The sequence below is a fragment of the Thunnus maccoyii genome, chromosome 11 (genome assembly GCF_910596095.1).
Source record: "Thunnus maccoyii chromosome 11, fThuMac1.1, whole genome shotgun sequence".
NCBI classification, from domain to species: domain Eukaryota; kingdom Metazoa; phylum Chordata; class Actinopteri; order Scombriformes; family Scombridae; genus Thunnus; species Thunnus maccoyii.
In genome coordinates this window covers 31,208,205-31,314,573 of record NC_056543.1, presented here as the reverse complement: position 1 = coordinate 31,314,573, position 106,369 = coordinate 31,208,205, and the positions used below count along the sequence as shown (strand labels likewise).

Genomic DNA, 106,369 nt, shown 5'->3' with positions numbered 1-106,369 from the left:
CATCGTGTGCATAGTTTTTTGCACATTTCACCAAAGTTCAACCTAATATATTTGTTATCTTTGGAAACTTGGATGGAAGATAAAGTCACCGATGTGTCTGGCAGAGAATAAGAGGTTAATTAATCCCAGCTAAATGAGGCGTTAACATGATTTTATGAGTGGTAATAAAACTGTAAAATACGCTTTACCTTTCCACCTTGTCAAATTCCTCTTAACCGGCATCCACAGTCTCTCCAGTTGTGCACCTCCTGGCACAGACTTCTGAATTTATTTTATACTATAATGGGAGTTTTCATTACCTATGATTCATTGGTGGCTGTGGTGAAACTGTGGCGTTGCGCCACCTGTCCCCTCACCTCTCCACTCAGTTCGCCTCACCTCCATTCGACCCTGGGACCCGAGCCGACAGAGCAGCAGTGTCCTACAGAGATGCAGAAGACAGAGACGGAGAGACAGAGACTGAGACAGAGGGGAGATAAACAAAGAAAGTGTGTAATCTATCTGCAGCTGCTCGGATGTTGGACAGGATGCTGCTGCTGTAACATCCCTAATCTGACTGGCATGGCCTGATGCTGATCTGACAGCTCCTGCTGATCTACTGTGGAGAGAAGAGATAGGAGCTGCACACACACGCACATGCACACACACACACACACACACACACACACACACACACACACACACACACACACACAGTGTTGCAGTGCCCCAAAATCCCAAAGACATTTCAGGATTTTGGGACGTTATACTAAAATCATTAGTGTCATTAATATGTAGTTAATTGTCGCTGTACTGTGCTGGAAGAAGCGTTTAAATCATCCACTTAAAGGGGTGTTCCCCCAATTTTACACATGAATATTAGTTTAATAATTGTATAATGTCTTCTGTGGCTATGGGGGGCTTTGTCAAGTCTGAGAAAATAACTCATGATCAATCAATGATGTTATTGACATTATATCAGTCTGGTTCAGAGACTACAAATTTGTAACTCCAAGTCTGCATACCAAGCTGGGGTTGTGGAGTTTGGAAGATGTGGGCATTTAGAAGATCTAATGAAAGATGAGAGAAAGAAGAGATTTAAAAAAAAAAAAAAAAAAAAAAATTCTGCCTCTTGTGTAACCTCCAACTTTATTGAAACTGCATACTAAATTATTGGAGTACACCTTAAAGTAAAAACAGCACAATGTAAAAGTACTCCACTATAGATCTTGCATTCAAATAATTCAAATACATATGAATATATATATGAGGTTATTGGATTATGATGTTACAGAATCTGGTCAAGGTGAAGCTAATTTATGTTACTTTTTGTTGGGTAGCCCACTCTGTAACAAGGATGTTTTAGCTGATCATATATTTGTATATAAAATCTTAGAGTAATATGTCACATTGCTGTTCAGCAATAGCTTTCAGATATAGTAAAAATACAACATCCACCTGTTTTTATACTGGAGTTGAAGTATTAAGTGTCAGAAATACTTAATAAAGTACCAATAATGAACATGAACTGAGGGTAACAGCTCATCTCAGTAGCTTTTCACCACAGTTGCTGAACACATTGTATAGTTGAGATGATAAGATGATTATCTTTGCATCAAAAATTTAAAACGCAAAAATTTAATAAACTCCATTTCACCAATATCGACAGTTACACTGAATTATTTCATGTGAGCAAAAATAATTTCATTGCTGTGACAGTGATTTTTATCTGTACATCATTCACCAACATCAGCCACTAATTAAACAGTGATGATACTACCAGAAAAATAAAACTAACATTCTGTTTAATGATATGAGAACAGACTCCATTGTTGCGGCACTCCCAGTTGATCACACACACACAGACACACACAGACACACACACACACTTTCTCAATTATAATAAAAAAAAAAACACCATGAAGCTTGCTATGCAGTAGGAGTCTGGCAGTTAAGTACATTACTAAAAGGCACTTCTTTCACCTCTCCAAAGTCTGCTGCCCTTTACTTCAGGAGAAACGTGTTGTCTGGTATGTCAACAGATTTGACATCAAGGTGACACATGTCATCAAGTGTTGTGCACCTGCTCACTGATGAGCGTGTCATGGTTACCGATGCTTGGAAAAATGCGATGGAGCACATCATCAAAACGGAGAGCAGACAGGTAGAGAAACTTCTTCATCAGTCTCCCTCATCTTCCTGTCAGGCCAGTTTTCTCTTGTATGTGCTTTGTTGCATGAAGGTTACAAACTAATGACCTCCTCCTTCTTATCTCAAATGAGTCAAATTACAATTCATTCTTAACCTTAAACCCAATATCAGTATTGGATCTCACCAATGCTCTAGTGGCTGAATGGGGAGCCAGGTTCCAACATCTGTTAGAAAGCCTGAAACCAGAAGAGTGAAGGCTGTTACAGCAACAGATTAACGGTTTCTGAATGTTCAACTATCACATATGAGTATAATGTTCGGGTGTCAACAAATTTTTGGCCTGTGGAATCTGGACAAAAATGGTAAAATAAATATTATTTTTTCTTTTTTCTCCCAAGACAAATGTCCACCATAACCACTTTGTTTTTAGATCCTATAACTCCACCATTCACATAAGATTTTTTGAATTTCCCTTCAGGGATCAATAAAGTAATATCTATCTATCTATTATCTGTCGGATAGGACCCCGTCAACATCCATGCTTTCAGTCCATGAAACTGTGTTCAGTTGTAATATGCCACCATAAGAATGGCAGCTTCACTAAAAACATAAGATGGCTAATTAGTCTGTATATTATATTACATTCAGTCTTTACAATTTTCCGATGGTTTTCTTTGGGTCACATGTAAGAAAATATCACAGATGTGTCATAGATGTTTGTAACATGATGGACTTCAAATACTGAGTTGTAATGGTTTACTGATACTGTTACATAAAGCAGAGACACACAAAACAAAATGATGCATAATCAGTACTGACAGTCCCACAGCCCTCTGATCCTTACTTTGTACTGTGTGTGTGTGAGTGTGTGTGTGTGTGTGTGACTGGAATAGCAGGTGACTTGTTTTGGTGCTGAGCCCCATATGTGCTATGTAGAGGGGAATACGTGTGTGTGTGTGTGTGTGTTTGTCTAGCTAATCATGTGTGGCTGAGTGCACTCAACAACAACAACACCCCATCACCAGACAGACAGGCTGGCCGGCAGGGACCCCTGTCCACCATCTGTGTGTGTGTAAATGACACAGACACACACACAAATTCGCAGACTGGTGGTAGCGATGGTCTGGTCTCCACCTGTCCCCCCTGTCATTACCCGGGAGGTGATGGAGGGGAACAGAAAGAGAGATGAGGGAGGAGGAGGAGGAGGAAGAGGGGGGAGAGGTGGACGAGAGAAAAGGAGAGAGTAAAGGTGGAGAAAACACAAGAGATAAACAGAAGAAGAAAAAAAAAAGACAGAAGGAGTGGGGAAGTCAGTGTGACAGAGTCTCAGGAGAAGAAACCAGAGAGAGACACTGAGAGACTGCAGAAGATACCTGATGTGACAGAGACAAGGAGACAGGATGAGGATGGACAGACTGAGATAAAGAAGTGGATGGGGAAGAAAAATGCCGATAAAAAAAAAAGATGGAGATGAAGGAAGGTGAAAGTAGAGAAGAGAAAAAAAACAGTGAGCATTTCTTAGACAGATGACGAGGCTTCAAGGTCTGTTAAAGAGAAAAATAAAAATCAGAAAAACAGAGCATGTCTGGTTGTACAGACTGAAGACAGAAAGCTGTGAAACGTGAAAGATGAAAATGAAAATATAAAAAATAAAATACAAGAAATTTAACCTTTTATTTTATAGTAAACCTCATAAAAACTGTATACCAAAGAAAATGGTAACAATAAATGTTAAATGGCCAAAAAACTGCACATTTCAAAATAATTATATCTGTAGGCAACTCACAGCTCTAGTAACAACACTTTTTTTAAGATTTTTTTTTTTTTTTTGGCATTTTTGCCTTTATTGAACAGTGGGGAGTGAAGAGATAGACAGGAAACAAGAGGAGAGGGAGATGGGTATGACATGCAACCAGGGTCTCTGGCTGGAATCAAACCAGGGATGTTGCAGTTTTGTTGCATGCACAGTAACCATTCAGCTATCAGGGCTCTGTAATGACAGTTTCATATTACATTATGTGTGTATTTATTTATTTATTTTTTACTGTTTTAGGATGCTAACAGCAAAGTTTAGTAACACAATTCCTGGAGACATGAATGACATTTATCTATTATGCATTTCAGTTCTTCAAATACTGCCATTGATACAATCAATAAAGCGGTCAATCAAACTTTTGTATTTTTGTGTAGCTATAAATTTGTATAGAACCTTTTATGGAGGTTAGTGTGGCTCAAAGTGTTTGGTTTTTACAGTTACTGTTTTCTACAGCTGACAAACTAGAAAGACATCAGATACTTTACAAGATAATTGAACTTTTTGGGGGGATCGCTGTGGTTGGTTTGTGGTTTGAGTACTTTATATACATCTTAAAACATATCTTTAGAGGATCTTTAAGTAAAACAATGGAAGATTAAAAGTGAAATTAAATTGAAACAATAAAATAAATATTTAGATACATGGATGATATTTTAGTAGCTCTTCTGAGCAATTGAGCTGGGAAATCTAGTGTGGCACTGAAAGAATTGCAAGTTTTTGCTTACTTATGCTCCTCTGACCTGCAGAGTTCCTCAAGGCTCAATTCTGGAATCTGTTCATTTTCCCTCCATGCTTCTTTTAAGTCACATTATCTGTCACTTTGACTGTGTGTCATGATATGCTTAATGTATTTGTGAAACCTGATGAAACTTCAAATCTGGTTACTTGATGAAATTGCTTATGAAAACAATACCTGTAATCATCTCTACTAAAGGAAGGAATCTCTCTGTCTGTCTGTATGTATGTACTTCACATATCTCGAGAACTGTTCATCCAGTCGACTCCATACTTGGCGAGTGTATGGCTGGGTACCCAAGGGAGTGCAGTGTCGGATTTGGTGCAATTAAGACATGCGATACATTTAATATTTATAAACTTTGAATAAACCAGCAATAGCAAGCCAGTCTGCTCTGTGCAGGGGTGGGGCGGAGCTTCAAGGCTCTGCCGACTGACTCCAGCAGGGAGAGACCAGAGATGAGGCGTGACACTAGTCACAGAAAAGTGGTCTAAAAGAGAAAAGTAGACGGTGAAAACAGAGCTTTTAATCAAGAATGGACACTCATACCTCATGTCTAGACAGAAAGCGTAGCGTTAGCAGCACATTAAGCAGATCAGCAACAGTAGCAAGTGACTACACAGGAGGCGTTCAGGTATATGGTTGACTGTGGGTCACTTGTGTTTTGGAAGTGCTCAGAGTCCAATACACAATGACTGTAGTAATGCACGTAAAAAGTAGCAAATACTTCCACAGGCAGTTCAAAACCAGTTTGTCTCATATGTTCTGAGACCTTGGCGAGTGTGAAGTGCCACTACAGACAAAGCACAAATCTTTGGAGCAAACATACTCAATCAAATCTGAACTGAAGGCACAGAAAACAGAAATGATCGCAATATAATCGATCCACTTTATTTTAGGATGCACTTTTTTTTTTTTTCATTTTGTACCCTGGAAAACATAATATGTTTTCTATGATAATAATACAGTATTTTAAAAAAGAACATTGCTATTTTATCACCTACCATATGTCAATACATCACACAGCAGTTGAATAAAGATAAATTGTTAGCATGGCTTGTTAGTATGATTTTTGCAAGTATGTGAACCAAATTTGATGTTTGTACACAAGTAAGTGAGAGAGTGGTTTTCCTTTCTCTGCTCTGTTTTGCTTAACCTCTAAGTTTACATGACAACTTGTAAGAAGTGAGAATTAACCTTAAACCCTCGTGCAGCATAAAACCAGCCAGTGTTGCTGTTCTTTTCTACGTTTTGCAGCCTGAGAATCACATAGGGTTAAATCACAGCTGCGGCAACCTTGGAAACACACACACACACACACACATGCACACACACCCACACACACACACACACACAGACTTACAAATTTCCAGGAACCCTCCCATCCCTACGGCTCACCCCAATTCAGATGTCATATGTGTATTCTCCCTGGATCAAAGGGAGGTCACGTTAATTAGCCAATTTCACACTCCTCTGCCAGCGTACACACAACACACACACACACACACACACACACACAGACATGCACACATACACGCGCACACGCTCCACTGTCACACAGACATGTTAATTAAGGACTCAAGACCAGAACAGTGAGAGCCAATCAGTGCTCACCGTTGAGGATTTACAGGCCTGTTTATGATGAACTGTTGATCAGTGCTGAAGTCAGGTCAGACTGTTGATCTGCTGTGACTGACATTCACAGCAAATAGAATTATTCATTACATATGCACTGTGATGAATTACACATGTATATGTGTAAGCCATAATGTATGAAACGGTGTCCACCTATAAGACAATAATGATGAAGTGGAGGGCAAAGAACATGAGGCAAAGTGACATTTCCTCCATGCAGTAAAAATGTCAATTTTATTCTTTGGCACAAAGTAAGTTGTTAGTAAGTTGACAGAAGTAAAAATTCAAAGGTGGACAAACTGAAAGGAAGCTAAAATGTCCATTTTTTCTAATTTTATCAAAGTTTGTTGCCTTGAAAGTTTGAGTCTTCTACAAATTTAAAGTTTTACAGTGCACTGAGTCTTATTATTATCTTCAATATCAGGTACCATCAAAGTGCATTATCACAATTATATCACTGCCATTTAACCGCTGTCAACAAGACAAGCTGTGTTCAAATCTTACAGGTTTGCATTTTTTTTCTGTGGTCAGTTTAAACTATGATTAGGTTAGTTTCACCAGTTTGGGTTAACTACTAAGCATCACTATTGTTGCTTTGCTTACCTTCAGTTTTAATCATTGTCACAGGGTTGAGATGATTTCATGTCCAACTCTAGAAAGTGGCCTTCCATAAGGAGAAAATCCACTCCAGCAAATGTGGTTATGACAAATAATACACTGCATGGTGGAAAACAACCCCTCTGCTGTGCATGATGAACCATGTTGTGAATTATATGCAAAGCTCATCAATAATTTAAAAAAACATATATCTATAGGCTATACTGTGCTGTCTCTAAAATGTCGCCTTTTCCAGGAGAGAGTTCATCATATCTAATCCTATACATAAAATCACCATAAAAAAGGACACATTTTTCACTTCATGACAAAATATTCCATATTTTTCAGATGGTAAACACTCCTGCTGCATGGTGTCTGTTTACACATGTGCATATGAGAGACTCTGGAGATTTTGGCCATCTGTGCGTGTTTGTGCATTTCTTGTGTCTCTGCGTGATCCACACCTGGTAACCACCCACTCACATCAGTACACACACACACACACACACACAGACGCACAATCACATCAAATGTGAGTTAATGCACCTGCATGAACACACACACATACAGTACAGGAGACAAAAATGTGCTTAACATGCAGTCTATCTTAATATTATTATAATCTTAATATTACTAATACTAATAGATACTAATACTAAAATGTTTAGATATAAGCTGATATTTTGTGCATGTGCTCAAAATATTTCACCATTTTCACTGCCCAAAATGGCAACTAATCTGAAGTGAGTTCATCTGCACCAACCGATATTTATTGCCCCCCCCCAACTCTGCTCCCATTTCAGCACCGGCAAGTTGACAGAAAAATCCCCAAATACCAAAAACCTATGTGGGCTTGACAAAAACATCATTATAACCTTTCACCATTTCCAACATCCTGCCCCATTTATATATTGAACTTGGCAGATATGATTTTTATCTCTCTAGATTTGGTGAAACGCTTAAGAGGTCCTTGATTCTACTTTGAATACATTTCTCAAGCAGCTGCCTTAATATTGACACCTCAAGGCAATGCAGAGAGATTTATTTTGAAATAAATCAATATGTGATGGAAGTCTGGGACGTGATAAGGTGTGTAATGTAGCCAAATATAAACGACAGCCCAAGGCAAATATACTTAAAGCAGTGGTTCCCAATGTGGGGGTCAGGACCCCCTGAGGGCTTGCAAGATAAATCTGAGGGGTTGTGCATGATTAATAAAGTAGGAGAGAAGAAGAAAAAAACTGTTCTGCTTCACAAAGCTCTGTTCTTAACACTTTTCATAAAGTGTTGCTTTTTTTTAACGTCTTCTGGACTCTAAAAAAGAATAAATGAAACAATCTGAGAAGGGAACAATAATCTGTGGTTGAAATGCTCACAGCTCTCATACATAACCTGCAATGGGGGTTGTGAGTAGGCGTTGCTTGGCTACGAAGGGTTGCAAGCCAAAAAGGTTAGAAATCTAAGCTAAGGTCAGGATTCGGGTCATACTCATACATAGACCTGATATCTGTCTGCTATCAGGGATGGAACCTGACACTGTGCCATCCACTTTCATATGACTTCATATGAAGTGAGAATCCATACTACTTCTGTAGGGCTGCATTGAATCATTACTTACCATGTGTGGCTCCATGGATGACAGTGTAGGTTGGTCAGTTGGTCCACCACTTTGGTCCAGACTGAAATATCTCAGTAATCATGGTGCAAAACTAAATACCTGCAAAATGAATGAAATTCCAAACAGTCTCATCTGTACTTTGTGTTTAGTGCTAATTAGCAAATGTTAGCATGCACTAGCATGGCGGTAGACTGTTGAAAACGCTGTAGTAAATACAGGAGAACAACACTGTGGCATTAGTTATTTTGTCCACAACCATCAAAGCCCAAAGATGTTTAATTTACAGTGGTATAAAACATATCTTTATATTTGGGAAACTGGAAGCAAACAATGATTCATATTTTTGCTTGATAAATGAGTCATCAAAATTCACCTAATTTCCTGCAAATCAAGTAATCCATTAATGGACAACTTGTTTCTAGACACGACACTGCTCGACTATGTTGAGTTTTATTAGATTATAGTCAATTTAAAAGTAGTTCTACACAACTTCCCATGAAAATGAACATGTTTTTCAGTTTAAGTGTCTAATGGTTTAATCCCTGACAATCTCTCACTGTGAGACTCATGACTTTATTAAAACACTGAATAAAACATTGAATAAAGTCTATTGATATTGAGAGCTTCAATCCTCAAACATTGAAATTGTTATGGGACTATAAAAGCCCACATGAGCCTATAACCTCCTCCTCCTTGTGCAAAGATGGAGCCGTGCTGCTGCATTCCAGGCATGCTCCCTCATTGATCCTGCTTTGCTCCGCTCTGTCTTCACTCATATTGCTGTGTTAAATTGAGTATAAATGGATGGCACGGTGCTGTAACATGAAGGTCAGAGGTCAAACCTCCAGGATCCTAAACAGCCTCAAGCAGCTGCTGCTCCCTTTGACCTGCAGACCTTGATGGAGGGAAAAGGAGAACAAAGAGAGGACAGGGAAGAGAGACTGTTAGACAAAAGATCAGTAATACACCAACAATACAGTACACATCTCTCGCCACGGGCACACATTATGAGCATGTAGATAATGAAGATACACTTTTAAAATGCTTCTTTTTCTTTGTGATTTGGCCTTCAATCCACACTCAGCCTGCAGATTCCACCCCCAAGCTTTTCAAAAGGGCTCTTTTGAGCCAACACAATGTAAATGCTGGCCTTGCTTTACAGTGTGGACAGACAACAGAGCCCTTTAAAAAACACTGCTGTGTGGCTGCGAACATTCAGATCAACCCACTCATGGCAAAAAAAGAGAAAAACCCTCAACGATGATTACCAGTATTAAATGAGACGTGAACAGGCAACATGCAAGCTGCAATTTACATCATGAGATCATTTCTTCATGCTCATTTTGACACATTTTACAAATCAAAACTAATAGCTGCAACCCACGCATGGGCATCCCACAGTCCTGTAGGTCTCTCAAATTGATCTGCAATTTGCAAGAAAGAATCATTTGTGAAACATGCTGCTGACATCATTTATGATCTGTGCTTACATAGACTAGCAAAATCACTTTTGTGTAATGGGCTCCTGGACCTCCACTCACATACTTTTTGTATTTTAGGATTACTTCAGCAACAGAGAGGCTTCAGCAGGTATACTCTGTCAGAACAGAAAAACAAGAATACAACAATATCATTCACCAAGATTCAGACTAAATTCAAAACTAAGCCTGTGATTAAAGCTTGCTCACTGTAGAGGAAATCAGAGTTTATTATAAAGGCAAAGGTTCTCTTCCACTAAAAGGGGTCACAAGATAAATCTGGAGGGTCAGAAAGAAAGAATCAATAACAAATATCTTATACACAAAATTATGTTTTCAGATGTCTCTAATATTATATTTATTTATTTTTTCTTGTGAAATCCTTTTACCTCTTCAGGCTCTAAAAATTGTTGAAACAACTGAAGGAGGGAAAATCACTTTGGTATAACTACTCACAACACAGCTCAGATTTCTTCTTCTGATGGCTGTTTTCTGTCTGAAATACAGACTTTGAGAGCTTTTATAGTTGGCCCCAGATGGGACTTTCTACAAGGACAGGTCAGGTAGTGTGCCACCTTTTTCTGCTTCGAGGAGATCGAACCGTTTTCATATTGTTTTGGAATTCCAGGTGGACAGTGAGCTTTTGGAAACATGTCTGGAAATACTAGACTACATGACCCCTGCTTCACATGTAAACTGTATTTTCAAATGTTTATGTTTATATGACTGTATGACTTTATTACGATTGTTCCACACTGGAACAAAGCCTCAGTTCATCCATGACTTCTACAGATTAAAGCTGTAGGACGGTTTCACAGCTCTATGTATCCATTAAACAACAGTACACAGCAGCATTGTGAGGCATGGAGTCAGAACTCAGAACAAGGTTACTGAGCTGCAGGAGCATTGGACTGGTAATTATTGAGGCAGTCACACACACACACACACACACACACACACACACACACACACACACACACACACACACACACACACACACACACACACACACAGGCATCTGACATCTGCAGGCAACGGTGCAGCGGCAGCTAGCAGCTAATTGGATCATTGTCTGGAAAGGAGAGGAGGAGCAAGGGATGAGGGAATTAAAAAAAAGAGGAAAGCAGGCAGGGGAGAGAAAACAAGAGATTAATGAGACCAACAGTTCTCAGAAGACTCCCAGGCAAGGTGAAACTCACCTGGGATAAGTGCTGTAGATTCATCTGTTTTCTGCCAGTTATGCAAAAACAGTTTATATATTATAATCATGTGCACCACCTGTTTCTTTATAGAATTCAGTTAATGGTTAGAATACGTATTCAGCACTTATATCGTGCTAAATATAATATGTAACCACTCATATTCAGCCTGGTTTGTTCTCAGGGCAGCTATAAAAGGAAATGCACTGACCTTTAGAGATGGCTGACTGGAATATTTGAATTTCATAAGAAAACATGTGACGAATGATTTCTTGAAAGAACTACCTTTGATTTTACTTTTTTTTTTTGATTTTACATTGATTTTTGACTTGACAAAGTTAAAGACTAGCTACTGAAGAATGTGGAGCATTTAGCAGATAAAGAGTCACATATTTCCTCATGAGTTGGTGGAGACCAAACCAGAGCTAAAAGGAGAGTGAATATTGTACTCCAAGAATGATAATGTTACCTCTTATCTGCATTATGTGTGTAATATGTTAGCCATACCAAATATATAAGGCATGTCTGAGGCATGTGTGTTGTGAAGTTATTCTTCCAAACATCAATGCTTACCGTAACCCAGTGACCAGAAACATGAGTTTAAATGAATGCTGTGTTTCTCTCTGTCTGTTGGATGTGTTAACAGGTAACTGTTGGCTGAGGCAAGCCGCACTGTACTGGTCTTGTTTGCTAGCAGGGCTGACAGGTCTATACAACAAAATATGGGCATACTATTTGGTCAGCGGAACAGTTTTAAATATTGCAGGAGGAATAGTACAAGCAGACACAGCCACAGTTAGATGAAGAACTACAGATGACTCAAGGTAAACAACTTCTTTCAACATCTTGCCGGTGGAAAAAAACATTCTAGGCTGGCAGTTTCCCCTGCTTCTAGACTTCAAGTGAATCTAGATAAACCTAATAATCAGACTGAATTGTCAATTTTGTTTTGTTTTGCTGTAACCAATCGGTAGCAAGTGATGAATCTGTCATTCTAAGTTGAAAGCATTTATTAGGAACAGTGCTTGTCATGTCACTAGAAAATATGTCAATTTAAGTTTTCCAATGGGGAATCAGCTGTAAAGACCTATTGAACCGCTATAAAAAGGAACGATTCAGAGACTAAAACATGTCCTGGACCAATCTTTGTACTAGATACTGGAGCAGAAAATGATATCGATCTTTTCATCTAACTCTGGATAAGACTGCAAACAAGGTTATTTACCAAAATATTGGACTTTCATTCTTCCTACAAATGCAGAGTCATTTAGTCTATAAAGGAAAAGAAGCACTTTTTCTGAATGGCTGACCTTTTTATTGTCCCAACAGGCCAAATGTGGTGATCTTCAATGTTGCTGAATAAAAAGGGACAAGTGGGTGTGTGTGTGTGTCAGTGTATTTTTATTGGGAGCTAGTCAGGGGAAGAATGACTCATATGGATAGTCTGGTGAGACAATGAGTGCTGCTGGAGGATATCACTCTGTGTGTGTGAGTGTGTGTGTGTGTGTGTTACGGTGCTGATTGAGGGAATGTCACAGAGCAATGAGAGGGAACCAGGCCAACTGCCACCAGAGTGCTGGCGGTCCAGTTGGACGGACTGTCACAGCAGCTCGCCTCACATCCACGTTGCCTCCTTCCCCCTGTTGCTCTCTAAGCACTAACAGCACGCTGTGTGGTTGATCAGTGTGTGTGCGTGTGTGTGTTCACTGGCCTATATTTGACATCAGTATAGCCTTATAGCCAGATGGTAATGATGCCCCACTGGCCTCCATGTGGAACAGAAACACTCACACGTTGTGAGCGCTGTGGATGTGAAGCAGCGATGAGCAGTGACAGGACCAAAGCTTCTGCTGTCACTGCTGGACACAGCAAGGACAGGCTGACAGCACACACACACATGTTCCAACATCACACATACTAACTGAAGAACTGATCTCTTGCTAGCAGAGCAAAATTTTGGGGGTGGGGTAGAGGGGGTTAAGTCCAAGTAAGTCTTAAAGGTTCTATAAGCAAATGGCAACTGAAGATACAAGGCTTTTTGAATCTTTGAATTCTGACCTTTAACATGACGCTGCATCTGAACATTTTCCTTTCAAAGTTGTGCTAATGTGTGGTTATCTGCAACCCACTAGGTTGCACTAGGTCATTTTACTAGATATTTGATATATTCAGTAGATATATCTTTTTACAGCTCTATTTACGACCCTACTTTGCAATCCGGAAGAATTATAACTGTGGTGCTGATTTGTATCAAGCTGCATGGTGTGGCTCTTGTTAAATGGATGAAAATTAATTTTAACCATATTTTACCCATATTTGACAGCGCCCCCAGTTGTTGACTATACTCATACGATAGCTGAGGTCAAGAGCTCTCTATAACAGTTGGTCCCATGTCTGCAGCCCCTTTTGTTGCTGAATTATAAGCCTTCAAAAATGCACCGAGGTCAAGGTTCAAAGGTCAGTATTTCAAAGCAGGAGCCATGTAGAATATTCATACTGACAAATGTTACTCTCCAGGTTGAGACCTTTCCAACAATGTATTTTGCTTAGCTCTATGACAAAGTTTTAATTTCATGGACACAAACATCCAAGGCCTTGTTTCAGAGAGCACTTTGAAGGCCCAATCTATAAAATGAAGCTCTTTGTTTGTTTTTCCTTTTTTTGTGGAAATAATGACCAAAATGAGGCTTGGAGGAAGGCCTGAAGTGCTTGGGTTAGGGTTAGGGTTAGGGTTAGGGCTGACCAACCGTTCTCATTCTTAGGTCATTAAATACCATTGCATGCATAAGCTACTAGTCACACAACCCTGGATATTTTTTTTGTATCTTTGTGATTCTTGGTTTTGGGATTTTATGTCAGCATGACATAGCCCATTCAATTCATTCAATTCAATTCAAGAATCTGTTTTATTAGCCAAAGCAAGCATACAAAGAATGTGTCTTGACTTTGCTCCCAAAAAACACAACACAGAAGTGTTTTGTTTTGTGTTGTGTAGCAGGATGCTATCAGGCTCAGTGTGACTGTCTGCTTTATGCAAGATTTGCTTTGCTTTATGGAAATATCCATCATGAAAAAAAAATATAAAATCTAAATTTCTACTTTTGGTTTCTGATTTTCTTTAAAAAGAAAACACAGGACAAATGATTTACAGAGCAGATATGTATGCTGTAGCAGACACTATTTAATTTCAGTTGGACTTTAAGTCTCACTTCATGTCTACAGCTTTGGTTGGTAGGACTGTCAATTCCACTGAAAATTGTTTATGTGAGTTAAGACTAAATGCAAAGTGATTTTTCTGCTGGCATTATTTGTACAGCTGTGTTTTTGCAGTCTTACAGTCTTGTATTTGGCAACATTTTTTGCTGAATTACAACAGTTTAAACTTGGATGGACACATCTTCGCCTCCATTTGTGCCACCTAGAGCAAATCCATGTCTGTTTGAGTCCATTTGCCATTGACATTGAGCTTCTGTCTGAACACACCATTAACTCTGTACGTTGAAGCCCCAGTAGCTCTCATCGACCCCCTTCCTCATCTAAAACTTTTTGATCTCTTCCTTTTTAAAGAGATTAAGAATATTACTGTAATAATATATTGAACTGTTGGCTATCACTTCTTGAGTTATCCCATGGCAATATTACAAAAAATATGTAATGAAGTGCTTAAATTGTCAAATTGAGTAAAAAAGAGCATCAGTTAAGGTTGACAGTCAATTTACCATTGCTATCTAGTAAGAGGGGTTTCTTTCCTTTTGTGCAAGGTTAACTAATGTGTCATTACTGTAAAACACCCATTGAATTTATTATAAGCCTATCTCCTATGTAACTTACCTTAATTCAATGGAAATTTTGCTAACACTGAAAGAGTAAAATAATATGTTTTGGTATGTAGTGCATACTGCAAGTGGGCCAATAGTAAATCAAAGCTGTGTGTCTTTTAGCTGTGTAGCTAACTTCTTTTTTTTTTTTACTGCACTTTATCCCTGTTCATGTTTGGATCCTGTGAGAAATGCAGTCATCTGACACACATGGTGCACGTAGCACAGCGTTGTGTTGGAGTGTCATCTGTTGTTGTTGTGCTCTTTGTTCCAGTTCTATCAGAGCAGATCCACATACAATGACCTAAGACCTTGACTCAGAGGAAACTGATTGTGTACCAGTGTGAGTGTGTGTGTGTGTGTGTGTGCGTGTGCGTGTTAGTTCAGCCTTCCTCTTCCTTTTCCTCTTCCATTATGGGCTGCTGCAGGATGTACCAGGTGCAGCAATCACACAAATGGACTCTGAACACACACACACACAGACTTGAAGGATACACACCGGGGTAGATTCTGAATGAATGACTGTTCACACCTTCAGTGTATAAAGACACATTAAACTGTCAGTGCTGTAGGAACTGTGGTGAAAGTAAAGCAAAAGATGTACACATTTTATTAGCATTTAAATACATTTTAGTTGGAGGTGTTTCAGTTCCTAGAACACATTTTCAACAGACCATTATATGTTTAAAAGCAGAGCACATAATGCTGTTCAAACATTATTGAGGATGATAAATATTTATTTGGAGTCTTCAGGATCACAGCACTGAAGCAAACTATAAAGTGAGCCTCTGTAAAGTCTATCTTTTTTATAAAAGATGGAAAAAGACCACACCCCTAGACTATTTGCCAAAACTGTTACAAATCACTATTAAAAGTAACAATGTTTTACGGTGTGACAACACTGTGGTCTGGTGGCACAAAAACCACTAGTGTTGGGGAAAGATCATGGTTTAGGATAAAATGATCACTTGAAACGTGGTTTACACTTCCTTAAAGTTACACAACCATTGTCGTCATGGCAACAGTAGGCACCACAACTTTAAAAAAACTCGCAGATGGAAGCATTACACTCGCAGTTGGAAACGGGAAGCAAACAGTGGTCTCCTGCAGCAAAGACCACATTTTGCCATCTAACTACCTCCTCCTAATGAGGCCAAATCATTTCATCAAGTTTCATCTAACCATCCCCTGGTCATAACAAGTAGGTCTGTGTGCAGAATTGCAGTATCTACATGACACACCCACTTGGTTAGGTTTAGGAATGAGCATTGAGATGTTAGGGTTAGGGGTCGGGGGGAAGTTGCGTAAGTCTGCAAGACTGCAGATAGACCCTTCTCGGTCATAATTACTACGGCTGTTGAATTTTAGACCTATACTGTCGTTTTCTTGTAAGGATGTGCTACTCTTTCAGTTCCATTTGCTTTTTTTTCAGGAATCTCTTAATATTATTTTTTTGTTTTCAAATGTTTTAACTTCATGTTTTTATTTAAAGCACATTGCGGCATATGACTATCTGAGGGACTGGACGAGGACAAAGTCTTATTGTTCTCCTCTCAACACTCACTCACTGCTTCTTTTCAGTCATCTTCCTATGAGGAGAAACCGGCTCCTTAGCAGCTCTGTGGTTTACTTCTTTTGTACTATTTTATGTTAAATGATTATAGACTGACAGAAGAAACACAAAGCACAAAGCTGCTCTACTCTGCCAGGCCTGGTTGTGTTTTCTACTCCTCTTTCAGCAGAGTGGAGGTCACCAGTGAGAGGAGGTTCACCTGGGCTGCAGGTCTGGAAATCCTTTAAAGCTAGCCAGCTTAGTCTGCTTCCCACTCTCTCAGCTCCAACATGGTCTCCTGCATAGGTTTCCTTTGATTTGTCTTGTTTTTCTTTCAACATCCAACATCGTCATGCACCCACATACATTACTGATTTTACTGATTTTTCACCACTTAGTTTAATTGGCCACATTGTGCATGGGAGACACTGAAGTGAGTGTGTATTTTTAACCTGCTGGTTGTACCGCTAACTTCACTGACAACTGTGAATGTACGGACACATCTTAAGTGGTAAATCACCAGACAGGTTTTATATCTCCTGTTAAGATCTGATTTAGGTATTTCATCATTCTCTGATTGCCAAATTGATTGACTGATGTTTCTCAATCTCAGTGTTTAAATGCTCAAAGTTGTGTACAACATGCCTGTTTATGCAGGATGTGGTCTTGACAGTGAGTCTGGAAGTTGACTGATCACATTTGTGAACTGAAATGTTACAGAACTCAAAGTAGCACATACAGCTATATCACAGTTGATGATGCTTTTTCCACTATAGAAAGTATTATAGGACATTATATAAAGCACTACAGAATTCTTTAGAGAATAAAATAATGTCACACTGTTTCCTCTTTTGTTCCCAGCAGACTCATAATTCATGCTGAAATTTGTGCTGAATTTACATGTAAAGGTAATGCTTTGTTTTTTCTAGAGAGGATAGTCTTGTTGGTTGAGTAGGACAGGGTGTTTAGTTCTCCACGCAGCAGTCGGTAGGACTCAGGCCAGCACAGTCTTTGGTTCTATCAGTGCCATAGCATCAAGATCATGAATGTTCCATCAAAGCATATGTGGATCAGCAAGTCTCTGCAGGAGTTGATAATCCATAGCTGCTGAGCAAACTTCTGTCCACTAATTTAACTGCAGAGAAAACCAGGGAACGAGAGACCTTCCACACAACGCTATCCACAAGAAAGCAGAGAGGAGGACAGAGGAGCGGTTTATTCTGGTAAACACTGTCTGAGATGATGTGCAGTGAGACAGAAGAGGAGAAAAATACAGGCTGCTGTCGAAGATAATGTCCTCCCCCCCTCCACCTTCCTCTCTCTCTCAATTTGTGCATGCACTGAATAATTTAAAGCTTTACAGTACAGCCGGTGATAAAGTCAAGCGAATGGCAGAAGCGCTGACGGAAACAGAGGGAGACAAAGGTGGAAACATCACGGCTGGATAGTTTGGATAGTTGACTCTCTGTGATAAGCAGAACATGCAGCGCTCATCGTTTGTAATGATTTCATAGATTACTGCTCCTGATAAAGCTGTAATGTTGCCTGATTGCATCTCAATTCTACATCGTCATCTGATGATCCTTTAGCTTATTTGATCCATATTGGCTGTGTGTGTGTGTGTGTGTTCCTCCTGTGAATATAAAAATGCAATACAAATGCGAACACAGACACCTTTACACGAGCGTGATGTAGTTTAATGACTTGAACAAACAGTTAATTCAGGCAGCAGCAGGTTGTAAAGAGTTGAAGATGAACATGGATTCTTTTTAAACAGCAAGGTCTGTATTTTAAACTAAAAAAAATGAAAGGAAAATATTCTTCAGGACCTAACGGCGGGAGAGCCTGGTGAAGACAAGACTGTGTAGTATGTGACTGTATGTTGACATTACAGCTGCAGACCCCTGCAGTGGAGGGATTTTTGGGAATGGGAGTAAGATTTATACATGAAACCAGCATTTACATGTAGCTGGTAAATACGATTTCTCCATCCCCTTTATATATATTTACAGTAAGTATTAAGCTCACTGTTGGGGAAACAAATCTCAGATTTTAAGGTCAAAGTTAAAATATTTTGAGAATATCTACAATTCCACAACTGAGTATTAGATTATTAAATATTTTAAGACCAGAGCCCACTGTTTGGGCTGTTTTTTTTTGTTTTTTTTTACTGTGAATGTGTCTGAATTTTACAAAGTAGTTCTGTATGTAGCTGTGGAAGCAGTACCCTTATCTTTAAACTTTTTATATCAGTTTCAGTTTAGTCAGTCTTTGTATTGAATTATTCCGGATATGAGAAATTATTTTCCAAACTGCCACCGCAGCGGTACTTTCCCTGCACTCTTTGTTGTGCACATATAAAAATCCCATTAAAAACCTGGTTAAGTGTCTAGAAATCAGCTTTCTCCCACAGAAATCTACCCAAGATAACGCAGCTTCTCTACTCCCTGAATACAAGTGAGGGAAACCAGATTTCTCATTTATGTGATATTTAAGGAATCATTTTACTGCAGAAAAACAACTGTAACCTGGTTATTTAAGTGAATACAAATGCTGTGTGTGTTTGTGTGTGTGTGTGTGTGTGTGTGTGTGTGTGTGTGTGTGTGTGTGTGAACAAAAGAGAGCTATTGAAGTGGAGTGAGGAAGAAGTGGAGATTGACAGGGAGACAGAGATTAGCGGTGATAGCGGGCTAATGTGTGTTTGACCTCCTGAGTGGCTGTAAGCAGCAGATAAGCTAAAGACTTGATTGTCTGCGGACCTCCGCTGACACTCACTGTAATTAGTTCATCTATCTGAACATGTTAAGACAGAATTTACACAGACCACTTCTCTCTGCTCCAGTGACCCCAGGGAGTCCAGACTCCTGACCTTTGACCTGTGCAGACTAAGCCTCTGGAGTCTCAGAGAAGCTACTGTATCTTGCCTTTTTTTTACACCTCAATTAACACCACAATTCATGCAAGCAGAAAAAAATCTAAAGAACTCTTTTTGTGTGAAACATGGAACAGTTTTAGCGAGACTGGAATAAAAGTTGGCTCAGGAGACAAGCCAGCAAACACTAGCATGAAATAAGTGTTTGAAGCTCAGGAAGACGGAGTCGCAACTAATCAGGGTTTCCACCTCCGGACGCTGGCAGGAGCTGGATTGAGTATGACAGCCTGAAACAACCTGAGAACATCAGGAAACTAAGAGGCACACACCTGTCCAAGAGCAACACAGAGGCTCATTCATTCATCACAAACACATCACAAATGGACCAAAACTAATTCAATCAGGAGAGAAAAGTGAATGAAGCAAAAAGAATTAATTATACAAATGATATTTGATGATTAAGTCTTGTCAAAAAGTCTTTGACTCTACAGGGAGATTTTGAATCAAGCAACATCAGTCTTGAGCAGCAGCAAAATATCCCCTCATGGAGTCCAGACACTGGTGGTGGTGGTGGTAGATATGACTTTTGCTGAGACTGATAAAGCTGATGAGGTTGATGCAGTGATGAATCTGTGGAGACTGGGCGGTGATGGGAAGGTGGTGGGGCGCACATAACGGCAGCATGAAAGCACTAAGGCAGAGAGGAAGAAAACATATTTAAAAAGACAGCTGCAAGATGATAGGCTGACGATGGAGGTGTGTCACCATGCTATTGGTGAGATGTGACCAGCTGATGTGAACAGCTGACTTCTCAACTGACAGCCAGGCCATGACAGCAAGGAAATTCTGAGTGAGCATGCATGAGGGAATGACAGATAGTCTTGCTGACTGAACTTTGGCTAAAGCTCCATTTCCTGGATGCTGCTTTACATAAAGGAATATTTATAAAGGATGAATAAATTGTAAGTAATGATTTATATTGCTTAATAGATGACTCAAATTTAAGTTATCATCATCTAGAGATCATGACTATCCACCTGGGCCAAAAGCCATTCAACAACAACTTTATAACTGTCTAAAACTGTAACTGTAGATGACATGATAAAACTGTAAAACAACACATTATTAATGACGTTTTTTCATTTATTAGTTTCATTTGACTACACATGGGCCCACATCTTGGAAATGAATGTGCCTATTGTTGATCCAAAAAGTGCTGATAAATCTATTTACTTAGTAAAGTCTTAGGAAAAACTTCTGGCTGATTTACTCTTACTGGCAAATAAATTAGATTTTATATGGATAGATGTTTATCCAGTCCGGATGGTGGAGTGTTTGCTAGATAATCTTCTGCAGAGGATCAATATTTAACATCCTACTGTTCCTCTGTGGAAGTCCGACCTCTGTGTCTGTGTGTATACAACCTTCCTCCTTTTGCACTCCTATAACACTGGAACTAAAGATGGACAGTTTAAAAAGAAAAATCTAAATTGATGCAGTATAACCAGAGATATCATCGTTTTTATTCTAAACATTCTTCTTCCTTTTCAAAATCTGGTGCCTACATTACCCACAATGCAACTCCTCAACCTCCTCAGCCTCAAGCAGACATGAGTAGTGGGCTACAGAGGTCTGGTAACCTCACTTTTTTGTAACCCCCAGATTTTTTTCTTTTCCAAACTTGTAGTCTTCAGCCCCAACTGACGCTGACTCAAGTGACATCATTTTAGGCAATCTGTCACATGACTCCCTCTGGAGACACATATGGCTTTATATAACTTTTCACATGTGCAGTAGTACTCTCCAACACCTGGAAAATTCTCCTTTAAAGGAATACTCTAACAAACATTCTTGGAAATCCTCATGTTAGAAATCTTCCCCAGAGTCAGATGAAAAGATGGATATCAGTTTCAACTCTGTGTGTCTAGTAAAGAGACAGGTCCAGGACCTGTTTAGCCTAGCTTAGCACAAAGACTGGAAACAGGGGGAAACTGCTAGCCTCCATCAAAAGTGAACAATACACCTTCAAGCAACTCCAGAGCTGTCTGATTTACATTCTGTATCTTGTGTTTTATTTGGGTAGAAGGAAAAGGAGATATTGTTTTTGGAACAGTTAGCTTGAACCTGAACCTGTGTTATTTGCTGACAACTAACCTCTGGTTGAAGTGACTTCTCAAAACTCCTGTACTCATAATGGGGCTGCCAGGTTTGAACCTCTTATAATTCTGTACAAAACTGTACAGGTGGTTTGCTTGCAACAGTATACAGATCGGTGACAAATTAAAGGAAAAACTGGTCCAGGTCTGAATGTTTGACCCCTACAGTGAGGGGATCTGGGGGCTCTGTTATGCTGTGGGGGGAATTTTGCTAGCATGGTTTGGGTCCACTTGTCCTCTTAGAGGGAAGAGTCACTGCAAATCAATACAAAGTTGTTGTGAGTGATCACCTTCATCCTATGATGAAACATTTCTATCCTGATGGGAGTGATCTCTTCCAGGATGACGATGCCTCAATTCACAGGACACGAGACACTTTATGGTGGTTTTTCCTCAAATTTTTCACTCATTTGTATATCAGAAAGCTTTGGCGTTGTTGGAAAGCATATATTTTCTCTTTTTATGGAACTTATCGCCTGGCTCTGGCTCAGATGGGAAAAAAGTTAATTTCCCCAAATTTCCTGTATGTTTCATATTAAAACTAAAACAATAAAAACCCACCCCTACCAGTTTCTGTGTCAACACAGCCGGTTTCTGTATAAACAGATAAAAACTGATGTCATGCTTCTTACCTCCCACAACAGCCACCCACGCACCCACCCTGGTAAATGTTACACCATGCTGATTCTCACTTATTGTGAGTTTAATTCTGAAACAAAGAAGCTGTAGAGCTTCACTGCAGAAATAATATTTAGGGAGACAAGCAGGTACGACTCCTGTCTCATGGGAGGTGCTCACTCCTAAAAGAAGATGAGAGAGTTTGGGTGTGTGTGTGTGTGTGTGTGTGAGAGAGAGAGAGAGAGAAAGAGAGAGAGAAATTGTTTGTGCATGTATTTTTAGATCAGTGTGTTTAAGACCGACTGCAGTGTGCTCACACAGCCCAGACTGAAGTCAGCTAAAGAAAAGCAAATCTGACTGAACATCTTCCACTGTTTATAATGAACCAAATTTGCAAGCAAAACTGTATGAAAATCCAAATAACACTTTTTAGAATTCCGTCTAGACTTCACTGTAAATGATACATGATTCTTACAGACAGGATGTCTTTTATCATTGGAGCAGATGGATTTCTACGTCTTTCATGGTTTCATGGTTAAGTCAACAAACAACCTCATGCCTTCATTTAATACAAAACACAGCCACTCGGCTTTAAACAAATTCAAAGAGACAAGATGATATCAGCTCGTATCTGGCCTCTCTTCATTGGTTAGCAGTCACCTTTAGGTTGATTTGTTTTAAGATTTTGCTGATTACATTTGAAACACTTCATTGCTGGCTCCGAGTTATATCACTGAATTGCTGTTACTCTATGAGCCAGAGCGCAGCCTCAGACCTTTAACCGGGGCCCTCTAGCTGTTCCTAAAACAGCCAGAAGGGCTAAAGGAGACAAGGCCCCTCAGCTCTGGAACTCCCTGCCTGAAGATCTGAATCTCTGTACTTTTATTTACTGTATTGTATTTAATCATGGTTCTGATTTGTTTTGGTTCTGTTTTTACTTTGTAAAATGTGTTTTGTGATTTTCTTTATTTATATACTGTTATGATGTCAAATATCTAAGTTAAATGTGTTCAAAGTTCCAAAACGTGAGGTTGACATATGTAAGAATACTGCCTGCAAGACAACAGCCAGGGCTTTAAGGTTGTAAGTAAGATTGTTGTTTAAAATAGAATAGAATAGAACTTTGATGTCCACCAAGGTGGAAAATTGTCTTTGCCTCACCAAACATAAGACACAACAACAGAAAGACAGACAAGCAGTTAGTAACACGTAAACCAGGTCACATTATACATTAAAAACACTTAATGTCAATGTCTGTGGCTTAAATCTTGTCAGTTCCTTTGTAGAGTTAATGTTCAAAAAGTTTCTTCTTAATGACCATTAAACAATAGAGACTGGAGCCGAAGTATCAAAATTTAACAGAATTTATTTTCTTGTACAAGAACACAATGTTCACAATGCAACACACAGGATGAGGTTACAAAGAAGAAGGCTCCCAGTAGAGCACCTACAACAGGGTTTTATACTCCTTAGGTGAGCGTTACAGTTCTTTTCTTAATCTATCAAAATACAGACTTATAGATAACATCATGTCTGTTTTCAGTTCTCCTTTACAGGAGCCATCTTGCCCAACTGACTCCCAGATGACATGTCTCACTCTTTTTCCAATTAATTTTAATTTCTACATCTTCCTCTTTACAAATATAAAACTGAACTTCCTTTAACCTCAGCTGAGTAAAGAATGAGAAAAAGTTAGTGAAATCCTGCTACTTAAGTTTGCTTCATAGTTTGTTGATGTAACCTCTCAAGCTGGCAGAAGTCTCCTGAGGAGCAGCTTCCAAGAACTGGCCAATCAGAACAGAGTGGGCTCATTGGGAGTGGGCGCCTTAACGAGACAGGAGCTAAAATGGCCTGTTTCAGACAGAGGCTGGATAAAGGGCTGTGTAAAGGGTCAGTATAGGATAAATAAGAAGTTTTTTGAACTGCAAATCATCCCAGATTAAAAATATGGACCTGGAATGTGCATAATAAGTTCCATTTAAAGCACTGTTTTAAAAAGTGTTATATCAATAAACTATTACTATTATTATCGCTATTATTATGAAACAGATCTATTTCTCAAAGTGGCCTTCCTGGATTGTATTTCATTATCTGTAAGTTATCTGAAGCAACATGCTCCCAACCAAGCATTATTTTACTGAACACCTGGTAAGCTTATAGCTAGGGGTGTGCCCGTATACAAATATGTTATTCTGCAAAGCACAAATAGTGGTTTTTTTTTTAACGAATATTTGTTTCATACAAATATTTTTCAAAATCATTTGTTTTTGGGAAGAAAAAAATAAAACATGTCAAATACCAGCGAGCAGGTCAGTTATAGTCGCTATCTCTCCTCTGCTCCACTGTTATGTCTATCAGCAGGTCTCAATGAGGGGAGTCACATCCACCTGCTACATGACGCATATTTCTTAATTTGGACATCACTTTAATTTTCATCTTTAATTTTCTAAAATTATAAGCGTAATACAAACAAAAACAGGATTTTTAAACCTCTTTCCACTTTTATTCGAATACAAATACAAATACAAATAATTTTGCTGCCTCAACAAATACAGATACAAATACAAATACTGGGCCATCTGCACATCCCTACTTATAGCACAACCAGTCTAGAATCCCTGGCAACTGTGTCCCCGTTGGATGATCATACACCTCAGGATTCACATCCAGTGTCAACATGCAGTGCCAAATATAGTTGAGCAGTGTAAATGTGGAATAAGCTTTTAACAAACACATGTAGCTTCTCAGGAATACTATAGATGAACGCTTTCCCACTAAGATCTCCATTGAATGAGCTGGATTCACAGTTCTGCAGCTATTCTTTTCAGTCAACATGAATAATTCTTGAGCTGCTGTTAGTCTGTGCACAGCTGTCATGGTATTTTTTCTCCTATATGACAAAGCAGCATTATACTGGGTAGGTGGTGGAGGACAGAGCGGTGTACAGTAGGAGTCACTCAAATGAGCTGACATGGTCATTCTGGGAGATAAGTGTAGAATACGCTACAGTGTGGGACAATTCACCACATTACTGTTTATTTCTGCTCTTAAAGAGAGCTGATGGTTGCTGTTTCTGTAAACACTTAGCAACACTACACAGACTAATGCTGCTGAATAAGATTATAAACAGCTCACTCTCCTTCCTTCTCCACCTCTAACAAGAACTGAATTAGCTTGCAAAACTTCAAAATACTCCAACTAATCAGCATTGTGAATTCCCATTTTCTAGCCAACACAGCCCACTGCTGGGAAATGATAATAATCCTCTTGAGTTGGCTTTGCTGAAATGTCTCTATCCAGCATCTTAAAGCTCTATAAGCAAAGGAAATAGAAGCATATGTGGAAACGCGAAGTCGGTATTTACAGAAAAGCCAAGTGACCATTTAAGATGATTTAAATCAAGGTTTATGAATATCACATCTGTCCATCCAGAGAAATACAATCACACTTTGGTCCCTTTTAATGAGTTAATTAACAATTTATATGTAAGAGGACAAATTTACAGAGCAGATATGCTACACATGAGCTCCCTTTCTGCTACTTAACTGATCCCCAATTAGCCATTAATTATTTGATTACCTCATTTAGTCTTCATGTCTCGGCTTGTATGTCAGCTCAGTCATTGACAAGTTAGCTCTAATTAAAGACCAGGACACTCAGCAGCCTTGGAGAAGCCATTTGCAGGCAAGGGAGGGCTATAGATATTCATGAGATTGTTTTAATTTGTAATAAAGACCTAAATTACCACCCATGTTGAGTATATGGGCCATTGTTGTATTGTGTGTATGTGCCCCTGCCAGTGGCTGGACAGGATTTGTCCATCTGCCTTAAATGGCCATTATGAAGGAATAATGTGTTACCATGTTACAGTTGCTATAATTAAAGTAATCTGAGTGTCTGTGTGAGGGTGATTCAAGACATTTTTAGAAGGTTATATTGTGCCTGTCTTGTCTAAAGTGAAAGGATGAAAACTCAAGTGAAGCCCTCTCAGTGGTCTGGGGGCATTTGCTCCTAGAAGACAGTTCTTACAGTTTTAACACGTAAATGACACATTCTGTAAATGAAGTCAAGGTGCAGGAGGTGGGATCTGGAGAGCAAATATGATAATATTGATGCCAATGTTGCTGGGAAATAGGATAGTGATGTCAATTTGTAATGACATATATCAGTACATTACTGATGTGTGGAATTTAATGTCCAACTGAATTCAATTAAAAATCAATTAATTTTTGACAAAAATCAGTTTATTACCAAATTACCAAAAGGAAGAAAGTTGTAGCCTAGGTTTTTACTTATTTTTCTGATAGCATCCCCTACATAAGTGCCGTCCAGGTGGTGTGAATTTCTGGTTTATGAATGATATCTGTGTGGGTGGGCACTAAAGATAGATGTAATATTAGATTCTTAAGGCCACACAAGACGTTAAGAAGTCAGGGGTACAAGTTCGTTCGCGTAGCTGTGGATGGGCCTGGGCCCACCCACTTGGCACCCAAGCTCACCCAATCAGAAGGCTTCCCTTTTTGCTGGATCATCCAGTTAATTGCACTGTTTCAATTATATGATGATGATGATAGGTCAGAGTTTTTTAGTGGCAGTGCATTTTGCAAATGCCACATTGTGAGCAGCCCCTCCTTCACTCAGTGTACAACCTGCACATTGCACAGAGGAACAGAAGCCTACTGTCTGCTAGTGAGGTTAAGATACAAACCATGGCGAAACAAATCAGTCACAAAAAGATGTCATGAGGAGCAGGAGGAAGAGAATTCAGCTCAAGTTCAGCCATCAGTCTGAACCTAGACACCTCCTGGCCAGCTTCTCCTCAACAAATGCCAAGTAGTAACGACACCTACATGACTAATTGAGCCCTTCCTCTGTCAGCAGCAGCAACAAGCTGTACTGTTGAAAAACTCTTTTCAACTGTCAGTTGGATAAAAACTGGCATCAGGGCATCAGTGATGACATACAGAGTGAACTATTTGAAAGAGAACTGACTGAAACATTGGACTACAATGAAATAATTTCAGTGTTTAGCACCAAGCCATGTCGTCTCCTGCTGTAATCATCAAAAGTAAGCTAATTTACAATTTCAGACTGTAGTAGCCTATTGCATATTTCAATATTATGCTGATATTGCTGCGTCTGACATCTTTGTGAGTGTTTGTATGTGCGTGCGCGTGCGTGCATGCATTGTGTGTGCATGTGTTTGGTTTATATGGCCGCTGTGCCAGGCTATGTTCAGGTGTCATTTTTAACATTACTGAGCATGTTGATGCTGGTGTACCTCTATCCATAAGCTGCGTTGTTGCGTCTGTCAGCTGTGTGTGTGTGTGAATATGTGGCCACCTGATTTTCTCTTTGCCCACCCACACTGTGATTTCTGCCTACGCTACTGAACTTAACAGCACAATGGATCCTCCCAAATGTTGAAATTGTAAAGGTACATAACCAAAGCAATGTGAGTGAAAAGGGGAAAAAGTCTTGTGTTGACATTTGATTTACATGATGCGCTCTAGTAAGTAGTGCACAATAGATAGTGCCAGTGTATCTCTTAGCAACACTGGCCCTTAGATGTCAGTAAACCACAGCTATGGGAAACAACCACACGGAATACAGTACCAGTCAAACGTTTGGACACACTTTCTCATTCAAGGGAATGGGAAGGTGTGTCCAAACTTTTGACTGGTACTTTAGGTATGTATGTACAGTATAGAAGCCAAAATTGGCTTCATACTCTTTTGAAAAAATTTAAAACATGCAAAATAGCTGCAGTATCATCATTTTCTTACACAAAAATTGAGGACAATTCAAATTTCAGTTTGACTAGTTCAGATTTTTTTGTATTTTTCTACAAAGGACCAGTGTGTAGGACTTATTGGCATCTAGTGGTGAGGTTGCATAATGCCACCAAATGAGTACCCCTCCCCCTCCCTTTACAAGAATGTAGGAGAACCAACAATGGCCATGAAACTCACAAAAACATGAAAGACCCTCTCTAGAGCCAGTGTTTGGTTTGTCCCTTCTGGGCTACTGTAGAAACATGGTGGTGCTCCATGGAAGAGGACCTTAAAACATATGAATATTATATTTCATTTCTGCCAAGTCCATTCTGCTAGCTGCCACTAAATTCTACACACTGCACCTTTAAAGATAGGACAAAATAAATTGTCCTCCTGTGGAAAAATACTTTCCAAAGTTTATGCTAATATGAGGCTTCAGCAGTCTCAGCTAGACAAGTCTAGTGGGTATCTTGCAACTGTGTTTTGTCCAGGCAACAAACCTACATATAACTAACTATAAATATAGGACGTATTCCTCTGCCATGGCTCAGCAGGGAACGAGGAACACAACACTGTCTGTGGAAACACAAAGAGGGAGCTCCATACTAAGACAATTATAACACTGAAAGATACCCACTTGATTTGACAACTGGAAAATTATTTTTACTCGGAATGATGACTGTGAATTTTGTCTCTGTCTCTTTACATAGGTATTACTTCACAGCTGGTTTGGAGAGGAGAAAGGATTTCAGTGACCCATAACTCTATCAATGTACATATGGCATCTAAGTGTGGTATCAAGATAAAAAAAATACAAACCTATTCTTTAACAGAAAAAAACAATAGACATGATCAGTTGAGCTGGATGAGGTAACATCATGTGTGGTTGAGCAGGATCCTGCAAGCACAGGTGTGTCTGTGATTTGCTGAGGTGGAACGCTTCAGGAGATGACCGGACATTTGCATAGACTACACAACTCACACAGGCGCCATATGTTTCATTCTTAAAGGTGAATTAAGGTCTAAATGAAGGTGTGTGAAGATTCTCCTTTGAATAACTTTTTGACAAAACAAAATACAAGAGAGCAATGACCAGATTCTACCATTTATTACACATATTACATTCTTAAATAAAAATGCTCCACTTAACAGTTCTTGCATAGATATCTTACAATACCAATTTAGAAAAGAATTATGAAACAGACCAGTAACAAAAATAAATTTTCTTCTTCCTTAATAAAGAACATTACCATACTAACATCATATAATACAAATAATATTTTAAACACTTTGTACAGCAAAAAATTGTAAGTAAAACAAGAAAACTCAAAATGAAAAAAACTCAACAGAGGTGACGGTGACAGAGGAGAGGAAGGCGGGTTTGGAGTGAAGGTTTATGGATCGAGGGGTTGATATGAAAGGTATCAGAGTTACAGAGCCTCTGCAGGACAGGTGAGAGGGATGTTGTGATGCTAAAAACGCATATCCTGTCTTCTTCTTCACTTTTCTACATGCCCATTCATCCCAGAAAACGTATTGTATTGTGTTCTTAACAGTTGTGGTTTGAGTTGACTGTGTGCACACACTAAACAAGATCAAGGTGCTAAAATACATCTTGACGACACTGGATCAATCACTTTACCCAAAATGTGACAAAAGGAGTGGCACCAAAATCATTTCCACCAGATGCTAATACATGAACTATAGTAAAGATAAATTTAATTTTTTCTTTCAATGTGGGTCTTATTTTGACCATCATATGATAATATGGATATGATAATATGTTACTCTCTGGATGGATTGCTGAGATTTTGGAGATGGGTCCAAATCTCAGAAAAGCAATTGCTTATACCAAAAGTACATCACAATCAAATGGCATAAGTGGCCATAAAATCATAGCTTTGAACAGATGGACTGTGAGTGTTGATTGTGTGAAGGAGTTTACTTTTTCTTGTTTCTTCCAGACTTGTTGAGGATCTTAAAATGTGACACAATATGTGACAAAAATAACACATTTTCTAAGGCAAAAGATCTCTGCTCCTGTGAGAGTAGCTTTAATTTTGTTTGTTCACCAGCTAAAAATGAATGCCAAATTCCATTACCAATAAGATTAACTTTAAATTCCCTAAGATACAAACTGTACTGTGCAGTATGACAGAGGTATATACCATCGACAAAGAAAGATTTTGGTACCAATCCTTTTTTCACATACAATCAGGTGGAACAACGGGTAAAAGTAGTTCTTAAACTCAAAGTACTTTAAAGGAATGCTGAGTCTAAGTGAGCAGATAAAGTGGTAGAGATGATAAAGCACCTGCAAGGATGGGTTGACTGAACTGAAACTAACTGTACCGATCAAAGACAACGTTATTGCAGTCTCACCAAAGAACTGCTTGGAACTCCCAATCTGCATAGCTCTTGAGAATACTTTCCAATACAGCTCAATATCTGAAGACTATGGAGCATGTTCAGCCCCAGAGGGCTCTGACGGGTGTGGTTTTGGTGAAGAGGGTTTGGTATGGGTGAGGTGAAACACACAGACACAATGGGAGGGGTAAAGATCTGTGAATCTCTTATATACTGACACAATTAGCATGGACAAACACAGTAGTTACAGACAGAGTCACTCCGGGATGCCACTAATACCAAGAAAGTTCAACCAAGTCACAGCATGACTGAATGTTTGTAAAGTACAACATATTCCTCTGAAATAATGGTGATGAAAAAGGCATTTCACTGGAGGTTTAAGTCGACATGTCAGTCGGATCTATCACTATTGGACCTGTAGTAAATGGTTCTTGGTAGCAAAGTGCATCCTGGACGTGTAACAAATGTTAAGTGGATATTTGACAGAGTGCTCCAACAGACTATGCTAGCAGTGCGCGCACATGGAGAGTGCAATAGCTAAGTATGATCATGTAGTGCAATGTATGCGAGAACTAAAGCAGATCTATAGAAATGCTGAAATGTCTGAGACGGTGCTGTCGCCACATACGGTTAATTTCACACAGAGCGGTCTGTGTGTAAGATCGATCTCACGCTATTTACAAAAGCTGCCAGAAGTGACAATCCTCCTTCAGGGTGATGTGGTGGAAAACTGTGGAAACCTAAGCTTGATCCTCCAAAGGACTATGTTGAAGCAACTACCATTGGTCAAACAGGATGTCTTGGAGCATTTTCACACTGGGTTAGTTATTTTGAGTCTGAACCTGAGTTCGATTGCAAAAAATATAGAACAATATACAGTCCAACAGAGCAACTTGGAGAAAGTGTGCTGTCGCTGCTTTAGTAAGTAACAAAAGAACAAACGGGACAAATAACCTCTTGTTATTCAACCTATGCGTTTTGGCAAAGGACTTTCAACAACTACTTACTAATTGAAGTGCAGCCATTCGTATGGGCCTTCCAGGCAGAAAGGAAAGCAAGGAAGCATTTTATTTCTCAGGTTTTCTTGCTAACAGTGCAAAAATGCCAGTATTTATGTTGTCATTACTTGCGCAAATTAACGTTTTCCTGCTGGAGCACAAACTGCTTTCTGACTGTACATGGACTGTACCAGAGTTCATCTGGAGCTGATTTCAGACCACCGATGAGACTTGGGTATATTTTTTTTTCTGCTGCTGGGTTTCTTAAGAGTGTTAGAGAACCATTCCCAGATTTGAAACAACCTGCCAATGTGAAAACACCTCAAGAACATCTCAAATGGCAGATGCTAAACTCTAAACATGTGATGTATGGGAATGTTAAACTTATTTGCAGTTAATGTCGTAACATTGTAAAAAGCTGGTTTTACACTGTTTTTGAGTCTCTACAGTCAACAGTTTAACATTTCCAAAGACTCCTGCCCATCTTTGACTTTGAAATATGAGACTTAGTGCTATTTGCAGTGTGCTAAGAAGCTAACTTAAACTAAAGCTACATCACTCCTGCTTAAGCTGCTAGCGCCACTATACTGCGCACCCTATAAGACCATGAGAACATTATTTTACATTGTGAACAATGAGTTCAGCTGACAGTAGACAAGAGACTGAGAACGTTATGAAGCATGGAGAGTCGATGATTTAATGGGACGATTGGTTAAAAAAAAATAAAATCCCACTGCTTCCACCTTCCATCCATCACTCCTTTTCTGCATCTTTACATCTACTACATTCACAGCAGGTAACTTGCAAATATGCAAATCTTTGGGCAAAATGTGTAAAGTGTGCATTCAGCATTCCTGCAGCTGATAGTGCATGGACAACTGCTGTGGACAGAGAGGGAGAGATGGGGTGAGGATGGAGGGATGGAGGGAAATAAGAATGGCACTTTAACTGGGGATGGGGGGCTTGGGGGCATTAAATATCTGTAGGGACTTTGCAGATAATTGGTCATTTATTTTATCTGTAATCCATGAGATAAAATGAAAGCGCTGATTTAATGATTGGGATATTCATGGGGGTAAGTGATTATTTTTTTTTCCTCTAGGTTTAGTCTCTTTCACTAATATCTCACTGTCTCCTGGCGTTTCTCCATGCTAACGGGATCTTTTGTTTGTTCTACATCACATCTGTCCACTGGGTACGGACCACTGGAATTGGTCCGGCTCAAGGTCCCTGTTGTTTTTTTTCTTCTCTCCAGACCACTCAGTTTCCCTGTGACCCAGAGCTATCTCATTAGCTGAACAGTAACTAGAGAAGAGGACCCGCAAGTGCTAATGCTAATCAGAGCTGTGGGATGGCAGCTAGCCGGCCTAGAGGAGCCTGAGAGAGACGACAGGAAACCCAGAGCAACACTGTGACAGAAAACCTGCTTCGCCAGGCTGAGAGACATGAAGGGAATGAAATGTGAAATTGGATTTGAAGTGACTTTGAGATCTGCCAGATGTCAAGAGGAATTTTAATTAAAGAGGAGCGAAACTATGAGTTGTATTTGTTGCATGTTGGCCACTGCTATCATTCAACAGCACGCTTTATCATGAAATCTTCAACAATTATTAATGTCTGTGTAGTTAGGGGCACAATTGTTCAACGTGTTGCCAACGAAAGCATGCTGAAAGTGACGCCTTTTTTAGAGTGTACGGTAGAGGCTCATCATTTATGTTATTTCTTGATTTTCACCAAAAAAACACAGTGATTTTTGAAAAGAAGATCAGTTTAATCCATTTTCCAATTTCAATTTAAGTCACCATGCGCACAAAGGTGGTTGTGTTTCCTGCTGCAAGATCAGACTGATCCCATCTCTAAATTAGGTTCTACTGTGGTATTAGCAGCTCAGAAAATAAAGTGAGGACAGGAGGTGAGTGAGGATTTAATGGTTTGTGCTGTGAATGGTGTTTTTAAAATATGATTTTTAACCATTTTTGGATAATAATTTTTTAAATCAAATTTTCACCTTTTTTTTTTTTTAAATAATCAGAAGAAACACTCCATAAATTTGGATTGAAAAAAAAAGACATAAATGATGAGCCTGAAGTGTCCACCAGTAAACGGAACATAAACCAGTCTAGCAGAGAGCTTTAATACACTCCAGCTGGAGACTTCGGTGTTCGAGTTTGCATCTCTTTAATTTGACTCAAGTCATCGAGCTCCTTGTATGAATGTATGAATGAATGAATCAAAGGTCTAAACAAAGCATATCAAACACATTGTCAGCCATTGCTTACATTAAAAACATTTCCCAACAGCAAATGTACCAACAAACTTTTCTTCTACATGGTTGCACAACTGTTCAGCAGTTAAAAATCAGTTATCACCACTTTTGCTGAATAACTGCTTCCCTCACAGTATGCTTAATGGACACACACACACACACACACACACACACACACACACACACACACACACACACACACACACACGCACGCACACACACCACACACACACACACACACACACACACACACACACACACATGCATGCCATCAAAAGCCTCACAAAAGTGCTACGATACCCATCCCTCTGTGATTGTACTTCCTGTATAGGAGGGCTCCTTCTACATCCCTTTGCATGTCTCAACATTTTGGCATGACTTTGCATCATCCAAGCTGATGAAAACAACCATCAATACAGCTTTTGTAACAGAAACTGATAACAATGAAATGAAATCAATATGAAACACTGGATTCATCTCAAACGTGGGTTGCTTTACGTCATATTTAGCAGAAAGAGAGAGTTAGTAGAGAAAGCTGCCGCTGGATACAGAGGCCTCATATGGAGGCGGTCTCCCGCCAATCTCTCCTGACCAGGGAGACTCTGCCCGTGGCTAAAGGGCAGTTCCATGCTGGAGGTTTTTGGTATCGATTGTTCGAAGCTGCACCATAAACCCCCCTGAAGGGGAATGTTTTCACTGTTTCACCTAATGGAGGCTGGCAAGGCCGACTGGCACGATGACTGGCCACGCTGGGATGTGAAATCCCCCGCCAGCTTCAGGAACCCTGCACCCTAACCCAGTCGCACCAGTCAGCAGCAGTGAATATTAGACTGCTTGCATGTGCTACAGGGCATACGGATGGTGGTGGGCGGATGGAGCAGCGGTGTTGATGTTGGTGGTATCAGTAGTGCCCTGATTGCAAGGCAAGTTTATTTTTCCTGCAACAATCCAGCAAAGCATATTCACCCGGATATGTGCTCGATCCACTTTGCACCTCTCATGTTTCCAAAGCATCATTTTTTACATTAGAGATTTTAGTGTTAATGATTGTATTTGGGTCAAAGATACAAGCCAGTGTTTTCATCAAACATAAAGTGTAACTTTGAATAGCTAGCAGATGATTTAACATGCTTGCTGTCTTTTGGAAGACATAATCCTCAACACAGGAAGTGGCAAAGCAAGATTCCTTAATGCTTTGTTGCAGTTATGACAACTGTTAGGGGGCGTTCAGACCGACATTAGCTCTGCATAAAAAATGTACACGCAGGCTCACATTCCTGGTGGATTACTTTCTAGTTCTTCACATTCGACTGTTTCTCTTATGTCTAAAGATAAAACTGTTGCCGCGGTGATAACTTTCCAGAGTTGTAAAATCTCGTCTGTGTGGTGTTTTGGCATCTGACAAACCTTTAAACACATTCATCTGTAGCTCCAACTCAGCTTCCTGGATTGTATTTCATTGTCTCAGCGGTACCTTAAACAACACCAATGCAGCCCCTTACTTTGTTTTCATGCAGGGATGTTTTCGGTCTGAACATTGACTTTTGGCAATGAGATTGATTGATTTATTTTGCAAATTTGCATGCCAAAGTTAAAATTGGCACAAAACCTCCACAGAGATTTACTTTGTGATGATTCAGATCAAATTATTGAATTATGTACAAAATAGCACTAAGATAAATTCTGGTGAAATAGGACAATAAGACAGTGTTCAGTGACTTCCAGTTGAACATTTAACAAGTGTTCTTAATCCTACTCATGGAAATCATTTTATCAACATAAAAATATTTCTAAATGGCTATGGGGACACCAAACAGATTGAGGAGCTTGTGATCCCAATGACAACCTGATTTCAAGCACAACTCACTGTCATTTTGTCATTTTTCAGAACTTTTCCATGTTTGGAAAGTTGATTTACCAGGTTTTTAAGGGAAATTAATATGATAATGATTCTGGTTGTTTGGGATTCAGCTTGAAAACATTCAAATTCATTGTACATGAGAGGCAGGGAAGCAGCGTCTTTGAGGATTATGTTTTTCTTAAAAGAGGTTCTGCAACTGTTTTATTTCTATTTATTTATGATGAAGACACTGGCTCATATGCTCAATTCAAACCAATAATGTAACAAGAAGTCTCAGAAGTAAAAAAAAAAAAATGCTGATTAAATGAGAGGCACAAACTGTAGCGAGGGATATGTGGGTGATTGTTGGAACTGAGAACAAGCTGATTTCTCACTTCAAAGGATTTGGAATCGTTTGTTACCTCCAGCCGAGAGCTAAGATACTCTTCTACTAAACAACAGTTGCTAAATTCCTACTGTGAAAAAAGATTTGGGAGCAGAACATGTAATTCCAGAAAGAGAGAGAGAGAGTGTGTTTGTGTGTGTGTGTGTGTGTGTTTGCAATAAAGCCTGCCATGCAGTGTTTTGTTTTCCAACTCTGTTCATTAGTTTAATAATTATTTTCCTAAATCTTATTAGTCTTATCTCAAGAGGAGCTGTCAGCAAAGAAACGGCAGTGTGTGTGTGTGTGTGTGTGTGTGTGTGTGTGTGTGTGTGTGTTAACAGAGTATGTGTGCTTGTTCTGTATGCAATGTGTAGAGCGAGACAGAATTGTTTTTGTGTCGTATTTTTTTCAAGTCTTTTTATGATTTTTTTTCTTTGTGTTCCTTTTTTCCATATTTTTTTTTTTGCTGTAGAAAAAAAAGCACAGATAACATTGAAAAAAAAAAGTCAGTGCAATCAATGGATGCAAAACAGGCAAATTTGACCAGGCTGACGTGACCGTGTCTGTTCGGCAACACCACGCCGAGGTCAGTTGGCCTCTTTAGTCCCATGTGAACAACCAAAAAACCTCAGCCTCCGTTCCCACCCTGCAGCGCTGCCAAGGAGATGAGATGTCTTGTCTGTGAAAGCGCTCCAGGATGACATTTGGAAAAAAAGAAAGAAAGAGGTTTCCAGTTTCTAGCGAGTCCTCCGCCTGGCTCTGGTAGAGTGCAAGACCAGGAAGGGTCATGCCAGGGTTACGTTTTTCAGCTGGAGTGAATCGCGGGGCAGAAAGAGCAGCATGAAAAACTGAAGACCTCTCCGCTCTCTGCTTTTATTTTTGTCCAAAAAAACAAAACAAAATCCCTTTTATGAGAGTTTTGTATGATTCAGTTTTTTTCATCCACTGGTTGCTTACAGACTGCAGAAGCAGAGTTGGAGCACATAGGGATTCAAAGACCAACAACGCTCTCCTTCTCAACCCACACATTCTGTTGAAGTCATCTGAGATTTTCAGTTTTTTTTTCCCCCCAAACACAATTCAGTGAGTTTTAAGACATTTTCTCCAAGAGAGAAAAGAACAAAGTGTCATTCTTTGTAATAACAACAATAAGAAGAATTATCGTCCTCTAAGTAGAAAAAAAGGGAAGAAAGTGTCGCTGCGCATTTCTGTCAGATGGCCTGCGGAGGCAGCAGGCGTCTCAGTGAAGTTGAGAGAAGCAAACACCCACTGGAGGAGAGCCTGAGAGCTGCAGCAGCACCCGCTGACCGAGGTCCCATGGGTGCACTGAAACACCCAGCACCCGAGCGCTGGGTTCGATTGTCAGCCATGCTAGAAGTCTCTCTCCTGCAGATTTGGCATTGTTGTTTTCTTCACATTGATTACTGAAGCTGACTGCAGCAGATGATGGTTTCTTATGTTCCGTGTATGAGAAACATCAAAAAAAGAAAAAAAGTTGAGTATTTGATTTCAAAAGCCGGTAAAGCACTAACAACTGACTATATGGATATTTAAAATTTCCCCACTGAACTATCTCCTCACCCAAAGTGACTTTTATGGTAAAAACACACTGAATACAGAGAAAGAAAAAAGGCAGCATAATGTTTCATCAAGCAAGTTAAGTATATTTTGGTTTGGCAGTGTCCAAGTCCCCAGAGCCGCATGAGAGCGGCCGGGGCTCACCAGGATGATGCATTCAAAGACGGGTGTGTGAAGTGTTCACTATTGCGAGTGTGTGAGTGTGTAATTTTAAAGAAAAACAACATTCTAGCTACTCCTCGTTTTCCTCCGATCCCCGTCTGATGGGTCCATCCTTGGATGGATGCGTTGGCCTGCAGGCGTCCGACTTGTGTATGGACGGGGTGAACGAGGCGGGCGGTTGGTAGCTCGACTGCCCATCCCTCTCTCCTCCTATCTCTTCTCCTATTCCTCTTCCTCCTCCTCTCTCTTCTTCTCCTCTCCTTTGCCTTTTCTTTTTGCCCTCAGATGTGCCTCTTCATGTGCAGGGCCAGGTGGTCCGACCGAGAGAAACACCTGCAGAAAGAGACGAAGAAACGATGTCAGAGCTGTTCATCTGACATCTGAAACTGGAATATACATGAAAAAATACAGATAGAATTTCATCAATGCTCGTGTGAAAACTGAGCAGGTGCAGCAGCAAATGGGACACAGGAGAGAAGAAAGGAAATTTAAAAATATTTTATGTACAAATAAAAATGAGAAAGCAGCTTAGACAAACATATGCAACTGATAATTTAATGACATGTTAAATTGCTGATCACTGCCACCGGCTCTGTGTATTTGCTGGGAATGGGCCACACTTCCAGCCCCCTGAAATACCCACTGGTTCAGTGTAATTCATGGGATCTCTCTATGCTCCCAGGTCCCTTGAAATTCCCACTGGCTGGCTATGTGTAGTTGCTGGGAATGCTTCACACATCCGGCACCAAATTTATTAGCTAACTAAGAAATGATTGTTGATAATGAAAAGTATCAGCTCACAGCGTCTCACAAAGACTAAACACTGATATTAGACGTGCTAACTTCAGCTTTTAATGCTAACTCAATCAATATGACTCCACCTCACCCGATTTAGTTTGTGCTGGCGGAGATGTAGATACTTAACTTCAAAATACTGATAAGCTCCACTAAGGTATCAGACAAATCCTAAAAAATACTTGCTCAGAAATTAGTTTCTACAGTCGTATTAAACTGAATGAGCACTAGTCTACAGGAAAAACTAAAGTTAGTGTTATTTCAACAAGTAGGACAGACAGACAGAGTGAGGCAGACAGAGCTTGTGGCTTAAACACACAAACTTAATGATGCAGAGAACTATAGAGATTTTTTACCACTTCATTTGTGAATTTCAGTCGTCTTACTTCATTATGTCACACCAGTGAAACCCAGACATAAAGACGAATACGGGCCAATTCAGGCTCAGTGATTTCCTAAATACAACTCAAACACCACCATAAATCACAGCCAGACCGCCACAGCTCTGCAGTCAGTCCTCAAGCTCGGAGTAAAATTCTATTGTAGAAACTAATTAGATATGCATCATGAACATGGACATTATTGCAGACAGGCTGGCAGTGCTTTCTGATGCCGGGCCATTTAACTCTGCAGCGACTGCACCTGGTGGGAGAGTAAGACATAAAACCAGCTGCTGGTGATGTATAATATAAGAATCGCAATATCACAAGTATTTTAATTGTATTACTCCATTGTGAGGACATTAGAGCTGAACATGCACAATAAAATTAATCACAAATGATATGAGTAAAGGAGAGGCAAAACAAAATGTTGGCAAGAATAAAATGAGAAATTAAAAATTCAATTTGCCAGAGGCTTTATTCATTATTAATTAGTCAAGGCTATTCTTTGTGTGTGTGTGTGTGTGTATGTGTGTGTGTGTTTATGGGGGCTGTTGTTCTATCCAGATGCTAGTTGACAGAGCTGAACACTCAAAGGTACAATATGAAGTTTGTCATGCTGCAGCAGAATCTGCTGTCTCTCAAGAGCAGATTCACATGTGATTCATTTTCCTCATTTCTATCCTCATATCCTGCAGAAAACAGAGGAAAAACGTTGGTGCAAGGAGGAAAAGCAACCTCACATCGAACCATACAAATTATGAATTTTAAGTTTAATCCTGTGTCCCTGTGTTAATTGTTCATTGATCCCTTGTTATATGCCAAATATATGTCAAAAAATCAGTATCAGAGTGTTTTTACATCAGAATCTCTTTCTTTTCTCTTTCTATAAAACAGTTTCAAATGTTTGATGATTCATCCTGCACTCAATCCCTGCACCCGAATACAAATACGTTATTCGGCAAAGCACAAATAGTGGGGTTTTTACGAATATTTGTTTCATAAAAATATTTTAAAAATGATTTGTTTTCGGAAAAAAAAACAAAAAAACAAGTCAAATACCAGCGTGCAGGTCGGTTACATGACTATCTCAGTCTCTGTCCCCTGCTCTGCTGGTACGTCTGTCAGCAGGCCTCAATGAGGGGAGTCACATCCACCTGCTACATGATGCACATTTCTTAATTTGGACATCACTCCCAGAGTTGGGGGTGTTCCCCAGAGATAAAGCTGAGCCTTCTGACACATGCTTCATGAACAAGCTTCATGAACACTTATCGTAACACTTTAAATTTCTAAAATTAAAAGCCTAATAAAAACAAAAATAGGATTTTTAAGCCTCTTTCCACCTTTATTTTAATACAAATACAAATACAAATAATTTTGCTGCCTCAACAAATACAGATACAAAAACAAATACCGGGCCCTCTGCACATCCCTAGTAGTAGTCACATCGGTCAAATAAAACCGCACTTAAACTCAAACTTAAACTCCAACTCAAACTCAAAGCCCTGCACACTTTTTAGAGGTCCAATCAAATGTGAGGGATTTGATTTAAATCCCTCTTGTAACTGTACACTGCTCAAACATTCACTGGGAAATACGTCACAGTACAGAAGCTAAAGACGTTCTAACTTCCGTTTCATGGGGCCTTTAAGTAGAATCCAGTCAGCTTCAAGCAGAACTCTGTCAAAGACACCTTCCAGATTACAAAATGTCAATTTAGCCTTATTGATGCTACTGAGCAGTTAGCTGATACAGCATGTACATATGAGCTGTTGTTTGTCTCCCCACCTCCATCTGCTGATGATTTTAAAATGAAACAGAAAGTATGTTACTATTTGGAGTTACTTTACACCTCATAAAATGTTCCCCCTCTCCTCTCCACAAAGGTAGGTTTTAAAAAATAGGCAATAAATGAAAAGCGCAAACAAAGAATCGCCTTTGAAGTTCTTCTCTATACGTTACACACTGTGCTGTTTCTGTGTTACGGGTGTATAAATAAGTAGAGGTCTGGCTGCACATTTGCAATGTGCTTGGTTTTAACTCAGTGTTCAGCACAGTCGTCTATGATCTGGGAGACTCAAGTTCAAGACCTGGTGTGGGGACCTCCTTTGTAAAATAGTTTATAAATAAACAGTTATTTTAACACTTTAATATCCTAAAATTAAAAGCGTAATAAAAACAAAAACTGGATTTTTACAAATTTCCTTAAAATTTTTTCGATTTATTCGAATACAAATACAAATATAAATAATTTTGCTGCCTCAACAAATATAGATACAAATACAAATACTGGGCTCTCTGCACATCCCTCGTGTAGAGTATATAAAGGATTTCACTTTGTGACATGCTGTATTTTGCACAGCTTTTGCCAAGAACATAGTCATTGAAATGCCTTTAAAACAAAAGTTATGTTGTTCAAGTCTTCCAAAAAAAAAAACTTTCAGTGTTTCTCAATCAGGTCAAGTCAGGGAAGAATAATAGATGAAACTGTTTTCATGTTGTTTAGTGTTTCAGTGTGGACAGTGAGATTTTAGAAAACTAGTCAAAAACTTAAAGCTGGACAGAACATCTTTGACTTATAAATTCACGCAAAATTTCAGATTCTTGAGCATTAGTGTGAACATGATGTGAGAGTAAAACTGAACTATTTGTATTTCCCCTCGGCCCTCAGCTGGTACCTACTGTACACCTTCACCTCATCTGTGTGTGTGTGTATGTGTGTGTGTGTGTGTGTGTGTGTCTGGCTGACTGGACAGATGGCCATGCCAGTTACTGTCACTGTTGGGGGGGCGGAGTAGCCAGACCAGCTGGTACCACCCCGATCCTCCTCCTTCCCATCCTCCTCTTCTCCTCCTCTAAACTCTCCCTTCTTCTCCTCTTCACTTCTTTTTTTGTCCTCCTCATCACTCTTCCTTCTTCCAGCTCCATGGAAACATCAGGGGGTCCCTGCTTGATTAGGCAGGATTAATGACAGACTGCCGTGTGTGTGTGTGTGTGTGTGTTTTTTGCTATTCTTATGGTAATATTTGGTGGGCTCCACCCACCACAGATGTGTGCGTGTACTACTGTAAAGATTTTTTAGCTTGTTTCCATCCACTTTGTAATTTTTATGTCAAAAAGCTTTAAGGAAAATAGCAGAAACGTGAAACAACATGATCTGATAAAGGCTGAAACAGATTTTTCAAATATCTTCCATCTTCTTCACGTTTGAATGAATTACAACTAATATATAATTCATTCTGATTAATTGTAACTCAGACCAGGCCTAATCTTAAACTATGTTGTAGATTGACATTGGTCAGTTAATAAATTTTGTCTCGACAAAATGCTCCATGGGAGTTGTAGTTTTCTTTTTTCCCTTAAGTTTTTATGTCAACAAGCTTGTACCCTCCACTGTTTCTTAACCAAAGAACCAGATATTTTCTACCACACTTAGTCTTTTGTACTGAGGATTATACAGTGGAGATTTTCATGTCCATCCAAGCCTTGAAGTGCTCCAACTGTCAGTCTCCAACATTGTCAATCCAGAAAACCAATGCAAGTTTCACCTCAGAATCCCTGGATGCCCAAAATAACTTCTCCCACTTTGATACTCTGTTCCCAAGTGTGTTGTTGTTACATCTGAACATTTTAATGTTTGTATGAGTCAATATGACTTTGCATCTCTACGTCTTTCTGTTCTGTATGCATGTGTGTGTTGTGTCTCTACATACTGTGTTTGTGTATGTGATCGTGTGTGCCAGAAAGGAGCTAATGCAGTCCCAGCTCTCAGCCAGGATTAGAAGCTTCCAGCAGGTTTCTGGAGGGTTTTATGTCTAAAACCCAAAGTAGAGGGAACCCACAACAGCCAATTACACTGTCTCTAGGGCAAAGAGTGTGTTTGTGTGTGGGTTGTTCATTGGGAAGGTAGTACAGGCACTCACACATACAGGGAGAGTGTATGTTAAAGTGGAGCTGGCATCTGGTGCCACTCAATTAGCTGTGACCAGTCTGCCAATAGCCAGAATCCATTTAACTGCCAGCGCAGGGCATGAGTAAGCACAGAACACACACACGCACACACTCTCTCTCTCTCTCTCTCTCTCTCTCTCGCTAACTTGGGGTCCAAACACCAAACAGAAACCATGTAGCACTCTACAGACTCACAAAGACTTCCCTGGCTTTTGTCCATGAAGACATTCAGTTTGGTTTTAGTTTGAGACACACACACGCACACACACACACCTTTTTCCCACTGAGGTCAACTTGCATCAGATGTGAGTCGATGAAAAAAATCAGATGCAGGATGAATGATTAAAATCTTAGATCTTAAAATCAGATTGCCTGACCTGAACACTGTTAATTTTCCAATCCAGTTCTGGATTGAAATGAAATAACAAATGCCTTGCATGCCCTGTCTGCCAAATATGAATCCATTAGGAACTAACTTAATTTAAGATAATAACATTCCTTATCAATAACTGACTCCACTATAAGCTACAGTCTTGAACCTTCACTATCCTGGCAGATGTGAACTCACCAGAGCTCTTTATGTACGCAGCTCAAGTGGCAACCTCTGGGGCTGAAAAATGAAGCCAACGCGAAAGTGCCAAAAACTGCAGTACCTCGAATGGTCACATGAGACTGGCTCCAAAAGCGAGTCAAGACCCCCATGTTAAAATGCCCAACTTTACAGCAGAAATAAACATGTTTACAGCCTGGTACACAAAACAGTTTTAGCTAATTTCCCCTTTCATGACAACTACATGGGGGGTGAATTTTTAAATAACTCACCTGTTTAAATTTTATTAAGGCTTAAAGTTATGCATAATTAAGGGTGTGGCTGCTTTGAGTGACAGGTGAGTGCCATCACAGGCAAGTTTCTACCATGGCAACAACGTTGGTTACGTAACGTAACCATGGATAATCCCAGATTCACAGAGTATAGGCGTAGCTGTTTCTATTTCAGTGTATTTCAGTTCATGAAACATGAACATGAAACATTTTGGTCACGTAAAAAAGTCTTGTTAAGTGTTTGGTTGTGCTAAAAGACCTTCTAAGGAGTCGGATCTTCAATTTTTCTGGTAAGTACATTTTGTTTGAATGGTTTTAAACCTGTTTTTTGCTCGTGAAAATCAGTATTAGCATTATCACAGTTAACCATAGACTGTAAATAAACTGTGCTAACCGAGCTAGCAGTTACCGTTAAGGTTAGCTCCACCCTCTCATCCAAATATGGTCACTTCTGGCTCCAAAAATCCAAGATGGTGACGGTCAAAATGCCAAACTCAGGGCTTCAAAATGGGAGTCCTTAAACCAATAGGTGACGTCATGGTGACCACATCCATTATTTTTACACTATACGCCCTAGACTTATTACTCTACTGCACACATCAAGATGAAACTACTTTCTATCTTCTTATTTATCTCCTGTTAGAATGTCTGAGCATTCCTATTTATACATCCAAACAGCTGTCAAACAGAGAAGACTTCTCACTGTCAATCAGTTATGGAGAAAGTTTCAAGACAGCTTATTATTAATGTTACCAAATTTGAAAGCAGAGTCGGAACAAAACTTGGACGTGATGGTGGCTAGCTTGCTTACTACCAAGACAAAACTTGTGAATAGGATAATTTTGAAGTCATTGGAAGGTGCATTTTTGTTTGTGTGTTTGTTTACTTTAGACTAGTTTCCACCTGCGTTTAGTCTTCCTAAGCTAGGCTAATTGCTGTTTGGACTCACAGAGATGAAACTGTGCATCCAATATAAAGATCTCTCACTAGACTCTGGGTAAGACACCAAATATGCAAATTTCATTCGTTCAGGTATTTATGTAATCGTTAAAACTGTCAGACTCTGATGAAATGTCGACTAGTGCTTAAACCATTAATCAATAATTGACTGTTTAAATAATTTATCAAGCAAAAATGTTTAAGTCTTTAGTCCCAGTTTCTCAAATGAGGATTTGCTGCTTTTCTCAGTTTAATACAATTGTAAACGGAATCTCTCTGAGTTTTGGACTCGGACAAAACAATAAAATTGAAAACATCACCTTGAGCTCTGGGAAATTGTGATGGCCATTGTTCACTTTTTCTAGCCTGTCTTTGTTGACGGGTCCAGTCTGAGTGACCAAGAATTAAGGTTCTCTGGGCTGCTTGGAGACACTTGTGTGGCTGATTTTATTTAATACTTTTATGCAGCCTGCTTACATCTCGACTGCTATTGAACCCAGTAATCATGCTTGCATAAGGATAATGATAAGACAGATGCAGCAGTCTCTCACAAAATGAGCTAATTAATCAATTTATGCCCAAATTTTTTCCCCCAAATTTATTGAATAAATATTCACACAATCAGCAAATTATTACACCTTAAAAAACAAACAAACAGTTTGTTGCAGCCCTATTGTAGACAACAACTGGCCATTTATTTGATGCACTGGCTGACCAAATCCCATTTCTGTGTGTTGTCTTTTTTTGTCATTGAATACACCGGATGTATGTGTGTGTGTGTTTACCTGTCGCAGTGGTTGCACTTGAATGGCTTTGCTCCGGTGTGTTTGCGGTAGTGCCGTGTCAACTCATCACTTCGGGCAAAACGCCATTCGCAGCCCTCCCATGAGCACTTATAGGGCTTCTCACCTGAGAGACAGAGAAAGAGAGAGAGGAGAAGGTGTCACATTTTATTATCGTGTCTACATCTAATTTCCCACGTCTAAGCTACAGCTGTTCACTAATATACAGGTTTACACCTTTGGCTTTTATAAATACATGCACACCCTCCTACTCACACACAGAGCCCAGGGGCCGGGCAGGCAGACCAGTTTTAACACAACAGCCATTTCAATGAGCCAATACACTCAATTAGCTGTAAATGAAGTCTTTCAGCACTGCGGCATGTTAATTCATAATCCCAAATTCACCCTGAAATGAGTCTCGTTTTGTTCCCTCTATCACCATCACCACCCCCTTGCCCACACACGCACATGCACGCACACACACACACACACACACACACACACACACACACACACACACACACACCCTGAGGTGGTGGGATCTGAAATGTAAATGAAGTTTCATCCCCCAGTTCACCAGATGGGAGAAGAGATGGTCTATTGTTCTCAGCCTGTAGTTATCTCTCCATGATAGAAAGCCTTCCAGCTGTGTGTGTGTGTGTGTGTGTGTGTGTGTGTGTGTGTATTCAGGACCGGAGAGTTTAGTTAGAGGTGTGTGTGTGTGTAGTGAGTAGGAGCAGACTGTCTTGTGTAAGTACCTGTATGTGCGTGTGTTTCTGTGTGTGAATATGCATTTTAGAGGTCAGCAGATTAAGCATCAAATCTGGCTTTCCACCAAAATCATACACCCCAATAAAGGCAATATTAGCACTAATAATAATGCAATTATGAATAAAAATAAGATAAAATCATTTTCTTTCATTGAGCTACTTCAAAACAGTTCAATAATTTTCCATACATCCACTGTAGGTATGAGACACCTTCAAATTTAGATGAAAATGTCCTTTAGTTATTATCTAATAGTTAATATCTTCATGTGGAGAGAGCCACAAACTGATACTACACTGCTCTTTAATATGTCATAGTATGGACACAGGCTGGTGCTAAAATTAAGTAATAAAACACACATAAAAGGGTTTGCTGGTGTGGGCATATTCCTACAGGTACCAGTGAGAAGATGAAAAATTATCCAGAAAGTCCAGTTTGATAGCTTATCACACATCAAAATGCAGCCCAGTGGATTATAATACTGTGGGAAGTTATATTTATATTTACTCATATCTTTTTTATGGGTCAGGTAAGCTATCAGGAATGTGTACTTGCACATATGTGATTGGCCGACACAGTGCGTTGCTGGATGATGTTGCATTGAGTTGAGCCAAGTTCTGCATTTTTGCTGACGACTGAGTGTTTTATTTTGCCTGTGTCTCATGCAGCATCAGGACCCCTTATTGAAATACGTGGAGCTGTATTTTTTGACATAGTGCTAATGACACTCTGAACTTATGCTCCAAAACAGACACGTGGTTAATATACACTGCATTGGTTGTTTATACATTTGTAGTGGCAGCTGTAATAAATGTTGGGCTGTATGCAGCTGTCACATGGCCAGATACAGAAATTTACATCACAAAAACCCCTTTGACAATGTGGTTGCAGAGACTTGACCTGCCCCACTATGAGAAGGACAATTAAAACATCAACTATACTTCTAAAAACTAAAATCTATTTGATTTCAAAATATCTTCAAAATATTCAAGCAGAGGAGTTTAAAAGAGTTTAAAACACAGATGAGTCTCCACTGAACCTATAAAACTGCACTGACCTCCTCTGAGCAGTGTTGAAAAAACTAGCCTAGCCTAGTGGTAGACCCCTGGTGTGTGTCTGTATGTGTGTGACTCTGTGCCGTGTGTGTGTGTGAACTGGAGGGTGGTGACTATAATTGGGGTCTTAATGACTCTTAATTGGGAGTAATACAGCAGCTTACAGTCAGTTAGCCAGATGTCCCAGCAGCCCCTCCACTCCCATCACAGCACACACCAATCTTCTTAAGGAGACAAACAAAAACACACACCAGTTCAGAGCAAAGTGGAACTAATGTGAAATCTGAAGCGTTTCACAATATGGTGAAAACACAATCGGATGTGGTAGAAAAGGATGCGGTTGCAAGTGCGCTAGGGCAAACAAAAGAATTGAATTTTTCTTTGTTTTGTTCTGTAATAATGTTATAAATTGAAGTGATGCAATAAAATATGTTACAAAAGTAGAAAGAATGGAAATAAAAATGGCAGCCAACAAACCATGACAATGTAGCCTGGTTCCAGACCTCTGACACACCACTAACATCTCATTTTCAGCAATTCCAATATGTTTGCTATTGTGCTCACTGAAAGCTGTTCACCTGTTTGGAGAAACAACCGAGCCAATCAGAGCATTGTAGGTGGGATTAAGAATGCTTGGATAAGACGGACACAGCTGTACAGATTGTTGAAAGGTGACCTACAGAAATAACCACTCTGAAATCAGCATATCTATTTGATATATGCTTTGACATGAAAACCATTAAGTTAAGTGCTCTTGATGAACACTATCACGGCTTCTGTGTCGACTACAAACAATGTCTCTGTCTACTGATTGGTATGAGCAGAACAGAAACCCCCCCCCAAACAGAAACTGCCTAACATGAACACAATATCAGACTGAATAATGATGTGAAATGAAACAGCAATTTAGTCATAAGTGCCACTTTAGGTGAAAAGCGATTAATGGAAATGATTAACCTGACAGACTGACAGAGGAGTTACTGGTGCTTTTCTCTGTGGATGACAACATCTGTCAGTCAACCCACCACTTTGGTCCAGACTGAGATGTCTACAGTATACAACCACTGGATGGATTGCCATGAAATTTTGTACATACATTCATGGTCCCCAGAGGACAAATCCTACTGATTTTGGTGATCCCCTGACTTTTCCTACTGTGCCGCAATGGGGTTGACATATCTGCATTTCAGCAACTACTGGTCATGAAAGTTGGTACAGACATTCAGGTTGCCATAGGCGCCTGAGCAATGGAGCAATGGAGCCAATGCATCCCCATTATTCAGTTAGGGGGAGCAAAGTGATGGTTTTGCTACCCCAATTTTTGTCTCTTTAAAAATAAACTTATCATCATACAGCCCCCCGCAATCAGGTGATTATATTTAAGCAGCCTATATCAATCATTTGATCATTTTACTATTTTCAGCAACTGACAAAAACGAGTAATTTAAAAATCACACATTTTTGGACCATCCTTTGAGTTGGTTCAGTCGAAGCCGTCGCTAATCGATCTGAGCAGACTGACAGAGAGTAGCTTTTCCTCACAGCATGAAAGTGTCTGAGTGAACAACAGTCAAATGCTCAGTGGTGGAAAGTGACTTATTTAGACTTTATTTTAGACTACTTTGCTTTAGTTTAAGTTTTAGTCAGACTTTGGATGGAATTATTTTTAAATACGAGGGCACATCACTCCATGTAATGATCTCTCCTTTCATCCAGCTGCTCTGCGCTGTGCTTCCATTATTATGATTATTCTCTCATTTTCTTATACAAGTTTACTCTAAGGGGTGGTTTACAGTAAGGTCTAGTGCTCGACTGAAATGGCCCTTTTTTGAGATAACCCTTGAGATGACCCTTGGTTTGAGATAATCTGCTTTTAAAATGACACATATCAATATCAAATGATCTGCTTTTGAAGTTATGATTATTCATTCCTGTATAACATTACAACTACATCAGCTAGTGGTCTATTGAGAATTGAGAATTGTTTGTCCTTGTTTGACCTTGAAGATGGCCTAGTAGCCTGTAACCTACTACCATTTTAGGCTACATAATGTTTTTATAAATACAATTTCAAATATGAAATAGCCATTCTTCTGAATCATTTCCTTTCCTGATCCACCCACTTATATACTCTTCTTGATGCATCCCTGGCTTTCATAGCACCCTGATTTTTCTTTTGCAGATTATTTTTAAGTTTATGCAAAGTTTGAACATCATTTCTATGGAGACATACAGTACCTACGGATGTCTCTTCCTACTTTTTCTCATTCTTCTACCTTTAAGTCTCCAACCATACTGCAGGGCATAATTTCTCAATCACAATCCAAGAAGATGAATACTTGTGAAGTTGCTTTTCTGCACTTTAGTTGTCTTAAATCACCTTCTTGAAACACCACACAAGAATAACTCAACCGGTAGAAAGTACACCTTCAGATGGACTAATATCTGAGAGTTGCAGAGCGGCACCGAGAGCAAGGTGATGCAACGACAAGTAAAAGATGATGTGCTACAGGAAGATCCAACTATGAATGATGCCCTCTTCCCCTTCATTTTCCCCCAGTTCCTGTCTCTCTTTGATGGGAGTCGTCTTTCATCCACAGACACAACGTGACTGCAGGGTGACGCAGTTGTTCTCGGACTAAATTAATTCCAGGTCACGAGCTGTGCTCCCCTGGATTTGCATATTCAAATTCTTCAGTCAAATCTCATGCAGTCAGTTGCTGATTTCCACAACAGAGATCTGGGTTTTGTTTTGCTCACCATTGTGCATTTCTGGTGATAGGCCTTCCTCTGCCAGCTCCTGCACAGTTGATCTGATTGTGGACAAGATCAGAGTTCAATTATCCTGAGCTCTAAGAGATCGCCTACTGTAGCTTCCCTTGCATGGTGTCTGTAATTCAGTGGGCTTTGTCACTGAGGGTTACTTTGATCAGTCTTTCTGAAAAGCTGATGTTCCTGTGGTTTTTCTGTCCATATACAAGCTAAATGAATATCCCTCTTCCGTAAGCAACTCATCATTTTAACAAAGATAAAACAACAATTCAACCATTCAAGAACAACACATCCAGAGAGTCTTAGACACTGGCATGATGTCAAGGTCTCATCCTAGACTGTGAAAGCCTGATGGGTTGGTAAAAAAAAAAAGTTTGTGACTGCCGTCAACTGTGGTAATGATGATGATGGAGGAAATCTTGACACCAACAAGACCGACAAAAATGCAAGTACAAGTGAGGTTTCTGTGCAAGTTGGCGAGAGACGCACTGGGTATTTGGAAGACCTTGTAATCAAGATGTCACTGCTTCACATCAAGAGGAACCAGTAGAGATGATTCAGACACTGACTTGGTGGAAAACCTGGATGAGACCCAGAGCAAGCTGGACTAGTACAAGAGGGACTACATCTCCCAGCATGTGTCAGGGATCCCTCAGGAGGGACTTTGGGAACTTGCTGGGGAAAGTATTTGGGCAGCCCTGCTCTGTGACCCTGATTAGAATAAGTGGCTTGAAAGTGAAAGTCTTCTATTTTATCCTTCTTTAAAAAAAAGAATGTGAACACATAGCAAACATTTTGTGATAAAGATATGTCTGAGTAAGGATACTTTACAATTACTGTTGAAGAAGACACTAACAGTAAACATAATTAATAATAATTTAAAAATCGTTAAAAAAACAAAAAAAGAGCCTCAGCAGCTCAACATAAATTGCGGCCAATAAAACATTTATAACTGTAGTTTATTGCTGCAAAGTTTTTTATTTTTTTTATTTTTGCATATCTGCACATATATCTGTACATGCCAATGCCATTTCCACTATGATCAGTCAGTCACTATGATCCCAGCTGCATTTCCTTTGCTCAAAGAGACAAGCTACACATATTAACTCTACTTTGAAGGTACAACAAGAAGTTCTCTATTTTTTATAAAGGCCCACAATCCTCTGGTACAGCTGTGAAGAATGATTCTACAAGAGATAACCTCTAGTTCAATAAAGAAACACGTATCATCCATGTTGAGTCTTCAGCAGTAGTATCTGTATGTGTGAATCCTCCTACTCACTCCACAGAGTCCTCCTCACTCAGGACCCAATAAAGTACCCATATTTTCAACATACAATAGCAAACCACTTGGCATCTTATCGTCTAGGCCTGTTGGAGAAACGTTAAACTCTCAACCTGCATGTGTGTGTGTGTGATATGGGGTATGAGTGGGAGCCGCAGGTGCCAGACAGGCGGCTGTTTCACACCCGTCTTCTGTAATTGGCCAGAGCACCCTATCTTCCTTCAATAGGACCCCCCTCAAACACACATACATGCTCAAACACACACATGCTCTCTCTCTCTCTCTCTCTCTCTCTCTCTCTCTCTCTCTCTCTCTCTCTCTCTCTCTCTCTCCCACACACACACACACACACACACTGTTAGTGGAATAAAGCAAGGCCAGTTCGGGCCTGACGCCACAGCAACCATGACGCCAGCCAATTATAGCGCGGCAAGGCAAGGATGCGTGATAAAGTCACCTAGCAACTGAGAGAAAGAGAGGAGGGGGGGATGGAGGGTGGGTGAGGGGTGGTGGGTGAGAGAGAGAGAGTGGGAGAGAGACATTAACAGGCATGGACAATCCACCAGCCACCAACCAATTATGGAAGAGTGTGATGCAGTTGCTTGGCAACCCAAACTGAATGAGCAAGTGGAAGACAGAGAGAGAGAGAGCAGGTTGGAGGTAGGATTGTGGGTGTAGAGGTATATAGTTATATGTGTGTGGAGGTCTGGGGTTACAGCAGGGTTTTTCCTGAATCCACATGAGGTACCACAGAGGGTGGGGCTGGGGTTGAGGTCTTGGAAAGTCAGACTCAAACTGCAGTAACCATGCCAGTGATTTTTCATGTTTTAGCCCATTAACCACATATCACATAATTACACTTTACATCACAGTTAACCATTTTGTAAATGTGTAAAATATTGTATATTTTGTCTCCAAAATCAATTAGCACATACTTGAAACTTGCTTCAGTTCCATGAACCATTACAGTTAACATCAAGTCTGTGTCAATTTTATGGTTGTGAGATAATCCAGCACAGCGCTCTACTTTACCATGCGATGATAATGTAACACTGACAGAACGTAAATTACACAACTCAAGCAAAACAGTTGTTTATTTACAGTCTGTCAGTAGATTTTCTCATATTGAAATGAATGGAAATCCCTGGCTGGATAAAGGAGGAAAAACATTTACTTTTTATTCTATTTAATGTTACTGTTTTTGACTATTTAGTAGGATGTAACAATATATAATTTTACATTTCCAATACAGAAGTGTGAAAGATGCACTGATGAGCAGAGAAATGAATTGCAAATAAATAAATCAGACTAGTTTTGACCCCCAAAAGATATTAATGTTTGTTTTCTGATATTAAATGTCATGCATTAAACATATGAACAGTCAAAGGTCTGAAATATTGCCTTAAAATATTGACAATATTGACATTGTAAATGAGGTGTTAGAGTGTTACTCTAACAAAGTTTAGACATTTGCTCTTAAGGGCATTTTCATCCAGATGTTTTATATTCTTCACTGTAGTTCTATGTAGATAACAATCTGCAAAAAACCCCATAAAAACCAAAACCTATAGGGAAAAAATTGTGTTTCGCCTTTTCTCTTTTTTTTTCCTGAACTGCATCTATGACTGCCGTTCACAGTTCATATATCACACATCATTAAATCACACTTTGGAGCTGTTGGACCGTCTACATTTTTTGTTACTTTTGATGACGCTAGGCCAACAATTTCCCTCAGCTTCCAGTCTGCGTGCTAATCTACAGTACGCTAAACTTGACTCTGTTTTATTTCTGTCCTAGAAGCACATCATCATCTGACAGCAGCTATGTGCATTTTCCAAAATGTTGGGAGTGTTCCTGTGTGCTGCAATGCAGCATATGCACATCCAAATATTGTATCAGGTACGTTGACAGTTGTAGAAAAAGGAGCGCACACAGATGATGTTACTCCCCCAAAATTTCATTAAGTGCAGTTAAGACTTTTGAAAGACAAACACTCCCTCCAAAACTGCTCATCTACTCTGCTATCACAGGTGCCGGGTGCCAAGGGGGGGGGGCTGCTGCTTGAATAACAACCAGGATACAAGTATTGGTAATTCCTACAGTTATTAGACATCCAAGAGAGAAAAACCCTGGCTCAGAGTCAGAACAGCTCTGCCTGAATTATTTGGAGATTTACTGAATTAATTTGTACATTTAATAATGTAACAACTCATTGCTAATTGAAGCAGTTCAGCAGTTCTGTAGTTCAGAGCAACTGTTTTGGATATGCATTTAGGAATACCATTACCAGCATTATGTGAAATTGCAGCACATGTACAGTATACTCCTGACAGACCTCCCTATAACGATGTTTCTAATGGCCTCTGGTGTGCACTATGTGACAGTAAGTGTACTGATGCTGTGCAGGCTTTCTGCAGCTGCTCCTCCCTGTAGTCTTTGCTATGTTAATCCCTCCCTACATGTATGTTCAATGATTTATGGTCATAATAACCCAAAAAGAGGATTAAGCTAATTAAACCACAGAGCTGTGCTTGTAATGAACACACTGGGAGGGAATACACCGCCCCCACATTTATACCACACATACACACACAGAGTGAAGAAGCTGCAGGGTGTCTTTCTTTTTTTTCAGTGAATGAATCTGCATTTAAAAACTCATTGTTGGTTGGCATGACTCGACCGTAGACTCATCAGAAGATTAAAGATACTGCAGTTAGCGGTCATGCTACCAGAACACTAGCTGCACCACCCTGGATTAGCTATAATAAAGTTACAGCTGCAGGTTCCCCTGCTTATGCTAGGTGCTGCCCTGGAATGTAATGCTATACTTAAAGCCATGTGATGGTCGCTGGGATCATATAAGCCTGTAACACGCTGGATTAATGATGCCAAGGTTGCTAGTATTAATACAGTGGAGGTCTGCAGGCTATGTATTGTAATCCTGGTGAATACCAAGGAAACTGCTATCACCACATGATGACAACTGGAGGCCATGAACCACTCCGTACTGTGAATGATGCTGTGGTACAAGCCAAAGTTGAATAATGCTACCTGGAGGTGGTACAAGCCTGCACACACCTCATACTGCAGATAAGTGACGTATTCAGCCTGAGTTTCCCAGGCTAAAATACATCCAATCCAGCAGGCATTTCCACTTAGAAACAGATGAATAGTTTCTAAGAATGTACAAAACTGTGACACACTAGTTCCTGTCACTTCAAAAATAGTATTGCAGCTCTAGATGACCAAAACACAACAAATGCTAAATGCATTTTCACACAGACAATTCATAAAGTCTGTACCATTGAATCAGGTCTTTGGTTACCACCTAAAAACACAAAATGACTCTTAAGGCACTTCATGAAAAAATACAGCCCCTTCATTCATTTCTGATTGACGCAGTGGGGGTGCTGATACAGCAGCACAAAAAATGCAGGGTCACCAAGCTGTGTTGGCCAATCAAATACATACCAACACATGCTTCTGGTAGATTACTTTGTAATGTGAACAGCGTATTTCTTTCTGATGCTAACCTGGTGGTCATACTGTAGCAACTACAGATATTTTATCTGTAGATTGTCTTTATGATAACTTTCCACAGTTGTAAAATCCTTCCTGATATTACTGGTGTGTGATGTTTTCACGCGTGATAAGCCTTCAATCACTTCAATTTCACTGCTCTGTATGCTGCTTTGGTTGGTTTACTGATGAAATCTGCTGAAAAGTTGAAGCACAACTTTTTCTTTGCCCCAATTCCTTATACTGCGTAAAACAGAAAAAATATGAATAGTTTTTTCATCAGTGCATGACCCAAGACTATACACAAAACAAAGATCTTCCTCTGTTTGGTCTACAGACTTAACAGTGGAATTGATTGAAATGTTTTGTTTCCATGTGTTACGAGCAATAACACATCCATAAAAATATAACAGGCTGGTCCATACTGACTAAACCTCTGACCATGACAGATATTAAGTTTCAGGCTGAGTTCAGGTTACTTTTGCTGTTTGAACTCAATTCATTATAATCTCAGCATCAGTCAAATCCATCCTTTCTTGTATGTCTGCTGCAACCCACATGCTAAGCTTGCAGCTCACAGCCCCTGGACACATAGCCTGGTGCGTGCTCTGTCTGAGGGTCACCGAGAAGGCAGCTGTAGTTAGTGGCTAAAGCTGCATGTCAGACCCAGTTGGACACGGCTGACTTTGTAAAGGCATTTACTACCAGTCTATCAATCAGCAGGCAATTACTGAGGCAGGGCCTTTTGGCACTGAGCTGGTATAAAGACTCACGAGGAAATTAATAAATCTGGAGGATAATCTGAGAGGAAAAAAGAAGAAGAAGAGAGGCCATAATCCTCTACTACTTCTGAAAATTACCAACATCAGATCTTTTCTTCTGCAACACCAAATCCTGAGCAAGTCCCAGGAAAAGTATCTTTTGGTTTATGTGCATCTAGTCTGGCCTTACTTATCAAAGCTCCAGGTTTTAAAAACAGCATTGTTGACTGCAAACAACGCAGTCAGAAAGTATTGTGAGGGTTAGACATATTTTGTTGAGTTGGCTCTGTCCCCCAGCACATTGGATTCAAAATTATATAATGCTGACGTCATTTGACGGTGTTTACATCTACATCAGGTGAACAGTGTAGGACTCCTAGCCCTTTTTATACATAGTCCATGAATTTTAGGGGACAGAAGTTAAATGATACAACCTTAAAATAAAGTCACCAGTATGCACTTCAACCTAAAGTACTTATGTTGAAGCTAAATGTAATGAAGGTAAATAAAGGTATGTGTTATCTTACCTGTGTGGGTCCTCTGATGTGCCTTCAGATGGGAGCTCTTGGTGTAAACCTTCCTGCAGCCGTTAAACTGGCATCGGTGGACTCTCTTCTTGTTCTCTGGTACGTCTCCTCCCAGACTTCCTCCTCCTCCCTGCTCGCTGTCACTGAGGGCTCCTCCTCGGCTCGGTGGGGACGGTAATGCTCGTGCTGCCACCAGTTTGGCCGCCCCTAACCCTACCTTCTTTGCCACCAGTTTGAGTGTTAGTGTGCCATCTGCCGTCGCAGTCAGCGTTTGTGTGGGTTTGATGAGGTGGCGGCCGAGCTCTGGTGATGATGGTGGTGTTAGGGATGTGACGGCAGCGCTAAGCTGTGCGGCGCTGACCCCTCCAAGGACTTGCTCCTTTGTTGTGAGGGTTTCAGTTCCTGCTTCTGCTTGGGTCTTGCTGTGGTTGGGCATCTGGAGGATTTTGGCCTGGACCTTGGGGAGAGTTACCAGTAGTGGAGGCGGGCTGGGCTGGTCGGGCAGGCTGGGGAGGAGGGGGTCCATCAGGTCCTCGTCACTGTCACCACCCTGCATGAAGGATGGCGTTAAGAGACAGTCCAGCTCCTCATCAAACAGCTCTGAGAGACGTTTGGGCTCCGTCTGTAGATACCGCTCCAACTCTAGACATGTCTGCAAGAAAAGGACACACATGGACCCAGAGTCAGAAAACAAATTTTATCTCCTGACAGGGACTTCGCTCTCTTTGGATGCTCAGAGGAGTCTATAACTCTCCTTTCACACATTCAAACAGCTGTGTTGATGGCCGTGGTATTAGCAAAAAAACTTATTCACAAAGACCGGAAGTCGCCAACTTGTTAAAATGAACTTATCTTAGTTATTTGTATCCCTCTCCCCTGGTATGTATGTGTGTGTGTGTGTGTGTGTGTGTGTGTGTGAGTGCATGTGTGTGTATGTTTAACATGGGTTTTGGGCATTGACTTTTGTGTGGTTTATATGTTGTTATGTATAATGGGCCACTAAAAATAATGTGTTGATGGCCGTGGTATTAGCAAAAAAACTTATTCACAAAGACTGGAAGTCGCCAACTTGTTAAAATGAACTTATCTTAGTTATTTGTATCCCTCTCCCCTGGTATGTATGTGTGTGTGTGTGTGTGTGTGTGTGTGTGTGAGTGCATGTGTGTGTATGTTTAACATGGGTTTTGGGCATTGACTTTTGTGTGGTTTATATGTTGTTATGTATAATGGGCCACTAAAAATAATGTGTTGATGGCCGTGGTATTAGCAAAAAAACTTATTCACAAAGACTGGAAGTCGCCAACTTGTTAAAATGAACTTATCTTAGTTATTTGTATCCCTCTCCCCTGGTATGTATGTGTGTGTGTGTGTGTGTGTGTGTGTGTGTGTGTGTGTGTGAGTGCATGTGTGTGTATGTTTAACATGGGTTTTGGGCATTGACTTTTGTGTGGTTTATATGTTGTTATGAATAATGGGCCACTAAAAATAATACTCAAAAAAAAAAGAAAAATCATATACTTTACACCTGTTAGATCACTTTTTGTGTTAACTGGCCTTATCACAGCATATAGACAATCACTGAAGAACATCACTGTTTCAGTCATGGTTAAACAAACATGGCGTCTTTGAGAACTCCCTCAAAGACCAGAACCCTTCCTGCCAAATCTAATTGAACAACCATTTGCAATAAATGATAACTTTGTAACATGTCTCTGACTGAAACAGTAAGCAGTGGAATCATACAAAACATAAGATGCCAACTTCTCTGCTCGCCAAATGAACGTATCAGTGTTAATCTTGCCTCTCAAACAAGTACTCATACAGGACAAAATACACTGACACATCTGTCTGTACCTTCCAAAATCACCTATATGACCATTCCAGCATTTTCTGAACTGCCACGTCTATGGTTAATGCATGGTTAAGTTTTGGCAAATAAAACTACTTGATGAAGGTTAGGAAGAAAACTTTTACCACAACCATCCACCCTGATGTCTAACAACATAACAATGTCCCAATCCTTCTGCCTTTGCTCCTGAAAGAGGAGTCACTATTCGTAACGCGCAAGAGGTTGTTAATAAAACATAAACAGGGGTCAGTTTAAGTGTCTGAACAAATAGCAATGGTGTAGTTTTTCTTGTTAGGAGTCTTGTCTTTGACTCAGGTATATTTGGTAGTTTTCTTCAAACTGTAGACCTTTCAGAGGCTGTGTTTACTAGTCTATTTGAATACAAATACCCACTGTAGGCTTTATGCAGTATTTCTCTACAGCTGTTGACCATGTCACCTGGCACACGGCAGTCCTGAGAGAGGAGGGATTTAGTCTGTGATTGATTGCTGCTGCCTGGCTGAGCTCTCTGGAGCCCTGAACTGTGGAAGCCTTGCCTGTTTCCCTCTGCTCACCCAAACCAACCAGCCATGGAAGTTTTATTGCGAGATACAGGAAGGAAGGAGAGCAAGATGATGGAGGGAAAGTCAAATAAAGAAACAAAGGGAGATGAAAGAAGGAAGAAAAAGAGAGAGAAACAAGGAAAAAAGAAGCCAGTATTTCTATGCATGTTTATCCAACCTGTTCTAGAGATAACAGAGACATCTGTGCATTTTTTCAAGAGTTTGGCATCAGAGCAGCATCACCACAGTTGTTGGTCTCCTGGCTTTCTGTGCTTTGGTCAAGGGCACCTGTCACATCACCTCAAAGGACTTGAGCCAAAAACTTGTAGCTTGCTAACCTACTTTTTCTAACCCCAAGGCTACACCTCTCCTCTCCAAACTTATTTCCTCAAATAAAAGATGGTAGTCAATTAAAAGCCGTGTCTCTGATAATGACCGGGGGTGTGGTCAACACAAACAAGGGTGGATAAACTCCTGGTGCCTGTTATATAATGTTCATGCCAGTTAAACACAAATAGTAGTCACAGAGAAGGGAGGAGGACGGAGGAGATGTGATATCGTTTAAATATGGGGATAACGGTGCATATTTTAATAATAATGTTGACAGTGACACTACATCAGCATGGGTAACCAGGGTAACCAGGGTAACTTGGCTAAGCTGGCGAGCATACCACCATGAGCATGATACCTGCTAAGTGGTGCACTGCCAAAATGTTCTGGGTGGAACTCAAGTGCTAGAATTATTGCTCCATATGTCTGATCAAGTAGATTACCGGTAATGCAGTAACAAAAATTTAACAGAGCAAACGGAAGCAGGTGAGAAAACAAGGAGGCTTCATACTAAAATATGAGCAAATACACTTATCAAACAGAGGGAATTATAAATAAGGCCTCTCTCTAATATGAGCCTGCTTCCAATAAAGGCCTGGTACCCTCTGTGGTTGAGCTAAATAAAGACCCCGGCCACTATTAGAAGAAATACGGGATTTCGACCGTACCTTTGAGGTCTACATGGGACTGTTTATTCAATCCTGCTCCTGCTTCGATCTCACCCACCTGCAACACTGTTTTTTTATATCAAAATTCTGTATGCCCCAGTCTGCAGGGAAAGTAGGACACATATGGCCTTCATGAATGATTGACGACAGTTTACACAGCTTTTAAAAAAATTTTTTAAGGCATAAACTGAAAAAAGCCAAACCTGAACCTATGAAACACTGCATTTTCAAACTGTTAGTATTTACAAAATGAAACTCCATCATATGCAAAACAATATGCATAGGATGATTATTTGTCTTTATTATGTAGTAAAGACAGTAGAAAGCTTAAAGGAAATGAGGGGAGAGAGATGAGGGATGACATGCATAAAGGACTTGAACTGATTATGAGGTCAATATGTTAAATAACTCACTAGGCCACCAGGGCATCCCATATTTGAATGCATTTACATTCTTATATTCATGGTTAAGCCCAATAACACTGTATTTTCATTTATGACAAGGTCGACCACATGTCAAGCCAACAATGGAGTACCCAATTCCTGCACCATAATGTTCATGTTGGGTCCAGCAGGGATCTAAATCCTGCTATAGTCCTATATAAGAAATTGTTTTTTGTGATGTTTTTGCCAAGAAAGAGAGGGTAGAGACAGCAGGCCAGTTTATTCTCTCTAACTGTCCACTCAGCACTTACTTATGATGCCTGGCTCCAGCACTGTCCTGCAGCATAGGGTCCCTTCACTGTATCTACTTGGAAAATGAATTCCCTCTATTTGGCAAAAGGCCTCTGGCAGCTGAAAGTTCTCATCCTGATCCTCTGGCACTTTCCACCTCTGTCATCAGAGCAAATTACAGCCACTATAGAAATATTTTGTCTTAGCTGCAGCTGGTTGACTCTGTCCATTCAGTCAGGCCAGAGCTGGAAGCTTTCCTCCGCTCAGCCTCAGTGACGAGACAGACAGACCCACACGTTTAGTCTGAACATCTGTTGAGTGGTGATAAGCTGAACTTCCCTCTCCCTCTTCCCCCCCCCCCCTTTCTTCCTCCCTTTAAAAGAATGTCTTTTTTTCTTAGGGATGTTCATTTACATGTGAATACAAAAAGGGGAGGGGGGGTGTACAGTGCTTCATAAGGAAACTTGAAAATGATGAGCATTTATGTAGAGAGGCAAAGATGACACCCAGGAACAATGTCTTTTGTAAAGCTAATACTTGTGCTGTAGGGAAAACCTTCTGGTTAGCCTTTTGTCCAGATTGTTGCTGTGATTTGTTAGCATTGGTATTCGTTTCAGTAATTGCTGTGTGTAATACAATATCTAGTCAAGCATGCAAAAGAGGGCTATTATATCTCTGTTTAAATTAGATCAGTCAGTGCTAATGCATCTGGAAACCAATACTAGAGATTAGCAAACAGCCATCAAGTTATCTGGAGTTTGTTTGGATTGTAGAATGATGAGTACACTGTTCATTGATCACTCATAGCAACAGGCAGCTCCATCTGGTGAGAATGTACTACAAAAAACAAAGAAACGGCTCATTAAGCACCTTAAATGATTTAGAGAAAGTTTGAATTCTTTGGTCTTCATGCTATATACTGTGTATATACAGTATGTTACTGAGATCTGGGGCTTACAACAGAATCTTCTATGGCATGAGTCCAAGAGGCATCGCACACCCAACCAATCTGACCGGCTTTTAAACAAAAGTAGTTTAATACAAATAACAACCTTAAAGTGATTACAACCAAACTAATCATTCCAATTATCCACCTGGTTGTAAAAGAACAAAGTTTGTAAGTCTGTATAAAGATTCTTATCAATCAGGGGTTTAAATGACATTATGATCACAGAAATATCTTTATAGGATTGGTTAAGTGTCCACTGTTACCGTTGTAAAGTGTGGGAGGTATATGAAATTACGAGTAGCCATAGCAACAATAGTTGAGCATGGGGATTTATTCTTGACCTTGGGAACACATAAAGTATCTGTGATAGAATATTCTAAACTCAAAGTTCACTTATTATCTTTTACCAGAGCTTTTGACTGAATCCCACCTATATATGACGTATGATTAAATTGTTTTTTTTAATCTTAACAAATAACAATGATGACTAGAAATAAAATAATATAAGGTTGTAGAAAAGGATTTGGAATTTCCCTTAACGGTGTACCATTATCTGCTTCAGAGCCCTGGAAAGAACAGGATGGAAAAAAAACTTTGTGTTTTCTTGCAGAAGTTTAAATAAAAAGGTCAGTGTAGTTCAGGGTGACTTGGTTATCGCTGTTTCCACTAGTTAATTGTATTTGATTAGTGTCGCACGGCAACAGATTTAAGACGCTGAAGAGTTCAAGGTCATCATGAAGAGTATTTTGATATGTATAATTTATGCAGTTTTTGCCCCGAATTTAAGGTTTGTGTTTAGTTAACGTTACTGGAGATGATGCATATCCTGAAGGATTCTGAAGTCTTACTGTTGCTGCTGTTCTCAGGAGATGAAAGAAAAGATTTGCAAGAAAATGCAGAAGAAGCTTTTTTCCCCCTTCCCATTTAAAATGTTTCCTTTTCAGGAATAATATTTTGGTATTGTAAGTTTTAAATTCATTATTCATTGTCCTCAGAATATTACAGCACTATGAATACTATGAACTAGTTCTCTCTGATACAGTAAATACGGTCTCTATTAGTGATTTCTGGAGGCATACTGTACCATTGTTTGTACTTGGACTAGAAATCAAAAATAGAAAGGTCTGTGTGTCTCCTGGCGGGGGCTGGACTGATGCTGAGGATTGTGGGAGGTGGGTGGGGAGGACAGAGGGCAGAGAGAGCCCAAGGCAGTGCGAGAGGAGCGAGCGGCAATCAAACCCACGGCCGGCAGTGAACGCACCGCCTCTGACATCACACGTATGACCTTCTCTTCCACTGTTTCTCCTACACACCATGAATATCAGGTAACAATGACATGTAGGGCCTGCAGCGTGTGTGTGTGTGTGTGTGTGTGTGTGTGTGTGTGTGTGTGTGTGTGTGTGTGTGTGTGTTTGTATCAGCGGCTGCTGGCTAACAGCTCAGACTGATAGCATGTGTAGGGCTCACCTCCTGTCCCCCTGCTCAGTCCCACACCATATGGAGAAAGGTCACATCGGATAACACACACACACACACACACACACACACACACACACACACACACACACACACACACACACACACACAGACTGTTTTGTGACTGTTTTGGGGAAATTTCAACAGTTGGATGGACATGAATCTCTTAGTTGAATCAATGCAGCACTGAGCTGAAAATAATCTGCTTCACTGACATTAAGTCAAAGGTACAGCACTGTGAACGTAACAATTTTAGGACACAAGTCAACTAGAGTTCAAGAGACTGCTGCAGTGAGAAACATCCAAAGAGAGCTTTAAATTCTGTTGCTGTGATGTTAATGACAAGCTGATGTTAAAAAAGTTATCAGTTAAAAAGTTAAAAGCTCATCAGTTTAAATCAGTTTACTTTCAAAATCTGATTAACATAAATAGCTAATGTTGGATTTATATTACTTTGGCAGAATGGAAAAATCTCTTGTTATTAAATCAGAGGAGTGAAATTAGCCAAATTAGCTATTTCAGTTCTGTTACCCTTGTTTAACAAGTGAGACCATATAAACAGTGTGCAGCTCATTTATAACTATCTGAAACAACTGCACTTGTGTTAATGTTTAAATGTATCTCACAGTGATGGTGGCTTTGCAGCCATTTGGCCAGCAGTTGATTGACACTTCTATAGTATTATTCAAAAAGTGGGGGATGTCATAGCCGCCAGAAATTCCCAATTTCACCTACTCACAATTACAGCTTTCTTAAACACGGTCTGTATGATACAATGTGCAGTGTTTTTTTCCTGATTGCAACAATCACATGCTCTGAATTTACTAGAACTCGGATTTCACTTGCTGACACCGTCTCCACAGCAACAGCCTCAGAGGTTCATGGACACTGTAGTGTTAAGTACCTGTAGTATTTGATACATAAAACTGAAAAAGAAAAAAATTGATTTTGATGGTGATACCATAACTCTATGACACTGTTAAATTATCCAGGAAAGTCAAGTGTTTCTGTGTTGAGGAAAATGTTTCAAATGTGAATTTCCAGTAAGAGAAATATTTCTGTAACCAGCTGCTTTGTCCACTAACTGCAGCTCAACAGTTTCCATTATTGAATCAGTGTAGGACATCAGTCATCACTAAAGGCCATTAAACTGTTCACATAAGCTGTCATATATAATATTGGATGAAATTGCTTCTTCAATTGCAGTTAACATACTCACTTCTATATTTTCAGTAGTGTTTGTTTCAATGGTGCTTTGTTTGATTATGTACTTGTTTTGGAGGTCAAGGTCAAAGCCAAATGCAAGGTCATCGCTGGAGTGAAAATCAAACTGTGGTTGAGCACAGCATATTGTACTTAATATTAAATGTCTATACAGCAATTCTAGTTTTTGTTTTCTTGTAAAACCAATTAATTTGGTGTGTGATTGATGTGTGTGTGTGTGGATATATTTCATGCGACTAGAGCTGAAGAGAAAAAAACAAAAGAAAAACTCCATCTCGTCCTCCTGCATCCCCTGTTCCCTCAATGACCGTTCTTTCCCTTCATGTTTTGAGTGTTTGATTTAATATCTCATCTAAAATAGCTACCAGTGATGTGCAGGGGCTGCCTGCCTGTGTGTGTGTGTGTGTGTGTGTGTGTGTGTGTGTGTGTGTGTGTATGTTCTCAGCCTGCTGAGGTCCATTAATAATGAATGCAGAGAGCAGAGGGCTCTGGATGGGAGCGCTAAGAGCTTTTGACAGACAAAGGATCATCGAGGACAGAGCTAAGCAAACAGACTGAAGTGGATTCAGCAGGAGATGCTCCATCTGTGTTTACATGCAGACAGTTATATGACTATTACATTTTACATATTAATCAGCTGCTATGTTGGAGTTACTATTATACAACATTCCCATTAGGACAATGGTAGGATTAAGCCATTTACACAATTCTGTTAAGTAAAACTTCCTATAATGATCTGCTGCACATATGGTTATAGCATTCAGATAGAAATGACATCATTTAAATCAGGTTTTGAGTCAGTATGAGAATGTTTAACATGACAACATGACTCACAATCCTCACTAACAACTAAAATGTTAAAACCAGACTTTTTATATATTTTGAATCTGCAACCACATGGCCTATTTATCACCTCAATGTTGTTTGGAAACTGGTTCTGGTAGATATTCCAGGACACATTTTTACATTGTTTTCAGAATCATCGCCATAACTTCCAGTTGAAAAACTGGAAACAAAGACCAGTGACAGTCCAGCCAGTGGCATGTTCCTCCAAGCCTGAGTGAAGGCGAGAACTCAAACTCAAAAACATGTACTGTCCACCTCACTGCCAGATCACAGTGAGCCAAAACCAAAACCAAGTCACACTCACAGCATTTGAAACACAGTGTTGAAGTCCAAAACTCACACAGAATCTAGCTCTGCTAAAAGTGACTAGACACATATTTGCTCTCCAACGCTTTAAAATAATTCTTTGCTCGTACTTATTTATTCATGTAAAGATGAGTTCCTTGTCATGCTCTCATGATTAAGACATGGGGTGTAACATCAGGCAGACAGATGAAGCAGCTCGGCCAGTAGGGGACACATGGTGGGAATCATGTGACGTAAATGTGGACGTCAATGACACACTGGACAAAAAAAGACAACAGCCTTTACTTCAAAGACCCTGGTCATGGAATTGCTCGACGAGCTGGATAACAATACTGTGTATGTGCACACACACTGGTCAGTCTGGAAAAATTCAAACAAGTGGAAAAAACAGACCAGCTCCTGCAGTGCGTCCATGCCTGAAGGCCTCGGCAGAAAAGGAAAAATCTTTTTTTAACCCCTGAGATCTTGTTTTTGATATGTTGTTTTTTTTTTTTTTGTATTGCTGAGATTTGTGCTGTCACCAGAAGCCACATCTTCACCATCAGTAACATTAACACAGTTCTATAAAGCATTCATTTGACAGAGAAATCATAAGCAAATATAGCCAATATTATAATTGTCGGTTGCATAGTAAAACAGCATGCCTGCATAACAACCGTATGTACAGCAGGTCTGTGAGATCTATAACCAACAGCTTGATAATTAGTTTAAAGGTTCCCTGTGGACTTTTCCTGTAAACAAACAAAAGGTATATGTACATTCAGTGTTTCTTACTGAAACACACTGTGTTTCCTAGATGTGTTGAATGCATTTCCATCTTCATAAATTATTTTCTATACCAATATTTAAAATATTTAAAATCCTGCAATGTTTACATCCATGTTTGCAGGCTTATTTTGGCAAATTGCTACATTTGTTGGTGCGTTACCATAATGTGAGACCAACAGCATGTGCGTGCACAATACACACTAATAGTGGCCAAAAACTCCAAAAGGTGGTGTTAATGTTTTTTTTTCCAAATCTGTGGATTGTAGAATCTGGTAAAACTGTGGTTTATGAACTGAAAAATGTGATGGATCAGCCAAAACAATGAAAATAGGGTGTAAACATGAGTGGGTTTGTAGTCCCACATGATGAAAATACAATTTTGACCAATTAAATAGTGACAGAACGTCAATAGTGATGGATTACCCATCTTAAACAAGTTTCAACTCTATTTGTGTTTGATTGTATATGTTGTGTAGAAGGTGGAAAATGAGTATAAAACCCTATAGCCTGCTATAGAAATTGGTCACCTGTAATTTAAACTATGGTCCTTTAAACAAGCATGATAAACGTGTGAACATGACCGGTCTCTATTAACGGCATCTACAACGTAAAGTGATTAAATCACACAACATTCTGCACATCTGACATTTTGACAATCTGACATTTTGATTCATATAGCTGCATGGCAGTTACATTTATCTAGCTCTCCTCACTGAGCACGACAGGTTCCTGATGTTCAATATGCAGAGTCAGTGTCCCCTCACACTGCTGTATAAAGCCTCCTTGTGAGGATATCACCTCTTCAAGTCTAATCCCTTTTTGCTCCTGTCTCTCTTTATCTGTGTGTGCATTACTGTGTTTATTTCCCCTCCACATTATACAGCTTTTGGCTCCAAATGATGTTTTTCTTTTCGCTTTCTCCTACAAATAGGTCCTAATTAAAGTGCTTTGGCTTCCATAAACTGCTCTTTGAAGCTCTACCTCTTGATGGATCTCGCTCTCTCCACACAGTGGGCTCTGATGGCTAATTAGCCACTCAAAAGAAAAGGCAAAAAGAGGCTCTTTATTCAGCTAATTTGCTAATGCTGATGTGTGTGTTTGTAAGAGTGAGAAGAGCATAATGACTTCTAACTGATGTGTGTGAATATGTAATGCCTCATGCTCGGGAGTGTGTACAATATCAAACGGGTGCCATTGGCAGCGAGCTGCTTCCTTTATGTCTGAGCAAGCATCAGCGCTGCAGAGTGAATGTGTGTTTGGTGCTTTGTTAGAGACTGAAGTGCAGTTTGTGTGAAGATGCTGGAGCTGTTTGAGTTTCTGCGGCGGTGTCTCTAGAGTCACAACAACTACTTACACATCCTGCGTTATAATTTAAATAGCACAAAACCAGATGCTTTAACACTCGCCTGAAGTACATGAAGTTGTACTTAAACTATTTTATCCTTTTTCATGTGTTGCTGGACTCACCAAATCACGTTTAGCACTCATTTAAAGTCTCTAAACTCCAAAGATTGTAGAGACTTTCAAAATCCTCATGTTTTTATGCTAAGCACAGAATACACTAGCCGGCCAAAAGTATTTGGATACCAGAACCTTGCAAAAATGTGATACTTGAGCCATGTTATTCCTAAACTATGGGCATTAATCTGCTGCTAACAGCCTTCACTCTTCTTTCTACCTGGCTGCAGGGATTTACTCCCATTCAGCCACAAGCGCATTAGTGAGGTTCAACACTGATGTTGGGTGATAAGGTCTGGCTCACAGTCTGTGTCCCAGTTCATCCCAAAGGTGTTGGATGGGGTTGAGGTCTCCATAATTGCAAGTAATGGGTGCAGTCCAAACCATTAAAAACAGCCCCAGACCAAGAGTCCACAAGCTTTTGGCCATTTAGTGTAGCACAGGCTTACTTATGGACAGCTGCCATTTTGGAGTCACCAGTTTCCTCATGCCTGCACTGCAGTGGTCCCAGAGCCAGCTGCAGTAACGAGCCACAGTCACTCTGCTGGATAGCGACCATCTCAACCTGCTTCTGCTTCCAACATTGCTGCTGCTGCTGCTGCTGCTGCTGCTGCTGCTGCTGCTGCTGCAATCCCAGTAAAACTACTCTGATCATCACAGTGCTTTGATGTGGTTATGATGGTTGTTTCACTGCATAGATCTATGTTTCTCCAATGTCTCACTGAGGTACAATTCTATAAATCCCAACCATTGTTTTTCTTTATGTAAAAGATTTGCACAATAAAGCAGCAGGCAGCACTAAAATTGTGAAGTGAAACTAAAGCTACAGAGGCCACATTCTTACTTTGGAGAGAAAAATAGCTTTAAAGATAACCTGCAGCAGCTCATCTCATATCATCAATCATCAGCTGCCTTTATGGTTCAAGGTGTTGAAATCAGAGAAAAATCAGCTGCTATGTTGGAGTTACAGAGCAACAGAATGAAGCAGAGTTGAGGGCACTGGAGGCTAACAAACTGCAGGCTAACAGTCTTTGATGGATCAGTGTTTTCATCTTTAACAGGACTGTACAGCAACTCTCACTGCTGATGTTCATATGCCAAGAAAATCCTGAAGTAGCAGATACTAATGTGTTTATGTTTCAGCTTTCCATGTATTTTTTTTTATAACCCAACAGTGAACTTTGCCACAGGAGACTGCTGTTCATTTCCCGTTTCGAAGTGTGAGTTTCACATTACTAACCGCGAGACACATTATCACAAAGTTGAACCATTTTAGCCCAAACCATGATCTTTCTCTGCCCCTGACCAAGTGGTTTTTGTGCCTAAACCTAACCAGACATCATAAAACATCATTATTTTTTTTTTTTAACAGCGATTTGTAACAGTTTTAGAAATCACGAATGATGCTGATTACTGCCGACAGGAGCATCAGATTAAACTATGTGTCACTCTGGAGTGCACATGCTCAAATTTTCTGGTTTAATTTGGAGAACTTGTTACTATGAGAACACCTGTTAAATTACAAATGCTATTTGAAGAAAGGCTTACTTAGCTCTGTTCTCGTAATATGTGATTTTTTTTATTAATTAACAATCACTGCAGTCTTTTACACACTTACTTTAGTTGCCACTGTTGTATTTTGAATGAATAACAAGCTGAAAAACATCATGCACATATCTCTGATAAGCTGACAAAAAAACATTATACATGCATCTTTACTCTTTCTCTAAAATGTATTACAGCTAATGCAAAAAGTTGCAAATGATCATATTCCATAACTTGGCCGGTAACTTAGCTTTTATTGAGTACTAACAGATCTGTTTGGTACTGCAGCGGTCACACAGAGAGCCAACACAACTCTGCTACAGTAACACTGTGTTTGTGTGAACACCTGTGTGTGCTGTCAGGGTGGTCAGCTACCTTCTCACTCCGCCTTAATTGAAAAAGCAGCGCGACAAACGGGGAAGAGAGTCCTGTGGGTTCTGATTTGAAAAGCAGGAGGAGGCTTCAATAAAAAGAGGTTAATGGAGACGAGACCTGTTGGAAGAAGGAAGGAACATCACTGGAATCCCTCCGACTTTGATCTGAGAGAAGGCTGATCTGTAAAAACTCAACACGGCTCAGCCTGGTGCTGCGACAAATGAATATCTTCATCAATAATTCATCTACCAGTCGTTTTTTTTTCAATTTACTAATTGATCATTTACTTTGTCAAATGTCAAAAATATTGAAAGACACGATCATAAGTCCAGAGGGGATATCTACAAATAGCTCCAGTCCAAAACCTGCTTTCATTAAATGAATATTGTATGAATAAAGTATCATTTTTGTAATGGCAACACAATTTATTTTATTTTCTGTGAAGATTTGGATTTGCACATGCAAACTAGTAGTTAAAAGCAAGTAAAATCAGTGCTCTTAGTGTTAAAAGAAGAGAGCCAGTAAGAGAGAGAGCAGTTTAACAGTTGAGAGCCAATTAGAAAGCAGTGAGCTCAAGAGACAAGGGACAAAGACAGATAATTAGCCAATGAGAGTGAGAGTACAGGAGTGAGTCAGTGCATGAAGAGAGGAGGCTCTGAGTTTTCATCACTCATGTTGAAGCTCTCTCTCTCTCTCTCTCTCTCTCTCACACACACACACACACACACACACACACGCACGCACAGTCACCTCCGACCTCCAGCCTCAGCCAATGAAATTTTAATCAACAGCCTCTGATGGAGGAGAGCACTCAGACTCTCCTGCTGTGTAACTGCTCTCTCTCCCTCTTTCCATCTTCTCTCTATTTTCTCTATTTTTTTCAGGCCTTTGAGCAGCCTCCCTCCTCCTCCTCCTCCTCCTCCTCCTCTCCCTCACCTCTATAAACACCCCCACCCTCCTCTTCTTTCCCGTCATCGCACACATTTCACTTCCTTATTCCTTATTCACAAAGCACAGGTCGCCTGCTTCTCTTTCCCCCTTCTCCTCTTCATTCTCCTCACCAGTTTCTCCTCCTTTATTTCCTTCCTCTTGCCTCGTCTTCCTCGTTCTTACTCAAACAGCTGGAGAATCTCATCATTTCCGAAATTGGTTAGCTAAAGAAACTTTTATTGCCTGGGAGAAAATTAAAACTAGCAAAATTTTCATTACTAATCTGAAAAAAAAGTCCACCTGATACATAATATAATTGACCCTGATTTACAGTAATTACATAGGCCCACTCTGGCTGCATGTTAAGTGACTAATCACAATCAAAGGAAATGAAAGTGAATTAATAAAATTAGCTGCATGACTGTTGCTACAGTCTGCAGGCTGTTAATTTAGTTGTCCAATTTAAGGATGGGAAATATGGTTGAAATCAGTATTATATAATGTGATATTGATATTTTGTATATGTGCTTGATGTTCAGCACAATGAACTGCAGAGGTGTGGACTCAAGTAACATGACTTTGACTAGAGACAGATTTGAGTCATGCATCTGATGACTTTGTATATCACTTGCCAAAATAAAAAAAGACTCAACACTGACTTTAACACTAATGACTTGCGACTTCACTGACCTTCTGCTTTCTGAATTGGAATGACTTGCTATCCTCCCCAAGCCCAAAGATGAAAAATGATCTCATTAAAAAGCAGACAGACAACAGATCTCAGATTACATTCTTGATATTAAGACAAAAAGGGGACGGCAAGAAAGAAGCATTAAAGTTCATTTAAAAGTATTAAATGGCCTTTAAATGCAATTATAGTACATTTATTATTTTTGTAGTATTTCTGTGCTATAGTGACTCTTAGCCTGTTTAAAAATCTTAATTGGCATAAAAGCACATGATTCAGGACTTGAAATTTGCTTCTGATTATTCACACATGTAATAAAAAAAACAACAAAACTTTAAAAATCCATTTTGTATTTATTTCTTTTAACCACTATTCACTTTAAATTACCGACTTCTAGATCAGAATTTTGTAAAACAATAACACATCATGTTCACACAGCATCATCTACCAGTCAATAAATCATAACATTGAAGATTTGTCCAGCTAAAATAACTGGTGAGTCTTTTCAGCTGCAGCAGAGCAAACAACAAATCAAATGTTGATGTTGGGGATGGATGCATCTGTAGAAGCATGAATGGAGTTTGTCTGTGAGATGAATAAATATGTTTCAGTCTTCAGATAACATGGCTGTGTGGATTTTTACCCTTTATCCTCTGCCTCCCTTTCTCCTCCCCAGACAAAACTGTCACAACAGAGACATTAGCCAGAGCACACTCACTCACCCTCCCACACACACGCACACACACACACACACACACACACACACATACACACACACACACACACACACACACAAAGCTCTAAAAGGCGAGGCAGGTACAGCCTTTTAATTTAAAGAATAATTTAAAACTGCTTAACCAGGCTTATGGCCATTTTTTCTGTGTCTGTCTCCCTGGCTGTGTGTGTGTGTGTGTGTGTGTGTGTGCATGTGTGTGTGTGTGTGTGCATGTGTGTGTGCGTGTGTCGAGCTATTTCATTAATTGGCTGAAATGGAGGGATTGAAATCTGTGGCAGAATCATCTGTTCCTCTGTCTGCTGTGCTTTCTGTTAATGAAGCCTCTCTCTCTCTCTCTCTCTCTGTATCTCTCTCTCTCTGTCTGTCTGCAGGTCATCTGTCATGTCCGACCGGATGGCGACGTCCTCCACCATGAGGCATTTGTCCAGGCTGGAAAAATGATGGGCTTGCTGTCCACAGATCACGTCACATCCAGACGGCGCATACACACACACACACGCAGACAACCTTTAAGTCAGATTGTACATTCTCGGGTGTTTTTATTAACACTGTAGTGCCTCTTTAATATCACTTGACATTTGTATTTTTTTTTTTTTTCATTTCCTGTAATTTCTATCTAAAAAACAAAGAGTGCAGTGTCTACAAAAGCACTGAAGGCTTGGAGTCTTTTTACAATGTAAAAAAATGTTGCTATTTTGCTGTTACTGGAAGAATCTGCTGCAGGGCTTTGTGTATCTCACATGTCCAAACATATTTTTCCAGTTATTTTCCTCTGTTTCCATCACGGCTGTGTATCAATTCTCAGTATTTGAACATGAACAAAAGCAGAACATTTTAACCTTCATGAAGGTAGGATTTCACGCAGGGCTGCTGTGTTAGACTGCATTATACTAATACTCTCGCACAAATATTGCATTTGAAACATTTTCTTTATTTTGTTAATCTAATCATTTAAAGTCGGTGTAAAGGAGAGATTTCTTTTGAAACACATTATATATGTTGTGGAGTTAGAGTGCTAAACGGCCACAATGAAGCCGCTAAGGATTTCTCAGCATAGATGTGAAATTAACATGGTAGACGTGACGTTAAGAGCACCGAACTCCATTGAAAAAAAACAACAATTTAACATAACAACGATTGGTGATGGATCACTTTTTACCTAGTCATTTAAGTTACATTTATACTGAAACAAGTCCACATTTACCAACAAAATAGGTGCCAAATTAAATAGTGGCTCCTAATGTTACTTTATTTTTAAAATATCATTATGTTGCTTGCCTATTTAAAATTGTGTATTCTTATAAGGGAGTTTGGTACGAGTGTTAACTCAGTGGGGCTGTGCTTTCAGAGTTTTCAGTGGACACACCGCCAGCATTTCAGAGCAGAGAATACTTTTTTTTTCTTACAATAACGTATGTATTATTCTTATTTTTTTTTACCCATCTTCTCTTTTTTTTCTTTGCCCAAGTATCTGCTGCTGATGTTTCTCTTATTGTTCAAACACTGTTATTGTAATAAAACATGTTATCGTGTTGAAATAGTTATATGTGATATAATTAGAGCCCCCATTAACTTCACTCTAATTTATATTCTTCAGTATTCTGCTTCACTGACTCTAGATCCCCACAGGGATCATTTAAGCTTTTTCTTATCTAATTTGAGAATAAAGCATTTGAATCTTGTCCATGTTTCCCTTCCCTCTGATGTAAATAAGCTTTTTATCAGCGAGTGTGTATCTGAGATCCTTGAAGCACTGAGTGCTTTTCTCTCCCGAGTGCTTTTGTTCACTTCCATTCACACCACAGTTTGAGAGCCACAGACTATAAGTGAATGTTAAACACTTGACTTCGGGAAAACCATTGACTCTAAAACTTAAAACAAGAGTCCTAAATGTGAGAGGTAAAGAGACACTTCTGTCAAGTGGTTTGATAAAAGCTTCATGCAATCTGGTTGATTTTCTGATGGAGGACAAAGAAAGATGACAGATGATAACAATCAGCTCAGGTGAAACACGCATCCTTTTGTAATTCACAAACTCACTCATTCATACTAAAGGATAGGTTCACAGTGTCTTAAAACAACAGTCAGGTGTCCATATGAACAGTGAAAGAGGTTTTCCTTGTTGTAATCATTCCTCCTGTTCATACTGGATATTAAAAGATCCTTCAAATGTGCTTTCAATGGAAGTGATGGAGGCCAAAATCCACAGTGTGTCCACACAGTCATTTAAAAGTAGATGTGAAGCTTATAGGAGGCTTCAGCAGTCTGAGTTAGTCATATCAAGTGGATATCTGACACATTTACAATCTTTTTAGCATCAAATTTCCTCTTTGTGTTTCCTCAGACAGTGTTTCCCTGTTGAGCTGCGGTGGAAGTATAGTAACAAAAAGAGGAACTTTGACACTAAAAAGACTGTAACATTGAAAGATATCTGTTTGATTTGACTCATTTGGACGCTGAAGCTTCATATTAGCTTCAGATAAACATATAAAATTTTTGCACAGAAGGAGGACTCTGGATTTTACATTGTAAGTGCATTATGAATGGATCTTCTAATGGTCAGTATGAACAGGAGGAATGATTACAACAAGAAAGACATGTTTCACTGTTCATTTGGACTCCTGACTGTGACTGGTGAGGAAATTAGCCAGCTAAATGGCCAGATATTTTTCTCAGGAATTGGTGCAGACTAAACTAAAGCTAAAAGGAAAGTGAATAAGAAGTGGGTTTAGATTCATCAGGTGAACACAAACACAACTTCACATGAATTCTAATGTTGCTGTGTGGCTGCTAGATGTGCAAGTAGGCAGCAGCTTGCTTGTTAGCCATGTTAGCTGTTAGCTGTAACACGTTAGTTGTAACAATGAAGAACTAATGACACATTCCTTTGATTTTCTCTCAATACTCTAAGTTAAATGGGTATCTGCACCTGTGCAGGCAGATCAAATTTGAACCTCTCCTCATGTCTGACAAAGGATAAAACAATTACTTTGTTAACATTCAACAACTACAGCTCCCATGAGGCCTAGTTGTGGCTAAAAGTGATGCATTGAATACTAACAAAATAACCAATTTAAGAAGACTCCAGCTCTGCCACATTGTTTGCAGTGGGGCACTGTCATGTTAATTTGACGAACTGGAAATTAAAACGAACACATTAAATACTCCAAGCTCGACAACTTGAACTTCACGCTGGCGTCTGTATTGTGATTCACAACTGCAGGGTTTGTCGAGCCATTAGGGGTACACACTGAAATGCTGCTCTAAACACTGAACCACTTCATTCAGCCATTTTATCTCTGAATGCATCATGGGAAAGAGAGAAGACCGACTGTACTACCTGCTTCATCTTTCGCAAACTAAAAATATCCTCCACTGACTCTGTCTGCCGCAACAACTCTCTGAGGGAAACTACAGTAACGCAACAAGAGAGAGTGGAGAGGTGGAGTGTTTCTGAGTGTTTCTGTGAAACAGAGAGCAGAATATGTATGACTTACACAATGCGACTGTGTGAGAAAGGTGTACACACAAGTATGTCTCGTTTTGTTGTGTTTTAAATGAGATTTAATGAATATCTGGGTCTGCTTTCAGGGTTTATCATGGCTGATACAGGCAAAGCAGCAGTATATTATCATTCTTCTTCTGCATGTAAGATCTCATGCTTTGGGGATTTTTGTCAAATTGAACATTTATACATGAGAACTGTCTTCAATGAATCAAGACTGTACAGTGATTCTGTGTGCCTACAGGTTCATGGCTGAATGTAAAGAGCAGCTGTAAATCCCATCAGTGAATGAATGGATGGATGGATGGATAGATAGATAGGTAAGGCCAACTTTAGTACTAAACAGACCAAGAAAACAGACAACACACAAGATGCCTGTATCCAACACAACCCCACCCCCCCCCTCCACTCCCCCCCCAAAAAACCCAAAAAACACCTCAGATCCAAATGTCAAAACACATCTAACATCACATTTCACTCACAGGCATCTCCAAGGACTCTAAGAGCTCTGGAAAGCCATCACACATGTATTTTTTGCTGAGTGTACCAGAGTGCTTATATACAAAAGTATAAACCCTTGAAAATAGCAGAACCAGCCGTATTGTAATGCTGTTACACGAAAGACCATAAAATAAGGGGCTAGTTGCACTTATAAAAGCTTGATTCCCGACTGAAATTCATTCATTTCAATTGAATCGTGTCATCAGTAGATTCGCTTCAGGGTGAGCTTTTGTGTGAATTTATCTTTTGTGAACTCTGCCAGATAAATTTGTGCTGTTTAACATTTGCAAACTGTCATGGCAGCTCTGACTTTTGAGGGAACAGAAAACTGGCAGAGAGCTATTGTATTAGTTGTGTCTCACTGTCCAGTTTTATACAAGCCTGCTCTGCCAGAGTGTAAACTGCTCCACAAACGATACATGTTTTGCAGCCAATCATAAAACACCAGTGGATAGCACAGATATGTTCCCCAACTAACTGACACGTTAGCAAATGAGTGCACAAGTCACTACTTTACTGAGCTTCTGGCACCACCTTTTTCCCAAGAGTGTGCAAATAGATTTTGCTGTAACACTTTCTGGTATGACCAAGCAATAAATCAAGGCCATGGCAACAAAGCTTTAACAGAAACCATGGCAACCTAGATTGAGTCTTTTCAGACACCGCATGAACACTTTGTGACCATAAAATTTCATGTCAACAAGAAAACATCATTTTCTCCTCGGTATCGTGTTAAGATTAAAGCAGTCAGCTTTGTCTCTGCAGGTCTGATCATTGTCACTTGATGTAAGACCCTCAAGGGCAGAGTCATCTGGACATTTTTGAAGATAAAAGGACATTGGGCCACACCTTCAGTCAGCTGTGTAAAAGGTAATAAAGAAGGTGATAAGACGGTTCCACAGGGAGCTACTGCTTTGTGAAAAATAATGTCAAACTTTATTATTCAGTCTGAAATACTGAGGTCTAAAGGATTCCCAGGTGACTATTTGAACTGATATTAGTCTTTTGCTGAAAATGTCCAGTCAGTCATCATATGAAAGATAAGATGATGTTTGATTGACAGAACATTTATTGTCTGGTTGTTCAGTCTGTCTACATGCCGGTCACAATCTCACAATCACAAGTAGCAGCTCAGAACAATATTGACAAAAACAGGCGTAACCCTGTCTAAAGCGAATAAACTCATATTACACACACATGTACACGCACACACACACACACACACACATACACAGACACACACACACTAAACTCCCCTATCAGACCTCTCTCCTCTCTCTCCCTTCCTAATTGACCATGAAAGTACCCCATAAATCGAGTTACTGCTTTGTGCCTGTCTAGTCATATAAAAGTGCTTTAATGGTTTTGCTAGGAGCTCTGTTGGGAACATTAGGCAGAACTCTCCACATTCATTAGCCCATTAGCCTGTTTCAATATTGACACTGTCTCATTTGTCCCCTCCCCTGTCTGTCAGGGCCGAGACACACTGGGACCAGGTCTGAAATCTGCCCTCTGGCTCTGCTTTGGTCCGGATCAATCGGCGCTGTTCCACTGTTTTCTAACAGGTTTGACAATGGTGCTTTGGGAAATGTCTTGATGTGAGGCCGAGTACCGGAGAGGCACAAAATGGAAAACGGTTGTCTATTATTTTGGCAGTCCATGCTACTTTGTGCAACTGAGTTAAGTACATAAATCATAATTATTGTACAAAAGCTTTTGTATTTATAAGACTTAAATGCCTAATATCTAACAAATGTCATAGAGATCCATCCATCCAGCCACACAGACAGACAGAATGATAGATGGATAAGAAAGATGGATAGATAAAAAACGTCATAGAAATCCATTCAGAATTTGAGGAAATTTATAAACAAGTAACGTTCTCAGTGCAGGAAACAATCAAACATTGTTGTTGTGGTGATCCTAAATTAAAAATGACCTGCAGTCAGAACTGACATTGACAGATTTGTATTTCTAACAATCAAAACATGTCAAGTATGTCAGTCAATTTTGGGGAAATCTGTAGTATTTTCATTTGATAGAATGCTGCAGCCATAAAACTATGGCCTGTTGCGTCTATTAAATATAAACGTAACATCACTTCATTGAAATATTGATTACACAGATACACAACATGGGCTTCTTGTGTCTCCTTGAATGAAGCTGTTTCACCTAATGTTCAGCGAGCACCGGACTTCCTGAGGGGGCTGTTAGCCGAGCTGCTGCTAACCTTTTTCCAGTTTACTTCTCTGACAACTTAAGATCCAGACGTCCAATGACTAAAATCCTTCATCCACTTAAAAGATACAGTTAAAAATGACCAAAATGTATCATGAAAATGTGGCTTAAAACTGAATAAAAGTCAATTTATAACAGTTTCTGTCGAACAACCACAACACCAATGTATTATCTTGTATGTGTGGAAGTTACTCTTTGGTAGACGCAATTGTAGTGGACGAACAAAATGCCGCCGTATGCATCTTGTGCACTATACTCTTTGGTAGAGGAGGTATGACGCCATTGACAGGCGACCAAATGAAATGGTCCGTTACTTTTATTAAAATTACAGACTTCTCTAGCTTTGAAAATCGTTGTAAACATTTGGGATAATGTAAATACACAACTCAACAAAATATATAACATAGGTTTAGTTGTTTTTAGACATTATAAAGCGGAATAGTTACATATCATAGCTTTAACAGCATATTAATACTTACACAGTATGATGTGGAGAAATGTCACTTGTAGCAACTAAAGGTGAACTTTTTGAGAAAAGTCATGGTTTGATAGGTTAAATCCACAGATAAATATTTCATAATAGTTCAGCAAAGCGTCATACATTTGCTTTATGAAATCTCTATAAATATCAAAAGTCAGAGCTGAAAGAATAAAGCTGCTGTCGCTTGAATCAGTGTAGCCGTCTTTCTGTTAATTACTCATTTCCTTTAATGCACATATGTGTGGTAATAATATTTTTGATGGAAATGATCATCATTAAAGTACATATGTGCATCAAACAAACACATCTCAAAAACATCAACGCAGAGACAATATAGCTGTGTCCTACAGAGATCATTTCTATATCTAGCAGCCTTATTGAACAACACTGCACTGAACCCAATGAACCCACTGAAGTAGAACATTATGTTAATGCAGAGATATGAAACTGCATTCCTGCCAACTAGCCAGAGAGGAGATAGTGTGGATGCGAATGTACGCACACACACACACACACACACACACACACATATACAGTCTTCACACCTTGTATCTTCCATCCAAATCCACAGGGGGCTTCTGGCTTTATTTAGGTGTATGAAAGGCATACCGCGGTGTGTGCATGGCAGCTGGTCCAATCATGATAAGTATGCAAATTTACATTTGATTACTTTTATACTTGTGCTTTGTGGAGTGAGGTGAGTTTTACTTCAGTATCAGCTGCTGTCAGCAGGTAGCAGCACTGCTTTGAATCCTGCGCTGGAAAATGCTGATATTACTACAGCATTTTCTACAGTGTGTGACAATATGACAACCCATCTGTAACTGTATGTGTGTGTGTGTGTGTGTGTGTGTGTGTGTGTGTGGAGAGAGGAGGAGAAGCCTGTTTAAGGTCAGTCAAGCTGTGTTGAGTGTGGCCTTTAGCAACCCGCCCCCCTGTGGAGCATCCTGGAGGGCGGCCTGCGTTGCGTGACTGAGTTCACGGACATTTTTTTTGACATGTTGGTGTCACGGCAGGAAGTGAAAGCATCAGGCTTTGCCACCTGAGGCCTGCAGACGCAGTCAGAGGGACATGTAACAAAGACTAACATTGTAACCCTAATTCTATGAGCGAATCACTGTGCTGATCCTGAGTCGCTGACGTTGTGAATGTACGGTTCAGGGGCAAAAGCTGTTTGTATTGCAGGTACCAGGTGGAATGGACTGCCCCCCATTATCCTGGTTGTTAAAGGACTCCACTTCTGCTCTTTGAACCAGGCTTAAATGATGGTACAAAATAAACCAATCGGGAAACATGATTTACACTACACACTAGATTCAGAGTACTCTCAAATAGGTTGATTTGAGAAAAATCCTTTCAAGTGTGTTTAAAATGAGACAGAATTGAATGACAAATACCAAACAGTCTACTTTCAGTTATCATAAAGCTACTACAATGATAGAGCTACTGTAAATTGTTGAATATTACACAGTATTTAAATAATGGCAAATGTGAAATGATAGCCAGCACAGAAAACAGGGAGGCTTCTGACTAAAATAGGATAAAATATACTGCATCATATATTAATATATAATAACTCAGAAATAAAGGCTTGTCTGTAATATAAGAGTGGTATAAAGAGGGGTCTGGAGTTGTGGTAGTCACTGTTTGAGAATTTATAATATGTGTATATTTCCATCAAGGTTATGCTATGGAAGAACTTGTAAAGAAGCCCCCCCCCCCCCCCCACCACCAAAAAAGCATTAAAGTATGCATTAAAATTTTCCAATGTGCATAACATTTATCTAATATCATATATATGTAATAGAAATGTCATAATGAAATGTCTGTAAATATATTAGATCATGCCTGTGAAAAGTAATTCTAATTCTAGTAATGTATCAGAAATTGGCAAACAATGTACAAGACTGACATACAAGAAAAAAACGTGACTTCAAATCAAACGGGAAGGGGACCAACTCACGCTGAGGAGGCAGACACACATTAGTGGCCCATTCAGGCTGCACTGTTCAGTACATCCCACCATATCAAATTGGGAGATGGAAACAAAAACACTCTTTTTATTTAGCTGACGGAAAGGGTTCATTCTCTGGGGAGCATGAATTTGCACTGCAAATTTCAAAGCAACCCAGCTGTTAGGGTGTTCGTGATATTTTCATGGACCAAAGTGCTAGTCAGGAGTAGGATTGTGTCTTTACTCACCAAATGCACCAACACACAAATCATGGACATTATGGTATTTTCAATCTGTAGTTAGAGACATACGAGTGAATCAATAAAAAAGCAGTAACTTGTCATTAATCCTTTCTTTTCCAACAGCAGCTAAAACTCGTTTTCATCCCTGTACTGACAGAGAGCTCATTAGCTCACCCAGCAGTTATTTGGTGAACTGTCGCTCATTGCCCATTTCTCATCCAGTTAAATGAGGTTATTGTTAGTGAGGATCGTTTACTTTAAATGGCTGCTACTCTGAACAACAAGCCTGATTTTATCACCCACACATCAGTCTGAACACAAGCAGACACCACAAGCTGGCAAATGATGTTCTGCATGGTGATGGTGTTTATATGTGATGTCAGCACCATGGTGCTCTGTGTATACTATGTGTGTATGTGTGTGTGTGTGTGTGTGTCAGGACAGACTATGCACTGCAGCATCAGGAACGGACTTTACCATTAGGCAAGCTGCCTGGGTCCCCCAACTAAAAGGGCCCCAAACAGCTATAGATTTATTATGATGTTGAGATATGAAACATATTGAATTACGTTACAATTCTAACTCATTGTGCCCCAAAATAACTTACAAAAGGCCCCCAAAGCACTTAAAAAAATATGCAATTGTATGCTATTACTGCTATACTAGTATCTACTTCTACTCCAGAGAAAAGCATTGTACCAGTACATTTACCTTACATATGTTACTGGTTACATTGCACATTCAGATTTTACTCACAAAATATAACAAATGAAATATGATGCATTATTATTAATTAAACTATCCAGCATTATATAAGAATTAAAACCACCTTGAAGACAAGTAAATTTAAAGGACCAGTATGTAGGATTTAGTGACATCTAGCAGCGAGGTTCCCCACACTTCCAAGCGTGGAGGAGAACCTACCTGTTCTGGGCTACTGTAGAAACATGGCGGTGCAACATGGCGGCTCCATGGAAGAGGACCCGCTCCCTATGTAGATATAAAGGCTCATTCTAAGGTAATGAAAACACAATGATTCTTATTTTCAGGTGGTTATACACTAATTAAAACATACTTATGAATATTATATTCTATTTCTGCAAGGTCCGCTCTGCTAGATGCCACTAAATTAGAATACATTTCACCTTTAAGTAAATTGTGCTAATAGTGCCTCTCTTTCACTCAAAATTTGAATGCAGGACATTTACTTTTGCAGTATTTTCACTGTGCGGTATGAATTTTTTTGCTTAAGAAAAAAGTTTAGTACTTCTTCTACCACTGCCAATACCAACATTTCCAGTTAGAGAAAGGGTAAAAATAAAGCAGGACAGAGTTTGCCTGAGGCCCCCAAATCACTAAATCCGCCCCTGTACAGCACACATGCTGTTTTTACCCCCTGATGTATTCCTGGTATATTGCTGACAGCCTGCAGTCTGAAGAATACATTCATTTAATGGTTGCTGGGTGTGTGTGTGTGTGTGTGTCAGCAGTTGGCTGGTTGAATGTGTACAAACAACAGCCTCCTCACTGCTCAGTGGAGTCAGTACCCATGCGTGGAGGTCACGGCACAAAAATATGACTGACTTTTGTGATAGTATATTTTACCGAGAACAGATGGAGTAGATTAAATTTAAAAAACACAGCAGAAAAAGACATTAATATAATAACAATAACACATCTGTTCAGCATAACCCTTGACCCTACAATTAACATTATGGATATTAGCGTTGGGATAATTTTAATGCTTTAATATTTCGTTGTGCAAGTGAGACTGTGTTTTTACACTTCTCTTATCTTGAGTGTATGTTTGGCAGTACTCTACACTGTAAAAAGTAACAGGAAATATTTACAAAAAACTAGATTAGCACTTATAAATAACAGATAAGCAACTTAAAACTCCCTGGAAATATTGTTTTTGCTGATTTAGTGAGTGAGTGAGTTAAATACTATAATATAAGTCTATATGCTGCAGTGATGTATAGACACTCAGAATCACTAGGCTAAAATGTTACCCAGTTTGGGTCAATAGAGCACCATTACAACAACAAGCAACATTGGGTTAACTTAACCCTGCAGCAATCTGTTATTTTGACCCAGTGTTACACACAACAGGCTTCAGCTAAAAACTGTCACAAATGTATTGTGTCTTGTTCAAAATAATGGTGCTATATTGACGCAAACTGGGTAAAATTTTGACTCAGTGAGTTTTAGAGTGTAGGTGTACTGAAAGTGTGTTCAAGGGCTTTTAAACCTAGTGTTTTATGTTATTCTTTATGATTGTTAGCCACCTGTTAGCCGAACAATTAAAGTGCAGTGCAGATGAAGACTTCCATGGGGTTTCCCTGACAACAAAACCTTCTTTAAACCTGAGTATGAGGTCACAAAATCACAAGGGGTTGATGTTGGTGTGGCTACATGTATAAGAAGTCTAGTTTAATGAATTGAGTCATGAGTTTGAAGGTTTATGAGACACTTAAACAATGCATGGCGGTTTATATTACTTTCAGACAGGAATTAATAACTGAAAAGTTATCACAGCTGTAATAATTTAATTGTCTCAATAATGGAAAGGTAGGTGAATTATGCTGTTTACATTGTTGGCTATTGTGCTGATGTAGTGAGGCTGCAGAAGAGGCTGAATTCTGTTTTGTTTTTGTGATACAGCTATTATCTGTCTGAATGCATCCTAAAGAGCAAGACTTGTGAGGGGTAGGCAGATGATGAGATTTACCCTTGTGGTCACTCATGGCCACATAGATACAGTAGGAATAATTTGGGCTTAAGTCTAACTTTAAAGAGAGCATGTGTGAAATGTTTAAAGTACAAACTGTTTTGCAGTGGATGAATATTAGGTTGTCAAGATAAAATAGCTCTAAAAATAAAGCTGGCTACATCAGATGTATGGTATAAATGACACTGATGCATGTCAGTCCTTCCACTGGTGGAGGGAGGACTGGTGGCGACAGACTTTCCTCATGTTTCCTGCCACTTAACTGTACGCTATAAACACATAAAGGCAAAAAAGTTTGTGTGTGTGCAGATGCACAGACAGAGACATAGACTTAGAGGAAGACTACAGTTAAGACTACAGATAAAAAAAGAGAAAGATGTTCATTTAGGTGTATGTTTCTTTTTTTTTCATTCTCTAGGATAGCTTCAAACAGCGTGTGTGTGTGTGTGTGTGTGTGTGTGTGTGTGTGTGTGTGTCTACATTTATGTGTGTTTGTGTAATCTAATCAGGATATGGAGATTACCATTAAATCGTCCGGCAGGGATTACACTCCCTTTCACCAAGCTGATTCAAAGGCCACACTTATGAACGGGGGTTAACAGCTTGTTATAAGATGCTGGATTGTGAGTGTGTGTGTGTGTGTGTGTGTGTGTGTGTGTGCCCCACTCGCCAAGCTAATCTTCATTGCTCAGAGCGATGAGAGGGCCAAAGAAAGCAGAAGGCACGGCAAACAACATTGAGACAAAGACGTGACAAGAGACTGGAGGAGAGAGAGGACTGAACAAAAGAAAACACACACACATACACACACACACACACACACACACACACACACACACACACACACACAGAAAATGATGGAGTCACCTTTCCCCTATGTGAGGTCACAGCAACAACTCTCTTACAGTGTGTGTGTGTGTGTGTGTGTGTGTGTCTGCGCTCAAAGTGTTATGTGTACAGACTCTGTCAGAACACATAACATCATGACTTAAAGCCCACACTATAGGGGAAGTCTCTTTGATGCTGTAAACAACAACTTCACACAGACTCTTGCTTTATATTATGTCCTATAGAGGACATGTGTAGCGGAAACAAATAAAGAAATATCAAGATTGTGTTCCTGAAGGAAGATAGACGGAAGAACATTGGTCAGTGTGACCACCAGCTGATTGCAAATCATCATCAAGGACGGCATTCAGAGTGACCACAGACTGTTTATGAACTTCAGGAGGCATGTTGGGTCTCTGTACAACATTCTGACAAGCATTTCAGATATAAACTATCAGCCAGTGGAAATGACATCAGTGGGGTGCAGAGGATTTCAGTAAAGTAAATAAAATGAAAAAGTGTTGATGCTAAACAGATCATCTGTGCTGTTGTATGCTGTCATTTTGCTGTCGGGGTGGAAGGGTTCTTTGAGTCATTATGGTTGTGTCCAGAACCTCTTCCTCAGCCAAAGAACCCATGAAAGCTTCTTCTATAGTGTGTACACAGGGCCCCAAATGTATTTTTTGCTCTGCTGTCCTGCTGAGGCTGTTCTTCCACTTAAAAAGCAGAACTAACAGGGAGAATGTGCTGATGTGCATCAGAGTCAACAATATTGTTGACCAGCTGATGTTGTTGCTTGGTGAACTGTTTACAGACCAAAGAGAAGCAGAGAGAGAAGCTTTAAATCAACACTAGAGCCAAGAAGTAAATTCTTTGTTTACTGCTCAGCTTCAAATCTGAGTGAATGAATTTTAAGCAGAGTACACCACGTGTCACTAGGACATTTCTACAGACAACACAAAACCTAGAAGCCAAAATGCTCACTTTTTTCTTGTGCAAATTTGACTTGTTAAAGCACATCTGTGTGCACATCTGCGTCCTGACTAAGACCAGGGCTCCATTACACAACATCACCTGGCAGACACATGCTGCTGCTAGATGCTTAATTACAGGGAAAAACAGACTTTCAGAGAGAGTTGAACCTTTATAAAAATATATTACAAACATTAAAATGATGGTGTTGTTAATAAATTATATAAATGTAACTTTACTATATAATATCATTTCTGCTCTTGTTAAAAAATAAGCTGCACAACACTGAGGTTACACTGACAGGTTTGGTATTGAACTATACTGATAAAGATGTTCTGAAAACTTTAATTTTTGTTATCCATCTGACCAATGAGAATTTTCAAGGCTGATAGAAAGATGTTTCTACATTTATTGAGTTTGACACAAATATGCAAGAAATTCTAAGAATTCAACTTTTCTTCCGATGTATATTTCTTAAGTGTAAAATATGTCAGCCACACACATAAAACCGATTTTACTTATTTTGGAGTGTATGGGAGTGAGTGCAGACTGCTTTTGATTGACATCTTGCTCACTCTCCTGTTAGCTTTGTTGCACCTGCGAGGTGGGACAAATTACTCATTCTTACTGGTGCGTGGAGTCTGGTGACCTCACATAATGCCCAGCACAGCTCTGCTCACCTACAACCTGGTATGCTGGACCTTTAACAACATGCCAGTTTATAACACTGTTGGCTGTGTGGTGGTATAGTGTAATGTACCAATGAACAAAGCTACTGCAGTTACTGGAATTGATATATTTTTCACATTTGATGGACTGTACTGCATCTCTGTACGGAGAATAAACCGTGAGGATTTCTCACAATCAGTTCAAGTCATGATGCTCTCGTGACAAAGACAGATCTGTGCGTTTATAGATACTGACTTTATAGTCAAAAATCACTGCAGCAGACCACCACAAATACATTCTCTTTTTGGTATTTTTCCCTTAAAGGACACACACACACACACACACACACACACACACGCGCGCACACACACACACACACACACAATGTGAGGTCTAACATTGATCATAACTAAATGCATAACGAGTGAAGTCATCACTTATACACACACACACACTCCCAGCAGCCTTTGTTTCACACACACACAGAGTCACGCATGCTCACACTACACAATGACCTCATCCCTCACATCATGCCTCCTCCACCCCACATCTCACACACACACACACACACACACACACACACACACGGCCTAATACAGAAAGGGTTAATCCATTAAGACACAACAGCCGCTGATCCCTTCCTTTATGTTCCACTCCTTTACATTCATTCACTTCATTGTTTGTATTACACTGATATAAATCTATCAGACAACCGAATCATATCAGAATGATTAATTGACTTATTGTGCTGTGTGCAGTTAATGTGTAATCATGAATGAAATGTAAAACCATTCCAAACATTGAGTGGGTGTAGGTGTATTTCATTGTATTGTTTAGGATCTGAATCAGCTTCACCAGACCATAAAACTCTTCCTCCAAAACACATGACACACAGAAGAGAAAACACTAAAACTCACAGAATTAACACACACACGAACTGCATCACATGCTCCAAAAACAAAACATCTTCATCACACTGAATAATTTACGATATGTCAGCTGCCATGACTGCAAGAAGCTCAAACATCCTCAGCAGAACCATTGTCTCCGAACACACAAATTAACCAAAATCATTTAATATTCAGAAGCAGCTGCAAGTGGCAGCATTACTCATCTAACACAGTTATGACGACTTCTCTGACTACAGCGCCTTAGGTCTACATGTTTTACAATCACTACATCAGATCCCAAGATGTATATTTGCTGTCTGTCCCTAAAGCTCACACAGAGTTGGGGCAAAAAAAAAGGCTTTCATGTTTTCTGCTCAAGCCACTTGGAATAGTCCACAGAAGAAAACTGAATAAACAAAACTGACGAGACTGTCGGAAATTCTATATTTTTGTTTTGCATGTTTGACAGATTATATTGTTCTGTTTGCAACTTTTTATTCTGCTGTCATATCAAATATGATCTTTGACAAAGAAAGTCTGTGAAATTTCATCTCATAATTGAAAAGAAAATCCCTCAGTACAGTTCAAGACTCCAAGGTCTCACACATCCCCAGAAATAAACAGAGTTATCTTCATCACTGACACAAACAGCATCAAATGAAAAAGTGGCAAGTGGCAAGAGTTTATGTGGTAGCGATCGACTCGAGTCAATTGAGAGCCCTCAAAAGGACAGACGTACAAGATTGTGTGTGTGTGTGACTCCAGGGAGGCCTCTCCTGTCATCACACCTTTTTTTTAACACCAGGGTCTATCTCTCTCTCTCTCTCCCTCTGCTTCTCTTGTTTTCCTCCAGAGGTCTTTGTATTTTGCGGAAGCCACTGATCTCATTGGCCTTGCTGGAAGGCAAAGCGGGGAGACACATGACTCATACATGCCCCTTTGTGTGTGTGTGTGTGTGTGTGGGTGTGTGTGTGTGTGTGTGTGTGTGTGTGCATGTTTTCAGACCAGGCCCTGATGATGAAGCCCTCTCTGTATTAGAAAGTTGTCTTGGGGGGAAAAGAGAAACCCCCTCCATATCGCCATTTTGCTGTGTCCAGCAGTTCAACCTTAAATAATTCAGATGTCTCCCCTCTTCACCCGACACACACACACACACACACACACACACACACACACACGTTGTATCTACTATGGGTATCAAAGTGAAGTTTTACGTTTCGTCCAGCTGAACAAAAACAAACTGAGGCCATGTCCACACTAATGTGCATAAATCTGAAAATGTATGTTTTTCTATTCTATGTTTTGGGCTCCCAGCCAGACACATTGGCTTCATGTTGTAGTGTAGGAAACCGACAGATTTAAAGGAACACTCCACTAATGTTCAAAACAAGCTGAACATACCGATCAACACAGAAGAAGTGAAATCTGTGAATATAAGTTGACTAAAGCTGCTGTCATCCATGAAGGAGAAGGGTACAAACTTTCAGGGCCTACAGGAGGCCAGTGTTTGATAACCAAAATGTCATTTTAACAGATGTAATTAAGTTCTTTGAATTCTTGGTGACAACATTAAGAATCTTATTTTCTATCACCTCTACCTTTCTCTGTGATCGTTCAATGTGTATGTCAATATAACTGATTTCACAATACAGGTGCTGTCATTGATATACTGACATTTTTTTAATTTTAATTTTTATGATATCACATTTATGAAATGTAATGCAGCATATATATGTATTTTTTTAAAGTTGTGCAATCATATAACAAGAAAAACAAACAAAAAAAGATATAGTATTTCACTAAAAACATGTGTACTGTTTGATCAGCTGCATCGCCACATAAATTAAGAGTTGAAGATAAAAAAGTGGACTTTTAACCTGCAAACACCAAACAAATTTTCAAAGTTAATCATCCTTTTATTACCAGATAATGCTTTGTTGTTGTTTGTTGTTGTTGCTTCTCATCCCCTGTTTTTTTTTTTCTCGCATGCACGCTGTCTTTCTTTACTCTTTCACTGTCTGTGCAAATGCACAACGAACCAGGAACACATTTATCCACACACACACACACACACACACACACACACACACACACACACACACACACACACACACACACACACACACACATGCACACTGCAGCACTTGTCTATTCCCTCAGGTATTCCTGGCAACATTGTAGATTAAAATAGCTGACGACCCACATATCCCAGTATAGCAGGCATCACACTGCTGGGCCACCACAACACTACAACCATTTGTCCACATAAAGCAGCACACAGCTGGCCTGATTCAGAAATAATTGCACATGCAATTATGACAAATGAGGAACGGCTCAAACATTGTTGATGAATATTTTATGATTACTGCTGTCTGAATATTGAATATCAGATTGACTGGTATTGAAAATTGGCTTCGAAAAGCAGGAAAGTGTTGTAACTGGATAGAAGTCATTTGAAATGGATGAAGCTAAACTGAATGGTCAAATCAAGTATATATCTGGTTCCATACTTGAGTCTCATCCAAAATACTGAGTCAGATCACTTGCTAGCTGCACTAAGAAAGACATTTAAGGTAATGACATAATGCGGATCCAGTCAGTGAGTCAGATATGTAATACTATAGCTGTTTTGAAGTTCGTTTGATCCAGTGATTAAATGAGGTGGATCTGGCCAATAAGAGCTGGAGGAAACATGAAAGCATTCATGACAACAGAAGGAGCCAACAGAGCAAAGCAGTAGTTATATCATACAAACAATTCATTTAGCAACAGCATTTCAGCATTGCACATGCACACAGTTTGCTGTTGACAAAGTGCAAGAGGAGACAGACTGTTGCTCAATATTTCAAACACGCACCATTGCAACGACCTCAAACACAGCTGGCAAAAGGAGATGTTCCCTTAGTTCCAATTAAGGGAAATCTCAATGCTACAGCATACAATGATATTTAAGACAATAGTGTACTTCCAACTTTGTGGAAACCAGGGTTTGACATTAGGACCTGCCCACCTTTCTACCAAATGCAGGTAGAATTGGCAGTGGCGTGTAACATACTCACTCTTACTAGCCACTTTGGCGGGTGCCATTCCGTGTCGTGAACTATTTTGTCATAAACTGGAGCAGTGCTGCAGATCGATCCGAGGGAAACTGCTGTCAGCTCGACTCCCAGTGAGCATTGCTGTTCCTACAGCTGATAAATGCCCCCCTCTTCCCCTCGCTCCTGCCAGGTCGCTTACACACACACACTCACAGTCCTGAATCAGGAAACAATCGAATTGATTAGTCAAAAAGAATTTCTTCTCTACTGCAGAGATTTCTATTCTATTTTGTATTATTTACTGTTGTTGTTAATAAATATTTAAATAGACTGTTTTTTTCTCTTGCTAGGTTTTTTCAGTTTAGATTTTATCTTTTCAGTTAATCTTCTACACCCGTGTACCACTATTATTACATCCAATATGAAGCTACTCTTTTTATGTCTTTGTCTTAATCGGTTGCATATTTTCATACAACAGGAGCTTTACACACAACCTTATCAGAGCTGAATATTTGATGAATGTAGTATTATACATTTTATGTATGGTAGTCATTTACATATAAAGGGTTGTAAATCTAGTTCTTCAAATAAATTATAGCACACCATAGTCAACTTTAATCAAATAAAAAGTTAATGAAATAAATCAAATAAAAAGTTAATGTTGAGACCTGGTGGCAACAGTTTGGAAGAAGACGCTTTCTTTCCTGTTAACAGATCTAACTCTGAGTAGATCTGTTGACTCTCAGTTCTCTGTCATTGTCTCTCTCTCTCTCTCTCTCTCTCTCTCTCTCTCTCTCTCTGTCTGAGACAAAGAAACAAGTCGGCAGACTTGTGAAGAAAAACAGGACAAATTCCCAAGGTCATCTTCCTCCACTGCATCTGACCCATTTACTGTGTCCCACTCTACTCACACACATGCACACACACACACACATGCACACCAATCATGCATGCATAAAGGCGCACTGGAATGCTGGCACGCTCCGTCCTTACTGCAACGCTGTCTCTTGTTCTGTCTCAACACAGACATCACACCTACACACACACACACACACACACACACACACACACAGACACACACACACACACACACAGTATATTATGCTCAAATGCCCTGACACAATGTGACATCCCTAATGAAACTCTTCAGCAGGGACTAGATGGCTCAGTGTAAGGCTGTTTGGGCGATAGTTCAATATTATCTTATATTGCATCTTAGGCAAATATATTATGATGAAATAATCGTGTTTTCGATGAACTACATTTTGTTGGACAAATAAATGATTCAAAGAAAGTAGTAATTAAAAACTGATTAACGCCATACCTCCTGGCCTGAGCTTAAATCTAACAAACAGATTTCATCTTTGTCATCTGTTGCACAAAGATGACTCATTTTTGACTGACTAATTTGATTATTAATTAGACTATATTGAAACTAAACCACATGGCTGACTGATGGTGCTTTCAAGTGGGGTTGTGTTCATCATATTAATAAAGGGAACCCATTAAAATGACCCATTGCTGTCACATACACGACTTCATAAGTGGAAATCTGTGCTACCTCAGAATTCAAGTTAAGATGTTTCTGATGTACTCAAATACAGTATGTCACAACTCATGAAAACTTTACTTTTGGTGTATTTACAGTAATTATCTGTACTTACCCTGACAGACAAAGCAAAAGCAGGACACTCAGAGGGCAATATAGCAACAGAAAGCCAAAGTAAGGTCAAACAAAAGCAAGACAAAATTCAGGTAGAGTTAAGATAAAGTTAAAACAAGAAGACAAAAGACACAGAAATGGAGAGAGAAAAAAAGCACAGAGAAGACAGAAGGATGATGGAAGATAAAGATGGTAAAAGGGATAGACCATAAAAACATTAAAAAATGTAAATATAAATAAATATAAACACAAAGAGTAAAAGCAATAAAAAGACGACATCACATAAAAGCAAGTCTATAAAAATGGGTTTTAAGAAGTGATTTAAAAGAAGTCACTGATTCTGTGAGCCTTATCTCCTCAGGCAGGTTGTTCCAAAGCCAAGGTACTGTGATGGCAAAAGCGCGGTCACCTTTAGATTTAAGCCTTGACTTTGGAAGGGCCCCACCCGAGGATCTAAGGCTGCAAACTAGCTCACATGGGGTCAACATTTCTGTTATGTAACTTGGGGCCAGACCCAGACATGTTTTAAAAGTGATCAGTAAAGTCTTAAAATCAATTCTAAATGGAGCAGGGAGCCAATGGAGAGAAGCCAAGATTGTATGTATGTAGTCGTCTGTTAACACTAGTAAGAAGCCTAGCTACTGCATTCTGAACTGGTTGGAGGCCAGAGAGTGACTTTTGGTTTATGCCAGAAAGGAGGGAGTTACAGTAGTCTAGTGCGTGAATGACTTTTTCCAGGTCAGAGTGTAAGCATTGATTGGTGCATTGGCTTAATTCTGGAGATTGTTCTTATTTGAAGGAAGCAGGACTAAACAACCTTTTTGATCTGTGGTTCAAAGCTTAAATCTGAATCAAACAGTACTCTCAAATGTCTGGCAGCGGGCTTCACATTAGCAGATAAGGGACCAAGGTCACCCTCAATGAGACTGATAGGGTTTGGGGGACTGAACAACATGATTTCGGTTTTTGAGCTATTGAATTGAAGAAAATGTTGTGCCATCCAACAGTTGTCATCACTGAGACAATCTATAACAGCAGCTAGGCTTTTTTGGGTCACCAGGTCTCAGGGGAAGGCATATCTGTGTGTCATCTGTGTAGCAATGAAAAAAGACCTGGTGATGTTGGATGATTTGGCCAAGTGGAAGCATGTAGATAGAAAATAAAATTGGACCTAAGATTGAACCTTGCGGTACACCACAGGTAATGTGAATTGTAGAAGATGAGGAATTACCTATGGTGACTGTGTAGGTTCTTTCTAAAAGGTATGAATAAAACCTACTAAGTGCAGTGTCTTTAATGCCAACCCAGGTTTTAAGACAGTAAATTAAAATGTCATGATCCACTGTGTCAAAAGATGCACTTAGGTGAGAATTAAAATTGATTTCTTGCCCGTCAGCTACTAAAATGAGGTCATTGGTTACCTTGAGGAGGGCAGTTTCTGTGCTATGTGAAGCTCTAAAACCAGACTGAGACTTCTCAAAGATGTTATTATGACACATAAAGCTAAAAGTTTGGTTGAAACCACTTTTTCTAAAACTTTTGATAAAAAAAGAAAGTTTAGAAAGAAGTTTAGAAATTGGCCTAAAATTAGAAGGATCAAGGTTAGGTTTCTATAAAGACAACATCAGCTGCAGGTTCAAGCAGCTCAACTCCATTCACTCCGGGACAGAATTTGTGCCCTTGCAAACAATTTCAGAGGGCACAAGTCAGGCATTTCATTGGCAGAGAATAGTGAGTGGGAAAGAGTGTAGACCTGGATGATAGAGTTCAGGTAGGCGGGAGCTGTTTTAGTTGCTGTTTTGTAAGCAAGTGTTTGAATTTGATGCGGGCAGCAACTGGGAACCAGTGGAGGAATATAATAACAGAGGAGTGACATGTGCTGCTTTGGGCTGATTGAAGAGCAGCTGTGCTGCTGTGTTCTGGATCATCTGCAGAGGTTTGAACGTACATGTGGTGAGGCCTGCCAGTAAGGAGTTGTAGTAGTCACTGCGTGATATTATGAGAGCCTGTACCAGGAGGTGTGCTGCATGCTCAGACAGGTAGGTCTGATCTTTCTGATGTTGTACAGGGCAAATCGACACAACCGAGCAATCAAGGCCACGTGAACCTTAAAGGTTAGTCGGTCATCAATCATGACACCCAAGTTTGGGGCAGATTTTGTGGGCATGAGTTGGGTTGATTTGAGCTGGATATCGATCTGTTGTTGTATAGAGGGAATGGCTAGGATGACAAGGAGCTCGTTTTTAGAGAGATTAAGCTGAAGGTGGCGTTCTTTCATCCATACCAAGATATTGGCAAGGCATGACGAGATCTGAGCCAAGACTGTGAGGTCTTCCACACAGTCTCTTATTAAGATTAAAAGTAAGAATGTATATTTGTGCAGCTGTCAAACTTTATACCAGCAAAACTAAGACTGGTCTAACTTTACACACCAGTTTACTAGATCTTTGTGAAACCAGCAACTAGTGTGTGTGTGTGTGTGTGTGTGTGTGTGTCAGTGTGTGTGTGTGTGTGCGTGTGTGCGCGCACGTGCGTGTGTGTGCATGCATGCATGTGTGCGTGCGTGCCTGCATGCATGTGTTTGTGTGTATCCTGGATGGTGTACTGCCAACTGTAGGCCTTGGCAAGCTAGCTCACACACACTTCCTCTGCCACTGTCAACATCCTCTGCACACTACGAATGATGTCATTACCAAAGCACACACACACACACACACACACACACACACACACACACACACACACACACACACACACACACACACACACACACACACAATGCCCTAATGGCTGTGTTGGTTCAGATGGGAGGAGGATGTGTTTCCATCGAGATGTGGACATATTAAACAAAGTCATAAAAAGTCTGCAAGATAAAATATCAGCGTGAGTGTGATTTCATTAAGAGCTGTGGGAATATTCTTGAATGATCACAACAAGATGACACCATAAAAAGAACAGCAGGAACTCTTTTGGTACATCATGATAATTTCACAGACAGATTCGCTGTAGCTGGTATTTATGTTACTTTACTGAATTATGTTGTCTCCTCTGTCCAAACACACCACGGTTTTGTTAGCCTCCCTTTTTATTCTTTATTTTCTGGGCTTTCTTACATTGTTCTATACTGACAGAAATAAAGTGGAGTGGAGAATCAGGCTCTACAATGTCATAATTTAATTGGAAAAGTTTTTCCATCAGCCTTTATAGCGTCTTCTCTATATTATCAACTGTTCTGCCTCAGACCAGAGGAAAAGCTTGTTGCATTGTATTTAGGCATTTTTTCAAATTCCTTGCATTTCCATTCAGTTGTTTTAAATGTACGGATTCAAAATGGGTATAAATAAAAAGATGTTAGGGAGAGAGAGGGGGGCAGAGAGAGAGGGAGGAGGAGGGAGAGAGAGAGAGAGCTGGGTGAGTAGAGAATGAGAGGTTTGGTTGGAGGCCAGGTCACAAGGCTTTATCCCTGAGCCAACCAGTCTGCAAACACTGGCTCAGCAGGATGTACGGACACATACACGCGCACACACACACGCACGCACGCAAAAACAAACACACACACACCACACCTGCGTGTGCGCTTGTGTGTCAACACAGCTCAGCCTGTGAACGGCAAGAGAATTTCTGAAAAAAAAAAAAAAAATCAAACTCTCAGCTGGTGTATTTTGAAATAACTTCCCTAATAAAATTCATTACACATTGTATCCATAATGTGGAGGTACAGCCAACAGAACTCAGTTTGGTCAATCAGATAGGCTTCACTTTACCTTAATCCTTAAAAGTATCATTATGGTTTGGTCCTGTCAATCACTCAGCCAGTCCAATATTTACCAGATATGTAGGTGGTCTCCTCAAATACACTTTCCTGTACTTAAATATTTGAATATTTTTTTCTTAGTATTTAGAATTAATATCTTCCTTGTAAAATGGTACAAGGACAAGTCTGTTCAACAACTGCAAGTTAATACTCCATTTTCACAATTACTTCTCTATGTATTTGATCACTCTGTTTGCAATTGGTCTGTGGCGCAAATTCAAATGTCAAAGTTCACTTCTATGTGAAAGCTTCACATGGATTATGTTCCTGCTGCATGCAAATCCAATGACTGCGGTATTTCCATTGAAAAGAATTGGTTTTGGTCCAAGATGCTGATGTGAGTGAACCCTAAGCGTGTGTTAGCTTGTCTTAGCTCAATGCTATGTGTAGATAACTTTCAGGCATTTGATCTTGGAGCTTTGACCATCACTTATACACTCTTTATCTAGTATATGACAAGGGAATTAGCAACAAAACCATGTGATTTTAACTTTGAAGAAAACCTCTGAAGAAAACCCAGGTGACTGATTTTTTAATGCATTGGGTAAACTCCTGCTAACTAAGATGATGTAAATCAGACATTGTTGGAGATATTTGGAATCTGAAACTGATGGAAGTTTACACAGCAAACAAGCACATGTCAGACTGATCTTGTATATATATATACCTATCTATCTATCTATCTATCTATCTATCTATCTATCCATCTATTGATAGATGGATTATATATGACTCACTGCACAATTGTAGATATCTGTAGTGTGCTTGAAGCATAAAAAGATGAATGGGTAAATCTCCTTGTAAACTGTAGTAATCTGGCTCCATGGTGAATAGTGCTGGAGAGTTGCCCTCCATAGAAAACCACTCTACTTGAAAGATCAGGACTATGGCTTTCACTGTATAAGCTCTCTCCATCACACGCGCAGTTTATTTGTTCTGCTTTCCTGCCGCGGCAGTCTGACTGTTCACTTTCTGATCTAATCTCTGCCACCGTAGACTGAATGCCTTATTCACTTACTGAATTAAGGGTTCTCAAGTGGGTGTGTGTGTGTGTTTGACTCGAGTGATTTCAAATTATGAGGAAAAGACAATAACTGTGTGTTTGGGAGCATGATTAAAAAGAAAATGAATGAATGCAGTGATTACAGCAGCTCATAGTGAGGAGAACACTGGCTCGAGCTTCCACACTGCAAGAAGTGTGGAAGCTTGTGAGTTTGTGACTGAAGGCTTCTGTTCTTACAGTTATGATTTCTTTTACAGTTTTCAGTATTTTCTTGCTTTGATTAGTGAAAAAAGACAATCATTCAGTGATAACAGCTTCTCAAATGCAAGCATTTGCCTCTTTGTCATATATTATCATTAAGTGAATATATTTGGGTTTGGGGTTTTTCGTCAAACAACATGAGACATTCGGAGGTGTTACTCTGAGCTCTTAGAAGTTGTGATGGGCATTTCTTCTACTATTTTTTGACATTTCATTGACTAAACAATGAATCAATTCATTAAATAATCAGCAGATTAATAGTTAGTTGCAGCCTTACTATAGTCAGTCGCAGCATGCATTGGGAAAGAGGCAGGTCCCCCAGTGCAGAACATAATTATGAGCAGCAGTGTGGAAAAACCACATCAGCGTTCTAGTTATAATTCAAGTTATAAATATGAGGAATATCTGACAGCTACAATATCTCCCACTTGCCAAAAAGAACAACACAAATCTCAACGAAACAGTGGAAAATGGCTGCAAAACCTTCATTGCTGGCAGTTGAATCTCAATAAAATCGGATACAGAGTTTAGCGAAAGTTCAGGCAGGAAGACTATCTGTCACTCATTCATTCATTCCCATTCCTCTCTCTCTCTCTCCCCTGTTTCTCCAGCTGTCGCATCAGCTGATTAGGGGCGTTACTCCTAGTTATTGAATCAGATTCCGCCAAAATCTCTATCTGCCAATCATGTCTTAGCTGTCAAACTTTAAATCTGTTCTCTTCTATGTCTCTGTCAGCTGTCATTTCAGTGCAATTGTCCTCCCACCCCATCTACCTCCATGCCTGAGATCCAGAAGCTTGCTCCTCTTACACCATCAAGATCTCAGCGCCCCCTTATTCATCACCACCACCAGTGTCTAGACTCCATCAGGGGGGATATCACCTCCCCCTTTCTATATGATGACATCACGATGGGGTCTAATCACCTTCTGACTTTCATCTATCATGCAAATTCAATGAAATAATATTCACTTAAAAAACTGAGTCTCTCCTGATTGAAATGAAGCATAATACAGTTGATTCAGCTAAGGAGCTGTACGTCAGGTGTCACTTGTTAACAAAACTCTACTTTAGGCTTGATTTCCATTCTTCTGGTGTGGCTACAGCCTTTAGGGATCTTCAAAGCCAATAGGGTTCATCCTTTGGGGAACATGAATGTCTGTATAGCAATCTGGATAATAGTTGATGAGATATTTCACTTCAGACCAAAGTGTTAGAAGGATGTTGCACTGTTTAGAGCCACACCATGATCCCAGCTAAAAGTAATGACAAATGGTGAGTGAGGTTAGCATTGTTTACAGAGCCTGACCGAGAGTTTCACTTTACAGGATACAAAGCAGAGATAAGTAGCTGATGTTTGCATTTAAAAAGCTGAATTGAAGTAAGTGGTATTCATTCATTTTCTTTTAATCATCTAAAAATTTATTGTTCCAGCACCAGAAACATGTTCGTTTAAAAGACAGAAGACATGTAATAACTGAAGAAACCATTTAAAAAAGTTCCAGTTGATGTATTTGGGACAAATGATGAATTTGGTTTTAAATTGCCTTTTAAAAAGGCACATTTTATGACATTCTGATTAGTTATTACATAATCTCTCCATCTGTCTCTCTCTCTCTCCATGTCTTTCTCTCTGTCGCTCTCTCACTTTTCTGTTGTCTCTTTCCTCCTTTTCTCTTTACTCCTTTGTTTTGCTCCCTCTTCCTCTTTTTTTATCTGCTGTGACTATGAGGAAGCAGCTGTGCTTCACAGACAATTACATAACTGTGTGTGTGTGTGTGTGTGTGTGTGTGTGGGTGTCTGTGTGTGTATGTCTTTGTCTGTGTGTGTTTGTGTGGGTGTGTGTGTCTGTGTGTGTGTGTGTGTGTGTGTGTGTGTGTGTGTGTGTGTGTGTGTGTGTGTGCGCGTGTGTGTGGTAATAAAGAGGACAGATGGGAGCGAGACAAAAGAAAGATGGAGTGAAGAAAGATTAAATTCTCTTTCCTGTCTAACTTTCACCTGCATTTATTCACCTCACCTCATTTATTGTCTTCTGGTGTTTTCTTTCTCTCTCATCCTTTCCTCCACTCATCCTCTCGCCACCACCCACATCCTTCCCTCCATCCCTACATACAGAGTTACTGGGCTGTGAAATGTGAAAAACTGCAGCATGCATGGCAATTCATTATCTTGTCAAACTTCCCTGGGCCTGCCTCAAGCCACTCAGAGAGTGAGAGAGAGAGAGAGAGGTAGTTCATACAATGGTCTGCGCAGTTCCGAAGAGAACAGAGAAACGGGAAACAATAGATGCTTTAAAGAGAAGTTGCACAGCCTGCTGAGTGTGTTATAATTCATATGTTTGACACTTCAATCTATTGATGACGGAAGGACTGTGTCTCTTCTAATTTTCTAATCTCGATGCGATACAATATCTGCGTTTCAGTACTGTAATAAACCTTATTTTCTGAGTATAAACATATTTTTTTGTGAAAAAGGAAACCTGGAATGTACAGAGCACAGCAGGTGTCATGCAGAATAAGTAATAAGGGCTCTTGAACTATGTATAGATACAAAACCAGCACTCTCACCCAGTCGAGACAGGATGTTATATGAGTTTCGCTGTGAATTTTATGGCCAGAATCAGCAACAGCATTTCTGAATTTCTTCCAACCCGCTACCAGCGTAACACACCTGAGTCTGTACGGTCGAGTGAATCGAGTTGAGTTGCGTTGTGGATAATGCAACTGCAAGATCTCACAAAAAAAATGTAGGGACTGATTAAATCTGCATTCATTATTGTGATCACAAAACGCAGTCGAAAAAAAACGCAGGGCTGCAGGCTGCGGGCTTGCCAGGTCTAATGGAGACACTGTATATCAGTAACACAGAGCTGATTGATCTAGCATAGAGCTATAACGACACCACAGCAAATAAATCAATTGGCCTGAAAAGAACTGCAGACACACAGAGCATGTAAACTAAGAGACAAGATGAGAAAGAGGCTGTGAGAGAATCAGCAGCTTTAAAGCACTAGTAGTCTTGTAAATGAGGCTAGCTTCCTGCATGTTGTGTCCATGTATCTGGCTGTTAATGTAGATCTATATCCACAATAACCACATCACAATCAAACCTCTGCTTCACTTTTAACCTGCGTAGGTCACCACTCTGTTTTCACTGTCTCTATATGGCTGTGCTTTGAAATAAATGGATTATATCTAATTGGGAAGTCTGGGTTTACAATTTCATCCTTGGACACACACACACACACACACACGCACACACACAAATCCCTAAAGCCTATCTCATCATTCCAAACCTGCAAAGATGCAGCAATTATATGCAGAGCATGAGCTCCCACTGTCAGAGGCAACAAGGCTGACAGACAGAAAAAGAGAGAGAGAGTATATGTGTGTGTGTGTGTGTGTGCATGCGTGTGTGTGTGTGCGTGTTTTCCACATGTTTAGCCATGATGCAAAGCAGCTGATAAAAGAAGCCCGTTCAAGGAAACAAAGACCATGAGCATGATGCAGGGACAGAGACGAAAGATAAATGACACACACAAAGCTGGTTGTTTGTTTGTGTGTGCGCATGTGTGTGTGTTTCTCTGTCCGTCTGACAGCAAACGGCCAATTACTGTCAAAAGTGGCGGGATGAGTCCTGCCAGACCATAGCTTTCCATTAGTGCATGCCAGCCAAGCGTTTGTGTGTGCGTGTGTGTGTGTGTGATGGAGTGAATGAGGGGATAGAGGGAGACAGAAGGAACAAGAGTGGAAAAACCGTGGGTGTGCCTGGTCTGTGTGCATGTGTGAGTGTTTGTCTCTCCTCTCTCTGAGACTGTGTCCCCGCTAGTGCCGATAAAACACATCTTTTCCTCTTAGTTTTGGCCTTCCATCCGCAGTAACGCAGTGTTTTCCACCCTGAAAAACTGAGCTTCTATCAAAAAATCTCTCCCCATTCTGAATATGAAAAATCACATACACACTTGTTTTGAGTTTTCATATTCATACTTCAAAATGCTACAGTTGGCTTTTAGCATTTAGAGACATGATGGGAGATATCAATGAAGCAGCATCAATAAAAGAATATTGTGACCTTTCTGGATGCTTGCTTGATGCCAGAAAGTGTTTAGCATAGCTTAGCACAAACACTGGAAGCAGGGGGAAACTGCTAGCAGCTAGAGTAAAAAAAAAAGGAATTTCAACAACTCAAGCTAGCAAGCTTGTTATCAATACATCCAAAAATCATCTGAACTTTGTTGTGCCCAGCTGTGATTAGTCAAGAAAAAGTCTTGGTCCACTAACTGCTTGATGAACCACGAGTCATTTTGTACGTCCTGTTTCTACACTCATTAAAGCTGCATTCATTAACTGACAGACACACAGCCCCGACATGTGATTGCCTTTGTAAGTGGTTACAGCTATGCTATTTGCACACAATTGCTATTTACACATGTAGCAGATACAGAACTCAAAATCCCATATTGAGTCTTGGTTGTGTCCACCTGATGAATGTAATTATGTATTTGAATGAATTTACTCTCCTGTTAGCTGTGCTTTGGTCTCCACCAACTCCAGAGAAAAATATCTTTAGCTGCTAGATGTTTCACTTTCTTCATCAGCTTCACTTGTCTATCTGCTGTTTGGTGCTGGGCAGGTGGTGTACAGTGGGTTTATCAGAACTTGTTAGCTGAAAACACCTGCTACTAATCCAACTCCAACTACTACTCCTGCTACCACTGGAAACAAGGTTGATGAGAGTGAACCAAATGGTAAAAGGTAAAAACCAAAATTAGGGGCTAAAAGACACACACACTGCACAGTTGGTGATGAGCAATGCCTTTCTCCTATCCTCCTATCACAAATTAATATTAAAAATATCAATGAACCAACTGTTAAATATATAAGAAACAATGTTTGAATATAACAGCTTTAATTGTGTTGGAAACCACCTTTTACGCAGCTGGGTTAGCAGTTTCCTTCAGCTTTCAGTGTTTGTGCTAAGCTTGGCTAAATATGTCTAGAACCAGTCTTTGGACTGGTTGTGCTGAGATGAAACTGGTATCCATCCTCTTATTAATTCCCTGTAAGGACACAAACAAGCATATTTCCAAAAATGTCAGTGTCCCTTCAAGCAGCCAAGTAGCCAGTGATCACTACAGTTATCCTAATAACAACAAACTGTTAAATGTCAATATAGCAGCTCACACAAAACAGGTGCTGTCATCCATGTATGGTATTCTTACCAAAGCCCTGGAATCACATTATCTAGTCTTATAGTGCACTTGCAGTTTTGTTAGACAGCAGGCTGAAGTGTCCAAATGAAAATGGATAAACTGGATGGAATGACTTTTTCCCCAGCTTTACATTCCTGTCTCTAGGCACCAATTTAAACAGCTTTTCCAGCCACTCTGTGGAAAATGAGACATGGCATCAAAACTGGAAACAAACCTCTCAATCAATTAACAATATGATTACAGACAGAAAAATGGGTTACAGGGGATGAAACTATGCGCTGTTTGGACTAAAAATAGGATGAAGCAGCTTGAATTGGTGTCAGTAAGTCAGTCAGGGAGGAGAAGTGTAGCGTAAGCTTCATTCAGGACAATAGCAATAAAGACACACGTGGTCCATAAGCTCCAAACGCAGGGAGCCATACGTCGTGCTGGTTTACTTAAGAACGTGTGAGAGTATCGAAAGAGAGTAAAACACTACATCACACACACTTATTCCCACATATCAGGCCGAAAATGGTCTCCAATTAACAGCTTCCATTTCACAAGTTCAAGGGGGGGAATTTTAAATTATTGGTATCACCAGATCCTTCAAAATTGTTAAATAGGTACTAGACATCATAGTATATCATATTATGAGCATAAAAACTGTTATTTCAGATTTTGAAACCATGACTAGACTTGTGAAAACAGAAAAAAAAGGATCATTTCATGTTTTTTTCTCCCCCACAGATGTATAAATCCCTATAATTAGCTTTAATAAGGGATTTTATAATAAAGGTAATACAGGTCAGATAGTCTCTGAGCTTCATACACAGTCTACTGTATGTTCTATAGTGGGTGATAATGCATAATTCAGCAGGATTATCTGCAAACAAACAGTGGCAGATGTGGATATATTATTTAAGAAGAAGTCACTATCTATTCGGCATGTGTCCATCTTCCATGGCCTGCGTGTGTGTGTGTGTGTGTGTGTGTGTGTGTGTGTGTGTGTGTGTGTGGGTGGGTGGGTGTGTGGGTGGGTGGGTGTATGATAATCTAAACACATCAGGCTGACAGACTGGTCCATCGATCAGAGGAGTCAAACAGCATCACGCTTCAAATATTCAATACTTAATTTCTCCATCATCAGCTCAGACTGTAAAACAAAAATGAATCCACTTTCAACTTCAATCAGCTGGCACTCAAAATCTGAACTGCCAATTAAATACATGACCAGCATCAGGTCTAACTGATGCAAATGAACAGGACAAAACTGACAAAATCCCATTTATAAAACCTGCAACATTACAGTCAATATGCTTGACATATAAGCCACTTGTAGTGATAAAGGAGCTGAATTTGATCCTCAACAGACCAAAGTAAAGTCCCAAATGTTGCTTCATCTCTGGCTGGTGAAATCTTGTATCCCCCCCCCCAAATCTTGTATAACCTACTCAACTTTTAAAGACAAGCTATAAGAAAAGCAACATTTTCAGCCCGACCACCCTCCTTTTAGAGTTTCATCCAACAGCAGTTGCAGTCGTTTAGGGATTGGTGAATTTTCTCTGCGGCCATAAGAACATCTCATCCCTCTTAGGTTTTAGGTAAAAATGGTCGTGGGAGATTTCACGGGACAACAGCGCTCCTGCTTTTACATTTATGATGAAAGAGTAAATTAACCCTTAAGGTACATTTAAGGAATCATTGGTTTATAGTAAAGGGCGTGTGCGTAATTTTAAAGAAAATGCCCCCCCACACCTCCCTCTCCCTCTCTCTTTCTCTGCGTGTGTGTGTGTGTGTGTGTGTGTGTGTGTGTGTGTGTGTGTGTGTGTTTTCTCCTGTCAGCGGACCTCGCCGTGCTCCATGTGAGCGAAAAAAAAAAAAAAAGACGCAACTACACGGGGCTGCTGCTGCCGCTCCGGAGCGCTCCACTGATGCAAAACACTAAAAGCACACACAGAAAACATCACCTAGCGCACACATGATATTTATTCCCAGTTTTTGACCCCGGAAAAGAAGAGAAAACGCATCATCTCTGACCTGCTGCCAGTTCTCCTCCAGGGAAGGCATCGCGGAGAAATAACCAGTGTCATGCACGAGTTGGAGTTCCTGGAAAATACTGTAATTCGCCAACACATCCATGCTTGATGCAAAAAACAGAAGTCGGTAAAGAAGTACGGAATCCAAACGATAAAAACGCACTTCTTCTATCCTCTTCTCAGACTTGACAAATTTAAAAAAAACAAATGCTGGGGGGTGGGGGGGGGAACCCAGCTGGTGCAGATGAGCGCACCTGAGCACTTTAATAAAAAAAAGAAAAAAAGGTAACAGGAAAGAAAGAGTTGATTATTTTATCTTTGTCAATGCAATCCCCTCTCCTCTCTGCTCGCTCTGTCACGCCTCTCTCCTCAGTTCGGGATCGGGGGTGCCAGATCTATTTCCGCATTGCCAGATTGCCAATCTCCGTACAAGCTGCCAGGTTGCCAGGTTCGCTCCTCCAAGCAGCAGACTGGACCCCGCTGCAATCCAGGCGACCGGCGCGAGAGGGGAGGAAGGCGGGGGAGGAGCCACCTGTCAATCAATTTCATGCGTGACCTAATAAGGTAAATAGGGTTGATGATGTCACTGGCGTCCAATTAAGGAGGCGCTGAGACTGAGCTTGAGGGCGGAGCTTTGAGAGAAGCATAGACGCTATTGGCTCCGGGAGGCTGTCAGTCCGGCCCTACATGGCAGTGAGGGGGTGAGTTATTTTTAGAGGCCTATATAAAAGCAGCAGCATTCCTACCTCAGTCATTACAGTCTGCACAGCCAGAGAGGAGAGGAGAGAAACCGCGAGCGATTCTGCGAAGTTGCGACGGCGACAAAACAGACGTAAACAGTGGCATGAGTGTGCGGAGAAAAACCCAGCTGAGCGTCAGCAGCAGCAGCAGCAGTAATGTTGATGATATAGTGTGTTGTTTTGGTGAGGTGTGACAGCTTCACGGCAGAGACTCCTCCATGTGGTTAACATGTGGTGATGTGTGCGCAGAGAGCAGGGATGCAGTGAGGGCAGAGCTCCACTCATTCAGTTTTCAAGAGTTTATCCCCCTTTTTTATTTTTGGAGTACAAATAATGATCAACCTTCATCAGCATTTTTACACACTACACACAGTAGGTGTAAAGGCAATATATACTAATGTCAGAACATGATAATAAAAGGTGTACACAAACTTAACATACTTGGGTTCATTATTTGGTACATTTTTGTATATTTTCAGTACAGAAAAAAACTTTTTTGTCGTTATGTTTTTATTTAAACATCATGGTGAGTCATGGTTCATGCTATGAAAATATGATGCTTGAAATATTAAATAACATAGTGGGTAAGTGAAGTTTATCCAGCAGTGATGTCACAGGGCTCTGGAGTACATCTGTACATCACTGCAGGAGCTGGAGGTCAAAAACACCATTTTCAAAGAGTGTTACTCTTGTTTGAAAAAAAAGTAGGCAACCTTAAGGCCTCCAATCAGTGGATATAAATGAACCCTCACACCCAGTGTTCACAGGCTTCAGTTTAAGTGGTTTCACTGCCAAAAAAGTCAGCATCTTCAATTATTTTGTTATTGTGTCCTTGAAATCTCAATTCCTCAAAAAAATGTTCTTGATTGTGATAAAAAATCTGGTAAATATGCTGATTTATGTTGGAAAGATGTTGAAATAATCTCATTATATTAGCAGGATTTTCTTCATTTAGGACTTTTTATTTTGTATTTTTAGGGCTAAATAAAATATAAATTATATGTAAATGTTGGGTAGAAGGTCTTGATAATGCGGTCATGACAGTTGATTTTTCTCTATGGTCTCTTCTTTAATGATGATCACATGACTGAGTGAACCTAACCCCTCAGGACAGACAGACAGACAGACAGACAGACAGTTCCTGTATAAGGTTTATTATAGAGAATCATGAAGCCTTTTAAGGGATCAGATGGCAGAAATCATTTCTAACAAGCTCTCAAAACATTTGACTTGTACAAAACCTGTGTTGGTGGATTTTTACAAGATGATTGCATCTGTAGCTTTTCTGTCACTCACTTCCTTCCCTTCTTCACTCTCTTGTTTCCTCTTCTTGTCATCTCCCCATCGTACTGCCCCTTTTCTTCTTTCCTTCCTTTTCCCATTCTCCCCTTCTTATCCACTTTCATCCCTCCTCCTCATACTCTGTTCCTTTGTTCCTACCTTCTCTCTCCTCATCTTCAACTCTTGAAATATTCTCCTCCTCCTTCTCATCTGTCTTTCATCCCTTCTTCATTCTACTTTCATTGATTCTTTTACCTCTTTATCTTACACTCAATTTCATTTTCTCATCAATTTTCATTCCTTTCTCGGTTCTGTCTTGCTTGCCTCTTTTCTTCTTTGTACAGTTTGCTGTTTACTACAATATTGTAGTTTACTCACTTTTTTCCCAGAAACCTACCTTTACCTCCAACTCTATGAGTCTCTTCTTCTGAGACTATTAGAGTGACAAACTGCGACACACATCCAGCTACTGTTACAGATTACATTAATTGGTTTAATTAAGGGTGCAATAATTAAAGGTCAAAATCTGAAACTCAAATGTGATGTCTCCCACAACACTGGTACAATTTTGACAAACCCCGGAGAGCGATGCATTCAGGTACTTTGCCCATATTGCCCCGCATTCTTACTTATTACTTCTGCATGTGCACTGAATGGAGATATTGAATGTAAATACGGGACAAAGTCAAAATATTTTTTAAAAATAATTTTAAAAAAATTGTCTTATGTAACACTCACATGTTGTGGAGCCCACACTGAGGATTTTCATGTTATTGACTTAACACATCCATTGTGTCATGTGAACGTTCCTCTCCTTGTCTCTCTCTCTGCTTCTTCTTCTGTGTGTCTTGTCCCTTGGGACAGACTGCTGGTCTCCAAGGACTCCAAGGACCAGATGGCTTCTAGATCGGCTGTTTCAAGACATTTTCCCCATTGATTTTTACAGCTCAGTCTGCCACCGGGGGAAGAGAGGAAGGACGAGAGGAAGGAGGAGGAAGCTGGAAT

The 106,369-nt window shown here is 39.8% G+C and overlaps 1 protein-coding gene across 1 annotated transcript; it reads right to left on the bottom strand.

Moving 5' to 3' along the window:
- Positions 1-33,528: 33,528 nt before the first annotated feature.
- Positions 33,529-103,808, bottom strand: klf7b (Kruppel-like factor 7b). The gene is made up of 4 exons (XM_042426270.1): positions 103,345-103,808; positions 55,961-56,612; positions 45,274-45,397; positions 33,529-37,931 (listed from the first exon to the last, which is right to left on the bottom strand). The coding sequence occupies exons 1-4, from the start codon at positions 103,444-103,446 to the stop codon at positions 37,880-37,882; spliced, it is 930 nt and encodes a 309-aa protein (XP_042282204.1). The 5' UTR covers positions 103,447-103,808; the 3' UTR covers positions 33,529-37,879.
- Between the last annotated feature and the right edge of the window lie 2,561 nt (positions 103,809-106,369).

Coding starts and splice junctions, on each gene's coding strand:
- klf7b (XM_042426270.1), bottom strand. CDS start 103,446: ATGGATGTGTTGGCGAATTACAGTATTTTCCAGGAACTCCAACTCGTG. Junction 56,613..103,344: donor TGGAGGAGAACTGGCAGCAG/GTCAGAGATGAT, acceptor CTTTTCTTGCAG/ACATGTCTAGAGTTGGAGCG. Junction 37,932..45,273: donor AAGTGCAACCACTGCGACAG/GTAAACACACAC, acceptor CTCTTTCTGCAG/GTGTTTCTCTCGGTCGGACC.